This window comes from Peromyscus maniculatus, chromosome 8, assembly GCF_049852395.1.
Source record: "Peromyscus maniculatus bairdii isolate BWxNUB_F1_BW_parent chromosome 8, HU_Pman_BW_mat_3.1, whole genome shotgun sequence".
NCBI classification, from domain to species: Eukaryota; Metazoa; Chordata; class Mammalia; order Rodentia; family Cricetidae; genus Peromyscus; species Peromyscus maniculatus.
The window spans coordinates 73,456,642-73,580,394 of record NC_134859.1 but is presented as its reverse complement, the minus strand read 5'-3'; the positions used below and the strand labels follow the sequence as shown (position 1 = coordinate 73,580,394).

Here is a 123,753-nt window from a genome sequence, read left to right as displayed (position 1 = left end):
TGATTCAGGGTCTCCCTACATAGTCCAGGCTGGCCTTCCTTGAACTTGAGATCCTTTTTTCTCAGCCTCCTGCATGTGGGGATTATAAGTATGCACCACCTGTCAGGTTATCCTCAAATCAAAATGGCCAGCCAAGGACTGGGCTGTGATGTGTGCACCATGATGGGTGGTAGTAGATCAGCGGTAGTCAACTGTTTTACACAGGGTGTCTTCACTAACATTACTCTTGAGTTTCTCACTGGGGTAGGTTCTAGACAGAGAAACGGAAAACTGCTCAATAGTTGTTACTCTAAATGTTGTTGAACTAGGAGGAAATGGGGGAGGGAGACTAATGGGAAATTCATAAAAATAGCCACTGCATGAACAAATCTGTGCCAGTGGTTAACGACTGTTTAATCCCGGCCATATTAGTGCATCAGAAAGCAGCATTTCTTGGTCTTTTTCTAGAGCAGCCATCTCACTCTGAGCCCTGTCTGCCAGACTACTGGAGTTTAGTTGGTCATTTCTGTCAGTGACAGTGAAAAACACTTCGTATACTGATACAGAAAACATGCATTTGCTATGTGGAACCAAGGAGCGCTTGCCTAGCCTGTGAGGCCCAAGGTGCAATCCCTGCACTGCAAAGATGGTTGGGCTTCCTTCTTTTGAACTTGTGGTTCAGTTCCAGCACCCTGTACATGGTAAGTGCTGCAGCCCCCAAACTGATGTGTGGGGAAAGCTCAGGGACAGGCTGAGAAAGTTCTCCAAACTTCTTCCACTTGTTTTCCTTCAAGTGGCTGGTGCATTTAGTTTTTGAGGAAATGTCTGCCGCACACTTGGGTTGGGGGACAATTATAGTCCCTTTTTGTCTTGTTCTAGAGACAAGAGCTAACCTGGAACTTGCAGATATCCTCTGGTCTCAGCCTTCAAAGTGCTTGGATTACAGGAATGAGTCACCACACCTGGCTAGTTTCAGTGTTAGTTGGTTTTTTAATGTGTATTTATTGTCAGTGTAGGCACAGTGCCATAGTATTTATGTGGGTTCCAGGGACCAAACTCAGGTGCCAACTGAGCCAACTCAACAGCCCTAAGTTTATGTGCGTAAAGTTTAATTGTACATATGTGTGCTTCTCTATGTAGGTATGTTAACTTGAGTGTGGGTGCCCATGGAGGCCATAAACGGGTTTGGATCCTCTGAAACAGGTAGTTGTGAGGCAGAAACCAAACATGGGCTTTCTGTAAGACTTGAACCACAGAGCCATCTCCCCACCCAGCTTCTCATTTCAGCTCTTATAAAATTAAAAATGTTCCATGAAATAGTGTTCACAAATAAGTGACAATACACACTAGCCATTTAGACAATCAGACATTAACACAAATAGTCATGGTTAAAAAATGCTTTTAATTGGTTTTATTGCAAATTTCATCCATGTATACAATGTGCTGTGATCCTAGCACCCCTCCCCCACTCATCTTACTCCCAAGTTCATCTTTGTCATAACAATGCACTGAGTCCAATCAGTGCTGACATTATGCAACTGTGTGTTGGGCCATCATGGGCAACCTACCAGGGAGGACTTCCTGAAAAGACTCCCTCTATCTTGCAGCCTTTAGTTAACTACTTCATCAGGACAAGTGAAGCTTTACTATGGATGTGGGACGTGAAGGCTATAATATAATGGCTACTTATTCAGAGAGATCATCAGTGGTAACACACTAGAGAAAAGAAAGTGCCTTTCATTAAAGTTAATGGAAACAGTTACAGAGACGCCTTGGGCTCTGCAGAGTATGCTGTGAGGACTACTCATTAAGTGCCTATGAAATACATACCAAGAACAGGTGAACCAATACTGTGATTTCTTACCAGAACATTTTTCACTGTCCTTGTAGGTAAGCCCTGGCTTATTACAGGTCTTTGAATCAGCTACCCCAGCCATCCTGCTGGGAAAGCAGTCTGTCAGTATGGAGTCATAACCATGTATTTAAGATTGAGTTTAACCCAGTTACATGTGGTTGCATCACTTTTGACTCCTGTATAAACATTCCGTTTAGAAACTGTTGCTACTGTGGCATCATTCAGTGTTGACTGCTCCTGTACCGACTCTGCTTCTGTGTGATAAAAATGCACCAAGCACCGTAACTTAGAGACTGCCTACAGTTGAATCTTTCTGCCTAGTTTCTACTTACGACCTTATACTCAACATCACAGTTTTAAAGGATATGATGAATTTAGAAGTCACTGTCAATCTTCTGGAGCTGTCAAGAAAAATGGATTCTAGCAAGACTGTCAAGAAAGCTTTATGTAGCCAAGCATGCTGGTGCAAGGCTTTAATCCCACAGCATTGGGAGAAAGGCAGGAGGACTTCTGAGTTCAAGAAAAGCCTGGTTCTACATAGTGAGTTCCAAGTTAGTCAGGGATACACAGTGAGAAAATGTGCCCCTAAGTAATAAAATTATTTGTTCCTAATATTTTCAGGAGAGATTGGGTACAACTACAGTCCTTTAGTTGCCATAAATTCATTCTCACATTTCCAAAGTCCATAAAGTTCACAACATACCGGTTTTACCACTGAAGTAAGTAAATGAATTTTTAAAGCTTATGAATTAGAACCTCTGTGAAGTAAGTACCTTTAGCCCAAGTGGGTCAGAAAAAAGCATCAAAATGCTACATAGGTCATAAAATTTCAACTCGGAAATAGAAATCAACTGGGTATATGATGCTGCATGCTTTCAATCCCAGCATGTGGGCGGTCAAGGCAGGAGAAATGCCACAGGTTTAGGGTTAACATCTCCAAAACATCCAGCTAGTTAAAAATCTTAATTATTGCACAGTGGATCTATGCAATGGTCTGTTAATTAAAGATTATCTAGGAAAAACTGCAATATGATTTCTTGAATCAGGTCCTCAAAAAGGCCAAGGATAGCAGCATGGTTTGACTGAAGAGGAATCAACACAGAGGCCAAATTATACATGGGAAACATGGCTTCCTTTTTACCCAACATCAGACTGTTTCAGCACCTCACACTCCACAGAGCATGTAAAAAATATATTTTTTAAATTTATTTTATTTTATTTATTTATTTATTTTTGAGAAGGGTTTCTGTCTCTACCTTGGCTGTCCTGGAACTCACTCTGTAGACCAGCCTGGTCTCAGAAATCTGCCTGCCTCTGTCTCCCCAAGTGCTGTGATTAAAGGCTTACGTTTATTCTTTAGATTTATGTGTATGGTGGTTTTGCCTGTATGTATTATATGTACACCATGTACACCAGGAGTGGTGGAGGAGATGAGGAGAGGGTGTTGGATCCTGTGGAAATGGAGTTAGGGATGGTTGTGAACTGCCATCTAGATAACAGGGAACTGAACCAGAGTCCTCTGCAATTATCACTCTAGCCCTTCAAAAATATTCTAAGCTCAAGATATTAATGGTCCAGAACATGATAGAACATGGGAACAGATTTTAAAGTGGGGCAAAAATTAAGCTTTTATTGTTACTGACAAGCTTCAGTTTTCAGACAAAATCACATCGCACAAAAGCTCATCTAGTAAAGTTTTAGGTGGCCAGTAACTTCATCAATTAGTTCTACTGGTCCTGGCCCAATTCCCAGGACAGTTCGAGAGCCCGGTTCAATCTGAGTACGTCCAGCATCTTGGATTAAACTTACAGTCAGTCCCAACATCTTTGCATGGGTCAGTAATTCAATGAGGGTGTCTTCATCTGGGGCTTTGACCACCACTTTGGGCTGGCCACAGTCCTCCCACTCCTTGAGCACTTGAGGGTTTCTCCTTTGAGTCTGCTTGTAGGCAGAAACAGCAGCATGAGAACACTGGGCAGCGACCTTCCCTTTTCCCATCTTTAGGTCAGTTCGAACCACAAGTATCAACTTGTACTCTCCACTCTCTCCCAAGATGCTTGCTTCGGTTCCTGTCTCTGTGTCTCTATTTGTCTCACTTGTTGAGTTCTGGGGGAACATCCTAAGGTGGCCCCGGAGGCCCCAGCCCAGGCACATGCCACAAGCAACTCCAGCAGCCAAGCTGAGTGTACCAGGATGAGCCAAATACTCCATAACCAAGAACTTGGAGAGTACCTAAGGGAAAAGAGAGAAGTTGTTATCTAGAACTGGGGCTTCAAGCTATTCAGATAAACCACCTACAAGCAGCAAGCAGTGTTTTAGAGCCACACAGAGGAAGGCAAGATAGACTGTGGATCTTATGCATAGACCCTGCTTCCATCCACCCCAAGTACTAGACAACTGAAAGACCCCCAAGAAATAGTGGCAATTTTGAATGATCAGCAGAATCTTTTTTTTGTTTTGTTTTTCCGAGACAGGGTTTCTCTGTGTAGCTTTGTGCCTTTCCTGGGTCTCGCTCAGTAGACCAGGCTGGCCTCGAACTCACAGAGATCCGCCTGGCTCTGCCTCCTGAGTGCTGGGATTAAAGGTGTGCGCCACCACCGCCGCCTGGCAGGCAGCAGAATCTTTTCAGTTAAAAGCCCTACTATTTAGTCTTCCTTAAATCCTGTGGGAAAAGCAAATGTCTTGGCCAATATGCCTAAAGAACTATTGGGGTCAAAGGTCCTTGTATTCACAGAGAAACACTAAGAGAACCAGGGGTATCTCCTCAATGGAAGAGATACAAACCAAATACCTCCATTCCATCCAAGAAAGCAAAGAGTTGAGGTTGCTAACAATCTGGTGATGTTTTTGTTAACTGAAGGGACAGAGCTTACCTTAATTCTCCAGAACGGTTATTCCAGACTCTTCCCCAGACCATTACCCATCCTTAGGGGAGATTTCACAAGTTCTTTATGGCCTGCTGACCTCTATACTATCAGTCAGAGACCACACTAAATTCTAGGTCTTTTTGCTATAGAACCCACCCTCATGGTCACATGTACTTTGACTATATAGAAACTCTTTTACAAAGTTTTTAAAGCTTTATTGTGTACCTGGAATTGGACTGATGGTTGCCTGGAAATCTTTTCCCAAATTGTACTGTGTTTTAAATATGCTGACAATGAACTGTTTGGTATTAGACTCTTAGAAGTCTGATCTAGGTTGGTGAAGTCAATGTGCACCATGTTTTTGTTCTTATCTCTTCACACGGTTCACTTCCCTGTATGACACCGGCATACAGGGACCCTCTTCAAAGAGCCTAAATAAAAATTCACTCTGGAAAGGAGTGTAAATCTGTGTCTTCATAATACAGTGGTTCTCACTGTCATGGTAAGCCTGTGGGAGGCGCACTAGGCCATGAAGTCAGGATGCTGCAAGCAAAGCTGCAGCACTGGAAATTAGCATGGATGGGAAACTTATCCAAGATCCTAATACAAATTCATGTTACATCTGAACACACAGTATTTGAAGTAGGGGTCTTAAATCTATGAGTTTTCTAGAAGTGTAGCTATCCTAGAGGCACTGGATACCCTTCTCTCCTTCCCTCAACAGGGTCTCACTCTGTAGTTCACCATGCCCCGGAACCCAGTACCAAAGATTTTCAATTGAAGACAGTATAGCAGTATCAATTATTTAAGATAAAATTCACAAGCTAGGTGGTGGTGGTGGTGGTGGTGGTGGTGCAGCCTTTAATCCCAGCACTTGGGAGGCGGAGGCAGAGGCAGGTGGATCTTAGTGAGTTTGAGGCCAGTCTGGTCTTCAGAGTTCCAGGACAGCCAGGGTTATGCAGAAAAAAACCTATCTTGATCCCCACCCCCAAAAAGATTCACGTATCATAACATTCACACTTTTGTTTTGTTTTGTTTTTTGAGACAGGGTTTCTCTGTGTAGTTTTGGTGCCTATCCTGGATCTCGCTCTGTAGACCAGGCTGGCCTCGAACTCACAGAGACCCACCTGGCTCTGCCTCCTGAGTCCTGGGGTTAAAAGCATGCACCACCGCTGCCCGGCACATTCACACTTTTAAAATGTACCATTCTGTGTTTGTTTTTTCTTTCTTTCTTTGTTCTTTGATTATTTGCTGTTGTTGACAGGGTCTCACTCTGCAGTCAGGGTGACCTCACATTTGTGTCTATCTATCTTTTACCTCAGCCTCTCACTGCTGGGAGCACAGATGTGAGCCACCACAGCTGGCATGTAGTGGTGCTAATATATCCCCAAACTCATGCCAACCATCACTTGTCTATTTCTAGAACAAGCAAGAGTAAAGACGGGATTCCAGCAAGCTGAGGAGCTTCTGCCCAGCACAGGGGCCACCAGGTAATTAGACACTTACATTAATTACAGAAGGAAGTAAATTTTTTTGGAGGCAATGGGGACTGATCCAGGACCTCACACAGGCTAGCCAAGTATTCTAACACCATGTTGTATGCCCAGCCTTCTTTTTACCTCTTATTTTGAAACAAGGTCTAAGTTGTCCAGGCTAGCTTTGAACCTATGATTTTTCTACTTCTTCCCAAGGAGATGGGATCACAAGTCTAACACCAGGCTGCCAAGACAACTAAAACTTATTGACAATCAAGTGTATTGGGTATAACTTTAAACCTCCTCTAGATAATGTTCCTATGGGAATCGGTATGAAGACTATTTTAGTTAAACAATGACACAAGTACAGGACTTTTTTTCTTTGAAACAGGATCTTAGTATTTAACCCAGGCTGGCTTCATACTTCTAATCCACCTGCCTCAGCAGTGCTGAGACTACAGGCATGTCCCACCACAACTGGCTTCCTTCAGTTACAGTTCTTTGTTTCGTTGGTTTGGTTTTTGAAAGAGGGTCTTACATAGCCCAGGCTAGCTTTGTACTCCCCCGGAAGCCAAGGCTGACCAAATTTCTTGTCGTCCTGCCTCTATTTCCCAAGTGTTGGGATTACAGGAACATGCCACCATGAATGGTTTTATGTGGTGCTAGGGATCAAACCCAGCATTTCATGTATGCTATACTCTACCAAATCTTCAATTACAGTTCTTAGTCACTAAAGAGATACATATCATAAAGCTCATTTATAGATCAGGTGGGCACATGAACTATGTAGTTCAAAAGCAGGTCAAAGTTTATAGTAGAAACTTTAGATGGTTCAGTGAATTAGTAATTACAAGTGTGTAAGAGTCAGTATGCATGCTTAGATTATTCATGATTACATGATGTTGTCAGCATTAGCTGTCAAAATGAGAGATCATTTTATACTACAAAGACTCTGCTCCAAATGTAGGATTATTTAAAGCATGAGTAGTTTTTCAGGGATGTAGCCATACTGGGATAGTGGTGCTGGAGTTCTAAGAAAGATAGTAACAATGCACCAAGCTAACCCTGAAAAAGAGAAAGTATCAAACCATGGTTGTCTCAATTAGACTTAGTTAGAGACATGGACCCTTCAGAGGGTTGAAATAAATGAAAGATTAGATAAAAGCCTGCCTTCTCTATTAGGTTAGCTAGGAAAATCAGAGATAGAAATATGTATATAAAGAGAATGCACACAATTTAGCCAGAATGTAAGTCTACAATGATTGAAGCAGAAATTAAAAGTGATGTCTGTTTCTCTCTCTCTTTTTGGTTTTTCCAAACAGGGTTTCTCTGTGTAACAGCTCTGGCTGTCCTAGAACCAGGCTGGCTTTGAATTCACAGAGATCTGCCTGCCTCTGCCTCCCAAGTGCTGGGATTAAAGGTGTGCGCCACCACTGCCCGGCTGCCTCTTATTTTCTTAATGAAAAATGAAACATCAGATATGAAATCATAGGAAATTTGTAATAGCTATTAAGGTGAATGAAGAGCATGTGTAACAGAACTGTGAAATATTTATGTCTGGAACTCATTTCCTGAATGAGTACTAGTCCATGCAACTGTACAGATTTCTCAAGCAGGATTCATCCCAAGTCTAGGACTAACAAGTGTCAATGATGGATTAAAAAAAGGACACTAAGATTAAAAGGAGCTGGCAAGGGAATGTTTGGAACTGGTGACTTGTGTGTGTGTAGCAGGGGTGCACACACGGACAAGAATGTGTGGAGGTCAGAGGACACTTTTCCTTTGGAATGTGTTCTCATCTACTACTATGTGGGTCCCAAGAATTGAATTAGGCTGCCAGGCTTGGGGGCAAGCACCTTTACCTATTGAGGCAGTTCAGGGACCCCCCTTTTCTTTCCTTTCTTTCTTCTTTTCTTTCCTTCTTTCTTTCCTTCCCCCCTTCCTTTCTTCCTTCCTTTTTCTGCAATGTTAGGGTAAACTCTAGAGCAATGGTCCTCAACCTTCCTAATGCTCTGACCCTTTAATATAGTTCCTCATGTTATGGTGAGCCCCCACATGCACCATAAAATTATTTCATTTCTACTTCATTACTGCAAATTTCCTAGTGTTATGAATCATAATGTAAATATCTGATATGCAACCCCTGTGCAAGGGTCATCCAACCCCCAAAGGTTGACAACCACCACTCTAGAGCCTCCTGCATATGTATTAGTAAGGACTCTCCACTGGTGAGACTCACCCCTGCATCTGCTGTTTGATCTTGCTAAGTTGCCTAGGCTGTTCTTGGACATGATCATGATCCTCCTGCCTCAACCTTCCCAGTAGCTGGGATTCTAGGTATGTACCTGCAAACCTAGTTCCCTCTTCAAACACTTTTCAAGGTACATAGTGTATGCAGATTTCAATGAATCAAGCATTCAAATTCTAAAAAGAAGCATAGGGGAACAGAGAAGCTAAGACCAGAAGAAGTTCAATACAACAGATGTTTGGTAGCTGTCTGCCAGGTAGAATTAGGAATCTTCACAATTTCTAGGTTGTAAAATAAGCAAATATTCCATGTATCAGACTCAAGAAAAGTTAACGCTTCTACCAGAATGGGTAATATACTATAACCTTTACCTATAAAGTTGTCGATTAAAATGGATTCACAGCCCGGTGGGTGGTGCATGCCTTTATCTCTAGCACTTGGGAGGTAGAGGCCAGGTTGGTCTACAGAGACCCTGTCTCAATAATTACATAAATAAATAAAATCAAATTGCTTTTGTCAGTGCCTAACAAGGATGTGAGAGACCAGCTCCCACATTTACCCCAGGGACTTTTGAGGAATGAGGGATAAGAGATTTAGATAGAAATAAAGAGGGGAGAGAAAGAGAGAAACACAGGATAGCCTTGGATGGACCTAGATCCTTATCCTCCGGCCCAGAGCTTTATTCCAAAGAGCTATTTATAACACTGCCAAGGGGAGGGGCAAAGGACCTCCCCCTTGCTAGTTACAGCCAAGTGTAGACCCTTCCAAACACCTGGTACTCAGGCCCGTGATCAAATAATCATTCTCTTATGCAGTCCTGCTGGGTACAGCCACTAGGAAGCCTAGATGGACTCCGACAGAAGGAATACAGCTAGGAGGTTATAAAAAGAGGATCTCGTGACTATGATTAGAGACTGTCAGAATGAAAAGCACACACAGAAGGTGACTTCTGCCAGTGCAGCTGCTCAGTAAGTGCCCGCCCAAGCCTGAACTGAGATCACACTTGTTACTCAGCCTGGTAGCCAAGGATTAGGGTTCCGATCAGTTCATGTACCCTCCTCACTGAGCCTTTAAAAATCATTCCTTGGCCCAGCATGGTGGCCCACACTTGTAGTTCCAGCATGCAGGAAGTTGACCAGCACTCAGGAGGAAGAGGCAGGAGGACTGGAAGGCCTTGCAGTGATTGTCCTGCCTCAGTTTCCTGGGTGCTAGGCTTAAAGACATCCTCAACCACAGCTGACTCAACATCCTTTAATATATCATTTACGAAGGTATGCATAGCTCCAAAGTCATGTTCACTCCCAAATAAGCTCATCCATCTTTGGACAATCAGTTACTTTGGTGGACATATTTATTGTTGTTCTGAACATTAAAAGGAAGCTGTAACTGTAACTTTTAAAGATGAGAAATTGAAGATCAATCAGAGAAGATGTGGTTGAATTCTAAAAAAGCTAACAGCCATTATAAAAAGCTGCTCAATCTCATTTAAAAACACATACACCAGTGACAAGTGGGAAAAAGAGAGACCAGTGAAAACTGCAGATTTCCACGTTTCCTACTTATGTCCTACACCTCCACGAGGTCATTAATCTCATGTTCTAATCTCTTGTCACCACAATCAGAATCCTCTAAAAGGTGTTTCAGTCTGTCCCTTCTCTGCATCCTCACAAACCAATAAGCTCAGGGCTTGACATTGCTCATCATCAGTCTCACAGACAACCTTAAAAGGCACAGGAAAATCAGTGTATCCATAAAAACCTCTTCTTGGGCAGTCTAATTAGGCTGCTTCACCAAGCGTGTTTTATCAGGCCTCTTGCTCCAGATAACCTGAGCCGTGCTCCATGTAATAATCTACTCCACCGTTTTTGTTTTCATTTTTCAACCTAAAAAAAAATCCTTTCCTAAAATTTTTGACCCACCATGGCGTAATTTTTTTCTTTCACTTCCAACCTCAATTACCCGCTTCTCCTAATCACCATGTATTGGTGCCTCTCTTCCCCCGCTTACCAAAAGTGCTAAAGAACCAGACATTTGCTGGGCAGTGCTGGTACACACCTTTAATTCCAGCACTGTGGCAAAGCCTCAAAAGAGAGCTCTCAAAATCAAACAACTTCTCCCTGCTTCTAGCTGGCCCTGACAGGCTATAATAAAGTCTGTCAGGTTGTCCGTGGTGAGGGAAGAGAGGTACAGCTGCTCCACACTGTCACTCTCAGGAGTCCTTTCATCTTTTAGAGAGCTCAACTCAAGCAAAACTGGGATTGGGAGTTTCAACACAGAAAGAGAATTTCTTTTTTCTTTTTTTTTTTTTTCAGAGCTGAGGACCGAACTCAGGGCTCTACCACTGAGCTAAATCCCCAACCCTGAAAGAGAATTTCATAAGCAGTTGGGAGATGTTATTAAATACTTTTAAGCTCAAGGGTTAGGAGAGAAAGAGACTCAGACAGACAAGACAGATCCAATGTCTCCCCCTAAGACATGACCAAGTATGGGTATGTGTTCAGGAAAGGGTCTCAGAAGGCAAGACATTGCCAAGCACAGATCTGGGTTCCTTAAGGGAGGATCACAACTGTCTTAGCCTCAGCCACATAGATCATTTTGGTGGTTCTCTAGTTATATCTTAAAAGGGTGGCTGCTAAGAAACATTTTTTTTCACTCTCCTCCTCTTTCTCTCTTTGGACAGGAGGTGTCTTGGATGGAATTATAATCTGGTAATAAGAGAACAGAAGCCTTGTGGGTGGTGGCGCATGCCTTTAATCTCAGCACTAGGGAGGCAGAGGCAGGTGGATCTCTGTGAGTTGGAGGCTAGTCTTGTCTACAAAGTGAGTTCCAGGACAGCCAGAGCTACACAAACAAACAAACCAATCAGAAGCCACTAGGGTTGTACAAGGGGCATAGGACATGGTCCTTCACCTCTTGCGGGCCGCAGAAATATATCATAAGAACTCAGCTGGTTATGGCAAAGTCACTACCTGGAGGGATCAGGGAATTCCTCCAGAGGAAGCCAAATCCCAAGGAGTTTTTGGTGTTACTTGGCTTGTTATATATCAGCTGTATTCTGTTATGAAAATCATGTGTGCCTTCATAGTTTTCCCAATTGACTTTCCCCTAAGAAGGACTAACAGTGTAGACTGATCACTCTCTGGACATACACACTCCAGGTATTTGGAGAACAGCCTCAGGAAAGGCTTTCTCTGGAACCAGTTATCTCCCTTAGCCACTTTCAAGGACTACAAGGAAACACCACCCAGGTGGACGCCCAACTGCCAAAGACTAATAATGATAACAGCCCACCTGAAAGTCTCCTGACTTAAATTCCACAAGGAGACACCACCCAGGGGGGCGCCCAACTTCCAAGGACTAACAAGTGATAGCAGCCCACATACAAGTCTCCTGACTTACAGTAAATTCACAAGAGGACGCCGCCTAGGCCAGGTGGACACTAAGTAATAGTTTTACACAATTTAGCTTAGGCCCTTCTTTCTTACAGCCTTACTAACTTTATAGACCTCTAACTACTTACCTAACCACTTCTAGGAATATTTAGATAAACTTCTGTGCTAACAGCTATGCTCAGCCAGAACTCCCAGTTCAAACCTCCCTGTATCACCAGAGGCATCTAGCTGTACACAGGTTGCCTAGAGACTGAGCACACTTTCCCCCACCCTGCAGTCAACGGCAGACAGCTTGAACAGATAGGAGCCACAGGAAAAAAGAAGACAGTTTTATTTTCTCCCATTGACCTAGCAACTTATAGATTTTTAACATCCTTTACCAAACACATTTAAGGTTATAGTTGTGCACGTAAGATCCCTCTTCTTAGATGTTACCCATATTTAGCCTTTAGTTAATTCATTAGTCACTTCCCCTTTGGGTCACAAATGGTAATTAACAACTAGTGCCCCTCTTTGTAATTCTTATCAACCCTCCATTTGATCCTGATAGCGGACAATCACTGCCTGAGGAAGTTCAGGCTGAGTGTCCTGGGTGGAGGGGAGGATCGTGATTTTGGGGAGATATATAACTGTAAAGCAGAGGACTAGAGAGGGAAGAGAGAAGAGAATGGAAGAACGAGATGGGTAAGAACTTGAGAGGAACAAGCTGAGATGGGGAAGAACTAGATTGAAGAGCTGAAAGAGAGGACTAGAGGAACGAGATGGAAGATGAGGAAGAGCCAGATGAGGAAGAACAAGATGAGGAAGAGCAAAATGAGAGAGAAGGAGACAGGAGAGGAGCTGATAGGGGAAAGAACTAGATAGATGAGAACCTAGAAGGGACAGAACTAGATGAAGGAATTAAGATAGAACATAGAGGGGACAGTAGATAAATATAGAGAGAAATCAGGCAAGAAAGGAGCTAGACATGAGAACAGAACTGAAGCTGTGTATAGAGGATGTTATGCCAGAGGAATTAAAGCGAATGGATCAAAGAACTCTGAGTGCGTAGACTGATTTACCGACCCTAAAGATTCTCTGCTGGTTGATAGAGCCTTCTGCGGACCCTGGGAGGGGACTATCGAGGGGCTGGACCCCCCTAGTCCTCGTTATTCACCTTTAAATGGGGTTTCAAGTGAGAATCCTAGACAACTACTGGGAGGGGACTTAGGCTTTAAGCAACTGTTAATTTTGTGTTAACATTCTTGCTTCTCTACAGGTGAAAGACATCAACCAGACTCCAGAGTAAGGGAGTTCCTCCCTCTTCCCATGTCCCTACATCATTTTCTTTCTATACTCCATCAAGGTGAGCAATCTCATTTATTCCCAAATCGCCCTACATCTAGGGCGCTTTGGCTCCAAACGTGGGCCTCCAGTTTCTGTTAGATTTCACTGCACAGAGTTTTCATGTACTCTATTTGTTTTGATTGAATTCTTTTTTGCTGATCATCAAACCTAGGGTATTGAGCATTCCATCTTTTTTGAGTTATTTTGAGACAGGGTTTCTCTGTGTAACCCTGGCAGTCCTGGCACTCACTTTGTAGAGGAGACTGGCCTCAAACTCAGAGGTCCACCTGCCTCTGCCCCCTAAGTCCTAGGATTAAAGGTGTGTGCCACCACCATCTGGCTTGTGTTCTTGATTTTTAAGAAAACCTGTACTTTCCCTCCTATGTTCCAATACCACCGGTCACCAAGTCCTGTTGTATTTACTACTGCAGGCCCTATCCCCACTATTTCTACCTACAGTGTCCTAATTTCTTACCAAAAACTTTCAACTTTGCTAACTCTAATCTTTGAGGGAGGAGCATCCCAAGTTCAAGACCAGACTGTGCAATTTAGTGAGGTATAGTGATAAACCAATCTGCCTCTATCTAAGGCTTGAAAGCCATCTTACAGTAAACAACAAACTATATTCATTTCTGTCTACGATTAAATTTGTTTCTCAAGGATTGAGCTATGCCCCACCTATAATCTTAACTACAAAAGGTTCTGTACTTGCCTGTTCCTGGAAATGGCAACCATGCCTTTGTTTCAGGAGGTTGTTAGGACCAACTTGTTTATGCTTATGTTCTGTTTCTGTAACCCCGCCTATTTGCCTGCCAAATCCCCCATTTGGAAACCCCTACTCCTGAACTATGACACCCCTTGTCTTCCCCATGTCCAATGCTGATCTCTTGACCCACTCTATTAGGGAGAAACAGCCCATGCGTACGAATGAAAAAAGCTTGCTTTAATTATTTAGCCAGGATATGGGTCGGTGGTCTTACTCCTGCATTTATGGGATTAACAAAAGCCCCATGGTAGAGCGCTTGCCTAGCATGCACGAAGTGCATGCACCACAATACCAATAAATAAAAGTACTTTTGAATCCATCCTAAGAATCCATCCTAAGAATTCTTTCCCTGTCGGAACAAGGCTGAACAACTCGAAAACGGACAGTGAGTATTTACAGTGTGAGGCTTGCTCTCCATTTTCTCATGCTAGGACTGCATATCAATGCTACCTAAATGAGGAGGCTTTGCTAGACACTAAAATACGGGTTCTATCCCTCCCCAGCATCTCAGTTTCTGCATCCAAAGGAAGGTTTGCAGACCGGGCAAGACCTCCAGCGGCCACCGGGCGGAAGACGGTTTATGAAGAAGCTAGCAGGGGGCAGACTGTGGGATAAGATAGTAAGATACGTTCCAGCAGAGACAAAATGAACTACACTCCTCTCCATCGTCCTGGAAGGAAGCAAGACTTACCTGAAGGACTTGCTCACGCCCTGTGGTCCTCCACTCCCGAACAAGAAACACGCTTCGCGCGCGCCACCTATTTCTTCCGGGTTTCCAGAAAAACTAGTTCCGGATCAGGAACTACAAAGCGCAGTCATCCTTCCTCTTGTCACACCCACAGGGCCCGAACTGAGAAAGCCGAACTGAAATCCCGCGAGGACCTTCTCGGGTTGCCAAAAGGAAGGTGGAACTTTTCTCTTTTGGAGGCGGGCTCCTCGGGGGGACCGGACCGGAAGTGACGCGAGTGGGTTCCGGTTGGCTGGAGCCCAGCGGCGGGTGTGAGAGTCGGTGCTGGGAGCCGCTTCCAGGATCCTGAGATCCGGAGAAGCCGGGGTCTGAGCGGGTAGGTAGGCGAATGCGGGGAGTCGGGGGCGCAAGCCGAGGCTCTCCACAGCTCGGCTTCTCCCGTGGCTCTCACACTTGGGCGGTGCAGATTCAGAACACGCTGTTTTCCACTTGAGGAGTGTTTCAGGTCACTGCTGACGGGCTGTGTCAGCCTGGCGGCAGCCAGGTTATATGGGACACCTCTCCACGGTTGGTTCCCGGGACACTGACCCTGACACTCCTGACCATTCCTTCCAGACTTGGAAGCCGTCCTTGGCTCCTACGGAGCACCTTCCTCCCGGGGTGTCCAGAACCTTGGTTTAAATGAAGAAGGTCTTCGCTGCTGATGACCGAGCTGATTTTCCAGGACCTTTCAATGTGGTGTCTCTCCTCTCCAACCATTAGCGCATTATTCCAAATGTATCTCCATGAAGTGCAGGCGTGAGGGTGTCCTGAGGGTACAGAGTTGCCAAAGGAAGGGGGCCTTCTTCTCATAACTCTTGCTGTGGACCTTGCCTCTTCCTGCAGCTGTCATAAAAAAAGGGAGTCCTCTGCCCTTTCCAAACCCCTAGTCCCCAACATTTGTATTTCACCGCCGCGGAAGTACAGGGCAGCAAGACAGGGTGGTCGATTTAAAAATCTTCACTATTCCAAAAGAGTGTATGGCCTCGTGTTAGGTTACTTATGACCTCCATTTGATTTTCCGTAGCCATCTTTTGCTTTGCTTCTACTCCATCAAAAAAATCTAATAATGCATAGATTGGCGCTGTGCATGTGTATTGGCAGATTTTTTTTTTTTTATCTTTCTGTTCTTCCTAGATGCTTGTTGACATTTTGTAGAGAACGGTCGTTTAGAGAACTTTCCCGGTATTTCTCTTGACATAATGAAGAATTTAATATCCCAACTGTTTTGTTTTATTTTTTTCAAGACAGGATTTCTCGGTGTAGACCAGCCTGCTTTTAACTCAGAGATCCGCCTGTCTCTGCCTCCCAAGTTCTGGGCCCGGCTATATTCCAACTGTTATTATCTATGAATTGTGTTGCCATTGGATCTGATTTTAGGGAAGAAACTTACTAGGCAGTAGTTTGTATGTGGAAAGTTATGTTTTTATTGACCTTTGGTACCCCAGAGAAATATGACCAAGTTTGTATGGGTGCAAAATGATTCTAAAGAGGTAATTTCTCCTGTTTAGCTTATTTGCCTACATTATTTTAAAACAAATACATTTTTAGGGCTATATTTCTTAGATACATTTAATAGTACAGTTATATAAACACATATCTGAACTACTCTAGCAAATGGTTTGATGCTGTTTACCAATTTAACTACAGCTAGTTTAATGTTTGTTATCACATTGTCCTTTTTTTTTTTTTTTTTTTTGGTTTTTTCGAGACAGGGTTTCTCTGTGTAGCTTTGCGCCTTTCCTGGAGCTCACTTGGTAGCCCAGGCTGGCCTTGAACTCACAAAGATCCGCCTGGCTCTGCCTCCCGAGTGCTGGGATTAAAGGCGTGCGCCACCACGCCCGGCTTTTTTTTGTTTTTTTTTGTTTTTCGAGACAGGGTTTCTCTGTGTAGCTTTGCGCCTTTCCTGGAACTCACTTGGTAGCCCAGGCTGGCCTTGAACTCACAGAGATCCGCCTGGCTCTGCCTCCCGAGTGCTGGGATTAAAGGCGTGCGCCACCACCGCCCGGCTACATTGTCCTTATTTTTTGAGTTAACGAACTGTTTTACACTTGTCTTTGAAATGAGGTGACAAAGCTGTGTCTTCTACTTTTTGACAAGTGGAATTGTAAATTTGATATATCATTAATTTTTATTAAAATCTAGTTAATTATTGATTACACAACTGCCAGATTCTTTTTTTTCTTTTCTTTCTCTTGCTTTTTATTTCTTGTTGTTTTTTGAGACAAAGTCTTAATATGTAGCTCTGGTTGTCCTGGAACTCACAACTCCATAGTAGAGCAGGCTGGCCTGGAACTCACAAAGAACGTCCTGGTCCTGTCTCTGCCTCCTGAGTGCTGGGATTAAAGGCATTCTCGACCACACTCAGCCCAAATCCTTTCTTACATTTTGTTTGTTGTATTATCCTTTGTTTTTGTCTTGCTGACTTTGGCTCAAGTCAGCAATCCACTTTTTTAGGATTTTGAGACAAGGTCTTACTCTATAGCCCTGGACAGCCTCAGATTCACAGAGATTCACCTGCCTCTGCCTCTGCCTCATGGGGTTAAAGGCCACTGCACCCAGGAAGATCATTAAATTTGAAATCAGATGACCTGAATTGAAAGTCTGGCTTCCAACACTTACTAAGCAATGATTGGCAAATTACCCAGCATTCAGAGCTACTCTTGATTGTGTTGATAAAAGGACTCGCTCCACTTCATGACTGTCCTAGTGTTTGGTGAGATGGTATGTGTGAAAATCACTGTGTAAGTGCAAGTATGGTGTTTTTATTCGGAAAACTAGGAATACATAAGTTTAGAATAATGTTACTTGGAAGTATTTCAAAATTTAACCATTTATATCATGTCTTATTTATTACCCATATTTATGATGATGATCTTTGCCCTATTTTTGAAGGTAGCCAATTAGTCACCTTAGTTAATAAGTAAGTGACTAGCTTTGCATTTGAGTGTTTAAATCTGATCCCTCTCAGTCATCATGTATTATCAGCTGAGAATTTCCAAGTACAGAAAACACTGAAGTTTTTGGTGTGTATTTGACTGATCATTAGAAGTGGCCTACCTTTGCTTACATTAAGTAAGAATCCTTATTATTTACTGAAACCAACATTTAGAATTGTAGTTAACTCTTTAAATGCATAGTTGGTGCCTTCTCATTTAATAGAGGGGAAAATTGGGGCCTCGAAACAGTCAGTGATTGGCTGGCCCGGGGACTTCAAAAGTAGGTAATGCCAGTGCCTGAACTAGAGAGATCCAAAGTGTTCTTTCTTCTTCCCAAGTTGTCCTCAGGCATTCTGGTGAGCTTTGTTAATAGCCTGGTTTGCATCACACTGTTTTCTTATGTGTGGAAGAGGGACTTGTGTTGTATGTCTGTGATACCCTCCCTGCTTTTGCTTCCTTAATCTTGCAAATTGTAGGGAAACAAACTGATCTGTGAGTTTCAGGGAAAGCCTGGGAAGGGACCCCTTGACCACAATGCTTGGGATACTGAGGTGGAAGGGTACTGAGTTCAAAGCCAGTCTGGGATGGACTATATAGTAAGATTCTGTCACAAATGAAATTCTTAAAAATTGTTCAGTAGGATGTATTAAGGAAAGAAAATTACCTATATTTTCTAGAATATTCTCAGTTCACAATCAGTTGTATCAGGTTTTGTGAAATGTCATCATTTAAGTCGAAATGACAGGATCCCTGTAACATGACTCTTACTGATGTTGCCAATGCATAGGGGAAAGCTGTTTCTTTTCTTTCCTCCTAATATAAAGAACTTTCTGAGCTGCCATAATACTGATACTCTGTTTTCTTAATTCTGATCTACAAGGTCATTTCTCTAACTGTCCTTCGAGGTAAACAGCCATTGTAGAAGAATAAATGCTTTGTTTGAACCTTTGCTTCCACGACTCCAGAGGCGCATTTAGTTTCTCCTGCTGGGGAAGGCAGCCCTGGTAGTGCAGCTTCATGAATCTCCTTTGCATTTGGAAACGAACTCGAGATTAGCAAACCTGGGGAACCAGATGCACTAAGACAATCATAACTGTGATTCTGATTGTTGATAATCTGCTTTCACAAAGATGTGCAAGTATTTGTTCAGAGGAAACTTCGTGGGGGTGGGGAGGTGGGGTGCTAGGATTGAGCCCAGAGCCTTCTGCCTACCAGCATGGGCTCAGCTGCTGGCTAAACCCCAACAACTAGAGTACATTTTTTGTGTGAAGGTTTTTTTGGTTGTTTGTTTTTGTTGTTGTTTTATAGACAGCTCTCTCCTAGCTGGCCTGGAACTCATTATATAGACCAGTCTGGCCTGAAACGTACAGAGATCTGCCTGCTCCTGGAGTGCTGAGGTGAAAGGTGTGCATTACCACTCCCTGCTAGGATAAATTTTTAAAGAGTGTGTTGTAGCTAGAGTTTTCCTGCCTTGCCCACAGTCAGGACAAATCTTTGTCACCCGCCAGTCCCACAGCCGCTCAGACCCAACCAAGTAAACACAGAGACTTATATTGCTTACAAACTGTATGGCCGTGGCAGGCTTCTTGCTAACTGTTCTTATAGCTTAAATTAATCCATTTCCATACATCTATACCTTGCCACATGGCTGGTGGCTTACCGGCATCTTCACATGCTGCTGGTCATGGCTGCGGCTGGCAGTGTCTCTCTGCCTCAGCCTTCCGCTTCCCCGAATTCTCCTCTCTCCTTGTCCCACCTACTTCCTGCCTGGCCACTGGCCAACCAGTGTTTTATTTATTGACCAATCAGAGCAATTTGACATACAGACCGTCCCACAGCACTTCCCCTTTCTTTTTTTTAAAAGGAAGGTTTTAACTTTTACACATCTCCAAAGTCAGCTTGGTATATTTGGGAATTTGGCCGTAGCTTCTCTTAACTACTTCCTGCTGGAGGGGGGCGCTGTATCTTATGGGGACACAAAGAAAATCTTAGGATCATGGAGTAGTCCATGAGACCGTATCGTCTGAGCCAGTTGCCTTGAAACGATTCTGGATATTGGATCATCTGGGCCATGGTGTCATTGGAGACCTTTCAGGTGGTCTTGGCTGGTCAAACCTGATGTATCTTAATCTGGAACAAATCCATAGCCTCTGGCTTTCTGTAGAAACAAAAGCAGAGCCTCCTTTCCAAAGCAACATATCCTTACATCCAAATTTTGAAGTTAAGGTACCTTTAAAACACACATTTTGGCATAACTCAACAGCTTTTGCAATCAAATGTTTCTCTTCAGTTACGAATATCAAAGAGAACATAATCCAGATTCTCTGTGTGGTAGCCATCTTTATGTGGCTTATGTTTTATATTACCTTGAGCCTATTGCTTTAAACTGCAGCCTTTTAAGCCTGAAATGGTGCTGTGGCTGCTAGCTCCGCCCACTTCAGCTTCCCAACATGGCGGTGGTACGTTTTCCGCCAGCTCTGGGAGCCATCAACTCTCGGAAATAGTGGGTCTATGCTTCTTATCAAAGCAGCGTGTAGCCCAGAAACCTCTTTTTGTTTTGTACTAGCAAAAGCTAAATCCACCATGCAGCTTAATGTGCCACTTGCAGAGGCCTCATTCCCGCCATACTGCAGGTCGGGTGCACACGCCAGGAACCCGCCAGTAACTCAAACCGGCAGCTGCTGCTCATTTGAGAGAGACAATTAGGAAGCTGTTTTTAGCTCCGTTTTAGAATCTTTTCTCAGGTTTTAGGTGGAAACTCTTGCCCCACGTTGGGCGCCATTTGTAGCTAGAGTTTTCCTGCCTTGCCCACAGTCAGGACAAATCTTTGTCACCCGCCAGTCCCACAGCCGCTCAGACCCAACCAAGTAAACACAGAGACTTATATTGCTTACAAACTGTATGGCCGTGGCAGGCTTCTTGCTAACTGTTCTTATAGCTTAAATTAATCCATTTCCATACATCTATACCTTGCCACATGGCTGGTGGCTTACCGGCATCTTCACACGCTGCTGGTCATGGCTGCGGCTGGCAGTGTCTCTCTGCCTCAGCCTTCCGCTTCCCCGAATTCTCCTCTCTCCTTGTCCCACCTACTTCCTGCCTGGCCACTGGCCAACCAGTGTTTTATTTATTGACCAATCAGAGCAATTTGACATACAGACCGTCCCACAGCAGTGTGTTGTCTCTAGAAACTCAGTTTTGTTTAGGAGGGTAACTTCGGATAGAATTTGCTTAACTGAACTTATGTAATATATAAAACCTTACATAAAGCTCATATTAAAGTATGCTTCTTGAAGGGCTGTAGTGATGGCTCCACGGTTAAGAGCACTGGCTGTTCTTCCAGAGGACCCGAGTTCAATTCCCAGCATTCACATGGCAGCTCACAACTGTCTGTAACTCCAGTACCAAGGGATCCAACACACTAACACAGACATACATGCAGGCAAAACACCAGTGCTCATAAAATAAAAACAAATCATTAAAAAAAATATGCACCTTGAATATTTGAACAGGAGATACTTTTCTGTGCATACTAAAAGGTGACATTTGCAGTTTAGGCATATTTAAATTAAGCAATGACAATCCCTTGAGTGTTTTTATTCCAGTTTATCTACCTGTACTTACTGGAGTTGTTAATGTCCCCTGACTGTTGTGTAGATTGTGGGTCTTTCAGTTTTACTGCAGTCTTCCTGGTGTAACTGGAAGGACCACACCAATAGTGTAAAGACTGGGAGCTGACTGAGCATGGTGTGCCCACCTTGAATCCCACCCTTGGGAGGCAGACATGGGTGGATCTTTTGAGATCAAGGCCAGCCTGGTCTGCAGAGTGAGTTTCTGGACAGTTAGGGCTACACAGTGGCCTGGGATTTGAAGCCTTGGTTCAAATTCCAGCTCTATGCCCTGACGCCTGAGCTGGTTACTTAGCCTCTTATTGTCTTAGTTTCCTCGTAGGCTGTGAAGTCAGTGCCCTTTCTGTTAAGGGTCAATGAATAGATTCAATGAAAGCATTAGACAGTGCCCAGCATACTGTTACCATCATCTGGTGGCACACTGAGCTCTTGCTGAGAACCCTTTCCCAGCCCTCTTTGGAAAGCGTATCATCATGTTAGTGCTTACTTGGTATTTAATCATTACTAATGCGTTTCAATAAGTAAATATCTTGTTCTTTTTTGTGAATATTTTACAACACATACATGATTCTTAATGAAAGAACCATTTTTGTAGCCATTCTTTTGTCCTTTTTGTATTGTTGACAGGTTTTTGTTTGTTTTTTTTGTAGTGGTTTTATTTTGTTTTGGTTGGTTGGTTTTGTTTTGTTTTGTTTTTTGAGACAGGTTTTCTCTGTGTAGCCCTGGCTATCCTGGAACTTGCTCTGTAGACCAGGCTGGCCTCAGAGATTCCACTGCATCTGTCTCCTGAGTGCTGGGGTTAAAGGTGTGTGCCGCTAGGCTCAACTATTTTTTTTCCTTTTTAAAAATTTACTTTTTAACATTTATTTATGTAGTTAGTTAGTAATTTTATATTTGTGTCTGCAGAAGTCAGGACAACTTGAGGGGGTTGGTCCTCTCCCCACATGTGTTCTGGGAATTGAACTCAGGATTGAGTTTAACACACTTACCCACTCATACATTTTAGGCAAGTGGTGTACCACTTAGCTACACCCCCAATTCCTACTAAAAGTTTATATTTGTAAGTCATAATACAGAATTTAGAAACTAAAGCCAACTATCTTGACATTTAACAATTTTTTTTTTTCTAGACAGGGTTTCTCTGTGTAGCTTTGTGCCTTTCCTGGGACTCACTTGGTAGCCCAGGCTGGCCTTGAACTCACAGAGATCTGCCTGCCTCTGCCTCCTGAGTGCTGGGATTAAAGGCATGCGCCACCACTACCCGGGTCATTTAACAATCTTTTCTATCATTTTCTTTGCATGGAAAGATCATTTTCAGTGAGATTAGTTGCCTTATCTATTTGTTCATTGATCCAGTTGATAAATGTCTTAGTTACTATTTTATTGCTGTCATAAGACGCTGTGACCAAGGCAAGGTTCACTGGTGCTTACGGCTCAGGATGAATACAAACCATCATGGCACAGAGCATGGCGGCAGGCAGGCAGGCATGTACTGTCATTGTAACTCCAGCTGAAAGCTTATGTTTTTATCCTCAAGCATAAGGCAGAGATGGGGGCTAACTGGGTTTTTGAAACCTTAAACCCCACCCCCAGTGACACACCTAATCCTTTCCAAACAGTTCCACCAACTGGGGATCAAGTATTCAAATAAGTATCTACAAGGGCCATTCTCATTCAGACCTCCACAGTGGACAGATACCTTCTTTCTTAGGTCTTATACCAGGTTCTGGGGAAAACAGTAGGGAATTTAAAGTATCAGGAAACAAGAGTCTGAGAAAGAGCTAGCAATGCCCATCTATGTTTGTTTAGGACTGGAGCACAGATGGAAGACTTAAAAGCCCAGCATAGTGGTGCACAGCTATGGTTCTTCCACTCTGGAAGCTAAGGGCAGAGGACCTCCTGAACTCTGGAGTGTAAGAGCAGTCTGAGCAAAACAGAAACCTCAGTTTGGGAGAAAAAAAAATTAATGAAGAGAGAAATTAAGAGTCCACTGCAGTATAGTACAGTTCACTGCAAGTATAGAGATGAAGATGGCTGAAACAAGAAGGGTGACCAAGATGGAGAGAAGATGGCTCGGCATGTAAAGGTGCTTGTGGCCATACCTGATGGCCTGAGCTCAATCCCCAGAGCCCACATGGTAGAAGGAAAGAACTGACTCTGGCAGATGGTCCTCCGACCCTCATGTGTACTCTATGAGAGGAACAGCCCACCAAACCCACCCCACCAGCCAGAAATAAATGTTTAGAAAAAATCTAGAGCAGTTTGTAGATCCATCGAAATAGGACTTGATCTTAGATAAGATGAATGATTTAACAGCAACAACAAATGTCAAGAATGACTAGCATCTGAGTTTAGTAACTGGGTGGGTGGTTGTTCCAGGTAATAGGAGAAGGAAGGTTTGGGTGAGACTGTTTTTTATAAGACTAGGTAGAAGCAGGGTGTATTGATGTATGGTTTTAATCCCAAAGGCAGAGGAAGGCGGATCTCTGAGAGTTCCAGGACAGCCAGGGCTATGCAGAGAAACCCTGCCTCCAAAAATAAATAAATAAATAAATAAATAAATAAATAAATAAATTAATTAATTAATTAATTAATTAATTAATAATAATAATGTAGATGGGGGGCTGGAGAGATGGCTCAGCAGTTAAGAACCCTGGCTGCTCTACCAGAGGACTCAGGTTCAATTCCCAGCACCCACATGGCAGCCCACAGCTGTCTGTAACTCTTCTTCCAGAGGATCCGATCCGAGTCCCCCATACAGGTATACTTGCTGGCAAAACATCTATGTATATAAAATAAATAAATTGCTTTAAAAAAAAAAAAGAGTGTAGATAGGAGCAGGAGAGAGAGAGCTCGGAGGGTGAAGGTGCCTGCTGCCATGCATAACGATCTCAGTTTGACCCCGGGACCCACATGGTGGACGGAGAGCATCAACTCCTGCCAAGTCTTCCTGACTTCCACGTGCCCACTGTGGCCTGTGTAGCAGCCTCCTCTCCCTCACAAGTTAATAAATATTATAATAAAATTTTAAAACAAGGTAGCTAAGTACAGGTAGGAAAGGGTGTTAAGTTTGAGATGAAGAAACATCCTAGTAGTCCTATTACATAAATCTAGAGGTCAGAACCAAAAGTACGAATTCAGGACAGTATTTTAAATCACAAGACCAGATAGATGACTTACTTGGGGACAGAGGGAAGGGAGAGGCACAACGTCAAATAAAGAAAAAGCTATGACAAGGAGATAGAGTGTTTGGGGGCCAGCAAGATGGCTCAGCAGGTGAAGGCATTTGCTGGCAAGCCTGGCAACCAGAACCCACATTAGGCAGGGGAGAAATAACTCCTGCAGGTTGTCCTCTGCCTTCCCCTACACACTGTGACAACACCCCTGCCCCCAGCACACTCTTGTTAAGAGAGAGAAAAGAGAGTGTTGGGGGAGTCATTGAGATAGCTCAACAGAGGAAGGCTTTTGTTGCCATCTGACACCGGAGTTCGATTCTCAAAACCCACGTGTAGAGATCCCAGGACAACTTGCAGGAGTCTGTTCTCTACTTCCAACACGTGTTGGCACATATGTACACACACACACACACACACACACACACACACACACACACACACACACGCTAACTAAATAAAGCATTTGGAAAACGAATGGTCCACTGTGCAAAACTAATATGGTGATAGGGCAGGAAAGATGGCTCAGCAGGTAAGAGCACTGGCTGCTCCCAGAGGACCCAGGTTCGGTTCCCACCCCACATGTGGGCTCACACCTGTCTGTAACTCCAGCTCCAGAGGATCTGACACCTGGCCTTTCATATGTGCAAGCACTCACATAAACATAAACATAAGTCTGAACAGAAGAGAGTGTTTTAAAGGGCTGACGCAGTGGTTATGTCTTACAAGGAGAGTGCTAGTCATGTAAGGGGCAGATGGGAGCAAGAGTTTTTAATACGTGGAAGCGTTTATGTATTCAGAATGTCTTTAAGAAGTGGTCAGCTTTGTCGTTTTCATTTCATGAACTACTTCACTCAAAGTTCTGCGGAAACCTCTAGGTATTTAGGTGTGTAAGTTACAAAAGGCACTGATGGAGAGAGGATATTCAACGTTCCATGACCTGGTAGATTTTTAAGATCTTCTTAAACATTATGGTACAGTCATCCTTTGCATCCATATAGATTGGTATCAGGACCCCTCTCAGATACCAAAATGCGTGCATACATAGAACTCCAGCACTCAGGAGGGAGGCCGAGGCAGGATGATTGTTACCAGTTTGAGGCCAGTCTGGTCTACATGGTAAGCAGTTCCCCAAGACTTAAGAAATTAAGTTCAAAGGCATTCGAGGGATTTTGCATGCATTCCCCTTCAAATCATGTATTTTCAGAAAACACATTCTTTAACTGGCATCATCATTTGACAGTTTGTGTTATCTACTCAGTCTGGTGGTCTGATAATCTCTTTGATAGTGTGCATTGAGTCAGGGTACATTACTCACTTAGATTGTTTATTTAATTTCTGACACTCAGTTTTTCAGGTCCTTAATCTTTACAGCTTTAGGGAATCTGCAGCTGTTGTGGCATGGCCTAGAACTAGATACACTTAAGCATTCCACCAGGGTAGATACTCCTGAAGGCAAGGAAGGTTACTGAAAGCTGATGCCTAAGTTGACATCTTTGTATGGCTTGCATGTTTCATTAAGAAACATGACTCGGGAGGATGTTAATTTCATTGTGGAATAATGTTGCCAAGAAAATGAGAATCAGTGGGTTTAGTGTTCTTACTTTCTTTTCTTTCTCTTGTTAATTTTTCCAGCAACCTTTACCCAAGGGAATTTCTATTACTGCGTCACCACACAATTGTTTTAAAAATTATTATTTGTTTATTTGTATGTGGGTCTGTACATGCATGCCAAAGCATGTGGTAGTCAGGAGACAACTTGCAAGAGTCAGTTCTTTCCTTTTACATGTGGGACCTGGGATTGGACTCAGATTGTTAGCCTTGGTGGCAGGTGACTTTACCCACGAAGCCATTTTGCTTTAGTTTTGGGGAAGAGAAGTATCATGTCAAAATGTCAGCGTAATCCTTACTGTTATTTGAGGCCATGCTGTATCTGAATACTGCTTGTAGGTTTGTTACTAACTTGGTGGGTCTCCCCCTCCCCTCTTGGAGGACTATATAATTTTGTTCTGTATTGTTTTGTATTCTAAATGGGGCTAATGTTTAAAGTGAATGGAGTATTATAGTCTTAGCACTGAACGTACAGCCTACAAAGAACCTTTGTGAGCTGACTTAGCAATGCTTTCCAAGTACTTCTGTCAGACACACACAAAAACAGCACATATTTTAATACCAACCTCTAAGTTCCAACACGGCTGTTTAAGGTATTTCTCGTGTCTGAAATGTTGTTGGGTGTTCTGGGTTATGCTTCCGTTCTACTTCTGTCTTCTGACCTAGGCCACAAATTGCATTATTGTAAGGGATATAAGGTTTACTTTTGCAGCCTACTCTTATGAGCAAAACTGACTTACGCTGTAGACCCTCACTGCAAAGTGGACTCCACTGAAGGTCAAGAATTTATGCTAGATTCTTGTTTGAGGACATTTTAGTCTTTTAAACAGAACAAGGGTATTTTGGATTTACTACCATGTTCTTGAACTTGACAGTATTTCATGGTACGTGGCCAAAATTGATCCTGCTACATTGAACGTGAAAAGGGACTTATTATTTCATCTTATGCTACCTAAGTAGGCTTCTTTTAGATTTTTTTGTTTTGTTGTTTTTGTTTTTCGAGACGAAGTTTCTCTGTGTAGCCCTGATTGTCCTAGAACTCACTCTGTAGACCTGGCTGGCCTCAAATTTGGAGATCTGCCTGCCTCTGCCTCCTGAGTGCTGGGATTAAAGAGGTGCGCCGCTGCCACTTGGCTTCGATTTGTTGATTTTTATCTGTATGGGTGTTTGCCTGCATGTGTGTTTGTGAACCATGTGTGCTTAGTGTCTGTGGAGCCCAGAACAGGGCATTGGACCCCTAGAACTGAAGTTATAGGCAGTTGTGAACTGTTGTCTAGGTGCTGGGAACTGAACCCTAAATCCTTTGGAAGAGCAGCCATTGCTCTTAACTACTGGGCCATCTCTCCTGCCCTCCATTTTAGACTTTTACCCTCAAATAATTTTTTTGGGGGGTGGGTGTGAGGGCTTCAAGACAGGGTTTTTTTCTTGTATAATATTAGATGACTAGCCTTAATATTATACATCCCAGGGGCTCAGGAGAGAGAACTACTAACAGCGAGGACTATTTTCAGGAAATAGAGTCTCAGCACACCGAGCTCTATAGTCCACTTGCTTTAATTCCTCTGGCATAACATCCTTTATACACAGCTTCAGTTCTGTTCTCATGCCTAGCTCCTTTCTTGCCTGATTTCTCTCTATACTTACCTATTGCTCCTTCTAAGTTCTATCTTAATTCTCTCATCTTAACTCTGCCTTATCTAGGTCCTTTTCAGCTTGTTCTTACCCAGCTAGTACTTCCCCATCTGGCTCTTCCTCATCTTCCATCTCATTCCTCTAGTACTCTCTTCTAGCCCTTCAATCTCGTTCTTCCCCCATCTCAGTTTGTTCCTCTCAAGTTCTTACCTGTCTAGTTCTTCCATTCTCTTTTCTCTTCTCCCTCCTGTGCCCTGGAAGTCCTGGTATATAAAGCCAGGCTTCCAGGGTCAAACGGAGGGGTGATAAGAATCACATTGAGAGGCAATAACTGTTAATTATCATTTGCAACCCCAAAGGGAAGTGACTAATGGGGAAATGAATTAACTAAAGGCTAAATGCGGGTAATATCTAAGAAGAGGGATCTTATGTGCTCAACTATAGTCTTAAATGTGATTAGTAGAAAATGTTAAGAATCTATAAGTTGCTAGGTCAATGAGAGAAAATAAAACTGTCTTTTTTCCTGTGGCTCCTATCTGTCCAAGCTATCTGCCATTTTTCTGCAGGGTTGGGGAAAGTGTGCTCAGTCGTTAGGCAACCTGTGTACAGCTAAGATGCCTCTGGTGATAGTTAAAGGGAGATCTGGAACTAGAGGTAAGGTTTGGGAAAGGAGGAAGTAAGGCTTAATTGGCACATCTGCCAGGCCTTCTCAAACAGGTAGCCTGGATGCTTAAGTCTGTTCTTAGAGAGTACAGAGGTATCTCTGATAAGGTACTTTCCTCCATCTGGGGATGGACCTGGCCAGATGCTGCCAATGATGATAATTACAGGGAGGCTTGAACTGGGGTTCTGGCTGAGTGTAGCTGGCAGCACAGAAGGTTATCTAAATATTCCTAGAAGTGGTTAGATAAGAAGTTAAAGGTCTATAAAGTGAGTTAAGGATGTAAGAAAGGAGGGTCCGAGCTAAATTGTGTAAAGCTATTAACGTCCACCTGACCTAGGTGGTGTCTCCTTGTGGAATTTATCTTAAACCAGGAGACTTGCATGTGAACTGTTATTACTGCTAGTCCTTGAAAGTGGCCAAGGGAGATATCTGATTCCAGAGGAAGCCTTTCCTGAGGCTGTTTTCCAAATACCTGGAATGTGTATGTCCAGAGAGTGATCAGTCCACACTGTTAGCCCTTCTTAGGGAAAAGTCAATTGGGAAAACTATGAAGGCACACATGATTTTCATAACATAATACAGCTGATATATAACAAGCCAAGTAAACACCAAAAGCTCCTTGGAATTTGGCTTCCTCTGAAGGAATTCTTTGATCCCTCCAGGTAGTGACTTTGCTATAACCAGCTGAGTTCTTATGATATATTCCTGCGGTCCGCAGCAGTTTCTCTGTGTAGTCCTGGCTGTCCTGGAATTCTCTGAAGACCAGGCCGACTTTGAACTCATCTGCCTGCGTCTGCCTCCCAAGTGCTAGGATTAAAGGTGTGTGCCACCACCGCCTGGCAACATGAAATTAAAAGAAAACAAAACAAAAAACTTGGAAAAGAAAAGGGCGTGGAGAAATAGTGCCTCTCCCTGCCAGTCACTATGTAATCTCCCTGTATGATTTGATTTTATTTGTTTGTTTTTTCGGTTTTGGTTTTGTGTGTGTGACAGGTTCTGGCGCTCGCTCTGGCCCTGCTAACCTGATACTTATGAGGATCCCCCAGGCTTTGCCTCCTGTGTGCTGGGATTACAAGTTTGTGTCATCATGTGTTTTGTCTTGTTTTGTTGAGACCGAGTCTTACACTGTGGCACATACTGGCCTAGAATTCATTGTGTATCTCATGGCAGTACCACTGCCTCAGCTTTTCGAATGCTGGGATTGCAGGTATGAGTCAGGATGCCTACATCTATATGCTTCCTCTTGAAATAGAAAGCATAACTACTGACAGTCCCCAAGGCCAAAGAAAAATATTTAAGGATGAAATGAAAATTAAGATGGGGGGGGTGTTATATAAATTGCTCAAACGCAAAAGCTTAAATTACCCAAAGAAACATTGAAAGAAAGAAACCAAGAGCTAGAGATGAGTCAGCAGTTGAGAGCACCCACTGCTCCTGCAGAGGACCCAAGCTCAATTCCCAGCACCCACACAGTGGCTCACAACCGTCTGTAACTCCAGTACCAGGGATGGAACCCTCTTCTGGCCTCCATAGGCACTCCACACATGTGAAGCACAGACATCCATGCTGGGAAACATCCATACACACACAATCTTTTAATGAAAGAAAAATTTAGATGAGAGAGACCAAACTGGAGATGGTAAGATTCTTTTTTTCTTTTTCTTTTATAACTATAAAAATTTTAAACAGTCTTGAGCTGAGAAGGAAAGCAGAATTGGGATGGGGTATAAATAAGTTCTATCTTGGGAAGTAGACATGGAATATATAATCCAAATGGTCCTTCCAGAAACAAGTTGTTTCCCTGTGACTCCAAAAAGTAAGATGATAATAATGAGATTAATAGGGTGTGTTGATGCTGGATTGGGTAACCATCTGCAGGTAGAAAACACAGGCAGCAAAGACAGATATTTCTCAGATAAGAGGCTTGGCCTGGGAGGAGGGGACTGGACCTGCCTGGACTGAGTCTACCAGGTTGATCTCAGTCCTTGGGGGAGGCTTTGCCCTGGATGAGGTGGGAATGGGGGTTAGGCTAGAGGGGAGGGGGGAGAACAATTTTATCCTTGGCTGATATGTAGAACTGAATTGTATTGTAAAATAAAATAAAATTTAAAAAAGAGAGAGAGAGATTTATGTCCTCTCAGGGCATCTAAGCTAAGCCTCAGTTTTGTAGTTTAGAAGTTTGAGTAAACATGCAGCCTAATGGGCTCTAAGGGATTAGAATTATTCCAGCCATCTTTACAACTCACAATACCAATTGTGTGTGTGTGTGTGTGTGTGTGTGTGTGTGTGTGTGTGTGTGTGTGTGTCTGTGAGAGAGAGAGAGAGAGAGAGAGAGAAGACAGGGCTTCTCTGTGTAGCCTTGGCAGTCTGGAACTTGCTCTGTAGATCAGGCTACCCTTGAACTCACAGAGATCGATTGAAGGCGTGTGCCACCATGCCTGGCTTTGGCCCAATTTTCTAATAGTACAAAGAAAAAGATGTAGATTGAGACTGTTTCTTTCAAAATCCTTCAAGAAATAATCTATATTTAGTTTGGGGAAAGAAAAGTGTCTTGCCAACAGGTCAGCACACCCATACTATTATGTAAGACCAGTTGTGTTTGGGGTACTGCTTTTTATGTTTGTTGTGACTTGTTCTGTGACATTATCTGAGTCGATTTACTTCTGCTTGCCTGTGTGTGCATTATAGGAGTGGGTTGGGCTTGAATACTTGGCAAGATCCTTCTGTGATCTGATTATTCTTACAGAATATTCATAAGGCACTGTCATGTGGAACATTCTGCTTGTGAGAGGAGAATTGTCACTATGTAGAGGGTATTTAAGGCTGAGTGACTAGATGACATCATTAGGGAGAGCGTGAAGAGAACACCAAAAGAACGCAGGACCAGGCTTTGAATAACTCCAAGAAGTAGAAGCAGAAGGAGCTGTCAACGGAAGAGAGAGCGATTGCCTCACCCAGGGAGGTAAGGTGTGAGTTTTTGCATTTGCCAGCGTGGAGGTCATTGGTGTTCTCCTGGAAAGCTATTTCCTGATTCCCCGATCAGTGGAGTCAGAAGGCTCACTGCATTGCTGATGAGGAAGTGTAGACTGTCTGTATGCAGCTCTCTGGAGAACTGTATCAGTGAAGGACAGAAATGGGAAGTACTAGATGATGTTTATTTGCCAGAGAGAATAAAGAAGCCAAGATTGACACAGAGAGAACCGAAGGAGCTAAGTGAGCTAAGTCCCTGAAAGGTGAAGAGGGTTAGTGCAGGATGTGTGTTCCCCACACGGCCTCTGATGACAGAAGTCTGCTCACGTAGGTGGGAGTATGTCTTAGTAGGACTGAGGATTCTCGCTTTGTTTCTGTGTTTAAAAAAAAAAATGAAGGGCTGAGACTGTGGCGCAGTGGAAGAGTGCATGCTGTCCCAAGATCACCCCCAGTAGTGCCAAAAAAAATTGAAACTAAGTTGATAACTGAGAGAATGGAGGACTATCAGTTAAAAGTTTGATGTTTGACATCTCAGATAATAACTGGCAGCCAGTGAACACTTGATAGATATTTATTGAGTAAGTGAATTTGAAGTGGGTGTACTGTTGTATTTGACTTTTCTAGCTCTGTTCAGTTGTTCAGACACATTTTCAGAATGCAGAGTAACCCCAGGAAAATGGCAGCTTTGCAGAGTTAGTTCTGCAGTTTGTGTGACAAAGAAAATATGTTTTAAATTAGGAATTAATTTCTCTTGAGACAAGGTCTGGGTATGTGGTAGGGACTATCTTCATCCTCCTGCTTCAGCCACACAAGTGTTGGGATTATGGGTATAATAATCCCACACCTCGCCTCTCCTAAATGGTCAAGATGCAGAAGAGGGTTTGTTTGTTTGCTTGTGGCACTGGCTGTCAAACCCCACGGCCTTGCACTGTGCCACTGAGCCGTACCCTTAACGCCAAGAGCTTCCGATGCTGTTATAACCAGACTCTGCAGAACCCTTCTTTCCTAGTGCATTCTCTGTAGGTTTGGGATTTCTTCTTTTGGAAATAATAAACATTTTTTTAAAATTTGTTTTTTTTTTGGGGGGGGGTGAATTTCTCCATTACTACTTTATTTTTTTTCCCCTTTTATTTTACAATACCATTTAGTTCTACATATCAGCCACAGGTTCCCCTGTTCTCCCCCCTCCCGCCCCCTCCCTTTACCCCCAGCCCACCCCCCATTCCCACCTCCTCCAGGGCAAAGCCTCCCCCGAGGACGGCAATCAACCTGGTAGACTCAGTCCAGGGAGGTCCAGTCCCCTCCTCCCAGGCCGAGCCAAGTGTCCCTGCATAAGCTCCAGGTTTCAAACAGCCAACTCATGCAATGAGCACAGGACTCGGTCCCACTGCCTAGTTGCCTCCCAAACAGATCAAGCCAATCAACTGTCTCACCTATTCAGAGGGCCTGATCCAGCTGGGGGCCCCTCAGCCTTTGGTTCATAGTTCATGTGTTTCCATTCGTTTGGCTATTTTTTTTTTCAATAATTGAGTAAAACTGAAATTTATTATAAGCCACAGTTGTCCTAGGGACCTCCATGCTATATATATAGCCTCCATGGTTCTATGGGTTGTGGTCTGATTGTTCTTTATTTTATATCTAGAATCCACTTATGAGTGAGTACATACCATGACTGTCTGTTTGGGTTACCTCACTCAGGATGATTTTTTCTAGTTCCATCCATTTGCTTGCAAATTTCATGCTTTCATTGTTTTTCTCTGCTGAGTAGTACTCCATTGTGTATATGTACCACATTTTTTTCATCCATTCTTCCGTTGATGGGCATCTAGGTTGTTTCCAGGTTCTGGCTATTACAAATAGTGCTGCTATGAACATAGCTGAGCATGTATCTTTATGGTATGAATCAGCATTCCTTGGGTATATGCCCAAGAGTGGGATGGCTGGGTCTTGAGGTAGTTCGATTCCTAATTTTCTGAGAAACCGCCATACTGATTTCCACAGCGGTTGTACAAGTTTACATTCCCACCAACAGTGGAGGAGTGTTCCCTTTGCTCCACATCCTCTCCAACATTGACTGTCATTGGTGTTTTTGATCGTAGCCTTTCTGACAGGTGTAAGGTGGTATCTCAGAGTCGTTTTGATTTGCAATTCTCTGATGATTAAGGATATTGAGCATTTCTTTAAATGTCTTTCAGCCATTTGTGATTCTTGTTTTGTGAATTCTCTGTTTAGCTCTTTAGCCCATTTTTTAATTGGACTGTTCAGTATTTTGATGTCTAGTTTCTTGAGTTCTTTATATACTGCGGAGATCAATCCTCTGTCAGATGTGGGGTTGGTGAAGATCTTTTCCCAATCTGTTGGCTGTCTTTTTGTCTTATTGACTGTGTCTTTTGCCCTGCAAAAGCTTCTCAATTTCAAGAGGTCCCATTTATTAATTGTTGTGCTCAGGGTCTGTGCTGTTGGTGTTTTATTTAGGAAATGGTCTCCGGTGCCAATGGATTCAAGAGTGCTTCCTACTTTCTTTTCTGTTAAGTTTAGTGTAACTGGATTTATGTTCAGGTCTTTGATCCACTTGGACTTGAGTTTTGTGCATGGTGACAGATATGGATCTATTTGTAATCTTTTGCATATTGAGATCCAGTTATGCCAGCACCATGTGTTGAAGATACTTTCTTTTTTCCATTATATAGTTTTGGCTCCTTTGTCAAAAACCAGGTGTTCATTAAAAACTTGTTTTTAAAACTGAATTTATTTTGTTTGTGAAGTAGACTGACTAAACAAAAATAACTATTTCATCAGTTATTTCTAACAAAATTACAGATTTTAACTTTCATAAAGAGAATTATTGAGAAGGAAATGTCAATAAGTTTTTTAGCATATTGTATAAGAACAATATTGTATAATTATTTGCTTAAATAAAAACTCCTGTTAAAATATTTCAAAAACAAAACCTTTATTTGTACAGTATCATTGTTGCTCAATTCGACCTTAAATGGACCCAAGTTGTTTGTCTACTCAAGATGATACTGAGGCAAAGAGTAAATAGGGGGAATGAGTTCAGAACAGTTTTGCAGGCCTGGGTGGTGGCAGAAAGTTTGCTTCACAATGTAAGCCTTTTTGTGCCCCTCCTCTCGGTGTGTGTGCGTGCGTGCGTGCGTGCGTGCGTGCGTGCGTGCGTGCGTGCGTGCGTGCATGCGTCTGCATGCACATGGGGAGCATGGTTAAGTGTGTGTTACCATATCCAGTTTATGCTCTGTTTTTTGTTTTTTTTTTTTTTACTGAAAATTGATCAAATCTTACTTGTTGTGATATATATATAGATGATTGGCTATGGGTTTTGTTCAAATCCAGTCCCCCATAGTTTCAAGCTTCTTCAAACTTACGTATGAATTAAATAATTGGAAGGTAGAAAATCCTTCATTCTTGTAGACAGTGCTGTTTCAGACATCCTCAGTAGACTTCATTAAAACTCTGATTTTATGTGTTTTCACAAGACACGTTTGTCGTTCTCTTATGGTAATGGCTATGGTGTATTTTGACAATATCTTCACAGAAATTTGACTTAAATTTATAAAATAAAATTTGAAATACATTGTCCTCTTAAGCTCCCATAAAACTCCTGCTCCTCTTCATTGTATTGGGAAATGTATATTGAATTTATATGAAAGATGTGGCAAGGGAGATGACCACAGCAGTTAAAGTGTCTGCCATGCAAGCCTGAGAACTGGAGTTCAGACCCCCAGAACCACATAAAACCCAGGCATGGCAGCATGCATCTGTACCGCCAGTGCTGGTGAATGCCAAGACAAAATGATCTCTGGAGCTCATTGGCTAGCCAGGCTAACTGAATCAATGAACTCCAGGTTCAGTGAGAGGCCCTGTCTCAAAAAAAAAAAAAAAAAAAAAAAAAAAAGTGGAAAGCCATAAACGAAGATAACTAGATATCTGCCTCTGACCTTCACACACTCTCTCATGTGCACACCCCACCCCACCCCCACAAAGTTGAGGCTATATGCATTTGTATGTTGTATATATTACCTTTAATTTTATACCTCTTGATAACCCATGTTGTCCCTATTTTACAAAATAGAGCAACTGGTACTCTCAACACTTAGGAAGCTGAAGTAATGTTATGGAGTTCAAGACCAGCCTGTGCTCCTTAGTGAGTTATAGGCCACCTTGGTCTCAAAACAGCAATAAAGTTGAACTTGTTTGTAGAGATTTATAGATTTGTTCAGATCCCTAGAGTAGTTGCTTGTGAAGGTTATGTTTAAATCCCATTCTGTTAAACGCTAAACCCTGTTTAATTATACACTGTCTTTTTTTCATCTAATCTCACTAATCTCCAATTTCATTCTGTTCAATTGTAATTGATCTCATGTGTTCATTTGTTTTCTGCCAGACTCTCCTAAAGACTTATCTTACTCATTATAACCTCACCTCAGGGGCCTGTTGTGGACTAGTAGAGTGAGTCACGGTGGTATCACTGTGAAGGTAGCATGATGTTGGTTTTTTGGTTTAGGTGGCTTCCAAGTTTCACCTACTTCCTACCCTTTGGATGTCTTAGCATTTAGGGTTAGTTCCACACAAGAACACATGTATATACATACATGGTCTTTTATGTAAATATCCTATCCCTGGCCAGTGGTCCCTTTCTTTTTGCTGTGTGTGTGTGTGTGTGTGTGTGTGTGTGTGTGTGTGTGTGTGTGTGTGTGTGTGTGTAGACAGACTCAGTGTCCCAAGTTCTGAGATTGCAGGCATGAGGCACCATGCCTGGCTCTTCATTTTGGAGAACTTGTTTGGAGGTTCTAGCAGGGGGGTACACCTGCTTCAACACCCTTGGCTGACAAATGGCTGTCCTCCTCAACCTGTGAAGCATGCACCTTTGGAAGGGACCTCCACGGAACAGTGGGAGGGAAAGGACACCAGTTTAGGCAACTGAATCAGCTGACTCCACCTGGCAGTCAGTGGGATGGTAGATGTTGCAAACAGGTCACACTCACATCTGCTTTATCTCTTTTGTGGGTGAATAAGTTATATTATTTGAATATACCCCCCCCCCCCGAGATAGGCATTCACATAGCCCAGACTGGCCTTGAACTTCTAATATATTTTAAACATGAAAATTTTATCTTCTGTGCCCATTACCATTTGAATCAGTGTTTTCTACATAAAGCTCTCCTGTGTTCTTGGATCTGTGATATTTGTGTTAATAATACAATGAATCTATTTATTTATTTACTTTTGGGTTTTTTGAGACAGAGTTTCTCTGTGTCATCCTATCTGCCCTGGAACTTACTCTGTAGACCAGGTTGTCCTTGAACTCACAGAGTTCCACCTGCCTCTGCCTCCCCAGTGCTGGGATTAAGTTGTGTGCCACCACTGCCTGGCTCATAAATGTTTTGTGTTTTGTTTTGTTTTATGAATTTATTTTCTAATAATGTTAATATAACTATAAAAGATAAAATGATAACAAAAAATGGCAAATTTCAAATAGTGTCTTTTTTAGTTTATGAATTAGATGGATATTAGATCTATAGTTTATCAGTATTGGGATGTATTAGTACTTGTGAATAAAATGTTCCCAAATTTTAATCTAGAAAACAAATCACTAGAATAACTATTTAGAAAAGGTTTATAATCACAAGCTTTTATATGGAATTATATAAGCTATTTATAAAACTCTTGGTTATAAAAAGAAAAAATAGTGTGAACACATCATATAGTTCACATGTAGGATGTATGCCATGTTGCTCCTGTATTCAGTTTTAGTCTCAGCTGCAAAGCAGAAGAATCTAATGTGTTGCTGGGCTTTATTTTCTGTGTTAGCTCCTCCAGAGTTACTGATCTATGAAATGGCAGAAAATGGAAAAAACTGTGACCAGAGACGTGTAGCAATGAGTAAGGAGCAGCATAATGGGAGTTTTCCAGGTAAGGAATATAGGCAGCAGTACTAGCAAACTGCCGGGGGCTGGCTCTTTATGTGTATCCCTCAATCCTTTCACCGTCCAAGTCGTTGGCCTTTACATCTTGAGATGCCGCCACACACCTTTAGTCTCAGTACTCGGGAGGCAGAGATAGGCATGCATCTGTGAGTCTGAGGCCAGCCTGATCTACTTAGTGACTTCTAGGACAACCAGGGATGTGTAGTGAGATTCTGTCTCAAAACAAACAAGCATATTGCAGCAGAAATGACTATCCTACATACATGTATCATTCCAAATTTGTAGTTTTAGTCCAAAATCAACTGCTGGATCTTTTTTTTTCCCCCCTTGAGGCAAGGCTTCAGGGTTTCTCTGTGTACCCATGGCTGTCCTAGAACTCACTTTGTTTATAGGCTAGCCTCGAACTCACAGAGCTTCACCTGCCTCTGCTTCCCAAGTGTTAGGATTAAAGGCGTGTGCCACCACCCACCCACCCAGCCAGCTAAGAATAGGATTGTATGGTTTTTTGTTTTTGTTTGTTGTTGTTGTTTTGCGGGGTTTGTTGTTGCTGCCTCATAAACACTGATGGGCAAACAACAGCCCTGGAGATGCTGGTGTGGTTCAGTGATAGAGGACACGCACAGCAGGTGTGAGTCCTGGATTGGTCATCAGCACCAAAAATGAGTAGTGACCGTGGCAATTCATTCCTTTCTGAGCCAGTAAAGATGGCTGAATTTGGACTGGTTGCCATTTCTCAGGATTATAGGACTTGCTGTGAATGGTTACCTGGGACATGGATGAAACTTTTTTTCATCCACTACATTTCTAAGCAGGTATACATTGTACTGTCCCTCTCCATGATAACTAAAAAGAATACTTTGCAGAGTTGCCACTGATGGAAAGAGGTAGATGTACAGACACATAAGAAGCCATTGAGGCTTCAGTACGGGGACCTACCACAGTCCTTGGCTTTCTGTTAGGGAGTTCAGATACTTGTGAGAATTTTGTTCCTCTCAGTTTAGTACTTTGTACCCCTTAAATTTTCAGGGTCTGGATGTGTTAAATCTCATTCTACTTTTGAGATTTTTTTTTTTATGTGTGTGCAGTCTAAGATATAACATAGGTAGGTGTGTTGATTTTAATTCTTTGAAAAAGGTGGCATAGCTGGGCAGTGGTGGCGCACGCCTTTAATCCCAGCACTCGGGAACAGAGCCAGGTGCATCTCTGAGTTCAAGATCCTGGTCTACAGAGCAAGATCCAGGACAGGCACCAAAACTACACAGAGAAACCCTGTCTCCAAAAACCCAAAAAGAAAGAGAGAGAGGGAGGGAGGGAGGGAGGGAGGGAGGGAGGGAGGGAGGGAGGGAGGGAGGAAGAAAAGAAAAAGGTGGCACAGATGTTAGGAATTCTATTTTAACTTCTATGCTGTTGTTTTTCAGACCCCTCTTCAGTATATGAAAAGAAGAGAAGGGATCGGGAAGAAAGACAGAATATTGTCCTGTGGAGACAGCCGCTCATTACCTTGCAGTATTTTTCTCTGGAAACTCTTGTAGTTTTGAAGGAATGGACCTCAAAGTAAAGAGTTTTCTATTACTTTTCATATAAATCGTATTTACTAATTTTAGAAGTCCTCAGCCATCTCCTACTCCCTGCCATCTGTTCCACCAAAATGGATTAATTAAATTTAGAACATTATCATAGGAACATTTGTTTTCCTTCCTATAGTTTAAAAAGAGTTAGACTTGGGGAAGGGGGATGTGGCTCATTCAGAGTACTTGTCTCCCACACACAAAGCCAACACCACACACTAACCAGGTTTTCAAGGTCATCCTTTGTTATATAGTTCAAGATCAGCTGGTCTACATAAAGATTGCCTTCCCACCATCACCCTGCCCCGAAAGGAAGAGCAGTAGATGGGGATGTTTGGTTTGAAGAAAAATGACCTCATTTACTTGACAGGTTATTACAGTTGACTACTTTTTCATGTTGGGTCTTGCAAGGGAAAACATTAAAAAGATAGTGTTTTTTTCTCCTGGTTTTATATTGAACATAAATCAGGCCTGTGTGCAAGTAGATACACCAAGTTGGACATGCAGCAGGTTCAAGATGCATGTGGTGCTTAACTGATAGCCAGTGAAAAAGAATGCTGCTGTAAAATGTGTCCTGTCTGTGTTTCTAGCTGTTTGAGATATCCAAAGCAAGTTGAACTTTCTTACCCTATTATTTTCTTGTTCTTCTAAATTATCTATACTGTTATCTTACATTTTGTTGTACTTAAAAATTATAAAACATGTCGGGCAGTGGTGGTGCTCGCCTTTAATCCAGGCACTTGGGAGGCAGAGGCAGGTGGATCTCTGTGAGTTTGAGGCCAGCTTTATCTACAGAGCGAGTTCCAGGACAGCCAGGGCTGTTTGTTACACAGAGAAACCCTGTCTCAAAAAAAAAACAAAAAAACAAACAAAAAAATTATAAAACATTTTGTAGCTCATTTGATCCTATAGGAGGTCTATGAAGAAGAAAAAGCAAATATATAATTACTATGATTTTAAAAGCAAAAACCAAAATCAGAAAAGTTAAGTGTCCTGCTAACAGAGCAGCAGTGAGTGGCCTACTCAGAAAGGGGCTTTGAAGCCCATGCTCTGGGCTTGCCCTGTAATACCTCTCCAAATTAAAAGGTGGGGTGTGGACAAGATCAGGCTTTGGACCCAGAGATGGCTGTGGTCAGGCTACTTGATAATTCAGGTTCTGGGCCCATGTCCTGTGACTGACTCCTTTTTACATCCCAAAGGCTGTTTCTGAAAATTGCAACGTAAATGGGAGATTGTTTTTATTTTTAAGATTGTGGCATCGTCAGAGCATTGTGGTGTCTTCTCTCCTGCTGCTTGCTGTGCTTATCGCTACGTATTATGTGGAAGGAGCGCACCAACAGGTGAGTTAGGCAGTAACTGCTCCTCGGCACTCTGTGCTCACGTGACATTTCTCAATGGGACTCATGTAAGTCTCAGAGTTTATACCCTCTACACTTGTAAGCGTGCTTTTGTGTTTTCAATTTATCTGATAACTGTTTCTCCTAATGTCTTATTCCATACACTAAAAATATAGAGCACTGTTCCGTAGTTACTCAACAGAATTTCAGTAGTTAGGATTCCTCTTGACTTTAAAAGATCGCCTGTCTCTGCCTCCCAAGTATGGGATTAAAAGGGTGTGCTACCACATCTAGCTCATTAACCCCTTCCTTTACTACTGTGTTTTGTGTGTTCCTAAAGTTTTCTCTTCACAGCTATTGTATAACGGTCCCTTTAACACTGTCTTGTGTTTTCTTAAAGTTTGTGATTTTTAACTGATTTTAAAATGTTGATTCTTAGCATCACTATACTAGACTGGGCATGGTAGCACACTTGTATAATCACACCATCTAGCAAGTAGAAGAAGGAGGATCAACTGAAGTTCAAGGCTAACCTGGTGTACATAGAAAGTACCAGCAGTCTGGACTACAGGATGCTATCCTGCCTCAAGAAATGAAAAAGAAAAAAAATAATGATTACCATAATAGTAGTTTGTTTTTTTGTTTTTCTCTCGTGCCAACTTATTCTGCTTGAATGAGTTGGGTTTTTGTTTTGTTTTGGGTTTTTGTTCTTTGGGGGCAGGTGGTTTGATTTGCGTCCTCTGCTATAGTACACTAACATTGTGAGACCTTTTGGAGGAATGTTTTTGTCTTAATGTTTCTTAGCTCCTCAGCTCTGCTGAGCTGGCTGGTCAGTGGGTGGTAGTTACTAAGGCATGTTCCTGGGCAGAGTGTTCGAGTTTATACCTTGTCTCTTTTCTTTTCAGTATGTGCAGCGGATAGAGAAGCAGTTTCTTTTGTATGCCTACTGGATAGGCTTGGGGATTTTGTCCTCTGTTGGACTTGGAACAGGATTGCACACCTTCCTGCTTTATCTGGTAAGAAAGACTTCTTTCAAATTGCAAGAACAGAGGAGATTCTTCTGTCTTTATTGGTGCTTTTCCTTCAGAAGCTGCAATCCTAAAATCTGTAGTTAATTGCTTCAGTGTTTTCTAAGTTTTCGGATCTTAAAACCAGGGCCTGAAGTTCAGCTTCTTGTTAAGCTCTGTGTTTCCTTTGGAGCTGAAGAGCTAAAAGGAGAAAAGGGAAAAACAGTTAAGCAAATATGGTTGCTTACTTCATTAATTCAACCAGAAAATTTTTTTCAGTTTTAGATTTTGAAGTAATGATTCTGACATTGTCCTCTGATCTCCACATGGCACCATAGCACTCATGCGCACACACACAACCCCCAAAGACATAGCCATTTGTTTGTTTTTCCAGACAGGGTCTCTCTGTGTATCCCTGGCTGTCCTGGAACTCACTCTGTAGACCATGCTGGCCTCAAACTGAGAGATCTTCCTGCCTCTGCCTCTGCTAGGATTAAAGGTGTGTGCCACCATGCCCAGCTGCCTGGATTTTTTTTTTTAAAGCAAATTTGGGCCGGGTAGTGGCAGCACACGCTTTTAATCCCAGAACTCAGGAGGTAGAGGCAGGTGGAACTCTGTGAGTTTAAGGCCAGCCTGGTCTACAGATCGACTTCCAGGATAGGCTCCAAAGCTACAGAGAAACCCTATCTCGGAAAAAGAAAAAAAAAAAAAAAGCAAATTTGAAGCAAGGAAATTTTCTTATTGTATATGCATTACAAACATTAAAAAACTGTGAAATGTCTTCATGTGAAGGCATTACTGTTCCATTTCCTCTGATCCAGGTATTCAGTAAAAGATTTAGAAGTGTACAAGCAAACAGAGCCACCCAGATGGCCCAGTTCAAGCCTGAGAACCTGAGTCTATCACTGGGACCCAGATGGTTGAAGGAGAAAACTGACGTTTCCCACAGGTTATTCTCTGACATCCACACATGTATCATTGTGCACACATACTAATCCACACAGACCCACATCATAATAATAAAAAAGTCGCAAAGTTTATTATAGAATTAATGTAAGGGAAAAGTAAAACCTTTGTTTCCATGAGGGAGCACTTCTACCCTTGATCAGTGTGCCAGTTTAATGGGATGTGGTTAGAATTTTCTCAGCTTTAGTTTCTAATGTATATTAGTGTTTTGGCTGTGTGCATATCTGCATCGTGTGTTTGTCTGGTGCCTGTGGAGGAAGTGGAGTAACCCATGGTTGTGAACTCATATGTGAGTGCTAAGAACTGAGCCCGGGTCCTCTTCAAGAACAACACTTGCAACAGCTGCTGGTGGCGCACGCCTTTAATCCCAGCACTCGGGAGGCAGAGGCAGGCGGATCTCTGTGAGTTCGTGGCCAACCTGGTCTACATATCATGTTTCAGGACAGGCTCCAAAGCTACCCAAAGAAACCCTTTGGGGGGGGGGGGGGACGACAAAACAGTACTTGCTCTTAATCGATGAGCCATCTCTCTAGCTCCCCATTTTCTCAAGTTTGGTTGGTTGGTTTAGTTGGTTGGTTGGTTTTTCAAGACAAGGTTTCTTTGTGTAGCCTTGGCTGTCTTGGAACTTATCACCACTAGGCAAATTTTTTTTTAATTTACCCTCTCTTTCATGATTTGTAACAAATGATTACCATAATTGCAGGTGGTCTCTGTGACGACCATGGCCAACAGAGTGTTGATCCACATGAGTTAAACTTCTATTTAACACAAATTACTAGCTAGTGTTGGTTCAAACTTCAGGAATCTGACCCCAAGTAGAGTAGTTTCTTTTAGGCATATTTAAACACAGCATAATTTGGTGAAAAAATTTCCTGGTGATAATTAACTCAGTCCCATGTGGAAACTTTGTAAAGTACATGTGACATCTTCCATAAAGATAGGTTCTATAGATTGATCTAGGAAAACAGTCTTATAATGAGAGCCTGCGAGAGGATCTGGGGTGGTCTGAGCCCTGCAGTGCAAAGGTCACCAGGCAGTTTACCACCTCTGCTCTGAAAACAGGCGTAATCTTTGCCTTTGAAGAGACAACCCTGCATGTTTAACATTCCTTGGTTCTCACAGATGTGAGGGCAAGGACCTCTGAGCCTCCTGCACTTAGAATCTCTATTTGTTGTTGGTGGTTGGTTTTTGTTTGTTTGTTTTGTTTCGTTTTGTTTTGTTTTGTAGACAAGGTCTCACTATGTAGCCCTGGCTGTTCTGGAACTTATTATGTAGACCAGGCTGGCCTTGAACCCACAAGAAATCATCCTGCCTCTGCCTCCTGAGTGCTGAGATTAAAGGCAGTCACCACCATGCTGTGCCCATTTAGTTTGTTTTTATCTGTTTGGGAAGTCCTGCTTACCTATCTTTCTTGTGTGAGCCTTTATGTAGCCCTCACTTAGATGTGATGACGTTGACACTCTGTGTGTCTTTTTTATGCGGGTGAAGTAGACCGCTCCACCTTACACTCATACAACCCTCAGGCTAGAGGCCAAGGAACCACGTTAGGAAACTAGTCTTGTCAGAAACACAGCTTTCGGGGCAGGCTTTGTAGTGAAATAGTGGTTAAGAATCCAGTTTTAAAAGACTAAAGATTGTAGCCGGGCGGTGGTGGCGGCGCACGCCTTTAATCCCAGCACTCGGGAGGCAGAGCCAGGCGGATCTCTGTGAGTTCGAGGCCAGCCTGGTCTCCAAAGCGAGTTCCAGGAAAGGCGCAAAGCTACACAGAGAAACCCTGTCTCAAAAAAAACCAAAAAAAAAAAAAAAGACTAAAGATTGCTGGGCGGGCGGTGGTGGCGCACGCCTTTAATCCCAGCACTCGGGGAGGCAGAGCCAGGTGGATCTCTGAGTTCAAGGCCAGCCTGGGCTACCAAGTGAGTTCCAGGAAAGGCACAAAGCTACACAGAGAAACCCTGTCTCGAAAAACTAAAAAATTAAAAATAAAAAAATAAATAAATAAATAAAAAATAAAGATTAAATTCATTATTTATCATTATCCTGTCTACTAAAAATCATGGCTTAAAAGTAATATGAAAATGCTTTGTACTTCATATTCACTGTTTTCCACAGTGGAAGTTGCCTTTTTGGAGTTATACTTTGTTAATTGTGATTGAATGTATACTAAATGGTCACTTAAAAGACTAAAAAGATTAGATCTTAAAATGCAGTCATATGTTTCAGTTAATGAAGGATTTCCTTATTTTTAAATTCAATTGAAAGATTATTACTTGCAATTGGGGTGGATTGGAGCCCTCATCATTCTTTGAGCATAGATAGTTGCTGTTTGCGTAAGAGTAGTGGTTAAGGGAAAGCAAATTCGTGTCCTCCCTGTGGCTCAGTGGTTAGGATGGATGGTTAGTAGGAACACCAGGTTTGGTCATTCTCTTCATTGAATTGCCAGTGAATTGGCTTCAAAAGGCTTATTATAAATTTCCTAAGCACTGTACTTGTGTGTCTGGGAGAATAAGCTTTTCTTTTCTTTTTCTTGGTGAGAAAAGCCTACGGTCTTCACATTCTCCAAAGATTGTCATCCATAAGTGGTTTGAAATCATTCTTCTAGGAGCCTGGGGAAATGAAGCAGTTAAGAACACTTATAACTAGGGGAAATAATGCCCTCTGCTGGCTTCCACAGGCATCAGGCTCTCACATCTCACACATCTATACACACATGAAAAGCATCCATACATGTAAAATACAGTAACTCTTAAGATCTTTTTAAAAAGAGAAGAATGGAAGCCATCAGAGGGCATTATATCCCCTATCTGTCTGTAAGTGTTCCTCACTGACACAGTCCTACCCTTGTGTATCTGTCTGTAAGTGTTCCTCACTGACACAGTCCTACCCTTGTGTATCTGTCTGTAAGTATTCCTCACTAACACAGTCCTACCCTTGTGTATCTGTCTGTAAGTGTTCCTCACTTGACACAGTCCTACCCTTGTGTAACTGTCTGTAAGTGTTCCTCACTAACACAGTCCTACCCTTGTGTATCTGTCTGTAAGTGTTCCTCACTGACACAGTACCACCCTTGTGTATTTGTAAGTGTTCCTCACTGACACAGTCCTACCCTTGTGTATCTGTCTGTAAGTATTCCTCACTGACACAGTCCTACCCTTGTGTATCTGTCTGTAAGTGTTCCTCACTGACACAGTCCTACCCTTGTGTATTTGCCAGTAGGGCAAACCTTACCCAAAGCCCAGACCATCAAGTGACTCTCTTAGCTTGGAGACATGGTTTATTATTTATCTATATTCATGTGTATACATTTTGCTTACATACAACTAGTGAATGGGGCTGTGTGTAACTCTAGTTCTAGGAGATCCAGTGCCTTCTTCTGACCTGAGTACCAGGCAAGCACATGGTGTTGTAGCTGTGTATGCAAGCAAGACACGAATACACACAAAATAAATCTAAACAATTTTTAAAGGATCAGTGATTGCATAAGGGTTAAAATATCACTTTTTCCTAATAGTTTTCCACAGTCCTCAACACAGCAATTTTGAGCTAGCCCTTTTCCCCATTGACTTGCACATTTATATATAGGAATTAATTCTCACGGCTACATATCCTGGGCTGATCTTGAACTCATAGCATCCTTCCTATCACAGCTTCCGGAATACTGAGATTACAGGTGTTCGATACCTCATGTGGTTTTCCATCCATTATTAGTCAAGAATATGCAGAAGTTCTGATTACAAGGGAAACAATCCAGTAACTAGGTTGGACTGTCTACTCCAGTATTAGCTATGTGATTGCTGGCATGTTGCTTAACTTTTAAAGCCCAGCTTACTCAACTGCAAATGAAGATGATAATGATACACGATTGTTTTGAGGATTAAATGGCAAAACAAATGTTTTGCAAGCATGATGTCTAGTACATAAAACTATTCAGGAAAATATTGCAACTAGTTAATATTACTACAATGCTTCAGGGTATTTGTTTTCGATTTTGAGAGTATAAGAAAAGGAGAAACACCAAAGACCACTAAGGGTTTGCATGTCACAGTGCATATGTGAAGGTCAGAGGACAATTTTTCAGGAGTCTCTTCTCTCATTTTACATGATTTTTTGAGGCAGGGTTTTTTGTTTTTATTGTTGTTGTTTGTTTTGTTGCTGTTGTTCTGTTTTGTTTTAGTTTGGTTATTGTTTTTTTTTTTTTTTTTTTTTTTAAGAGAAGGTTTTTCTGTGTAGCCCTGGCTGTCTTAGAACTCGCTCTGTAGACCAGACTGGCCTCAAACTCACAGAGATCCTCCTGCCTCCCAAGTGCTGGGATTAAAGAGGTGCACCACCACCACCGCCCGGCCGTGAGGTAGGGTTTTGTTGTTTCTGTGGCTGCACTGCATACTTGAGCTTCCAGCAAATTCTTCCTCCACCTCCACCTCCCATTTACCATGAGAGTGCTGGCATTATGAATGCACACCGTTGTGTCGGCTTTTTATATGAGTTCAGTGAATCAAACTCAAGTTTCCAGGCTTGTGCAGCAGCTGCTTTTTGCCAACACCGAGTGATCGCTGGCTTCTCGATTGGTTTTTTTTTTTTTTTTTGGTTTTTCGAGACAGGGTTTCTCTGTGTAGCTTTGCGCCTTTTCCTGGAACTCACTTGGTAGCCCAGGCTGGCCTCGAACTCACAGAGATCCGCCTGGCTCTGCCTCCTGAGTGCTGGGATTAAAGGCGTGCACCACCACCGCCCGGCTCTCGATTGGTTTTTTAAAGCAGTCATTTTCAGTTTATGTGCTTTAGCTAGTTTTTTCCCTTTGAAGTGCTAGGGATCAAACCAGTGGCCTTGAACATGCTTGCCAGATGATCTACTACTGACTGCATCCATAGTCCGCCCTTAGCTGTTCTTTTTTTTAATACTGATTTTATTTCATGTGCACTGGTGTTTTGCCTTCGTGTTTGTCTGCATGAGGGCATCGGATCCTGGAGCTGGAGTTACAGACAGTTGTGAGCTGCCATATGGGTAGGGTACCAGGAATTGAACCCAGGTCCTCTGGAAGAGCAGCCAGTGCTCTTAACCACCAAGCCATCTCTCCAGCCCCCAACCGTTAGCTATTCTTAACAACCTTGACTGTTTAATGAATCTTTGTCTCAAAAGTAAAAATAAAAAAGAGGAAATGCATGCTGGGTGGTGGCGCACAACTTTAATCCCAGCACTCTGAAGGCAGAGGTGGGTGAATAGAGTTTGAGGCCAGCCTAGTCTATAGAGTGAGTTCCCGGACAGCCAGGGCTACACAGAAGCCTTGTCTTGGCGGGGGAAGGGGATGGGAGAGGGGGATGTACAGAGAAGTGACCAAACAAGGACAGACCCCTGTGAACTTTTAAATTCTAAAGGATCACACGTGAAAAGAAGCTTGGGTTCCGGTAATCTGATTTACCTCCTTAGAATTTCTAATGGCCAATACAGCCACTCATTTAAGCAAATGTATCTCAGTCACACTCTTTTATATATAGGTACATTATATGAATTAAATTATGGGGCGAGAAAATGATTATAGAGTCCATTGTATGCCGTCAATGATTTATAAAGTCTTACATTTAAATAAACTGAGTGTGGTGGCACACGCCTATTAATCTCAGCACATTGAAGGCAAGATAAGGAGTTGAAGGCCATCCTCAGCTACATAGGAAGTTCTAGAGTCGACTAACCTACATGAGCCCCTATCTCTCAACTAGCAAAAATGGTAATTATAGCAAAAACTATAATAATTCCATTGGCTAAAATTTAGTCCTGTGTTATCTGCCGAATGGACAGTTTTTGACACTAGGTGGAGCAGTTTCCTGCAGAAAGACTTAAAGCCCCATTTCACACCCACTGTGCCTGTAAGAAGCAGTACTTGACCTGAAAGGATGTTAGCTTTACAGACAAGTGTTCTTTAACATAATTCACTTGTTGGCTTTTTTTAATATTTGGGTATCAAAGTAGGAAAATGCTATGTGCTTAAAGTATTAGCATTCTCCCTTCTAAAAGCAGTGTGAAAGAAAAATTTGGAATATTATAAAATTGACCAAGTTTTATTAGAAATTATAATCGTAAGGTACTGTCCTTTGAAAATGTCTACTTAAAAGACATTTTCTTTTTTTTTTAAGATTTATTTATTCATTATGTATACAGTGATCTGCCTGCATGTATGTGTGCAGGCCAGAAGAAGGCATCAGATCTCGTTATAGATGGTTGTGAGCCACCATGTGGGTGCTGGGAATTGAACTCAGGACCTCTGGAAGAACAGCCAGTGTTCTTAACCTCTAAGCCATCTCTCCAGCCCCGAGACATTTTCTTAATATTAGTATTTCAACAAAAGCTCTGGTAGAAATTAAATGCAAGAAAGATGGGAAGTATTGCTGTCCAGATGCCTGTTTTATTTTTATGTTTGGGCTGTTTTAAAATGCGGCAGAAATTGTACCTTTTAGAAGTCTGGCATGTTGTTTTCTCATGTGCAGACATCGCTGTGGTGGATGACACTGTGTTTCCTTCCGTGCACAGTGTCTAATAGCAGTCTGTGCTGCCTTAAGACTGTTTCCTGAGGTACAGATGTTTCTGGTACCCTTTGACTCTTGATTCCTTATTGCTAAAAATCAGTATTTGGGAAACATCACTGATATGGAGTAAAGCGATGTGGGGAGGTAGTTTCAGTTAGTGAAGTGCTGTATTGTTTCGTACCGTGACGGGATGATTCTCTAAGCCAAACCGGTAGCTGTCTTCTTCACTATCATTTCTACTTCTGGTGACCACCTTCAACACAGAGAAGGAAGAAATCCCCCCACATTGGATTCTGGTGTCCCTCAATACCGACTTCTATAAGTACAGTGACTGTGGGCCTGAACACTCTGAGTCAGAGCTCTTCCTGGAAGATTAGCAGCCCCTTTTCAGAAAAAAAGGCCTGTTTGCTTTTGTCTGATGGGGAAGGGCACCATAGCTCTCTTCCCTGTCTTCCCCAAGGAGTGACTCATGTGCTAACTCTCATGAGCATCACCACATCAAAAGCAGAAACCTAGGTCTCCAGGACATTAGGGGTTTGTTCAGACTGGATAGCTTCCTGCCCTTAGGTCACTATTTGTAAATGCGTGCTTCAAAGAGTGGGTCAAACAACTTGCACTAGCTTTTTTCTTTTTTAAACAGCTCTACATAAATATGTAGTCCATTTATTCTGAATCCTTAAGTCAACTTATGATCAGAATTTGCTTAGAAGAGGTTAGGAATGAAGCTCAGTGGAAGAATGTGTAGCAGCATGTAGTTAGCATGCTCAAGGGCCCGAGTTCAAACCCCAGTACTTCACCAAAAGAAAGAAAAAAGTCAGTTAGATTTTTGTTGTTGTTTTCTTTGATTTTTGGTTTTTGTTCCTTTATTCTTTTGGTTGTTTTGAGAAACGGTCTCACTATTTAGCATTGGCTGTCCAGGAGCTCACTAGGCTGGTCTCTAATTCTCAGAGATTGCCTGCCTTAGCCAACTGAGTGCTGAGATTAAAAGCATGTGCCACCGTGCCTGCCTCTCAATTAGGTTTAATGATAAATATTTGAGGTGATGGATCTGCTAAAAATCTTGAGTTTATCAATATACAATGTGTAAATGTTGTATATAAAACATCATACTGTACTTAATGCTATACAGTTATTTGTAAACTTTAAAACCAGTTTTAAGTTTCTTGGATTATGAGACTGACCTGCTGCCTGCTGCACTAAGGAGGCACCTCGCCCGTGAGTTACCTGGTTTTACAGGAGAAACATGAAGTCTGCCTTCATGTGTACTAATCTGTTATAATCAAATAGCTTCCAAAAGGTTCATGGGCTAATGTTATAATGAACACTTCTTTTGTTGTAGCTAGCAACTACGTACTTATACTCTTAAAATATAATTATATATTCTTGCCTTAGGTAGCACAGCCATTGTTATATTTTTTAAACGTTTTGTTATATTAGGAAGATAAAACAGAATTCTAATTATACCTTGTTAAATTACTAACAGATATAAAGATGTGCCACTCACATTAGGTAATGCCCAGGTTATGGTGTTTAGATACCATATGTATTTTATAGAGAAGAACTGGGGCCTGGCTTGAGACCTGACCAAAAGAATCTAAGAATAGGTCTAGGGGCTGGAGAGATGGCTCAGTGGTTAAAAAGCTGCTCTTCCAGAGGCTCAGCACCCACATGACAGCTAGCTCTCAATTGCCTGTAATTCCAGTCCCAGGAGATCTGATGCCCTCTTCTGGCCTCTTTGGGCACAGACATACATGCAGACAAAATACCCAAACACATAAAATCAAAAAAAAAAAAAAAAAGAGCAGGTCAGCTTTTTGGCATCTACTTGAAGTTAGTTCTATATTCTACCTTGAATTACTTGCTGTAGATCATAACTTCTTCTGACTGATGAGAAAAGCAATGGGTTTTAACTTTGGGGGAGTAGAATTTCTGTGTAGAAAGGGCTTCTAAAGTCCCCTAAAAGTCAAACTTTAAAAAAAGAAAGAAAAGGTTGCAAGTCATGTGATAGACCATTTGTCATCTCCTTGCATTTATTAATCTCCCAGATATCCCTAATGAATCATATTCCAGGCCGGCCACGGTCCTTTTCTTCTTTAGTGAACAAGTGAAGCAAATACATGTTTTCCCAGTGAGTCAGCACAGGACTCAATTTTATTACCTTTGCCCTGAGTTTTCCAGACAAAACTGATTGGAAATTTTGCCTTTGGGATCTCCCTTGACTTCTGTATGTAGATGGTAGATTCAGCTATGAATTGACTTTACAGATGTTAGGGAGCGACGCCACTCGTTAGGAATGTATTATCGTTCTAAGACAGCTACCTCAAGAGTCTGAGTGTTAGCTTGTCTTCTTAGGAGTACTTACCCACACACACTTCGTCATACAAAGAGACTTAACTAAATCAGCTCCTAATTAACTAATGTAAGCATTTTAAATTTCATTTTTTAAAAGATAGACAGCCCTAAAAGTAAACGCAGAGATATCTCCAGCTCTCTGTGGTTTCCAGGGTTATATATTCTGTTTAATGAAACCTTAGTAAGAATATGGCCTTCTCAGTTCCTTCCATGCCAAAGGGATAAGTTTAATTGTAATAAGTTATAACCTGCTCTAGTGTACTTACAAAGAACTTGAAATTTTCAAAACCCAGAAAATGGTTTGTTAGTTTGTTAGTTTGTTTGTTTGTTTGTTTGTTTGAAATAAAGTAGAAATACACATACTATTTCACCATTTTACATTTAGAACATTTTTACTGATTGAAGTTAAAATATATTCATGCCTCCTTATGAAGACCCTAATTTGTGTTTGTGACATCAAGAGGTCTTTCTCTGGACTTACATTAGATACTTCATAATTAGCAGGCACAATTTAAAATTTCTCTTTACCACCAGATTAGGGTTGTTTTGTTTGATATAATCTCAAAAATACTCACTTCTAGAAAAGTGTTTTTGAGCCATCTCAATGACTCAGCAGGTAATGATGACGACCAAGCCTGACCATCTGAGCTCCAGCCTCAAGACCACATGGAGGAAGCAAAGCACCGCCCACCACTTGTCCTCTGCCTCCACACATGCACTCCTCACCCATCCATTAAATGAATGTAAGCTTTTAAAAATTAAAGCCTCATTTTTTAAATTTTGTATTCTTTGGGATGTGGTAGCACCCATCCTAATTTCACTAGTGAATACCAGGCTGGGCTACACAGTGAAAACTTGTCTCTAAATAACAAAAATGAAGGCTTAAGATTTTTTTCTGATTTTAATATAGAACTAACAGTACATAATCATTACTAAAGTTAGAGTAAAAAGAGATCCCACAGAATTGTCTGAGTTGGAAGGTTTTTTATTGTACATTACTCTGGAAAGAATATAAATTGTAGGAATGTAACTTTAAAATTTGTATAAAAAGAATTGAGTCTGAAATGGTGGCGTATGCCTGTAATCTTAGAAGTTGAGAGGCTGAGGCAGGAGAATCTGCCATTTGAGTTCAGCCTGAGCTGTAGCTGCAAAAATAACAAAATCCCTAGGAAACTTAAAATAGCATTTTTCACAGACAAATATTTATGTCCACTCCTGTTAGAAATCCTACCTTCTGATCTAACTTTGGTGTATTCTGACCCCAACAGACTTTCCTAAACAAGTTCTTTGTGTATTATCCTGAGCAAAGCAGAATCATTCCATTAGTCAAACCTCAGGAAATATTGTGTAATAAATACAATTTATGAGACTAGATATGGAATTTCAAAATGAAACAAAACCAGATGTCCAGTGTCCCACTTAGCTAAACTTTTTTGTTAGATTAGAAAGATTATACTGAATTTGGAAAAAAAACAAACCTTAAAATCTTCATTTGTCACTTCCCCTGTGCTGACCTTGTCATGTCATCTTGCTGTGATAAAACACCATGGGGAGGGCAGGGTTTAGTTCAGCTTACAGTTCTTAGATGGTGCTCCATTGCAGGAGGGAGCCTGGAGGCAGGAACTGATGCAGCAACCGGAGAGGAGCGCTTTCTGGCTGGCTCCTCCTGGCTTGCTCAGCCTGCTTTCTTACAGCACCCAGGACCACAACCAAGGAGTGACACGCTGGGTGACACCATGGAGAGCCGGGTCCTCCCGTGTCAATCATCAGTCAAGAAAATATGCCACAGGCTTGCCCAGAGGCCAGTCTTGCAGAAGCATTTTTTCAGCTGAGGTGCCCTCTTCCACAATGACACTAGCTTGTGTCAAGTTGACATTAAACTAGCCAGCACAGTGGTGTTGAAACTTTCAGTGATAACCTAAGTGTAGTGATGGACACTTGTAATAATAGCATTTGCAAGGAAGAAATAGAAGCTCGGGGGTTCAGGGGTGGCTTGGGCTATGGTGACATTGTCAAAGCCAAGTCTGTTAATCCCAGCCCCAAAAAAAGAAAAGAAAGAAAATTCCACTATAGTCAGGAAGCTGTTTATTTTTCTCTTCAGTTGTCAAGTGTTCCTTTTTGTGTTTGCCACTGTTATTGAATATATACATGTTAAAAATTTCTTTAGCGTCCTAAAAATTAACTTACCATTATGAAATGTTCCTCTTATTCTGTTCTTAAGTCTGTCTGATATTAATATAGCCACTCCATCTTTTATGATTGTGTTTAGGTTTTTGTCTTTGCTGGCCCTTTCCTTTTACTTGACTCAGCTCCCATTTATAACTATAGTTTTTAAAAGACTTTTAAAAATTTTTATTTTATGTGTATGAGCGTTTCACTGCACGTATGTTTCTGCACCATGTGTGTGCATCTGCTTCCTGAGGAGGTAAGATGATGTCAGATCCCCTGGAACTGGAATTGTGGACAGTCAGAAGCTGCTGTGGGGTGCTGGGAGCCAAGCCTAGGTCTTCTGGAAGAGCCTCCATTGTTGTTAACTTCTGAGCCATCCCTCCAGCCCTCAAATGTCTGTAACTGCTTGTATTACTAATCAAGGCTCACAGTCTCTGCCTTTTCACTTGCCTGTTTGGTCTATCTCTAGCTAAAGTAGTTCTCTCGCTGGTTGAATGAACTGGTGCAGGATTCTGAGTTCAGTCTGTCACTTTTCTTCCTCCCCACTTGCTCCCTCTACCTTGGTTAGTATCCTCTTTATTGGCTTACTTGCCGTGGTTTTAAAGGAACTTGTGGTGATTGTTGTGAGGTTTGTAGCAGATGTACCTTAAACTTCAGAAGGCAAATCGTCAGGTGTGTGTGTGTGTGATGTGACAGTCTGAGCGGTGCTCTCCATTTCCTTCTCTTAGGCTTTTCTTGTCTTCATTTTACCTCTACAGAGGTCACGGCCCCCACCCGAGTAGGATGCTGTAAGTGTACGTTTTATTTTCTCCTTGGTGTTAGACATTCAGCCTGGGGTTCAAACATGAGAGCAAGTGCTGTAAGCTAAGCTGTGCTCCCAGCCCGGCCTTCACTTTATTTTCTTTCTTTCTCTCTTTCTCTCTTTCTCTCTTTCTCTCTTTCTCTCTTTCTCTCTTTCTCTCTTTCTCTCTTTCTCTCTTTCTCTCTTTCTCTCTTTCTCTCTCTCTCTCTCTCTCTCTCTCTCTCTTTCTCTCTTTCTTTCTTTCTTTCTTTCTTTCTTTCTTTCTTTCTTTCTTTCTTTCTTTCTTTCTTTCTTTCTTTCCTTCCTTCCTTCCTTCCTTCCTTCCTTCCTTCCTTCCTTCCTTCTTTCTTTCTTTCTTTTTTCCTTTTATTTTACTTTACAATACCATTCAGTTCTACATATCAGCCACGGGTTCCCCTGTTCTCCCCACTCCCACTCCCTCCCCTTCCCTCCAGGCCACCCCCCAATCCCACCTCCTCCAGGGCAAAGCCTCTCCCGAGGACTGCGATCAACCTGGTAGACTCAGTCCAGGCAGGTCCAGTCCCCTCCTCCCAGACTGAGCCAAGCATCCCTGCATAAGCTCCAGGTTTCAAACGCCGGCCTTCACTTTAAACAACTGCTTATCTCCTGAAAGAGTCAAATAAAGAGGAAAATCTGTATTGCCCATGGTCTTCAAATTTCATATTATTTTTGAAGTGTATTTTTACATCTATTTTCCTTCATTCTTTTAGCATTTTACAAAAGTAAATTCTCTTGTCTTTTGTCCCCGTTATTTTGATTGTTGGTCTGACCCTGTCTTCTCTCTGGATGGTGTTGTTTTTGGTCCCTCTTGATCGTGAAGGTTTTTCCTGTGGTTGAGACTTGCCACTCTGACTATAATGCTTTTCTTTCCAGCGGTTTGTTTTGTTTTCTCATGGATTCTCACTAACGTTTGTTTTTTCCCTAGATCTTTGCTTTCACAGGTTGTTTTTGGTTTTTTTTTTCATAAAATCTGTAAAATGTTTGGCCACTATTTCTTTTAGTGTTTTTCTGAAGCCCATTATCTCCCAGATGTGTATTATACTGATGAGTTTTATCCCCCAGGCCACTGAGCGGTTTCTCCCCTCTGCTTTCCTTCTCCACCCTTGAGTGTGGGGACTCTCTGTTAACCTGTTTGGTTTATCCTGGCAATAGCCATTAATCCTTTTCTGTGCTTCAATTTCTAGCCTGGCTCACTTCTTTCTTTGATACAGCTAAAGTACAACTTTCATATAATACATTGGTGAGACCTGCACTTGTTTTTCCTTTATTTTATTTAAATAACATTTTTTTTTCATTTATTTTACATACCAACTGCAGTTTCCTCTCCCTCGAGGCCTGCACATTTTAGAAATTATGCTTAAAAGATGGTTTAGCCTTCTAGGGGTTCTAGATAGATGAGGTCCAGAGCACCTGCGTCTCGTGTGAGGCCACGGATTCAATCCCAGCACTAGAAAGAGAGCATGAGTGACTTGAATGTATGTGATTTCCTAAATGACTGGATTCCAAACACAGTTGTTCTTGTTTGTTTGCGGTAAACTTCAGTTCCTTACATTAGGAACAATTCAGCTATAAAGCTGAAAAGAACTATAAGGTTTTCTATCAGTAAATACAGTCCAACCTAAAATGTCAAGGTGGGGGCTACAAATAGACTTGTGAAAAGGAACAAAGGGTAGAATTGAGTTGTTAGCCAAGCCTGTTAGCTTTCATTTTGTCTGGAAGCCACCACATCTGCCTTCAAACTGAGTAATCATGACTTAATGGTGGGCTATGGGAAGTATGTACCACTTGAATGAATGAACAAAAAGGCTCTCACTGTATGACCCTAGCTGGTCTGAAACTCCATATGTAGACTGTGCCTGGCTAGGTTGTTGCAGATCTTGCTTGTAGCTGGGGAAACAAACCTCTGAGTGCTGGGTTGCAGTCATGAGAGTCACCCCACCCCCACCCCCACCCCACCCTGTGCTCTGAAGATGGAGCTTGGGCCTTGGGCATGCTAGGCGGGCCTCGGGCAACTTTGCCACACCCTAGGCTGGAACAGTCATCCTAAGGAAAATTATGAAATTGGTGAGAATTCACTCTTTTAGAATCACTAAAATTAAAACTATATCAAAAAGTTTATTTTATAAAATAATATATTTAATTTGTATTTTAATCTATATTTTGGAATTATATCACAGAAGTCTGTCACACCCACATAGACACCCCAGGGATTGGAATTCAAAGGAATTTAGGCTTGCCAGGCAAGGTTCCACCGACCAGCTGGACCACTTCCCAACCATTGTTACCTTATTTTCAGATTTACACTAGCACACCCATCTCCTTTTTTCAAAGAGTCCAGCTGGATTTGTAGCCAACGGAAAAAGGACAGTCAACTCTTGCATTTTCTTCCTTTCCATACTGCCATCATATATCTCTGTTTTCTCATGTTAAGAGCGTTGTTTTTTGGCCAGGCAGTGGTGACACACGCCTTTAATCCCAGCACTTGCACTTGAGAGGCAGAGGCTGTCAGATATCTGAGTTCGAGGCCAGCCTGGTCTACAGAGCAAGTTCCAGAACAGCCAGGACTGCCCAGAGAAATCCTGTCTTGAAAAAACAAAAAAAGGAAGAAAGAAAAAAGTGTGGTTTTTGTTTCTGAAACTAGATCTCGCTATATATTCTGGGCTGGCCTAAAACTCCGGGTGCAAACTCAGAGATCTGCCCGCCTCTGCTTCCCACCCACTATACCTGATTGTAGTTATTGTTTGTATACTGGATTTGCTAGATGTCATTGTATTGTTATTCTGGAGTTATTAAGACTATCTAAACTTGTAATTCAAGATTTTTTTTTATATTTGTTTTCTTTTTGGTAGAATCAGAAAATAATTTTTTTCCCAACTGTGAAATCTATTTTCTACATATAATATTTTTAAAAAAACAAGTTTTAGTTGTCATGGTTAAACATGATTATTTTTAAAGCCTGATTGAGGGTACCTGAAAGGACTTTTGGGGTATTGATATAACCTAAATATTGTATTCATATCTGAAATTGCCAAAGAATAAATAAATTTTTAAAAGAAAGGAGCAAAATAAAAATACTCTTTTTTTAGCCAGGGTTGACGGTGCACGCCTTTAATCCTAGCACCTGGAAGGCAGAGGCAAGTGAATGTCTGTGAGTTTAAGGCCAGCCTGGTCTACCTAATGAGTTCCTAGACAGCCAAGGCTACATAATAAGATACTGTCTTCAAAAAACAAAACAAAACAAACAAACAAACAAACAAATAATATATTCTTTTTAAACCATCAATACTTTAAATTTTGAATATTGCTATATAAGAATTCCCAAGAATTAAAATCCAAGGAAAAAAAGAAGCAAAGACTAAAAAGTAAAAAGGTCAAATAGATGTTTAAACATCTTTCTTAAAAACAAATGTCTGAAAAACTAGCAAGTAAGTAAACAGACATGGAGAGGGCGGTTGGGGAGAGGTGAAGTTGAGAGTGCTGGCTGTTCTGCAGAGTCGGGCTCCTAGGTCCACAGCAGGTGGCAGGCACACAGTGGTCTGCAACTGCATGCAGCTCCAGGGCACTCCCATCCTCCGGCCTCCCTGGGCACCTGCACTCCTGTGCTGATACCCACACACAAGTACGAATATTAACAGTAATAAGAAGAAGTCGTTGGGGCTGGAGAAGTGGCTTAGTGGCCTAGCAGTTGGCAGCGCTTGCTCTGTTTGCAGAGGACTCAGATGTGTTTCCCAGCACCCTCATGGTGCCTCGTGACCATCCTTCACCTCAGGCCCAGGGCGTCCATCTCCTTCTTTGGGCCTCCTCATGTACCAAGTAGGTACAGCTGCATGCAGGCAAAACACTCATGTACATAAAATAAAAATAATTCTTAAATAAATAATTTTCTATCTTTGTAATAAACAGGACTTTTATACTATTTCATTTTCTTTTTAAAAACTTGAATTTGTTTCCAAGCACAGGTATCAGTGTGCACTGGATGTGTCAGGACAACTAGTGATGTCACTTCTTTCCATCTATCATGTAGTTTCTGGGACTCAAGTCATCAGGCCTGATGACAAATGCCTTTACCCTCTTAACCATCTGTCATCCCGTGAGATACTTCAATTTCATCACTACATTTTTTTTTTAAAGATTTTTTTATTAGTATGTATACAGTGTTCTGCCTGCATGTATGCCTGCATGCCAGAAGAGGGCACCAGATCTCATTGCAGATGGTTGTGAGCCACCATGTGGTTGCTGGGAATTGAACTCAGGACCTCTGGAAGAGCAGCCAGTGCTCTTAACCTCTGAGCCATCTCTCCAGCCCCCATCACTGCATCTTATATAGCTGGCTTTTTAAATCACAAATTCATTTATTCTCTGACCTTAAAAGGCTTTGATGCACAATGACCACTTTTTTTTTAGGTCTGACTCATTTATGAAGTCAGTGGAAAAATCTTCGCTAAAAACCTTCACATTCAGAAATATTCACACAGTATGGTCAGTAACAGAATTTCATGTGTGTACAAACCTGTTCTACAAAAGTATTTTTCTTTTAACAGATAATGGCTATTACATATTATATACTAGCAGACAACCACCAATCTATGCTCAGGAAACTTGGAAATTTACAGTTTTGCCAATTCTTGTATTTATTTTATTTATTATTAGTGGGGGGAGGGAGGTCAGAGGACAACGCGGAGCCAATTCTCTTCTTAACTCTTTTATGTCAGTTCTGGAAATTGAACTCATGTAGTTGGGTCTGCACAGTAAGCATATTCACTGAGCTATCTCATCAGCCCCTATTTTTTACCAATCCTACAGTTGATTTTCTAACTTATTTTGTTTGTAATTGTGTGCATATACATGTGTGTGCTCGTGTGCGTGCACATATTGTGTGCGTGCACGTATGCATGCAAGTATCCACGGAAGACTGGAGAGGGCCTCAGCTCCCCTGTAGCTGGAGTTAGAAGGCATTTGTAAACAATCCAAAGTGGGTTCTAAGAACTGAAGTCAGGTCCTCTGCAAGAGCGGTTGGTACCCACCCTCAACTGATCTCCAAGCCTCTGTAGATGATTTTCATGCAGATGACTCATCATGTACAATTAGGAATCGTTGTATATAAATAAGACTTCATTGCATTCTAAATATTAATATAGCTTAATTTATGTTTAATAATTTGTACTATTTCAAAATAAAAGAGCAAAATATCAAAAAAGTTGCTTTAGGAAAAAACTTCAAAAAGTAAAACTCATAAGTGGTTACACAGTTTCATCTTTTTTTTAGGAACTCACTAGAAAGGGTAGGTAATGTTCTCAAACTGTACCTAAAAGAAAAGTTTTATTACAGGGATAACATTTGACAAGTAATTCTGGGTAAATAATATATAAATCAAGCCCAAAATTAGATAGGCTGCCTAGAACTCTGTTGGGGAAAATTGTTTTATCCAGTTGCTAACTACATCTTAGAATGTGTGTTTACGCAGAGTCTTGTTTCCTGAAAGCAGTATTTTCCTTGTATTACATAGTAATTAACATGATGTTGAAATAACATGCATCAAATTTCCTTTTTCATTAGTATTTCTCATCCAAGGGTTTCTTACATTTTGTTTTCTAGGGCCCACACATAGCTTCAGTTACATTAGCTGCTTATGAATGCAATTCGGTTAATTTCCCTGAGCCACCCTATCCTGACCAGATTATCTGTCCACATGAAGAAGGCATCGAAGGAGCCGTTTCTTTGTGGAGTATCATCTCAAAAGTTAGAATTGAGGCCTGCATGTGGGTAAGATCTGCATTTTCATATTTACCTAAAACTAATCTTGGCATCTTGACACTGTGTCATACCTTTCAGAATGTGACCTACCCTTGCCTAGGCAGTGAAAAATTGGTGAAGCCACCTGCTGCAGACTTCCAAGGCACAAAGCTCCTTAAGTAGTTACAGAGCTGCACGTGGTGGCCCATGCCTCTAATCTTGGTACTTTGGAGACGTAGGCAGGACTGCAAGTTCCCTGTCAGACTAGACTGCAGAAACAAAAAAAGAAAAAAGAAAAGTAGTCATGTATTTCACTGATAGATTAAATGAACACAGTGTTTGTGCTTAGAGAATTTACCTCACTTTCAGCATTGTTAGTGAAAAGGTCCAGCATTTCTCTGTGTAAGCTAAGCTTCCTTGCAGTGCTGATTTCAGACTATGGAGTTATGTAATGATCCCGTTTTCATTTGTCCTAATCATTCTCTTGGTGTTTTCCTTAAACTTCCTCTTAAGGCATACATCATTTAACTCTTTAGTTCATTAATTTTATATTCCCCTAAAGTTTTCTTTTCCTCAAAGTTTCTTAGGAAATAAAAGCACATAGAAAAGATCATATACAGATCTTACCTCAAGGAGCCAGTGGTTCACCGGGTAAAGGTGTCTGCTGCCCAGCCTAACATCTTGAGTTTAGTCCCTGGAACCTGTATGGTAGAAGGAGAGAACCAATTCCCACACATTGTCCCTGACCTCCACACCTGTGCCATGACATCCAAATGCACAGACACACAAGCATGTACGCATGAGTATGCATACATGAGCACACACAGTTTAAAAATTTTTATTTCTGCTTTTAATCCCAGCACTTGGGAGGCACAGGCAGGTGGATCTCTGAGTTTGAGGCCAGCCTGGTCTATAGAGTGAGTTCTAGGACAGCCAGGGCTATACAGAGAAACCCTGTCTCAAAAAAAAAAAAAAGAAAAGAAAAAATTAAATTAAAATTGAAATCTAATTAATTAAAGCAGTAATTGGTACCATGACTTAGAAGAAGCAAGTTTTTTGGTTCTGGGGGTATATGTTTTTGTGTATGAGTATTTTTCCTGCATGTACGATGTATATCACTTGTGTACCTGGTACCTGCAAAGTTTAAAAGAGAGCATCAGAGCCCCAGAACTGGGTTGTGAGCCACTGTGTAGGTTCTGGGAATTGAACCCAGATTCTCTGGGAGAGACGTACATGCTCTTAACCACTAACCCTTCTATCCAGCTGTGGAAGAGACAGTTTAGTTATGTATTAGGCCTTTTCCCCTGGTGGTTGTGCAGATCAAACCCTGAGCCTGGCACTGCTAAAAGCAAATGCTCTTCCACTAAACTACATCCTCAGCCAGCAATTATGTTTGCTTTGAAGGAATGCTAAAGGAAATGCCATATGTTAAGTCTGTTAATTATGAAAGGCAGGAAGAGTTGTCATGTTTCCTGTTGCTCTTTATAAACACTGGAAACAGATTCATTATACTAGTTGTATGTTTTATAGATTTGAGGAGATTATTATGAAAACTTATTATTAGAAAAGCAGAAGGCATTTGGCACATGCTAAAAAAGAGGCTACCTATACAGTTTCTTTCTTTCTTTTTTTTGAGACAGGGTTTCTCTGTGTAACAGCCCTGGCTGTCCTGAAACTTGCTTTGTAGACCAGGCTGGCCTTGAACTCACAGAGATCTGCCTGCCTCTGTTTCCCAAGTGCTGGGATTAAAGGCATGCGCCACCACCACCTGACTCCTATTTAATTTTTTTCTTTTAAAAGTTATTTATGTGGCGGGGGCTGGAAAGATGGCTGAGGTTGAGAGCACTGACTGTCCTTCCAGAGGTTCTGAGTTCAATTCCCAGCAACCACATGATGATTCAGAACCATCTGTAATGAGATCTGGTGCCCTCTTCTGGCCTGCAGTCATACATGCTGTATACATAATAAATAAATCTTTAAAAAAAATAAAATAAAAAATAAAAAAAGGTTATTTATGTGGCTAGATTAATACTAATGCCAAAAAGAAAGCTCCTGTCAAGGCTGGTGGCGATAGTGGCCTTCCTCAGCTTCTTCTGGTGTGTGCTGTCCGAAGTGCTTCTTCAGCCAGGCTTCGTGCTCTAAACTGACCTAGGTGATAACTTACTTGCCAAACACTGATTGGCTCCCGAAAAATACAGACTTTACCTTGAATGTGTGTCCTCACAGCAGTCAGCACCATGCTTTACCCAAGGTATGGGGTTTTGTCTAATGGGTATTTTCTTCTTTCTCTCATTAGAACTGTCTTTTGTCTTATAAAAATCTAAATACATATCAAGTGTGGCTTTGTTTTTCCGTTTGGTGGGTTTTGTGGGGGGGTTGTTGTTGTTGTTGTTGTTGACACAAGGTTTCACTATGTAGCCCTTGGCTGGCCTAGAACTCACAGAGGACGGCCTGTTTCTGCCTGCTGAGTACTAGGTTTAAAGGCATGCGCCACAATGCCCCAGCTAGCATCGAGTTTTGGGTTTTTTTTTTAATTGGTGCCTGTTGTCCCCAGTATTTACAAGAGAGCCTTTTCATTAAATGCTGTTGCATACCTGGATGCCCGAATTTGAAAAGATGAAGTTAAACCTTTACTTTATATCTTATGTAGGGATTAACTAAAAACATCAAAAACCTAAAGCTGAGCCAAGACAATCCAACTTCTAGAAGAAAATATAAATAAAAATCTGCATGCTGCTAGATTTGGCAGTGATTTCTTAAATTTCATAACAAAAGCACAGGGGAAAAAAGACTTAAAAACATGTCTCTTGTGCCACAGGGTACCACGCAGAGACTAAGAGATAACGTGTAGATCAGGGCAAGCATCCTCTGAGTACACAGTGATGAGCTCTGGAACACATCCAAGTGTTTGAAGAGTTCCTGTCACCAACAGTCGAAGGAAAACTGAATTTCAAAAGGTCAACAAAAGCCAGGCAGCAGTGGTGCAGGCCTTTGACCCCAGCACTCAGGAGGCAGAAGCGGGTGGATCTCTCTAGCCTGGTCTACAGAGTGAGTTCCAGGACAGCCAGGGCTACAGAGAAACCCTGTCTTGAAACCACCTCCCCCTAATCCTCCAAAAAAAGGTCAACGAGAGACTGGGAGTTTCACTCAGTAATAGACCACTTGCCTGGCATGTGCAGTGGGTTCAAAAACATGAGAGTGTGTTGTGCAGGAGTACCAGAGTAAACGTTTATCCAAAGAAGATACATAAATGGTCAATAAGTATATGAGAAGGTGAGCAGCAGCATCAGTTACTAGGGGAATGCAAATCCAAACCACAAAGAGGTATCCCTTCTTATGGACACTAGGATGGTTATTATTAAAATGATGATAGATCAGGCATGGTAGCACACAAGAGGCTAGGGCAGGAATATTGGCATGTATTTGAGGCTGTCTGAGCTACAGAGTGAGACCTTGTCTCAGAAAACCGATAATAATATTACCAATATTAATGATGATGATAACAATGTAATGGAGAATAAGTGACTTCCAGGATGTAAAGAAATTGGTAGCACAGCTGTAAAGTTGTTAGCTGCTATGTGCAACAGATTGGCAGAGAAATAATTAAACTGAGAATGATCATAATGACTCTCTTCTAATTCCATATCTACATAAATACAAAAAAGAAATGAGAATAGCTAGACACTTACATGTCACTGTTAACAGCATTCCCACAATAGTGAAAAGTAGGACAACAGCCCATTATTCTTCAATAGATGAATGAATGAATAGACAAAATGTGATGTATATACACAATAGAATATGACCAGGGCATGACATTCAACACAGTTTGTTCTAGTAAGTGCTAAATATAGATGACCATTGAAAATACTATATTAGGGACTGGAGAGATGGGCTCAGTAGTTAAGAGCCCTTACAGCTTACAATCATCCTTAACTTACGTTCCGGAGGATCCAGTGCCCTCTTTGGACTTCTGTGGGCACCACCATACATGTGATGCACAGCCATACATGTAGGCAAGCCACTTGTACCCATAAGGAAAATAAATAAATATTAAAAATATAATAAAAAGAGAGAGGACACCTGAGGGGAAAAGTATGTGTGATAATGCTATATATAAAAAAAAAGTGAACACAAAACCAAACTTTAAAATTAGGTAAACTCTAGCAATCAAGGCCACTGTACATTCTAAATCAGGTTTCAGGTTTCCATACCTAGGAATTCATTGTATTCATTAGTGTTAAGTAATTGTCACTGCTTTTAATATTTCTCATCAAATAGAGACTCTGTACTTGGGGGCATTACTTTGTATGCTAACTTAATTTTTTTTTTAATTAATGCTTAATGAGGACAAAATTTCTTCTATTTCTTTTTAGGTGTGTGTGTGTGTGTGTGTGTGTGTGTGGTGTCTGGGTCTGGGTCTGGGTCTGGATGTGTTTGTGGACACTGGAGGGTGTGGAGGGAACCAGAAAAGGGTGTAGAGCTAGAGTTCTATGTGGTTGTAAGCCACCCACCATGGGTGTTGGAAACTGAACCCTGGCAGCAGGCACTTTTAACCACTGAGCCATCTCTCCAGCCCCCAAGTACTATTTGATGAAAAATATTTGATTTTTATATTTTAATGCTTCATATTTTTGCTTCATATTTTAATGCTTCATATTTTAATGCTTCATATTTTCTCTATTTGATGAAAAATATTAAAAGCAGTGATAATTACTTAACACTAATGAATACAATGAATGTCAGTGAATTTTACATTATTTGTGACATACACTCTTTTTTTTTTTTTTTTAAGATTTATTTATTTATTATGTATACAGCATGTATGACCAGAAGAGGGCACCAGACCTTATTACAGGTGGTTGTGAGCCACCATGTGGTTGCTGGGAATTGAACTCAGGACCTCTGGAAGAGCAGTCAGTACTCTTAACCTCTAAGCCATTTCTCCAGCCCGACATACACTCTTTTTTTTTTTTTTTTTTTTTTTTTGGTTTTTTTTTGTTTGTTTGTTTGGTTTTGGTTTTGGTTTTGGTTTTTTTCGAGACAGGGTTTCTTTGTGTAGCTTTGTGCCTTTCCTGGAACTCACTTTGGAGACCAGGCTGGCCTCGAACTCACAGAGATCCGCCTGGCTCTGCCTCCCGAGTGCTGGGATTGAAGGCATGTGCCACCACTGCCCGGCTGACATACACTCTTAAAATGTCGACAGTTCCTAGGTATGGAAACCTGAAACCTGATTTAGAATGTACAGTGGCCTTGATTGCTAGAGTTTACCTAATTTTAAAGTTTGGTTTTGTGTTTACTTTTTTTTTTTTTTTTTTTTTTTTGAGGAATGTCTTGCTTGACTTAATGATATCTTGCTGAAAAGTTTTTAATCTAATTTTCAAATTAAAATATCCTTCTAGACTTCACTATCATGAGTATGTTAAATCAACAAAGCCATTATCATTTATGTCACTTCTAGTTAGTAACCTCACTTCCACGTTCTTCATATGTCCTTTGGAGCACATAGAAGGAATTCTTTGATAGATTTGATCAGTATCTTTCAGTTTGCATCTGTGTGAGTGAGTATTTTATTAGTACAACAGATACCTGAGATAAAGGCTACTTTGGCTTTCAGTTTGGGGAGTTCTAATCCGTAACCACTGGGCTCTGTGTGGAGCCTGAGGTGGACAGGGAGTCGGCAGAGCATGCTGCCCACTTCATAGCATATGAGGAACAAAAAAGAAGAGACTGGAGGAATCGAAAACCTTCCAACAGGCCACACTTCATCAAGGTTCTGCCTCCTCCTCATAGTCCCAATGTAGGGCCACACCCTTGCCTTATAGGCCTTTAAAAGCCATTCCAGGTCCAAAGTAGAGAGGGAGCAGTGGGGTGCTGAACGCCACTTTTTCTTCAAAAAGAAATTAGAACATTATCATCACCATCATTATTATTGTGACAAAGTCTCATGTGTCCCACACTGGCCTTGAACCCATAATGTAGCCAAGGATGACTTTGATGTCTGATCCTCCTGTGTCTATCTATCTCAAGATTGTAGGAATTTACCAATTTATGCTATGGTGGGGGTCAAACCCAGGGCTTCATGTATGCTAGGCAACACTTCACCAAGTAAGCTACAGCCTTATAAAATTATTTTTAAGAACCATGGAAGCCTGAGTCCTCAGTGCCTGATTTGAGGTAACTAACTTTGTGTCTAATGTAATATGTTTTTGAGAACCTGCCTGGATGAGTATAGTCCTTTTATTTATTTGTCCAGTAGTTGACTACTAACATGATTACCATTCTTTTTCTCTTATGAAAAATATGAAGCATTAAAATATAAAAATCAGTGTGATCAGCTAAGAGCAGACACCGCTCTTGATTTATTTTCACTCCATTGTGCTACTTCCTTATTAGCTTTGAGGAAACTGGTCACAAGTCTGAATCAGATGATTGCTTCAGGGTGGTTGACGTTTGACTTCACATTGGAACTTAGAGAAGTTACATAGGAACTAAAATGCTGTAATGAACTTTTTTCTATTTTCTATTATGGAAAGAAAAGTTCAGCTTTGCACATTGGTAATTTTGTAGCCAATGAGGTTTATCTGAAGTGTCATTGTTGCTAATTTAAGTTTCCCAAAAGTACAGAAAGAAATAAAATGAACTTCATGTACTTTTACCAAACTGCAACTAGTGTTTCATGTTCACCTGTCTTAGAGCTAATGTATTCCCTTAGGGCTTGCATGAATAGATCATTGGAATTTACTATACACATTAAAAGGAATTAGTAGTCGTTTTTTTAAAGTCATTGTCTACTTAATGGTTAAAAGGTTAAATTTCCTTTTTTTTTTGTTTTGTTTTGTGTTTGTTTGTTTGTTTGTTTGGTTTTTCGAGACAAGGTTTCTCTGCGTAGCTTTGCGCCTTTCCTGGAGCTCACTTGGTAGCCCAGGCTGGCCTCGAACTCACAGAGATCCACCTGGCTCTGCCTCCTGAGTGCTGGGATTAAAGGCGTGCGCCACCACCTCCCGGCTTTGTTTTTGTTTTTGAAGACAGGGTTTCTCTGCAAATCCCTGGTTGGCTAGGAACTTGCTATATAGACAAGGCTGGCCTCAAACTCACAGAGATCCGACTGCCTCTTCCTCCCAAGTACTGGGATTAAAGGCATGTGCCACCATGCCTGGCTGGGTAAATTTTCTTAACTGTTATTTTTCTTTTCAAGCTTGTTGACTGAGTAAAAGAATTTGTCAAATGGTTTCCCAAGTGCTGATTTTACTGGCTGCCTCTGTTTCCTGAGTTTCCTGTGAGTTGATACATTGAGATCCTTGAAGTTTATGGGAGTCTTTGATTTTTGTTTTAGCTTTTTGAGACAATCTGTTTAGCCTTGGCTGTCCTGGATCTCTCTCTGTAGACCAGGCTGGTCTAGAACTCCATAGATCCACCTGCCTCTGCCTCCCGAGTACTGGGATTAAAAGCATGGGCTACCACCGCCTGGCTGAGGGTTTTTTTTTTGTTTGTTTGTTTGTTTTAGTTTTAGGTGTTTTTTGTTTGTTTGTTTGTTTGTTTGTTTTAATTGAGACAGGCTCTCACTGTGTAGCTGTGGTTTCTGAAACTCACTATGTAGACCAGGTTGGTTTAGTATCCGCCTGCCTGGTGTACTCCACCATTCCCAGGCATAGTTTATGTTTTTAACAGGAATAGCTTTGTGTATTTCTGTCACAAGGTGCAATAATGAATCCTTTGTGACATTAGCACTGGTGCTGGGAGGTGGTGGCACAAGCCTTTAATCCTAGCACTAGGGAGACAGGCAGGTGGATCTCTGTAAGTTTCGAGACCAGCATGGTCTACAAAGTGAGTTCCAGAACAGCCATAGCTGTAATACAGAGAACCATTCAGAAAAATAGTAGTGTTCTGGGGCTGGAGAGATGGCTCAGAGGTTAAGAGCACTGGCTGTTCTTCCAGAGGTCCTGAGTTCAATTCCCAACAACCACAAGGTGTCTCACAGTCATCTGTAATGAGATCTGGTGCCCTCTTTTGGCCTGCAGGGGCACATGCAGGCAGAACACTATATAATAAATAAATAAATCTTTAAAAAAAAATAGTAATGTTCCAAGTATAATTTTGGGTTATTAATTAAAATACCTTTTTCTCCTCTAAGAAAGTGTCTTACTCTGCTGCCCAGATTGTCTTCGAATCTCTGTCTAACCTCTTATCCTCAGAGGCTTACAGGCACGCGCTTCCATACCCAGCTTTGAGGACTTCGTAGAAAAGATTTCCTCATCACCAATTTGGTTGTCCTGAGATTAAGTTCATATATGAAAATAAGGATACATATTTAATCCTTTGCATTTTAAAAATGAATGTCTTGTTTCTCTGTTGTGTCCTCCAAAGCTAATCAACCTTAATTTCTCTTGTTTCTTTTCCCCTCCATACACCTGGCTCTTTCACCTCTCTCTTCCTCTCTTCTTCAACACAGACTTACTTTGGGGCACTTAAACATGTCTTTTTCAAAGTTCTTATTTCACATGTAGATAATGGATTTATGCTTGGAGACTGCTGGTTTTATACACTAAAGACACAAAATGTTTAAATTTGATAATTTCCTTCAAAGATTCTTTTTAGACAAGACCTCAACCCCACAAGCATCTCCCTGCCTCTGCCTCAATGAGTACTGGGATTCAAGGGGTACATCGCCACACCTGGTGCTTTTTTAAAATTTATTTTTAATCATAATGTAACCATTTGTATATATGTGAATGTGTACACGTGAGTGCAGCTGCCTGCGAAGGCCAAAAGAAAGTGTCCGATCCCCTGGAGCTGGAGTTCCAGGCAGTTGTGAGCTGCCTGATGTGGGTGCTGGGAACCGAACTTGGGGCCTCTACAAGAGCCGTTTGCACCTTGAACCACTGGACCATCTTCTCTCCAGTCCCCTCAAGGGCTCTTTCAGTGAGTTTAGAGCAGAGCTAGCTGAAGGAGTTGAGTTTGTTTTGTGACCTAGCAAACCCTTTATTCACTGTGACTCAGAGCAGGGGACCAGGTCTGTCTGGCTCGGGGTGAAGGTTTCTCCGGAGACTGTCTCTGTCGTATTATGGTCTGTCTGGTATTTAAGCTGCTTAAGTCTAAACTTTGTTTTCGTCTTTATGTCCTGAACCGATTAAGGAAAAACAACAGCAACGAAAACCTTCTCGTCAAAAACATAAATCTACAAAGTGACTGAAGTGTGAATCACTGAGGAAATGGGACATTTTTAAATCCTGTATTAACAATCACCCATCCTGATGCTAAGTTTTCAGGGGCTTCTTGGCTGCAGTTTGTTTCAGGGTTTTTTGTTTGTTTGTTTTTTAAGGAAAGAAAGAAAAGAAAAGGCTATATTGAGATTATCTGAAATGTCCTGGAGAATTTTAATCTAATGGCTGTCCTGGTGATTTTTGTTTCATGTTTGGAGGGTTTGGTTTTGGTTTTGAGATAGATTTTACTTTGTAGCTTCAAACTTCTGATATTCTAACTTGTGCCTTCCAAGTGATAGAGACTTTCTTCTTACCTATCACATCATTTGGATTGAAACCGTGAAGGAAGCACTGAAGGCCCCAGAGCCTAAGGAGAGACGTTATATGAGTCTGTCATGCGCCTAGGAGTGTCTCAGAATCTATTTCTTCTTTCTCACCTGGCTTACAAGTCAGAAGTAGGATTCAGACTCCCAAACTTTGAATTATGAGCAGATGTATATATTTCAAAATGCTTTTGGAAATATAGAAAAATATAATTTGATTTTTTTGTGTTACTATGCTGAAAACTAAACCTCACAGTAAGTTTTTATTTTTGTTTTTCTTTTTCTTTTTCACACAGGGTATTGGTACAGCCATTGGAGAGCTGCCTCCATATTTCATGGCCAGGGCAGCTCGCCTCTCAGGCACTGAACCAGATGATGAAGAGTATCAGGAATTTGAAGAGATGCTGGAACATGCAGAGAGTGCACAAGTAAGAACAATGGGGGAAATGGAACTCCAGTCCCTGACTCAGCAGTGACTAAGGTAGAATGGTTAGTGGTTGCCGTAAGTTAGTGGTTGCCGTAAGAAAGAAAACTGCCAGAGTGAAAACAGGATGATGTATGGCCTGGGACAGAATACGCAGAAATACTGAAAGTAAAAATGATCAACAGGGACTGAGAATATAGGTTCCTGCGTGGGACCCTGGGTCCTCTCCTAGTACTTGGAGGAGGGAAAGTAGTCTAAACATACCCTTTGTCAGTGTGCTTTTTCCTAACAGACCAGTAGTAGAAAGATAAAAAGTCACTTTTCTCCCCCGGGAACAGATAAATGTCACCTATTTGCTTCAAAAAGTTTGTGTGTCTGTCTGTGTATGTGTGTACATCTGTGTGTGAGTGTGTGTGTGTGTGTGTGTGTGTTCGTTCTTTTTGTAAGTTACTATTGGGTTTTGTTTATTTCTTGAGATAAATATAGTTTTGAGATAAAGTATAGTTTTGTAGCCTAAGATGACCTTGAACTCAGAAGGATTACAGGTGTGTAGTAACTACTACCAACTCTGGCTAGCTCTATAGTGGCCATTTCCTCCTTGAAAACAGCCTTGTGACTTCATCCTGATGTGAAAACACTCAATGCTTAAAGCTGCTAAGATGGTTGCTGAGAGAATGTGAACATCATGTAATGTTCTTAAACAGTTATGCAAGTATCAAATGAGTCATTCTACTTTAGCACTTCAAATTCGTCCTCTACCTCTCAATGTTCTAGAGAGTATCCTTAGTAGTGACAGGGTAAGCCAGCTCGGTAAAAACCCAAAATCCAGGCATAGGTAAGCCTGGTAATTGACAAAGGGTTTTTTGCCTTTTTTTTTTTTTACCTGATACAACCTGTGTGCCAACCTTTTTCTCAGTGTTATGGAGAGGTGGTTTTGGTCATAGGAAAATGCCTCAGAACATTGGTAAATGTGAAGTCTTTAAGGATGGCCTTAGAAAACACTACAGATGAAAAGAAAATGAAGGCAGTGACCGCTGTGCCGAGTGACCTCTTTGGCTCCCTCCCTCTACGGTTGTGTCTGACAAACCTTGTATGGCCGAGATTGAGAACTTTGCTAATTTCAAAATAAAGGAAACAGGAACTTAAGACAATAATCTTGTCTCCAAAAGAAAACATCAAACAGAAGGAACATGGGAGGGAAAAAAATCATTGCCTATACTTGATCATGGAAGGCATGTAATCCTGTTCCACTGCACCTATGCATTTCTTACTCCCTAACTTTATATTTGCTTCTCTTGAAAGTGAAGAAAGCAAGCTACATGCATCTCATGTCCTTTAAGTCAGAAATTGCACACTTACAGGGTTTGCTTCTTGCTGTGCTGAAGACTGATCCGGGCCTTGTTCACTGCTGTATCACTGAGCTGCACCCCCAGCCTTGTGTTCTTAAGAACATTGTATTTAGCCAGGCAGAGGTAGCAACGCCTTTAATCCCAGCACTTGGGAGGCAGAGACAAGTGGATCTCTGTGAGTTCGAGGCCAGCCTGGTCTACAGAGTGAGTTCCAGGACAGGCTCCAAAGTTACAGAGAAACCCTATCTGGGGGGGGGGGTAGAACATTGTATTTGAGATGTTTACTCAGAACCTCAGTTACAGCTAACCTCAGTTGCCATAAAACTAGAAAATAATTTAGTAAAATAATAAAAAAATATTAACTCATACATGATAACTGTGCTTTTACTAATTTTCTAAGATCAATAAAAACTTGCGTAATAAACAGTTGAATGAATTCCCTTGCCATATTGTGAAGTAAAGGGCATTATCCCTGGTTCTTTATTGGTTTGTTGTAGTTGTTGGCAGTTCTGAGACTTTAGTTGAGATTCAGCAGGTTGGTTCTCATCCACATCGACTGTAGATTTTTGAATGTGGTAACAGGCATGTAAGATGCCAGTGTGTAGGTCCTTGTCCTCATTATGTTTTCTGGACAAATGTACGTGGATATGATATGGAACGTTCCTTACTCCTTTGGCCCAAATGGCTTTCGTGAGCCTGGCATCAGTGTGCACATCTGGAGTTCCCATCTGGAGTTCCCATCTCCTTCATGGCAGATTTCCAGATTCTTTGAGCATACAAGGGGGAGACTTCATGAAGCCCACTCCACGTTTTGTGAACATTGATTGTGTGTTCTTGGGTCACTGCCTCATTGATGGCAGAATGGCTGTTCGTCTTCTTGCCACCCTTCTTCGTGGGGGCCGTTCTGCCGGGCCCAAGTTGGAAAAGACAGGCATGAGAGATTTGTTTTTTTTTGTTTGTTTTTGTTTCTTTTTTCAGTAGACACAAAATCTGAGTGTATTACCCAAATTGGACCCAAATTCTGGGCTTCAGTGAGCCTCCTGCTCTCTCTCTAGTAGCTGGGATTATTCCACCGCACCTGGCCTATCCGTGATTTGAGTAAAGTAACACACTCGAGATCACAGGGCCAGTGGATCATCTAGCCAAAGTCCAAGCCCGTTTTCTGGCTCTAGGGATTAGCACTGTGTTTACCATACCACAATTTAGCAATAATTTCAGTAGGTTTAATGCTATAAGAGATGAAGAGCTGGGGGCTAGAGAAGCAGCTCAGTAGTTACTGGCAGTTCCTGTTCCTCCAGTGGCCCCAGATCATTTCCCAGCTGCCTGTAACTCCAGCTCCAGGGGAGCCAATCAAGACCAACCTGAGCTAAATACCAAGACCCTGTCTCAAAAACACAGTGTGAAATGAAAGCTTTAAGCATTAAAATAAGTCTACATATGATGGGCTGTAGGGACCTGATTTCTCTCCATAACTAGTTATTTTTCTGACACTTATTCCAAATGAATTTGCTATTTTTATCTTATTTTTCTGTAGTACAGTCAGTCCTAGGGCCTTGCACATGCTGGGTGATTACTCCATCACTGAGCTGTACCCTCGGCCCTCTTCTTTGCTTTTTATTTTGAGTAGTGTCAAACTAAGTTGTCCACACTGGCCTTTAGCTTTCTGGGTAGCCCTGGCAGTCCTTGAACTTGCTGTCTTCCTGCCCCATTTTACTGAGTAGCTGGGATTTACAGCCCTGTTCCACCAGCCTGGCTTCCAGGTGATGTCATTTTGTCTCAGTTTGGCTAAGTCGATATAAATGGTATATTCAAGACATGCTACCTTCCATAGTGCCTTCTTGTCGGTGGAGTAAACGTCCTTTGGTGAACACCCCAGAATGATTATACAAGCTCTCTGACATTGGATTGGAGTTTGCTTCTAGAGACAGATGTACAGCCTCTGGTTTGATAGGAGCAGTAAGCGGGAACGTGGATCAACGATAATTAAAGCAATAAAGTAAAATGAGTAACTGTAAAACAGTCTTTAAAGATGGTTTCAATTGTTTTTAAATTGTTTTTAATTCTTGAAGGTAAAGTACTTCAGTGGTATAACGTTATCAGCAGGAAGTCTAAATAAATCACACACACACACACACACACACACACACACACACACACACACAACCTTGGCACTGGCTGCTTTGCCAAGTGCTCTCCAAGTAGGTTAAAGGGAACTTGGATATTTTACTGAAATTGTTGCTCAGTAACAGTGTTCAAGCTACATATTTACTTAAATTCTACCTCTGAATAATGTTTGGATTGCTTGCAATAACTGTTTTGAGAGAAAGAATAATGATGTGTTGATTTATGTTTCAATTTCTTATAATTATCTCATTTATTTTGTGAGTGCTGTATTGAGATTAGACAGTATTTTTCCACTAAACTGACTTCCGCTTGCTCTTGGCTTTCTATCCTGTTCTTTCTTACTCTATATCTGTGGGAGATAGGCATGAATAAGTGTAGCTTCTTGTAGCCTTGAACATCCAGTATTTTCAAAAGTTAAATTCTAAACTAGGCTGGTAGTGTAGGTCTGTAACCCTGCTAGTACTGGGGAGGTTGAGGCTAACGAATCACAAGTTTAAGGTCAACCTGAGCATCTTAGTGAGACCCCATCTCAAAATAAAAAGTCTAGGGGGGGATGCTACTGTGGCACCAAGATCTATGTTCAGTGCCACACACATCCCCAGTTATATTCTAGATGGCTCTTCATATGCTTGTGAACAATTTCATGCACGATTTTATTGTTCTCTTTATGACCATCTTTTTAGCCTTTGTTCCTGGCATCTGTAACTTGTTTTGTAATTATTTTTATTATATAGGTATTTTGCCTCCTCCATATATGTCTGTGTCCCACATGGATGACAGGTCCCCAGAGAAACCAGAAAAGGGCTAAGATCCCTGGAACTAAAGTCACAAAACATTGTGAGCTGCCATGTGGGAGCTGGGAATTGAACTCGGATCCTCTGGAAGAGTAACTAGTGTTTTAACCACTGAGCCATCTCTCCAGCCCCTATCTGTAACCTTATTGTCATCCTCATAGTTGCCCCAGGTTAAAGTTTGATTTATCTTTGGGGTCATTCCCTAGTACTAAGAAAATACAAATAAACTAAGTGGGGCCGGAGAGATGGCTCAGCAGTTAAGAGTTCTGGCCTCTTGCCTCTGAGCTCAATTCCCAATACCTACATAGTGGCTCGCAGCCATCTGTAACTCCCTCTTGATCCAACACCCTCTTCTGGCCTCCTCACTTACCAGACACACAGATGTTGCATATACATACGCATAGGCAAAACGCACATACACATGACAAATAGGTTTTTAAAAAGAGAAATACATGCAGGCAAAACTCATACAATTAAATAAAATTTGAAAACTAATAACAAAGTAATATCTCAAGCACTTAAATGAATGGTTCGCCTGCTTCCCTCTCTAGTCATCCTATGAGGCTGAGTTTACTTCCGCAGCATCTCCCCATCGCCATGCCCCTTCGCTGTTGAATGACTCATTCGAGCATGCCTCAATACCTAGTTAACATTGTAGTGGATTCTTGTGCGCGCGCGCGCGCGCGCGCGCACACGCGCGCACGCGTTTGTGTGTGTGTGTGTGTGTGTGTGTGTGTGTGTGTGTGTGTGTGTGTGTGTGTGTGTGTTTTGTTTTGTTGTGTGAGACAAGAGTTTCTCTGTAAAGTCTTGGCTGTCCTGGAACTCGCAGAGATCCACCTACCTCTGCACTGGGATTAAAGGCATGCACCACCACTGCCCCGGCTCTAGTGGCTTCTTAATTGGCTTTTGCTCTTTACTAATTTTCACCCTAAATTTCTCCACACCATCCACAGAACAATAGTTTTCTGAACAATAACCTGCTGATGAACTTTTGCTACTCAGGCATAGAGTACTCAGGCATAGAAACAGAAATCCGTTGGTAGCATGCTTACTCACTTAGTATTATCCCCCTGCTGGTCACACCTGCAGTCTCCTCACAACAGGAGGAAGCAGGAACTCAGAAATTCAAGGTCATCCACCACGACTTAAAGCTTGAGGCAGCCTGGGCAATGGGAGTCCCGTTTTCAAAAGAAAAAAGAACTTGACTATTCAGAAATATTTGGCTTTTGCTCAAATTGTGTATATACAGTGTGAAATCAGACTGTCTAACATTTTACTTGACCCAAAAGCATTCCAAAGGCTCTTCAGCAGTTTTTTAGATGCTTCATTGATTTGGTTTTGTTGTTTTGTTTGTTTGATGCTTAGATGGAACCTGGGTCCTCATACATGCTAGAAAACCCTTCTACCATTGAGCTACACTTCCCACCCAATAGTAGTGTTGTTGGTTTGCTAGAATACCTGTTTAAGCTGTGTTAAATTCCTTTGAAAAGAAAGAACTCTGGAGTTTGTAACTAGATAGTTCTCTCCCGCCTCTGGACTCCTGGGGTTAAAGGTGTACACCACTGTCCCTGGCTTTGCATCTTTGAGTCTTACAGCCCAAGGGTTGAGGGTTAAAAATCACATATAAGAGAACAAGCTAAAATGTAAGGCTTTCTTGTTTGATTGGTTTTAGTTTTTTTGATACAAGGTCTTTGATCCCTTGAGATCTGCCTCCCTCCACCTTTGCCAGAATTAAAGATATGTTCCACCATACCCAGCCTATAAGGGCTTTTTTTTTTTAAATGTGTGTATAAGTGTTTTCCTGCATGTATGTCTGTCCATCATATGTATGCCTGGTGCCCAAAGAGGTGGTTAACCTCCATGTGGATGCTGGGAATCAAACTAGGGTCCTTTGTAACAAGTGCTCTTAAGCCCTTAACCACTGAGCCAGCTCTCCAGCCCCTGTAAGAGTTTTCAAAATATTTTTTATAGTTTTCTTTTCATTTTTAAGTATGTGTGTGTGTTCGTACGTGTGACTGTGTACATGCACATACACACATATATATGGCAGGGTGTCTGTACATAAGTTGGTACCACTAGAGGCCAGAAAAGGACATCTAATCCGCTGAAGCTGAGAGCTCCAGGTGGATGTGAACCATCTGACATGGGTGCTGAGAATCAAACTTGGTTTTCTGGAAGAGCAGCAAGTGCTCTTTACCACTCAGCCATCCATCACTCTAGCTCCTGGACGTTTTAGTTCATATTGAATAAAACAACTTTTGTAGCTGTGCCTAAGCATGCTCCAGGGCCCTCGTTAAAATCACCATCACTAAAATTGAAGAAACATGAAAACTCCTACAGTAATTTGTTGATTCTATAAGCTCCATAACCAAAGACAAGGAGATTGACACATACTGGAGGATAAAGGCTGTACTCAGTGGTAGAGCAGTTGCCTAGCCTGTGCAAGGCAGGGTTTGAAACAGAGGTAACTCATTTCTTGATGTGTTCAAAGATGATCTTGTTGGATACTGCAGAGGCAACAGAAAGCGAGTCTAAGCTGGCTGTGTTATTCTTGTGTGTATAGCTGACAAAAGAGCATAGGAATGTTGTACATATTTACTTGGAAGAATATGTTTTGAATAAGATCTATCATATTGCCTAATACCATCTGTCCAAATGACCTGCCATTTGTGGGATTTCTTGTTTTGTTTTGTTTGGGGGGGGACGGGACGCAGTGTTAGTACTGAATTGCTGACTTTGTAAAAGTTTGATGTTTCATGTATTTGTTTTAATATTCTGCTTTGTTTTGTATTCTTACAATCAGAATCAGAAATTTAAAAGTCTAACTTCACCTTTTAGTAGAATGCTATTTGTTTTCCTCCATGTTCCTTCTAGTTAGCTGTCTTCTTATTGAGTATCGCCTGAGGTTAGGCACATGTCTCCCCACTAAATTCCATTCCCAGTCCTCTTGTTTCCTTGGGTTGGGTTTGGTCAGTGTCTCCCCTCAGTTGTCCAGGCTGTCACTCACTCTTCCTACCTCAGGCTACCCAGCAGCTGGGACTAGATGCCTTTGCCACTAGCCCAGACTCGCTAACTGCTTATTTTGGGCGTTTCTTTAAAGACTAGTTTATAGTTTCTAGATTTGTCTTATTTCAAGAGAATGTTCTCTTTAAGCTGGCAATGTTTGACTGATATTTGCACTTATCCTATATATTAAAACTAAATGCTATATTAAATATAAATTGTAGTATCTTTTTCCTTACTAGTTTGTATTAAATTTAAGACTAAAAGAACTTTTTTACCCAGTAAGATCATTATTCTTTCAGAAATTTCAAGTTACTTGCATTAGTTTATTAGTGTGTATGGTGCTGGGTGGGGTGGGGGCCACAACCTTAAACCTGGAACTTATCCCTTGTTTTGACCAACACTCATGACTAGTGCCTTTTCATTTTAGACAGGGAAAGACATTTTCCCTTTCAAAGAACAAGGTGTAAATGAAGGGTTCTTTGGGCTTTCTGTTGGTGATGACAGAATATTTGTCTCATCATTTGAGTTGGAGATTGTGGGAAAGCGTTTGATAATGGTTACTTAGACACCCAAAGTGCTTCAGCATTCCATTATGTTCTGTTCTGTTGAGCACATTTTCCTGTGAAGTGTTTGCAGTTGCCTACGCCTGCTGGTTTTCCCCCTGTGAAGTATCTGTTCCTTTTCATACGAAGATTTATGAAAGAGCTCATGGTATAGATGATCTGAAACTAAACAAGGGTTATTTTCATATGCGTTTAATGTCATTTGAACACTGAGTGCCAGTTGTTGCTGGGACGTGTTTTTGACTCTGTTGAACCCTTTTGCTGGTTGTGGTTTGTCTGGCCATCACATGACTTCTCTGAAAATTCCCCCTCCCCTTCATTTCCAGTAAACTGTTTGAGCAGGCGTGAGTCAGAGTGAAACCAGCTTCCCTGTAACCACAGGGCCTGTTAAAGAATTTGTCAGCGTGGGACTCTAGAGGGCTTGCGTTAAGCTTTGCAGCAACTACTATGGTTGTGTTGTGTCGGGAGTTCCTAGGAAAGCTTCCTCCTCTCAGGATCTCCTGCTCATTTGCATTGAGTTAAACTGGTGAAGTATTTTAGAAATGCTCATTTGGGCCTCATTGTCATTAGAGCTCGTGAAAACTACCAAGCACACCCAGTAACACTTAAGGGATTGCTGCTGCTGTTGTTTAAGATTTTTTTTTTAAGTGTATGAGTGTTTGCCTGTGTATGCACCTCATTCGAGTAGGGGTTAGAATAGTGCTAGATCCCTGGAACTAGTCGGATGGTTGTGAGCCACCATGTGGGTGCTGGAAATTGAACCCAGATCTTCTGCCAGAGGAAAAGCAGCCAGTATTCTTAACTGCTGGGCCATCTCTCCCTTAAGTCGTCTCTTAATGAGATTCTGTTATAGAATATTTCAACTGTTGGGACTGTTAATTTTGAGTACCAAAGCTTACTGCATTTTATTCAGCAAAAAAGGGTAACATTTAAAATGTCTAGGGGGGGGCCTATGAAGATGACTCAGTAATTAAGAGCACTTGCTGCTCTTCCAGAGGGACTGAGTTCAGTTCTCAGTACCCACATGGCAGCTCACAGCTGTCTGTAACTTCAGTTCTAGGGGATCCAACAGATCCCCTGGCACATTGTGCATGCAGGCAAAACACCCATACACGCAAAATTAAACTTAAAAAAATTAATGTTCAGTAATTGTCATTTGACCATACAGCATGATTTATTAGAATTTTTCATGGCTTCTTTTATTTGTTGTCTCAAGAAACTTTTGCTTAATGCTAAGTTGTTCTTTAGCCACTCTCGTGCCCATATTGGACTCTTTCTTGGTTTTCCGACTCTTCTTATATTCGTTGGCACAGGAAAGATAGCTGTGACCTGCTGCAAGCTGCAGAATGATTAGCCACTGGGAAGGCTGGCTGCCCCTGGTGTATTCCTGAGTCTGTTTCTTCTCTGTGTGCTAGTTTTATGGGTTTTGTTTTGGTTTGGGTGCTTATTTTTTGTTATTATTTAGTGTGTTTTTTGGTTTAGTTTCCTTTTGTTTACTCATGGAGGTTGGGACACGTGTTTGCCACAGTATGTGTGTGGCAGTGAGAAGACGGCTCTCCTTCCACAGGGGGATTCTGGGATTGAGCTTGGGTTACCAGGTTCATGCAGCAACACCTCTCCCCACGGAGCCATCTCACTAGCCCTGGCCTTGTTCCCAACACTTGGTTTCTTTGGCCCTCTGCCAGGATTATAGGCATTTACCACCATGCGTGACTTCCATGTTCATTTCTGAATTTAATCTTGTTATCTTCAATCAGACTTATGACTTCCTTATGTATATATGTATGCACACATGTATTCAGATGCTAGAGAAGGCCAGAAGAGTGTTGGAGCCTCTGGAATTGGAGTTACAGGCAGTTGTGAGTCTCATGCTCAACATGGGTTCTGGGAACTGAACCCTGGTCCTCTGGAAGAGCAGCAAGTGCTTTTAACCACTGAGCCACCTCTCTACCACCCCCACCATCACCTCCCACACACGTGCTTCCTTATTTAAGAAATAGAATAAAAACTAAAAACTAAATCTAAATCCAATGTCCTAATTTTTTTTCCTGCTTGCTCTTCTATAACATTGTATACACAGGAGAGAATGTTCTAGAAAATTTTGAAATAGTTGTTCCTGAGAGAGAATAGTGGATGTTTAAGATTGTGTTCTAGCCATATCCTTAACTTTCAGGATAAGTTTAAGTTTTTTAAGTTTTGTTTGTTTTAGTGGTGAAGCAATTCTAATTGAAACCATCTGATTTTCACATGAAAATAAGAGGTTAATATAACCCAGTCAGTAAGAAATCACAGCAAGTAATATTGGAGATTTTCTTCTTAGTTTGCTTTGGAGATTGGAGACGAGTGGTTTTGTTTTGGTTTGCTTTGTTCTTTTCATCTCTGCACCTGCTTACAGATGTGAACACATAAGTAGTAGGTAAGCATTAGGTTACCTTTGTTAACTGATTCACAAATGTCTTCTTTGCAGGTTTTGTATTTCAAAAACTGTAAAATGCCTCTAGAAAGTTCCTTTGATTGAAACTTGGACTATCAGACTGTATGGCTGTGTTTTCACTGATGGGTTTTTACATCAGTACCACACTGCTCAAAATTCAGGCCCCTCTATGCTTTCCCTCCTGCACTCAAGGGAGCTGTGGCTCAAGATGGAATTCGGTGGAGGGAAGGACAGTGGAATAACCATCAGTGCCCATTTCCTATGGCAAAGCTGTGTTGATTTTCAGTCAGCCAGGGCATTTGATTTGTCAGGAGAGAGCTGGAAGTTTTTCTTGCTAGGCATGTTAGGAATTTCTTTTATTAGTTTTCTTTCCATTTTTCCTATTTTGCATCTTGGAATGTAAAAACACAACAGTCCTGATTTTAAACTGAAACACTATGTGCAGGCCCTACGTTTGATCTCCAGCACTACATACGAAACGTTGGGATACTGGACTGGAGAGTATGCTTTAGTGGCAGAGCATGGTTAGTCAGCACCAGTGAAATTCTACACACACACACACACACACACACACACACACACACACACACACACACACACACACACACACCATACATCCAGCAATGTACAGTCATGTACCACTTAATGGCATTTCCATCTGTGCAGACTATGTATTATATCACCTGGTGATATCATATAAACCTACTTGGTGGTATTCATATTATATAAGGATGGAATTGCCTAATTATGCATTTCTCAAGATATGTCTTCATCATTAGGGAGTATGTGACTATACTTCAAATTTCTTTGTCAAATCCTCATGTCTTTGATATTTTTTATATGTGTTTTGGTTAACACATTATTAATTGTCTAGAATAATGGATTTCATTACCTTACCCTTTGGTTTTCTTGAGGCAAGGTCTTGCTGTATAAGCTCAAATGTGCTGTGTAGCCTATGCCAGCCTCACTTAATAGTCCTTGTACCTCAGTTTTCCATAGACCCACCTGTCTGCCTTATGTGTGCTGGGATTAGAGATGTGTACTACTAGGGTGAATATCCTTACTCCGTCAGTCTAAATTTCCTGTCTCTGGCTGTTTCGTAACTTAGTTTTCATAGCTTTGAATCCTTACTTTAAGCTCATCTGAACACATTGTGACCTTTTCCTTTTTCCCCACTGACTGGCTGTTGTTATTTATTGGCATAGAAGATTCATAGGTATGTGTTGCCTTGGTTGTTTTTGAGGCAAGATTTCTCTGTGTAGTCCAGTGTGTCCTGAACTTGCAATCCTCCTGACTCCATTCTATGGAAGGCCAAGATTACAGCTATATATCCTACCATACCCAACCACTTCGTGTGTATGTGTGCAGATCCTGTTTGTTTTTTTGAGACAGGTTTTCTCTGTGTAACAGCCTTGGCTGTCCTGGAACTCAGTCTGTAGACCAGGCTAGTCTTAAACTTACAGAGATCTGCCTGCCTCTGGGATTAAAGACATATGCCACCACGTCCTGCCCTGGATTCTTTTTAATTCCAATTTGAATATGAGAACTAATACTAATCTTATTCATAACAAATGCAACAACAACAAAACTACTTTAGGACTGGTGAGCTGGATAACTTAAAAAAATCTATTTTAATTTCATTCCAAACCAAAATAAAATTCTTAGGTACAAATCTTTAAAAAAAATGAAACACAGCAAGTACAAATTGAGCCCTCTTCCTAGCCTCACTTTTTTTTAAAGATTTATTCTATTTGTATTAATGTATTTGCATATGGATTTGCATATATGTATGCAGGTGTCATGGAAGTCAATAGAAGGTACTGGATCCCCTGGAGCTGAAGTTATGGGAGGTTGTGAGCTGTTTAACATAGGTTCAGGGAACTGAACTCTGGTTCTCTGAGAGCAAGCTCTCCTAACATCTGAGCCATCTCTCCAGCCTCTCGGGCCCACATTTAAAACACGCCGGGCGGTGGTGGCGCACGCCTTTAATCCCAGCACTCGGGAGGCAGAGGCAGGCGGATCTCTGTGAGTTCGAGGCCAGCCTGGGCTACCAAGTGAGATCCAGGAAAGGCGCAAAGCTACACAAGAGAAACCCTGTCTCGGAAAACCAAAAAAAAAATAAAAAAATAAAATAAAACACCCAAATCTGGGCCTGTGCCAGGTGTGGTGGCACACACCTCTAGTCAGGAGACAGAGGCCAATGGATCTCTGTGAGTTTGAAGCCAGCCTGGGTCCACATTACATAGAGAGTTGTAGGACAGTCAAGGTTACATAGTGAGACCCTGGCTCAAAAAAACAATAAAACAAAACAAAAAGAGTATTAAGTTAGAGTAAGCCAGGCATGGTAGCACATGCCTGAAATCCAGACACTTGGGAAGATGATGCTTGAGGGCCAAGAGTTCCAGACAAGCTTGCGTTATATAGTAAGACCCTGTCTAAAATAATAATAATAGTACTTATGGACTCACATTTGTTTAACATGTGTGTTATTCATAATTATCTCAAACTGACAAAAACCCAAGTGTTATACTAAAAGTAGAATGAACTGTGGTCTATCCATACAATAGAATAGCGCATATCAATTTCAGTAAATTGGTTAATCCACATGGAAAGCTTGGAAGAAACAAATAGATGTAATACTGAGCTAAAGAATCCAGACCTGCAAGAGGACATACTTTAATAATCCTGTTTCTATAAAGCTCAAAAAAAGGGGAAGCCAAGTCTGTAGCACCAGATGGTAAGGAGGATGGTGAGTCTGGCGAAAGGAGTGGCTTGTAGGAGCAGCGTTCTGTCCCTCAGTGGAAGTTAACACGGGTGTGTTTTTATAAAATCCACCAAAATGTGTGTTTTCAGTTTGTGTGAGCCAGGCATGGTATCACACATGTTTAATCCTGGCACTCAGAAGGCAGAGGCAGGCAGATCTCTGTGATTTCGAGGCCAGCGTGGACTACATAGATTCCAGACAGCCAGAGCTACATAGAAGACCCTGTCTCAAAAAAATTGTTTGTATGTATGTGGTATATGCATGTGTATGGATGGACAGGTGCACACACACCCTGTATATGTGTTGGGGCCAGAGCAGGGCATCAGATGTCCTGGCTTTGTCGCTCTCAGCCCTGTTGTTCCTTTGGGCAGAGTGTCTCCCTGAATCGGGAGCTCGGCTGGTAAACAGCAAGCCCCAGTGATCCGCCTTTTCCCATGGCACAGGGGTTATAAATGTGCATGGCTTCACCTGGCTTTTTACAGCCTGGGATTTAAACTCTTGTCTTTATGCTTGTTCAGTAAGTACTCTTACCCACCTAGCCTTACCCCAACCCCTGTACTTGAGTTTGGAAAGTATTTGAGCTATCCACTCTTGAACCAAAGTAAATTTGGTAACAGATTTAAAAAAAAAAAAAAAAACAGGGTCTCACTAAGTACCAGAATTTCAGTGTGTACCACTACATTCGCCTTCACGTGTAGTTTTCCACATTTATTTATCCATGTGTGTATGTATTTATTGACAGGAAAGATGCATACATGCCATAACTTGTATGTGAATATCAGAAGACAATTTATATGACTTGGTTTTCTCCTTCCACTATTTGGGTTCTGGGGAATCAAATATAGGTTGTCTCTTGGCCATAATTGCCTTTATCAACCGAGCTATCTCACAGGCCCCATATGTATTTCATGTGTATTTTATTTTCAGGGAAAATAAAAAAATCATCAATATTTCTATATAATACTTGAAGGTATAATTTGAGAGAAGTGCCATGAAACACACTATAGACTAATTGAGGTTCAATCAATGATGGTTTAGGTACATTTTTTGCTATAGCCTACAATACCAAAATACATTGTACTTTTCATTCTGTAGCCTACATATGTGTAATTGAAGTAAATGTCTGTAGAAATACTATTGTAGCCTGTTTTCTCCTGCTACAGCAGAATAACACAGACTGGGTAAGTTATACACAAGACTTTATTTGGCTTATAGTTCTGGAGGCACATGAGGGTCTCCTTATTGCATGAGAATATGTTAAGGTATATAACACGGTAAAAGAGTGGGAAGGACCAAGCACTGCAGTTGTATACATACAAGTAATACTATATGGACTGAGCAGGTTGTATTTATATACTTAGGAATATACACAAGAGTGTGTGTAAAACAGTTAATGAAAAAGAAGCCATGAATTCGAGAGAGAACAAGGGAAGGAACATAGGAAGGGTTGGAAGAGGGAAGGTGTAATTATATTTTAATTTCAAAAAATAAAATTATATATATATAAAAGAAAAGAGTGGTGAGGGAGTGTATCTCCCCCTTTTATGATGATCACATTCACGGGGCAGTGGCTGCATGAGCTGATCACCTCTTAAAGATCACTTCTCTCCACACTCTAGCATTGGGGATTAAGTTTCCAGCATATGGTCTGTGGCCAACCATAGCACACAGTATGTATTTGTGTCACTTGTAATCTTATTTTTATTCTATTTTATTTTATTTTATTCTAAATTAAAAATAACAGTCTTATTTTATTCATTAAGGAGAGGCTGTCAGAGTCTCAAGAGACAGCTCGGTGATTATTAAAAGCACTGACTGTTTTTCCAGCGGACCTGGATTCAGATTCCTAGCACCTACATGACGGCTCATAACTGTCAGTTAACTCTGATGCCAGGGAATGTGACATCCTCTTCTGACCTCTGGGGACATCAGGCATGAATGTGGCATACAAGTAAAACAACTATGCACAAAACAATTTTTTTTAATTAAAGTTTTTTAAAGATGCCATTGTGACCAAGTTTTTCAGAGTGAAATTTAGTTTAATGAAATCATACTAGATAATATAGATGAGTATGAATAAGGACAAAAGCTTGATTTTCAGATTTCTAGTTGCAGTTTTTCATCCCTTAATATTTAAGTGTGTGTTTGTGTCTGCCTCTGTCTGTCGAGTGCTGGTACTAAAGGCATGCATCACTATGCCCAGCTTACTCTGGGGTTTTAATACTGACTTTGAAGCTATTACAGTACCAAATCCAAGAAGATCAGAAGATCTATTAATTCAGAGTAAGTTTTAGCATATAATCATTTTAGCATATAATCTTAATATAGTTAAGAAGTGGTTAGGGCCGGGCGGTGGTGGCGCACACCTTTAATCCCAGCACTTGGGAGGCAGAGGCAGACAGAGTTCAGTGAGTTTGAGGCTAGCCTGGTCTATAAAGTGAGTTCCAGGACAGCCAGAACTGTTACACAGAGAAACCCTGTCTGAAAACAACAACAACAACAACAAAAGAAAAAAAAGAAAGAAAGGAAGGAAGGAAGGAAGGAAGGAAGAAAGGAAGAAAGGAAGAAAGGAAGAAAGGAAGAAAGAAAGAAAGAAAGAAAGAAAGAAAGAAAGAAAGAAAGAAAGAAAGAAAGAAAGAAAGAAAGAAAGAAAGAAAGAAAGAAAGAAAGAAAGAAAGAAAAAGGAAGAAGGTAGGTAGAGGCTATAGAAATGGCTCTGGTATCAGTTAAGATCACTTGTTCCCTTCCAGGGGACCCAGGTTCAGTCCCCAGTACCCTCATCAAGTGGCTCACAACTGGCATTAGCTCCAGCTGCAGGGATCTGATGCCCACCCTCTTCTGAACTGCCACTTGCACACATTCACATGCAGAAACACACACATACACATAACTAAAAATAATAAAGTAAATCTTTAAAAAAACAAAAAAGGCAGGTTAGAGGCTGGAAAAATGGCTCAGCAGTTAAGAGTGTTTGCCGCTCTTGCAGAGGACCAGGTTCTTCACTTCCCAGTAACTCCTATCTAGAGAACCCAGTGCTACCTTCTAGTGTCCATAGACACCAGAAACACATGTGGGGCATCGACACATTTAAAAAAAAAGAATCAAACAGGCAGGTTACTTAAACTTCCGTAAGATTCTAAGACAATACAGTATTTTTCTCCAGGATCGTTATATTTAAATGCTGGTTTTTTTTTTTTGTTTGTTTGTTTTAAATGCTGTTTTTGAAGAGTCTTTTCCAGCTAGGTATGCTGGCATACATTGTTAATTTATACTCTTCTGAAGAGCAGAGGCAGAGACAGGTAGAGTTCTGTGGATTCAACGCCAGGCTGGTCTACAGAGCAAGTTCCATACAAACCGAAACAATTAATAAAACAATAAAGAGGTCTTTCCATGTGATAAAAAAAGATTTACTGTTACTGTTTGAAGATAAATATTATTTAATGCCTGGGCGGTGGTGGCACATGCCTTTAATCCCAGCATTCAGGAGGCAGAGCTAGGCAGATCTCTGTGAGTTCGAGGCCAGCCTGATCTACAGAGCAAGATCCAGGACAGGCACCAAAACTACACAGAGAAATCCTGTCTCGGAAAAAAAAAAAAAAAAATATTTAATATGTTTGTACTTAAAATGTTAGAGTCAAAGATTAGCATTTTGCAGGCTGGTTATAACTTTTCTTCTCTAATAGTCCTAAATCCCTTTCTTAGAAAGAAGAAATACAGAGCAGCAGTGATCTGGGGTATTGTGATTTAAAGCTTTGGTTTGTTTGCTCTATTCTTGACACCTCTGGTGGTAGAAATGGCAGTCTTTTTTTCTCTTTGTTTTCTTGCAGCATTGGAGAATTTGTGGCTCATATCATTAGCTGTTTCAAAAGTGCAATTGGATAGATGCATAGTCACTGTGGGTGGGGCTAGTAATGGAACTTTCCTTGTACTTGGTTTATAACTGAGAAAGCCAGAAAAGGGTACATAGTACTAATTGTAAGTGTATGTTACTTGTTTAAGTGGAGCTAGAGAATGACCATGTCCTCTCAGGCACTTGAATTGTGAAATAGATAAAGGTTGTGAAATGTGAATACAGAGAAATGAAACTATAAAAAGGAATTTGTTTTTTGTTGTACAGGTTTTTTTCATTTTTTTAATATGACAACTAAAGAAGTAATCAAATTGGACTCTCCACATTGTTCCCATAAATACTGCAAGATTATTAAAATGAAATGTTAATTTCCTTTATATTTAACTGAACCATTGAATGCCTAATATACAAGTTTCTTTGGTAATCTTTTCCTCCTGTTTTTACTTAAAAATATTATTGGTACATATTTTCATTTGGCTTATTTGTTGTACTTGATGGAAAAGACAGCAACGTTTGTTGAAAATGTTTAGGAACTGTTTTAAAGCTTCAGGAACTGAGGGGTTTTCTGGTAGTTTTAGATGGTGTTTCTGGGTTTTCACAGTGAATTAATTGCCACATAATATACACAGAGTAAAATTCTCTCACTTAATGTTTTAAAGACAAGTTAAAATACATGGATAGTATTACTCTAAAACCAACATGAAAAGAACTGTCACATTATACACATAATACTTAGCAGCTAGGGAAAGCACCATGATCCAGAAGGTGGTTTCCCCAGGGTGACGCGTCTCCATTGCTGACCCCTGTGATTCCCCAAAATGGAGGGCATTCAACTGCATAATGCATGGTAGTGGGGGAATATGTTTGTACTTTCATCTGAATGAAAATTTATTCTTAAAGAATTATATAAATGAGCTGGGCATGGTGGCTCACTCCTTTAACCCCAGCACTTGGAGACAGAGGCAGGCGAAGCTCAGTGAGTTCAAGGCCAGCCTGGTCTACAAAACAAGTTCCAGGACAGCAAGAGCCGTTACACAGAGAAACCCTGTCTCAAAAAAAAAACAGAAAGAAAAAAAATTATATAAATGATGGACTAGAGAGATGGCTCAGTGGTTAAGGATACTGACTGCTCTTCCAGAGGACCCAGGTTCAATTCCCAGCATCCACATAGCAAGTCACAACTGTAACTCCAAGATCTGACACCCTCACACATACATGCAGGTAAAACAGCCAATGAAAATAAAATTTTTAAAAAAGAATATAAATGATAAAAGTACCAAGGGCTGGAGAGATGGCTCTGTGGTTAAGAGCACTGGCTACTATTGTAGTGGACCCAGGTTTGATTCCTTGCACGCACATGATGGACCACCTGTTATTCCAATTCCAGGGAACCTGGAATTCTCTTCTGGCCTCTACAGGCACCCTACATGCACATGATAAAATTTCAATGTACAGACAAGAACACTCATACACATAAAATAAATACATTTAAAAAATAAAAAGTAACTTACAACAACAACAAAAAAAAACACGTTAGGCTTGGTTGCACATGCCTTTAACCCGAGATCCGCCTGGCTCTGCCTCCCGAGTGCTGGGAATAAAGGCGTGCGCCACCACCGCCCGGTGCTAATTATTTCTTGTAATGAAATATAGTGCAGATTTCACATTGACTCCAGTTATTGTTCATGAATTATTTGGCACATAATTGTAACATTAATTTTTAGAACAGAAAACCTGAGAACTGTTAGAAAAACTGAAAGGACTATGTTAAATACATAAAATTTGTAAAATCTCCTTTTAATAAATTACTTTTACTATTTTTAAAAAATAAAACTTCCCATTAAAAATATGTTTTGTTTCTCTTCCTTGTAATACAGGTCAGCTGCGAGTTAAAAAGCAAAAGCACAGCCGGTGGCAGTGCCTGCCTTGCCGGTGTACGGTGTGTGCGCGGTGTGCGCGGTGTGTGCGGTGTGCGTGGTGTGTGCGGTGTGCGCGGTGTGCGTGGTGTGTGCGCGGTGCGCGCGTGGTGTGCGTGGTGTGTGTGGGTAAACCCTTCCACTCAGATCCAGATTGTGGAAGTGCTCCTGAGGATGACTGAGGTTGGACCCCGGCTCCTCAGAGAACCAGTTTTGTTTCCTTTGTTTCTCTCAGCTTCTCAAGAGATCCTGCCCCAGAGGGGAGACCGGCCTTCCCTAGTCTTCCCTGGTTATAGTCCTGTGTTGAATTGACTTTGTTTTCAGGATTTGTTTTTAAACTTAAAAAAAAAGGTGTTTCCTGCTTTGAGTCCATGTCTGTAATCCTCGATGTTTGGGAAGCTGATGCAGGAGGATCAAGAGTTCCAGGCCAGCCTGGGCAACATAGCAGAACCCCAGGCCCTCCTGGCGGGAGGGGAGCGGGGGGAGCTTCTTTGAGCTTCCATAGTCTTAAATATACTTTTGTAGGAGGAAAGAGTTATATATGATAGGACAGTGTGTTCATATGAGGTATCTAGAATGTTTAACCTTTGTTTCTTATATTAACTGTGTTATTATGTCTCTACCAGTTTAAGTCTATTGGGGTTCTTTCTTTCTTTTTTTTTTTTTTTTTTTTTTTTTTTTTTTTTTTTTTTTTGAGACAGGATTTCTCTGTGTAGCCCTGACTGTCCTAGAATTTTCTGTAGATCAGGCTGGCCTCACAGAGATCTGCCTGCCTCAGCCTCCCGAGTGCTAGGATTAAAGGCATGTGCCACCACTGCCTGGCTAGTTTAAATCTGTTGATCTTGTCTAATTCACAAGGTAAAAAAAAATTTGTATAATTTTATGAATCAGGGATTATGTAAGTGCCATGATAGAATGTACCTAGGTTTTCATTGATATAAAAAGAACATTTGGGGTGTGTGTGTGTGTGTGTGTGTGTGTGTGTGTGTGTGTGTGTGTGTGTGTGTGTGTGAGAGAGAGAGAGAGACAGACAGACAGACAGACAGACAGACAGACAGACAGACAGACAGGAAATTGCTCAGTCATAGAAAAGAATGTAATTTGGGCTTTTTGAGGCAATATGAATGGAACTAGAGGATATTATATGTTAAGTGCAGTAATTCAGGGACAGAAGCCAGGCAGTGGTGGTGCATGCCTTTAAACTCAGCACTCAGGAGGCAGTGGCAGACGGATCTCAAAGTTCCAGGACAGCCAGGACTACACACAGAAACCTTGTCTCAAACAACAACAACAAAAATTCCGGAACAGAAAGATAAATACCCTTATTTATGTATGGAAGCTAAAATGTTGGTCTAAAAGAAGGTAGAAGAATAATGGTTACATTTTTCTCTTGGGCATGGGGAGTGACGGATGAAGGGATGATGGATAACAGATACAAGGGTACAATAGGGTAAGAAGAATAGCTTCAGAATCTGTAGCATGGTAGGGTAAATGGTTGACAACAATGAAATTTTTCAAAATGGCTAGTTTAGGCCTAGATGTCTTCATTGTCTTGGAAAATTCCGGCTTTCTACCATGCTGTTGGAGGTTAAGTCTGTCAAGTTATAAAGAGGAAAAGAAGATAGGGTTAGCCAGGGTTTCTAACAGAAGGATTTGCCTCATGTGGTTTACAATATTCTGTCCATCTCTACAGAGAGAACCCCAGAGATACAGCAGTTCTTTCTTAAATGTGGGGAGACATTTAAGTATGTGAAACTCTGAAGATTTGTTTGCATGTTTTCCCTTGAAACCTGCTACTCCTTGAATGAATCAGTATGAGCCAGATGTGGTGGTACATACCTTTAGTCCTAGCTCTCAGGAGGAGAGACAGGAGGGTCATGATTTCAAGGCCAGTCTGCACTACAGAGCAAGAATCTGTATACAAACAAGTAAGAATTGATGCTACCAGATTGTAAGATACTTAATACAACCAACTATCATAGAGAGTTGACTTTTAGGACAGCAGATGCCTTTGTGGGTAATGACACTTGTTCCCAAGCCTAATGACCTAAGCTCAATCCCTAGAACCTATGTGGCAGAAGTAAAGAACCATCTCCTCATGTGTGTATATATATATACACACACACACACACACACACACACACACACACACAATCACAAATAAATGAGTGATATGTTTCAAAATCTTTGTTTTTACAGGACTTTGCATCACGGGCAAAACTGGCAGTTCAAAATCTAGTACAGAAGGTTGGATTTTTTGGAATTTTGGCCTGTGCTTCTGTAAGTAGATTATCTTTAGAGCTGTAAATTTCACTAAATGGTATGACTGTGTTTTGATCACTGTTTTTATGTGTATGCGTGTTTTGTAAGTATGTACATGTCCCACATTCATGCCTGCTGCCTGCAAAGGTCAGAAGAGGATCAGACCCTCGGGAACTGGAGTTAGGTGCTTGTGAGCCGCCGTGTGGGTGCTGGGATCTGAACTGGGAATGCTGAGCAGTCCCTCCAGCACCTCAGTTTGTTTTTAAAAGTACACTCCTGAATAAACAAAAATGTTGTTTGTGGGGGTTGTTTTGTTTGTTTGTTGATTGGTTTTTTTGGGAGGGGAGGTTGTTTTTTGTTTTTTTTTGTTTTTGGTTTTTTGAGACAGGGTTTCTCTGTGCAGCTTTGGTGCCTGTCCTGAATCTCACTCTGTAGTCCAGGCTGGCCCCGAACTCAGAGAGAGTTCACCTGGCTCTGCCTCCTGAGTAATGGGATTAAAGGCGTGTGCCACCACTGCCCGGCTCGTTTTTGGTTTTTTTTTTTTTTTTTTTTTTTGAGACAGGATCTTATAAAGTAGCCCTGGCTGGAACTCACAGAAATAATCCATCTGCCTCTACCTACTAATGCTATGATTAAAGGTGTACCCAACTATACCCAGCTGCTATCACTTTTACTGAGTATAAATTTTATGAATCATTCATGTTATTAATTGAGCTTATTTGCATTCGATAGGTTCATAATCTTGTTTATTGACTTCAAGTATTTCATCACACAATAATGACTCTAGATCTGAAAGGCTTGATTCAGCAAGAATGAAGTAAATAAGATTCATTATTCCTATGAAGAATTAATAATGAAATGAATTAGATAAGTCTTTTTCCAGAGCTCCAAGTATTAACAGGAAGATTCATATAAAATCTGACTTAAGACATTTTAGCTCCTATTTAGGTTATGACAGTTGCCTTGGAAGCATGAGGAATTCAGTTGGGATTCTCAGAATCATAAAAAGCCAAGGTAGTGGCAAGATGGGAGATGGAAACAGACAGATCCCTGATACACATACACATGCACACTTAAACCAAAATGTCCATACGCCTAAATTACTGTTGTTGATCCTGGAAACATTAGAGCTCTTCATAGTGTACTCCTCTTTTTTTGTTTTTGTTTTTGTTTTTCAAGACAGGGTTTCTCTGTGAAACAGTCTTTACTGTCCTGGAACTCACTCTGTAGACCAGGTTGGCCTCAAACTCACAGAGTTTAATCCCGAATGCTGGGATTAAAGGTGTGTACCACCACCACCACCACCACCACCACCACCACCACCACCACCTGGCATGTACTCCTTTCTAATCCAGTCCTCTATCACAATAATATAATGAATATAAAAAGGTGCAATGGAGGCTTTCCTCACAAAGACTGATAAGCTTTAGGATGAGATCTGTGATAAACAGATGTGGAGCACAGCTGTAGCCCAGCACTGAGTAGACACAGGAGGATAAGAAGTTCAGGGTCTGTCTTGTTGACACAGCAGGCCTGAAGTTTGAGGCCAGCCTAGGACACATGAAGCCTTGTCTCCAAAAGCAGCTTGTGAGTTGGTGAGATGCTTGAGGAAGTAAGTAGAGGCACTTGTGGCCTGAGCTCAACCCCCAGAATCCAAGTAAAGATGAAGACTAGTTGGTGTCCTGAAGTTTTCCTGACACTCACATGCATGTGTGCACACAAACACACACACACAAGCGTAAAACATTTTTGCAGTAACAAATATAGTGCCTCAAACATAAATGCTCACTTACTTTTATTGTAATTTTTATCGGCTTTTATCAATTACTACATCCTAGGAATAAATAAATAAAAGGTGGTGATAGCACATACCTGTAATCTCAGCATTTGGGAGTCTGAGGCAGGAGGATAGCTGTAAGTTAAAGACCACTCTGAGTGAGTTTGAGGCCAGCCTGGTCTATCTACATAGTGAGTTCCAGAACAGCCAGGACTACATAGAAAGACTCTGTCCATCAAAACCAAAACACAACAGTAGCAACAAAACCAAGGAAGTAAATGTTACCCTTGGGTATGTGCTTAGATGGTAGAGTGTTCACGCAGCACAGGCCAAAAGTTAAAGGATGAAAGGAAGGATCTGGAGAGTGAACATGAAAGAAAGTGAAAGATCCAGAAGAATGAGTAGACACATTTGAAATACAGTGTTAAAAGCCAGGGGTGGTGGCCTCGCCTTTAGTCCCCGAATTTGGTAGGCAGAGGAAGGCAATTCTCTGTGACTTTAAGGCCAGCCTGGTCTATACAGTGAGTTGCAGGACAGCCAGAGCTACATAAAGACCCTGTCTCAGAAAAATTAATAAAATGAATCTTCAAAAGTTAAGCCTGATGTGATGGTACAAACTCTTAGCCCAGGCTCTTGAGGCAGACACAGGTGTATCTCCGAGTTCAAGGCTAGTTTGATCTACAGAGTGAGATCCAGGGCTACACAGAGAAACTCCCTCTCAAGAAAGAGGGGAGGGGAGAAAGAAATACAGCATTAAGTGAAAAGTGCTGTGGATAAGCTGAGGAGCCTATTGGATAATAATGTTCTTAATTTGAGGCCAAGAGAACGGGCTGAGCCATGTTGCCTAGGTTCAGATCTTTTTCATAGGGGAAATGCTTTAATCTGTCTAACCATTTTTCTCTGCAAAATGTGTATGATAGATTCATGTAGCATGTGGGGTTAGGTGTGTTGGTGAGGCAAACCCCTTAGAACAACCTAACTAGCCAGAGCACTTGGTAAAAATTGTTTCAGTATTCCTGAGAAAAATGAACTACCTTTCATTTCCTGAAGCAGAAAGTTTGTATTCACTGTCACTCATTTGCACCTGTGTGTTGGAAATTCACTCCTCCATTCTAGGCATTATGTACAGTTAAGAGTTAACATAAATTTAAAGATGAGTGGGCTGTCTAGGAATTTTTTCTAAGATGTTTTTAATTAAGATTAAAGGGGCACTTATTAGTTATTTTGATGTCAACGTTTAAACTTAAGATAAAACTCCTTGGCGAAAGCAAATTTTAAAGCGATCTGTAGGGCTTTTTTGTTTGGTTGGTTATGTTGTATTAATATACATGGGTGTTTTGCCTGCATGCCGGTCAGTAACTGGTGCCTGCAGGAGCAAGAAGAGGACACTGGATCCACTGGGACTAGTGTGACAGATGGTTGTTAGCTACCATGTGGGTGGCAATCTGGAAGAGCAGCCTCTGAGCCACCTCTCTAGCCCTGAAGTCAAGTAGTTTAATTCTAATTGTCCTCTTGATTTATTTAATTATAACTTCAGAAAACAACAACAATAATATGCATGTCTCCTAGTGGCTTGATTACCCTTTTCTGAGAGTATCCAACTAGAGTGAAATATTCAGCAAGTTAAAAGTAAAATGTGGCCTCCGAGCTCTGTCTGCACTAGAGAGGAGGTGAGCCTTGCCCAGGAAATCTGAGTGTAGAGTCCAAGCACCTTAAAGGAGGAGCACTGGAACCCTCAGTCGCCATGGCAGTTTTCTTAGAAGACCATATGTGGCAAATAATTTTTTAAACCGGGCTTTGCTTTTGGAGTTCAAAAATAAAATTATATAAATTAATTGACTTATAAATGGCCCAGCCAACAGTCAGTACTTCTGTGGGAGAAAAATAAATGAAATGCCCCAAAATAGCTATGATTTCTTTACATTTTATATGAAATTGTTTATTGTGGGAATGTTTAGAAAGGTGTGTATTATCAATCACTTCTTTGTCTAGGACAGAGTATTCAAGACAGCTGAATCAGTGTGCTTTCATAGCTCCACCCTTGACCTTCTTTTGAAAATATGTCACGTGGCCCCAAAGCCTTAGGCTTTCTTAAAATTAAGTACAAATAATGAATTATTTTTTGAGACATGATCTTACTTTTTTTTTTTTTTTTGGATTTTTCGAGACAGGGTTTCTCTGTGTAGCTTTGCGCCTTTCCTGGAGCTCACTTGGTAGCCCAGGCTGGCCTCGAACTCACAGAGATCCACCTGGCTCTGCCTCCCAAGTGCTGGGATTAAAGGCGTGCGCCACCAATGCCCGGCGATCTTACTTATTTATCCTAAATGCTACAATTACAGACATGTAGTGCCAACAGCTAATAATGAGTTTTTAAATGTGAAAAAGTCCATCAATAAATGTAATTATGGATTTAACATAATGTTTACTGAAGATATGAGCTCTTCTAGATCATTGTGTTTGGGGTAAGAATTTATTTATAACGTCTTCAATAATCTTAAGACTGCATTCATACCTTACCATAGAAAACAGCCACCAAATGAGCAGAAAATCTACTAAAAGGAGTTAAATTTCTGCAGATCCATGGGTTTATCTATTTCTTATGTCTTAAAAACTGTGTATGGGGTGCAGTTTAGTTTGCTGTGATCTCATAGAAGGACAGTCTACGGTGAATATGAGACCCAGCTTAGGGACTCAAGTTAGAATTCCTACCTAGTCAGGTGGGAGATGGCTCAGCAGTTAAGAGCACTGGGTGCTCTTCTAGAGGTCTTGAGTTCAATTCCCAGCATCCACATGGTGGCTCACAGCTATTTTAATAGGACCTGATACCCTCTCCTGGCGTGCAGTTATATATACAAGCACTTATATGTAAAATATAAATAAATAAAATTCAAAAAAAAAAAAGAATTTCTGCCTAGTCTTTTGAACATTGTCATACATTGACCAGGGAACCTAAATTAAAGCTTTCCTTGAATTACATATGAAAGTCTTTTTTTTTTTTTTTCTTTTCTTTTTCTCTCTCTCTCAACAGATTCCAAATCCCCTGTTTGACCTGGCTGGAATAACATGTGGACACTTCCTTGTGCCATTTTGGACCTTCTTTGGTGCAACCCTGATTGGAAAAGCAATCATTAAAATGCATATTCAGGTAATTAGAGCAGAGTCACTGCTTGATGACCTGATGGAACCCAGGCACTGGTCGGTCCCTGCGTCCATCAGTTAGCTGCTGCCTAGATGATAAAGCATGCAATTTTAGAAATAGGTGAATTCCCTTGAATCCTCTTCTTTTCCTTCTTCCTTCTTGCTTCATTTTTTGTTCCATGAAACTATTCGAAACTTATAAAAGTAGTGTTCTGATGTGAGAAGATGTGTATCATTTTCATATACACAGTCACAAAGACGTCTCTCCTTCCTGACCACACATGAAGGAGTGCTGCCTTTCCTTGTTCCTACTTTCCTTCCCAGGCTTTGCATAGCACTTCTCTCTGCACCAATATCCTGTACTGAAAACCAGGCAGTTGTTAGTGCGGGGAGAGACAGGTGGCTGAGGAGGTGAGGAAATGCTGGCTGTGGGTTAGAGAAGTGAGACTCTGCTGCTCTTAGCATCCCCTTTCAGATACCCACAAACAGAGAAAGGCTAAGAACCTAAGTGAGAGAGAAATGCTTGTGTCTTGGACTGTAAACTCTCCCATCTAAGGACAAGTCTCATTGATAAAAATTAACCTGGAAAGAATGTGTTTTTAATCAGTGTGGCTTGCAGCAAATAAAAATTTACTAAAAGAAAGTTAAGAACAGTGGAATCATATCTCTGAAAATAAAAATCTATCCCCAGTGATTCTTCCTAACACTTCCCTGGCTCTGGCAATTAAAGAGGAGAATGAGGGACTGAAGAGATGGCCCAGCAGTTAAGAGCACTGGCTGCTCTTCCAGAGAACCGTGGTTCATTTTACAGCACCCACATGGCTGCTAATAACCACGTGTAGCTCTAATCCCAAGGAATCTGACATCTTCTGGCCTCTGTGGGCACTGCATGCACATGATACACATACATGCATGCAGGCAAAACACCCACTGACAAAGAAATCGATCTTTTAAAAGGAGGCGGGGATGCCAGGCGTGTTGTTCATGCCTTTAATCCCAGCACTCACTGAGAGATCAAAGCCAGCCCTGCCTACATAGCTAGTTCTAGGCCAGCCAGAGATACATAGACCCTGTCTCAAAAAGGGGGTGGGGAGAAGATGAGAGGATCATGCCTTTGAGAACTGTCTTTTGCTGTCAAAATGGTCACTCAATAGTCAGTGATGTCTTTTTCCTCCTTCAAGGAGTTTATTTCTTCCCACTTGTATTCAGTATTTAGTTCAATGTCAAGTGTGGTGGTGGTGCACACCTTTAGTCCCAGCACTCGGGAGGCAGAGGCAGGTGGATCTCTGAGTTTGAGGCCAGCCTGGTCTACAGAGTGAGTTCCGTGATACACAGGGCTACAGGGTTTGTAAAACCCTCCCAAAAAGTATTTGGTTCGGTGAACACAAGTTTTTTAATACTTCAGTGCTACTTACATGCTGAATATATAAACATTTTATGAAAATTTAAAAAAATAAATATTTTATTGAATAATAATAATATTTTGTAATATTTCTCAAGATAGTTTTTCTCTTTGTTTTTTTTTTTTAGGGGCTAAAAAATGCTAACATAGCTTTTTGAGTTGTAAATACTTAAGTACCCAGTCATTTCAATTCTTACAACAGTTTGTCTCATAATCTGTGTTGTTTTATGTGTTTGAATGTTTTACCTACATGTAATGTATGTGCACTCTATGTATGCCTGGTGCACAAGGAGGCCAGGAGAGGATGTCTCGTGGGTGCTGGGAACCAAACCCTAGTCCTCTTCAAGAGCAGCAAGTGCTCTTAACTACTGAGGCATCTCTCCAGCCCCATATTCTGTAAATTTATATCTGTCTTATTTTATTCTCCCTTAATAAATTAACTTTATATTATCATAAATTTTTGTTGCAAGTTTCTTTTTTATTAGTTCTTTGGAAACTTTGTGCGATGTATTTTTATCCCATTCATCCCCTCTCCACCACCTTCCATACACACCGAACTTTATATTATCTTTTTTTTATTTTTAATTCATCAAGTCCAATTTGTGCTGCCCATGTATGTATTCATAGATATACGGCCTTTCCCTGGAGCGTGGTAAACCTACCAGGGGCCATAGGCCTAAGAGAAAATGTTAATGCTAAGCACCTTTCTATAGCTGTATGTGCATAGCTTATCAGACCTTTTGTTTCAGAAAAGGGGTCAAAATTGGTAGATTTTTAAACATCCTAAGAAGATTTTCTTCTAAGATACACCAATTCATGCTTTTTAATGTTGTACCTCAGACTTACCTACATCTGGTGGAATTCTGGGATAAAGGAAGTACTCTGAGTACATTTGTCACACTTGGAGTGGCTAATGAGTAAAACATGTCCCTAAGAATGCTAGTGGCTGGAATTTGAACCTGGCTCAAGCTGGGTATCCTTTCCGGTGCTCTTTCTCCTGCCTTGTCTTCACAAAGTTGTTGATGTGATGAGGGCAAGTGAATGGTCTGCTGTTTATCAAGACCAATGGCAGGTATGAGGTAGTTTTGCAGATTTCAAAGAGAGCAAACGTACATTTAGAAGTAAAAAGTCTTGCCTTCAGACCTGGAATTCAAACCAAGCTCCAGAAGTTGAAGTTTGTTCTCCACTTACCATGTAGAAACAGAAGGAAGACAGTCTATTTGTGTTTCTGAAAGGCAAGAATCTGGGTTCCTTTACTGACTGTGGGAAATGTGTACCGTGTTCCATTGTACATAGTAACATGTTTATAAAGGCATGTCACTTGATGTGCATCCAGATGTAGCTTAGGAGAACAAGCCTTTCTCATTCCTTGAGTAGGCAGTATTAATGAGTAATATAAACATTCTGGCCGGTTCCAAAGTCCAGGGAAACACCCACACACAAATTTTTCTGTGTGCTACTAAAACCTATCTTCTCATTTGCTTTTCTTTCATCCTTTTTTTTTTCTCAGCTTGACGTTAGACAGCCTTCCAATAACTTATTTTTATTAATGCCTTTCTGTCTGTTTCTTCCTGGAAAAAGTTCCCATCAGCACATCCGCTGTGTTAGGTCCTGTTTATTCACTAGGAGATGCAACTTCTCTGCTTAGAGCGGGATCCTCACAGACATTGTCTTGCTACCAAATGATGAAGAAAATTAACATGATTGTCTATGTTCATCTTACTTACTTACCATGACTATTGTTTGTTTTTTGTTTGTTTGTTTTTTGCCTGTCTGCATCCCCATGAACGGAAACACATACATATGTGGATTCTGAGTCCCAGAAATGTTTCTTTTTTTTTTTTTTTTTTTTTTTTTTTTTTTTTTGGGTTTTTCAAGACAGGGTTTCTCTGTGTAGCTTTGCGCCTTTCCTGGGACTCACTTGGTAGCCCAGGCTGGTCTCGAACTCACAGAGATCCACCTGCCTCTGCCTCCCGAGTGCTGGGATTAAAGGCGTGCGCCACCACCGCCCGGCCTCCAGAAATGTTTCTTCCTTGGATCACTGAGGTTTTTTTGTTTTGTTTTGTTGGTTTTCCAAAACAGGGTTTCTCTGTGTAGCCCTGGCTGTCTTGGAACTCACTCTGTAGACCAGGCTGGTCTCAAACTCAGAAATCTGCCTACTTCTGCCTCTTGAGTGCTGGGATTAAAGGCATGTACCCCCACGGCCTGGCTTTCACTGAGGTTTTCTAACACTGGCGATAGCCTCTGGCACGTAGTAGGCACACACTACCAATTTGATGACTGGTCAGTTTAACCTTTTGACCACCAAAGGCATCTTCGCTCATGCTCTCTTCTTGGTTGGCTCTGGCACCGTTGGTTTCCTCTGCTCACATCCTTTGCCCCTCACAGCCCGTTCCCTGTTTCTTGTATGCACATGAGTGAGAAAGATATCCAGGGGTCTGTGCATTGCATCTGTCTCCTAGAATCCCCACTCAGACCACCAGCCTTGAAGACTGAGACATGTGTTCTTAAATGGCTGACACATTTTATGTCCTACCCAGCACAGTGAATTTTTAAGCTGTTGCATATAAAAAGGAAATTTTGTTTTGTTTCTCAAGCAATGAAGTTGTGCAATTATTGGGCACTGGCTGATTTTGCATTGTTAGGCAATGATGGTAGGGAAAGCTTATGGTGTTGAAATCACTGAAAGTCACACCATTATTTCTGTTGATTAGTGAAAGACTTACGGCCCCAAATAGCTGGTTTATGGTGTAGACCCCTATACCAGTGCTTTTCTGAGAGATTTTTACTCTGAGTGAGAGTTGTCTTGTTAGGCTGTAATACCCTTCCACTAGTTCTGTAACCTTGATGTGTTGTTCTTCTTGCTGAGTTCTGCCTTAGAGCAGCCCTGCTTGCTACCTGCCTCACATCCATAGGGAGTAGATAAAAGGAAGGCTGCTGGTATTTATTGTATTCCCATCCCTCCCCTTGGGTTACATTGGCTAGAGTAATCATTTAACAAACAACAACAGAGCACTCAAGAGTTCTTGTCAGGAATTTGGAGACACTCCAGGAATCCAGTTTATTCATATTTAGTTAGAGAATTACGGTGCATCCTTATAAGCTAAAGTTAAACAGAAACTGTTGAATCCCTAATCAATCACGCACTTACATGTGACCTTTCCTTCCCTGTCCTTCTGTGTCACGTTGCTGGCTGCTGCTGCTGCTTCCTTTTTCTTCCCTTTTAACTGCTAGTGGCATTTCCGAGAGAGAAAGAGAGATCTACCATTTCTAGAAAAATCAGGAAAGTTCTTCAAGATTTTGAAGAAATGGTCTCAGCTTTGTGTTTCCTAAAAACCCTTAATATTGCCTAATGTTATCCATAATATGTACTTTATGCTCACATGTGTTGAATCAAGCTGAGAATATTTGCTACCTGTTAGTACCAGAAGTATTTTGTTATTGTCTTTTTGTTTTGTTTTGTTTTTTTGTTTTGTTTTGTTTTGTTTTTTGAGACAGGGTTTCTCCTTGTTGTTTTGGTACCTGTCTTAGATCTAGCTCTGTAGACCAGGCTGGCCTCGAACTCACAGAGATCCACCTGGCTCTGCCTCCCGAGTGCTGGGATTAAAGGCATGCGCCAACACTGCCCAGCTTGTTATTGTCTTAAAGTCAGATATCAATATTTTTAATTAATAGAGTACTTCATATTCAGCAGACTAAAAACTTAGAAAGTCTGATGAGGACTCTGATCCTAAACCTGGAAGGTCGGGCTTGTTCAGGTTCTGGGAACTTTGATCTTGTTCCTGTAAAAACTTCCTAAAGCAAGAGGCAGTCTTCCTCAAATCTCTGATGTAGATTTAGGCCAGACACCTATTGTTAGAGTAATCAGCTTTGAGTCCATGGTGGGAGCTGTATGGGAACCCATGGCTTCTGCTCTGTGCAGGATTCTGAGATGAAGCAGAGTGGCTTCATCTCCGTTCTTTCCTCCCAGTCTCGGGTTGCATGACTCACGTTTTCTCTGAGACACAGTCCTGTATCCTTGTGAAAGACCACAGCTGTGCTTAAGGAAAAGCATCTTTAAAATGCCAACTACGATTTGAGTTCAATGGTCTCTTATTTTAAAAGAAATATTAAAATTACTGTTAGGGGCAGCACATCATATCTTTTTTCTTTTTAAATAATTATACTTTAGAATTACAGGTTGTTCTTTTAAATGACTTTATTTTAACCGGTGTTTTCTTTACAGAAAATCTTCGTTATAATAACTTTCAGCAAGCACATCGTGGAACAGATGGTGGCTTTCATTGGGTGAGTAATTCCTTAAAGACTAATATTAATATTGTGCTTTGAGTAGAGTGAATGTGTGTGGAAGAGTAAGTTAGGATGAAAAATTAAAACGGCTCTGTTTGTGAGAAACAAAAAGTATTTACCCTGTTGTTAGTTATTGAAAAGACATTCTTACCCAGCTGCAGGGAAGAATGAAGCTCACTTTTTCCACTTTTTTGGAAACTAACTATGTATCAGTTCACGTAATTCTTGATTTTAAAGAGCTTTGGGGTTAGTGTCTGTGGCCTCTCTTTGTAGAAAAGGCATGCATGTGTCGTTACAGTTTAATGGAGCTTTAGGCCAACTACACAGTTTCAAGTTCCATTAAATATAAATCATACATAAAGTTTGAGTAGTTCATTAAAGGAGGTGCAGTGGTATGGTATAATATTCTCAAAATTTATCAAGTAGGAAGCTGTTACTTCACTAGAGAAAAATTAGCCCAATAAAAGGGCCAAACTATCCAATGCTTTTGTTTGATTATTTACTTATTGCAATTTAACATACAGTTCAAATGATAATATCACAAAATCATCGCTACAAGTCAACAAATTATTAGTACAATATATGAATTGTTAATACAACATTTTAACATACAGTTTGAATGATAATGTCACAAAGTTGTTGGCTACAGGTCTACAAAACAGTGCAGAAATACTGATTTTGATTAATCTTCAGCTGGAATCTGAACAGAGTCAGGTGTTGGAAATAAAACCAAGAACTGTTGGGTTCTGAGCTTGCATCATCCGTCATGTGTTCTTTGTATTCATTTTTTTGCAAGAGAGAATTTTCTTTCCTTTAGTAGTAGAGTGTGCCATGATGGAAACATGTTAGCTTAAAGTGCACTCTGCTTATCCTGAATGTCAGTCTGCATCTTAAAAGTCACTGACACCAGCAAACATTTGTGAAAACCTTTACTATTTAAAATGAGTTGCTACTTGGTGATGAGTTTGTGTTGGTTTGTTTTTCTTTAAACCGTGCACTATATAGCATAATTACTCTTATGTATTATGTTTTATAGTAAAAATCGTTTTTACAATATTTTATATCATTGCTAATGAAATAAGGAAAACTACATTCTTGAGACTATACTAAATAGAACCAAGTATTGCTTTATTAATTCCTAAATTTCTGATTATTGATGTGGAGTATAATTTATACATGAAACTGTAACCTCTCTGGTTTTTGTGCTGCCTGAATCTGTGTAAACAAATGCTTCATATGTCACTATATATCACTTTCAAAGCAAAGGAAGGGGAGGTGGGTCCGCTGGTACAGGCCTGTCTTCCCAGCCCTGGGGAGGCTAAGGGTGGGTCAGAGTTTGAGGCCCTCCTGAGGTACGTCTTTCGTGGGGTGGGGGTGGGGATGGATATTCTTGTCTCCCATTTTTGAAATGTGAGGAAAATATTCATCCATTCTTAGAGATTACTCCACCTTCTTTGAGAAAATTCTGAAAGAACAGACACGTTGTAAGCTGGTTGTAAGCTGTCATTCACACATGCGCACACAGTGTAGAACGACAGTGCTGGGTGGCACCCACTTCATTTCTCCTCTCCTCAGACTAAACCTTGTAGCAGTAATAGTTTCGGTTACTTTTCTCCTCCTCCACCATCACCTCCAGCCTGTGGGGTTTCTAGACGCTGGCATTACAGAGCCGCCTGGCTCATCTGCTGAAACTGTTTCTGACCTCCCCAATGATCCGTTACACCCTGCCACCATCAGTAACCTTACAATTTTAACTGGGCATGTTTCCAACAGTATCCTCAATCCTCTGCTCCTTTTTGCTTAGCACCCTCACTTGGTTTCCTTTTGTTCTTAAAAGAAAAATGAAAACTCCTCGAGGTGTATAAAGCTCTGAGTGCCTGTCTCCTGCTCAAACAGTGGCACAGATGCCTGTGATTCCCACTGTGATTCCCGCTGTTCATCTTTGAGCCTGCTCTTCCCTTTGCCTGTCTTGGGACGCCTTACCCTTTGCACCCTTACGTTCTTCATTATGAGGGACCATCCCATGCATTGGTAATAAGACGGCTGACAGTGTCCTCGTCCTCTACACGGTGTATGCCCCTAGCAGTACGCTCCCAGTCTAACAAGTCATTCCAGGGCTGAAACAATTGCTCAGCAGAATACCATTTGGGCAGCACGTGGAGGCCCTTGGTTCAATCTCTGGAAGTGTAAATACAATTATCACCTCATAGACATGGGTTACTCGGTTGTAGAGTATAGTCCTCACATGTAGAATGTTCCAAGTGTGTTCCCCACCACCACAAAAAATGTGTGTTTTCCACATTGGTGCCAAGTATTGTATGGAAGATAAACCCATCCATCATCCACAGTCAGAATGTCCATTAGATTTCAGCTTTTATTCTCAGAAAACCTTCTATGATTTGGTCAAATATTCCTGAGCTAGGGACCTCTCTGCACAGCAACATGTACTACATGCACTTACAGTTTTATTTTTGTGCTTACAAATATATGATTACTTGTCGTCGTCGTCGTCGTGGTCGTCGTCGTCGTGGTCATCATCGTCTCCCCCCTCCCCCCGCCTTTTTTTTTCTGGGAGTCTTATGTAGCCCAGGCCAACCTCAAATATTCTTACGTAGTTGAGGCTGGTCTTAAACTTCTGATCCTCTTGCCTCTGCCTCCTGAGTGCTGGAATTCTAGATGTTCCCCACAAGGCTCAGTTTATATGGCTCTGAGGATCAAATCTGAGACTTTATATGTGCTGAGCAAGCAGTCTACCAACTCAGCTACCTCTCTAACCCTGATCAACATCTTTTAGATCCACCCGTATCTGCCACCCAAGTGATGGGATAAAAGGCATGTGTCCCCATGTCCAGCATCTGTGCGCTTCCTAATACCAGAGAGCATGCGTTACTGTTCACTGAGCACCTGAGCACTTGACTTACACATAGCAGATCCTCAGGAAATGAATATATGCTATCCAAATAGAGAAGCCAGCAGGTCATTTGCATTAGCCCACATTCTTCTATTTGTTTCCTCAGATATTGGAGTTTCTAAGAAATTCTGCCGTTTCTCTACAGTATATAGAGGTTGAAGTGCCTTTAATATTTGGACAACTTAGTTAAAGTGTGGTATATTCTGTTTTTCCAAGTCCCCAATTCCTTTCTTTTAAACTGCACTGGCCTGGTCCCTCAAAGAATCCCAGTGAGGGGCTAGACAGATGGCTCTGGCTTAGAGCACTTCTAGAGAGCCCAAGTTTGGTTTCCAGCACCCACATTGATGGTTCACAACCACCTGTAACTCCAGCTCCAAGGGATCCCAGTCCTCTGGCCTCCAAGGGCAACTTTACTAGTGCACATACCTACATGCAGACACATATCCACACACATTATCAAAATTATGTAAGTCAGGCAGTAGTGATGCACGCTTTTAATCACAGCATTTGGGAGGCAGAGGTCATATCTGTGAGTTTGAGGCTAGCCTGGTCTACAGAATGAGTTCCAGGACAGCCAGAGCTACACAGAGAAACCCTGTCTTGAAAAAAACCAAAGTAATAATAATAATAGAAAAAATTCTTTTTCTCTAAAAAATAGAAAGCCTGGGGATGTGGCTTAAGTGTTTGCCTAGCTTGCACAAAGCCCTGGATTCAGTCCCCAAGACCACATGAAACAGATGTGGTAGCACATGCCTTATATCCCAACAAGCAGGAGGTACAAGCTGGAAAATTGGAAATTCAAGGTCATCTTCAGTTATACAGAGATTGGGGCCAGACTGGCTACAAGAAACTCTTTTTTTAAAAAATTGATTTTCATTCTAATACATTCAAGAGTTACTAGGTTCGTATTTTTATTGAATCAGATAGGTAGTGTTAGTCTTCAAAATTTTCAGACATGATAGAATTCCCCAATATCTTTGTCTTTTTCACAGGACTAGCTGCAAGGATTATCTCAGCTTCTAGATTAGCTATTAAGTCATATAAGTATGGGGCAGAATTGATGGTTCAGTGGTCAAGTAAACAAACAAATCTTTATCTTTAAATAATGAAAGTTACTTAGATTTGGTTTCATTATCAGATGCCAAAAGATAGCTTTTTAGTATTTTGTCAGTAATAAAAGTATAATCGCAATCTCTAATCAAACATGACAAGATTTGTTTTCCTAAGTTTTGGAATAGAAATTGTTTTTGTTTTGTTTTCTCTTTTGAGACAGGGTCTTTACATAACCCTAGCCATCCTCAAACTCATAGAGATCTTCCTCTGCCTCTGCTAGGATTAAAGGCCTGTACTGCCTGCCAGCCTGGCTGAAATAGGAAACGTTTTTAAATACATGTTCAATTGTTGGTGGTGGCACACACCTTTAATTCCAATATTCAGGAGGCAGAGACAGGTGGATCTCTGAGTTGGAGGCTAGCCTGGTCTACAGAGTTCCAGGATAGCCAGGGCTACACAGAGAAACCCTGTCTCAAAAAATAAACAAAAGTGTGTGTGTGTGTGTGTGTTAGCACTGCACAAAAATAAATATGCCACTAAACCAAGAATGAAGGCATGAGTTCATGTAGCTTGGGTTTGTCTAGTACTAGCTTTAAAGCTGAGAATGATCTTGAACACTTTCTTTCTCTCATTTCCTTCCTTCCCACCTCCATCCATTTCTTTCTCTACCCCCACACCCCACCCCACCCCACCCTACCCTTGCCTCTCTCTTTTGTAACAAGTTCTCAACTGTGTATCATGGCTGGCTTGGAACTCACAATGTACCACATTGGCCTTGAACTCATAGAGATCCACCTGCCTCTGTTTCCTGGTCCCTGGGATTAAAGGTGTATTTACCACACCTGGCTGAAATTACTTTTTTATTATAGTCAGCCCTATTTTTACTTATGTGTGTATGTCCTTGTGAGTAAATTCTAGACGTGTTTGGGCACCAGTGCAGACCAGAAGAGAGTGTCAGAATTCTTAGAGCTGGAACTCCAGGTTACAACTTACAACTTACAGGTGGTTGTAAGCCATCGAGCCTGTGTGCTGGAAACCCAGCTCCGGTCCTCTGAAGAGCAGCCTGTGGTGCTCTTCACTGCTGAGCCCCTCCAGCCCTGTGGACTGCTGTTGGTGGGGGTCGTGGTGGTACTGGTGGTTGTGGTTTTTTAAGACAGGGTTTCTCTATGTAATCCTGGCTGTCCTAAAACTCACTCTGTAGACCCGGCTGGCCTGGAACTCAGAGATCTGCCTGCCTCTGCCTCCCAGATGCCAGGATTAAAGGCAGCATGTGCCACCACCACCCAGCTTGAACGCCAGTCTTAATTTAAGTGTGGAGTAACCTAGCTAAATATGATACCCTAATTTAAATAGTGCTTATCGGGCTGGAGAGATGGCTCAGAGGTTAAGAGCACTGACTGTTCTTCCAGGGGTCCTGAGTTCAATTCCCAGCAACCACATGGTGGCTCACAGCCATCTGTAATGAGATCTGGTGCCCTCTTCTGTATACATAATAAATAAATAAAATCTTTAAAAAAAAAATAGCGCTTATCCTCCGATTGTAATTAACAGATTTATTTCCATGACAATTCTAGAAAGTAGTTGCCAGTATTACTAGGTTTAAAGGAAAGATTCCTTATTATCAACTTCTAAATCAATATATGTAAATACCTATACATGTAAATAATCAGATGTACTGGACCGCTTACATATTCTGAGAGATTAGGATATAGATAACAGCTTTCTAATTTATGGTGTGCTTAGCAGGTGGATAGAGACAGAATTCTATTGTTGTTTTTAAAGATTTTCTTAGCGGGGCAGTGGTGGCGCACGCCTTTAATCCCAGCACTCGGGAGGCAGAGGCAGGCGGATCTCTGTGAGTCCAGCCTGGTCTACAACATGAGATCCAGGACAGGCTCCAAAACTACACAGAGAAACCCTGTCTCGGAAAAAAACAACAACAACAAAAGATTTCCATGTATGTTGTTTTGCACTCTTTGAAGTAAGTCTGAGGAAAGAGTCACAGTCCTAGGAAATTTGAGCGTTTGAAAGGCATTATTATATTTCTTGTGGCCTGATTATTATGATGATGACATAAAACTGATTTTTATTTAATTATAGACTTCCTCTATTATGAGACCTGCACATATTTCTTAAAATGCAGAACCAAGTGATAAAAATTGTAATTATAAAATGACATGTTCCAGAATTCTCACCAAATAGAGGCTAAGAATTCCCAGAAAATAACATTAAGCTATGACTCGCAACAAGCCATATGCAGAACATTGGCTTGCTGTCAGCTTGCCAGGGTCTTATTGGAAGACAAAGTCCCCAGTTTTACCACACAAGAGAAGTTTCCATAACTCAGTCATTGAACTCGAGGCTGGGGGATGGGGTTGGCTGGAACAGGGACTTTTTGCCAGATACAGAATGTTCCATGCTCTTCTTTGCTGTCTCCTATTTTTGAGTTAACTTGGTGTTTGACCTCAGAGTCAGGCTTGCCTGTGGCAAGAGAGATCATTTGAACCAGTTAGTAATTAAGTGCTGAAATCGGAATGTTGTTTCTTGTTCCTCCCTCTATGGAAAGTAGTTAGAATGAGCTGTGTCAGGCTAGACCATGGGTGGAAAACTCAGCCTTTCCTTTTTGTTGTTTCTGTTGAGAAAGGGTCTCACTGTGTGACCTGGAACTCAGAGTTCTGCCTGGGATTAAAGGCATGGGCCACCTTGCCTAGCTATCTTTTCAATATAAAATGTAAACTAGCACCTGAGAAGAAGAATTTAAATCTATTTAAACCCCACCACTTGAACAAGATGCTAATTCGTTATATATTGTTCTTGGAGAGACAGAGTAGAGTGCTTGGCTGGTCTGGGCTTGGCGGGAAGAGACAGGGGTATCATGAGTCCAAGGCCAGCCTGGGTATATAATACCCTGACTCCAGAGTGATAGCTGTGGTCCTAACTTGTTTCTTATAAAATCTCATGTTCATAAAGACCAAGAGTCTAGTCCTTCAAGGGGATTGCTTGAGATCTATGATTTGACTTAAAATCAGCACTCAAGGCTCCAGGTTCCATACCCGGCACCAAACAACACCCATATTTCCCTATCCCCCTGCCAAGAAAACCAGAACAGCTCTTGGCAAGTCTTGGGTGTCAGTGGACACTGAGGAAGTTCAGAGCAGATATGAATATGAAGTCTTTCAAGTGTCCAGCAGAGCCTTTTAATTCCCCGTAACTGATGAACAAAGTGTTTGCTATAACTCTGCTAAGGAACGCATTCTTCCTGACACCCAAGATATGAATATTTCATGTCTGTAAACGATGGATCCCACCAGGAAAGGAGCTGTTGCCTGCTTTGAAGTAATTTTTCCCTTTTGCTCCCTATTGCTGAACCATATACTGCTTCATAAATAATTTTGTTTGCTGAAGGAAGAGAATGTATTTTTCATAAACTCATTATCTTGGACTATTTGTAGCTGTTGGAGGGGCTAGGTCTTCCCTAGCCCCCCAATGTACAAAGTATGTTATATAAACGTTGTGCTGTTAATACCGCAAATAAACTGAATAGCAAACAAAAAAATTGTAAACTAGTTCATGTCCCTGATTCTCTTTGACATTGATAATTCTGAAATAATTTTCTTAAAAAGTTATAGAAGTCGGGGGCTGGAGAGATGGCTCAGAGGTTAAGAGCACTGACTGCTCTTCCAGAGGTCCTGAGTTCAATTCCCAGCAACCACATGGTGGCTCACAACCATCTGTAATCAGATCTGGTGCCCTCTTCTGGCCTGCAGTCATACATGCTGTATACATAATAAATAAATAAATAAATAAATAAATAAATAAATAAATAAATAAATAAATAAATAAATAAATAAATCTTTAAAAAAAAGAAGAAGAAGAAAGAAAGAAAGTTATAGAAGTCTGGCCCGGGTGGTGGTGGCAAACGCCTTTAGTCCCAGCACTCTGGAGGCAGAGCCAGGTGGATTTCTGTGAGTTTGAGGCCAGCCTGGTCTACAGAGTGAGATCCAGTTCAGGCACCAAAGCTACACCGAGAAACCCTGTCTCGAAAAAAGTTGTAGAAGTCTGGACCACAAGTATTCATTTCTGTGATCTGGAAAAGGATAAATTGAGTTTAGGCCCAGCTTTGGGGACCCAGTTTTACACACTGCTTTTAAAGTGACCTCCCTCTGCAGGTGAGGAGAATGGCCCTTGTCATGTCTGTGGTGGTCTATAGAAACCCTTCAGTGTCCCTGTCATAGATACTGGGGTGCAGCATAGTTAGACTGTTCATGAGAAACAGTATCAGCATTTCAGTGGACTAGTAAAGCTAAAGTCCAGTTATGTTAGATGATGTAGCTTTTACAGGGTAAAGGGAAAGGCAAGCTAAAGGCATCCTTGACACTTTTAAATTACCCTATAAATACTTCTTAGATACATAAGCCTGTTCTTTCATTAATAGGAACCACTATGTGGTTTTAGATGAGAGAAATACTAGCAAAAAAAAACCCAAAACGAAACAAAACAGAAAATACAAATTATGGGGCTAGAGAGATGGCTCAGCAATGAAGAGCGCTTGAGCTTTCCAGTGGGCCTGGGTTCTGTGGTGTGTACACCTGAGGGAGAGAGGAGGAAATGAAAAGCAGGCTGGGGGGAGGTGAGTAACAATAAAGATATAGAAGCTAGCTAGGCATGATACTGAATACACACCTTTAATCCCAGCACTCTGGAGGCAGAGGCAGGTGGATCTCTGTGAGTTCGAGGCCAGCCTGGTCTTCATAACAACTTCTAGGACAGCCAGAGCAACATAAAGAAAAATATCAATGGAAACAGATCAGAATTCTTGCCTGGACGCCCACCCCTGTAATCTTTGCACTTAGGAAGCTGAGGCAGGAGTATTACCATGATTTCGAAGTCAGCCTGAGCTACGGCATATTACTCTATCTCCAATAAACACAACCTGATGCATTGATGAGCTTCTGTTCTTTGAAACTGGCATGAAGATGTGTTTCCAGGGTGTGCTGGGGCAGCACTGTAGAAAGCAGTGTTGTGTCCCTCCATGTTGAAAGCTGGGAATTTGCAGTCAGCTGTCTGAATAGAGCCAGAAGGATTGTTTTCACCCCGTTACTCCGGCTTCATTCACACAAGTCCCCTTTGTCCTCCCTGCTCGGCTCTGCATTCTGAAGGAAGGTGCTCTCCAGCAGCGAGCAAACCCTTGAGAGAGGTCTCAGTCATGTGCTGGTTCTTACAGGAAACTCTCCCAATGTTCAAAAGCAAGGGCAGTTGTTGCCAAACTTGTGTGCTTGAAACTCAGGGAGGCAGTAGCAACCATATGCCTGAGGTTTCTGGATGAAGCAGAGTGGTCTTCCAAGCCTGGAAGAAAGGGGTGGTATCATGTATAAATAAAACTACCAGGTACACAGTGAGCTAAATTGAATACAAAAGTTTTAATTATTCCAGAGGGGCACAAATGCAAATAAAATTCAAGATGTTTTAATCCCAAGCCCTGAGGTTGAATCACAGCAAATTTTAGAAGGTGTCAGAGACTGTCAGTCCAAACAAGCCCATGGAAGAAGCCCTAAATTGTTCAGTACAGTGTGTAATTCTCACTCTGGATTTGTTTTATGTTAGAGTACTCTTCCAAAATCCTGGTGTGTAAAGAAACCACAGCTTAGGTCCAAAAGGAAGTAAATGTACAAGTCACCAACTTCCCCTTACAATACCAGCTTCATAGATTTAGTTTATGTTCAATTAAGTGGTAACACAGTAACACTCTCATTCCAGAATTACTAATACCCAGAATTACTACTAGACCTTATTTTTACTAGGTTAAAAATGCTGATTTGCTCTGGGCAGTAGTGTCATACGCCTTTAATCCTAGCACTCAGGAGGCAGATATCTGTGAGTTCCAGGACAGCCAGGGCTACACAAAGAAACCCTGTCTCAAAAAACAAACAGTTCTGGTTTTCAGTCTGTGCCCATCCACTCTTACTCCCGCATTATTAAGTAACAATTGGGGTCTTCTGATTTTTCCCTCTAGTCTCTGAGGGCAGGACAGCTGTAAATATCAATGCAAGCCTAGGAGATGGCCTTTGGCTTCTTTAGAAGGCTTCTTGATAAATTCCCCCACCCTTTCTAAGGAGTCCACCTTCAGAGGAGGGTGTCGGGTAATCTGTCTTTGTTGAATCAGGCCAGGAGTCTGAGGTCGGTTCTGAGTCACTGAATAGAGCTCTAGTATTGGTTGGTCCCCAGGGAAACTGGTGGTTAAATACTGTGAGAATCTTTATCAGACAGGAAATGACAACTCATTAAAATACTAACGGTTAAGCCTGTTTAGATCACTCACTGTCTGGGGCGGGAGGTGGGGGGTGGGAGGGTTAACTTTACAACGTTTCACTGGAGTGTACATATTTCTAAAAACAGAATTATTTACAAGTCTCTTACCAAGAAAGAGAATTATCTCCTCTTTGTGTAGAAGACAGGTCTGCATATGATGGAAGTAAAATGGGAAGGGGCTTCTATTTTATCCCCAAAGTTCAGCCCACTGTTAGCTTAAATGTCCAGTTCGTTCTCTTCGGAAAACTGCTGGCTTCAGCTGGACGTCCGTCATTCTAACCCAGAACATCAGTGTGAGCCTGTGGAGCCAGCGTCTGCAGACCGAGTCAGAAGACTTGGGAGTTCTAGGCCAGCCTGTGCTCCACATGGAGATCCTGCACACCACCCATCACCCCTGCAAAAGAAGAAGAAAAGGGAGAGAGTTTTCTGCGGAGGGCTCTATTCCTATGCTTCTAAACTGCATCCCAACTGTATCTTAAATGATAGAATTCTCCAGAAGATCCAGTGCCCGCCTGTAACCCCAGTACTTGAGAAACCCAGGCAGGAAAACAAACAAAAAATGCAAGGAAGAATTCTCTGAAGACAGAGGGTAAATTTCATTTACTAATGAAATTTACTAATTGAATCCAGGAAATTCTTAAGACAAAAGTTTTCTCTCCGAGCACAGGTGTTAAGCACAGGTTTGGCTGTCCAGATTCTAAAAGACTCTTCGCAGCTGTCCGTTAGAAAGACAAGAGAGGGTCGGACACAATGACTCACGCCTGTAGTTCCAGCCCTCTGGAGGCAGGGGCAGGGGGGTCTCTGAGTTCCAGCAGGACAGCCAAGGCTATGTAGAGGAAAGGGAGGTGGGTAGGAGGAAGGGGAAAAGAGGAGATTGATTTTTGTACTAATAGCTTGCTCTCCACCTGGGCATTTAATTAGTCTGCTCACTAAGCCTTAAGATGGGTTTTAGAAGGCAGATGAGGCACATTCTTCTATTCCTCGCACTTGTGATGTATAGGCAGGAGGATCAGGAGTTCAAGACCATTCTTAGCTATGTAACAAGTTTCAGGCCAACCTGCGCTACATGAAACCATGTCTCAAGCAAATAAAACAGCCAATAAGATGGCTCTGTGTAAGAGCACTTACCAAACATGATGGCCCAGGTTCTTCCTTCCCTAAGACCATTTGTGAGCTGTCAGCAGCCCCGTGTTTGTACCTTGAGATGATTACTGTCTCATAATCACCAGAAGGGGTGTTAAATACCTTAGCCTCGAAGTGCTGTGCAGGGCAATAGAGTTGAAAACCACCTTTATACCCGTAATTTCCTGATTTCAGACCATGTCAGTATGTTTTTTACAATAAGATATTTAACTTACATGCTCCTAGTAGTGCTGAGATCCTGGGGGAAGTGGTTAAAAAAGAAACAAAGCTTGGGTTAAATTTAAAGTTTTGTTCATTCATGCCCCTGCAGTAGTCAAGAGGAATTTCTACTTCTTAACAAAACAGTACATTTTCGTTGGTTTGGTTCTGGGGTTTTTTTTGGTGGGGACAGATTGAGACAGACAGGTTCTGTCTTTGTAGCTCTGGTTGTCCTGGAGCATACTGTGTAGAGTAGGCTGGCTTTTGCCTCCCAAGTGCTGAGATTAAAGGAATATGCCACCATGCCCGGCATTGATGTTTTAATTTAGTTCCTGTATGTTATCGTGTGTGTGTGTGTGTGTGTGTGTGTGTGTGTGTGTGTGAGAGAGAGAGAGAGAGAGAGAGAGAGAGAGAGAGAGAGAGAGAGAGAGAGAGAGAGAGAGAATTTATAGGAGTCAGTTTTCTTTCCACCCTGGATCAGACATGGGCTCTCAGGCTTGTGGACAAGTACCTCACTCACTGAGCAGCATGGATGGCTTTTTTTGGGCTTTTAAGACAAGGTTTCACCATGTACTCCAGCCTGATCCGGAACTCGCTATTCTCCTGCCTCAGTTTGCCCAGTGCAGAGTTTATAGGCATGTTCTCCCTTTTTTGACAAAACAGTCTATTTTTTTCAGCTCATATTTCTGTTAAGCACATTGCCCCCATGTCATGACAATACATTAGCAAAAAACACTCTTGATGAGTGTAAGGAAAGGTTCAATATTTCACAGCAGGATAGAGTTTGGTTGCTATCTCCATGATGGAGAAGTAACTCAAAGTTAATTAGATGTGGTTTTATATGTGGTGAACCAACTTGAAACACAGTTTGAAAGAATTCCTATGAGAAGTAGGAATAATAATAATAATAACTGGATTCTAGTGTACTTGGAAAAGGCATAGAATCTGTATTAAGCAACAAATGAAAATTTGTGCATTGTGGAATAATCATCCCACCCACTCTTCACCAATCTCCGCCAGCTCTGAGGCTTCCTCAGGACTGTTCCTGACATATCTGAGAACAGAAAATAATGCAAGCCTTAATGAGGAAATAGGAGGAGAGTTCAGAGTACACATTCTTATTAGAAACCTGGTTTCTAGAAATAAGAGTTAAATGTGTTCTAAAAACTGTTTAAAATAAGAGAGTTTACTTACAAACTGGTCAGGGCTCTTTTCCCTCAAATGTTATTCTGAGTGTATTTGCTTGTTGGTTGGTTTAGTTGGTTACTTTTCAGTTGGTGGTGGTGGTTCTGTTTGAGATAGGGTCTACACTGTTGTCCAGCCCGCGGCCCATTGTGGCTCTGACCTGGAGCTTCTCCTGCCTCGCCCTCGTAGGTGCTGCAGTTGGAGGTGAGAGCCACTGCATACAGTCTTAGGTGCTGCAGTTGGAGGTGAGAGCCACTGCATACAGCTGGATGTTTTCTTTTTCTTTCTTCTTTAAAAACAATAATTACTGTTTGCCAGGAAGTTTGTCTTCTGTCTGGGCTAACATATACTTAGGTACAAAACCGTGAGAAACAGTCAGACACATTAAATCAAGTTTGAGTTCTGAGCTCTAGAGTTTCTTGTGGGTTTTCCCTGAAGAGTTTATGATTGGTTTTTGTTGTTCAGTTTTGTTGTTGTTTTTTTCCTCCCCCTGTTCTAAAAGTCAGTAACAAGAAACAAAATATCAAATACTCCCTACCATACACACACACACACACACACACACACACACACACACACACACACACACACACTCATTATCTGTTTGGGGGAGGTGTTTATTTTCAGAACAGGGTTTCTCTGTGTAGCCCTGGCTGCCCTGGAACTCATTTTGTAGACCAGGCTGGACTCCAACTCAGAGATCCCTCTGCCTCTGACTCTCAAGTCATCCACACAATTTTTTCTCCCTGTTGTTTAAAAAAAAGGAAAGGAAAGGAAAAAAGTAAGCCAGGCGGTGGTGGTGGCGCACGCCTTTAATCCTAGCCCTCGGGAGGCAGAGGCAGGCGGATCTCTGTGAGTTTGAGGCCAGCCTGGTCTACAGAGTGAGTTCCAGGACAGGCTCCAAAGCTACACAGAGAAACCCTGTCTCGAAGGAAAACAAAAAACAAAAGAGAATGAGACCACCTTCCTTCTTTTAATGATTTCTTATTGAGAGCAAATAGCTATTTATAAAGCTAGTTTAAGCACATTTTCGTCTAATAAATAGTACTACAGAATAGTTAAGTACTGAAACATAGTTATATTTGTATTTGTTCTTCTCCAACCTTGTGTTCCTCTGTCTCACAAAACTAGTTCTTTGAACTTACTTAGTACCTAATGGCAGACAGGACTTCACCCACTCTTGAGGTGAAGAGTTCTCAGGTGTGTGCACAAGGGAGCTCTGAACTTAATGCTTTCAGCATGAGATCTGTAAATCGACACGATCACACACACACTCATGCATGCATGCATACCTGCAAGCATGCTACTTCTAGTGTGTCAGAATGGACTTTTGCTTCTGGTTTCCTGCTCACATATAACTTGAGGAATGAATTTATGAGCTGTTATAGTTTGTCTTAAATGTGTGTTAGGAGTGACGACTGTGGCTGAGGATGTAGCTCAGTTGGTAGGGTGTTTTTGTAGTAACATGAAGCTGTGAATTCAACCCCAGCCCTGAATAAACTGGATGTGGTGGTGCATGCCTGTGACCCCAGCAGTCTGGAGGTAGAGGCAGGAGGATCATGAGTCCTTGGCAAGGCTAGGTAGTATCACAAGTTCTGACCCAGCCTGAGCTGCTTGAATCCCCATCTGGGGGAGGAAAAAAAAAAAAAAACAGAGGGGAGAAGTGGCCAGTAGAAAGATAGCTTAGTGGTTAAAAGCACTTGTTGCAATAGTTCTATTTTTTTCTTTCAAAAACTTTGGTATAAGAATACTTTGTGGAGACCTATGAGATGTCAGCAGGTTGAGATGCCTGATAGCCTGAGGTAGATTAAGGACAGAACCAAGAGTTGTCCTCTGCTGGACATGCTGGTGCACACCTGTTTTATCCCAGTACTCAGAAAGCAGAAGCAGCCAGGTCTCTGTGAGCTTCAGGCCATTCAGGGCTCCTAATGAAACCTTATCTTAGCAAAGGAAGGGGAAAGGGCCGATGGGATTGCTCAGTGGTTAGGAGCCCTGTTGGCGGTGCAGAGGGTTCAGTTCCCAACATCCACATGGTGACTCAACCATCGGTATCACCAGTTCAGGGGATCCAACACCCTCTTCAGGCCTCCTTGAGCACTGCACACACATGCAAGTGTATACATGCAGGTAAAACACTCATTTACAAATAAATAACTAAATCTAAAACAACAGTTATCCTCTGACATACACATACACGAACACACAATGGATAAATAAAAGTGTAATAAAGATTTTTTAAGACTGCTCTGTGTCAGGCATGGTGGTACATGTCTATAATCTGCAAGTCAGCTGACCCCAGAGTCTTAGAGTGAATGGATCAGCTGACCTTAGAGACTTAGACCGAATGGCAAATGCTTGTCTCTTCAGCCTCTTCTGAGGAGAATCTGAAATGGCAGCTGCCAGGCCCTTCCTCGCTGCCTGCAAGAACAGAAGAAACTTAAAATACTGTCTTAACTCTTGTAGCCAGCCTTGGTAGTTTGAGATGATGGTGTCCATGCTGGTGTTAGGGCTGAGGGAACTGACCTGTGAAGAGGGAAGTTCTTTCAGCTTTGTGCACCTGCCTCATTCAAAGCCAGTGTGTCTGCCCACGTATTTTGCTGGAATTGTTTTGCTATTTAGATCACTTATTTCTAGTGTAAATGGAGAGACTATTTGCATTCCTGCCTGTACTGTATAAGGAAAGGTTACTTGAACTACTAAGGAAATGCTTTTTTTTCTTTAAAAAAAAAAAAAAAAAGTTTGTCCTGTTTTTGTTCTTTAGTAGTTAGAATCGTTACTGATGAACAATAATAGCACAGCTGTGATCTACCTCACTAACATAAGACCACTTAGAAATCATTGAAATGTGGGCACAATGGCTCACACCTATAATCCAGCACTTGGGACAATTGTAGGCCCCAATCGTAGGGGTCATGGTGGAACTTTGTCTCAGGTAAAATAAAAGGTCCCTGAGAGAAAGAGGCCTGCCTGGGGACGGGGACTGCAGTGCCCTTCTGTCGGAGTCTGTTCAGGCCATTGTCACCTGCGGCCCCATCCCTTCTTTCTCCTTCCAGTCCCTTCAGCAGTGTCTTCTCTACCAAACATGTAGCACTGCACACTCTTCTGGTTTTCTTGTTTTCTTTTTCTTTTTCTTGTTTTGAAACTAGGCTAGCCTTGAACTCACAGGTGTCCACCTGCCTCTGCTCCCTGGGTGCCGGGACTACATGGGTGTGAAAACTCGCTAGCTGCACTTTGTCTTAAGGTGTTTGTTTTGGTTTGGTTTTGGACACAAGTCAGGGCTCCTTGAACTGTTAGGTGATTGCTAGGTAATGGGGTGGAAGAAAAGGAGTGGCCAGCGGTTGAGGGGTGCTCCTGTCTGGCAGATAGAACAGCAGAAAGAGACTCTTCCTCTTTTATTCCTCTGCTTTTGTAAGCAGCAACTTAATTGTTCCAGAAAAAAGATAGAGTTCACTGAGTCAGTACACTCAGCCCGAGCACTGAACACTGTTCACATGCGCCTTCCATACTTTCTCTGGCCCTAGGAAAAGTATAGGCTTGTTTGCCTGTTAGCAAATAAAACAGATGAGAAAATAAAGGGTACAGGAAATAAGGATGTTTACTTTTTCAAAGCTGCCCCACAGTACCGTTTTAAAAAGCCTGTTAGCTATCAAAAGAAAAAAAAGAACCCTGGGAGCCTGGGAGCTTCAGTTGCCAGACCGGTTTTACAACCCTGGCTCCACAGACTGGGGAGCTTGCTTGGTCCGGAGCCTTATCAGAGAGAGCTATCCAGACATCTTGGAACAGGCTGTTTGGTAATGTACAGGAGTTTCTGTGCAAACATCCATCATAAGCCATGAAATGATTCAAGGTCCGTAGTTCCTCTTTGTTCCTTTGTTAATCACTGACTTCTGGGGAGGGGGAGGTGCCTCCCGAATGTGCTAATGCATTCTTTTTGGATAAGGATGACGCAGGGATTGTCCTAATAAGGACTTAGATTGAGAAAGCACCTCCCACCCCCACACACACTATCCCCCACCCCCAGAAGATGGGACAGTCAGAACGAGGGAGGGCAGTTTCTTTTTTAACTAGAGATGACACAAGCATAAGTCATTTCCTTATTAATCGGTTTAAACCAGTTCTTACAGGAACCAGTGGTGATAAATGTGGGACTTCTCAGAAGTCATTCATTTTCTTCTTTGCGCCGGCACACCAGAGTGCAATCTCGGCTGCGCTGGCCTCTCCTGTGATAACATGGCTCTGGGCTCCCGTTCCTAGTTTCTCCCAGATAGAGTAATGTTGGAGATGTCTGTGCTCTAAGGACTGGCTTGAAGGAGGACTTTTTATCCACCAACAAGCTTCACAGGATTGCTTCAGCTCTGCTCTGATTGTTGTATTTTGTTCTTTTTATACAGTCCCTGCTTTTTTTTTTTCTTCTTCTTCTTCTTTTTAAGTCTGAAGGGTAAGTGGATTTTCTTTAACATTTCTCTTGCTTTTCTTCCCAAATGTCTCTTTGCTGTGGCTTTGGTACCTGCTTCCAGAGCTGTGCCCGGCATAGGTCCGTCTCTGCAGAAGCCTTTTCAGGAGTACCTGGAGGCGCAGCGCCAGAAGCTCCACCACCGAAGCGAAGTGGGCACCCCGCAGGTGAGCACCCTCTGGCTTCTCCCCCTCGGCAGCTTCAGGCTCAAATTAGATTCACTCTTCTCCCGATTTCTAGATGGAGTGAGTGATGTTTACCAGTCTGTTAGCATAAGTTGAGGCACTGTGTATTCCCCCTGGGGAATTTGTCTTTGTGTCTATAGGGTGTTTTCAGAAACAGGGATGGGGCAATGGAAGACAGCAGTCCTGTTGTGTGCAATGCTGTCTTGACCTTAAATGAGTTGTTACATACACTTCCAGACTGGGTTAGAAGTTAAAATCTATACCATCACCAAGTACTCGGTGACATGAGCATGGATATCCTTTTTCATTTCTGCTGTGGGAAATGAAAGCCACCGTTTGCTTTCTTCTTCCTTTCTTTCTTAAATAAAGCAAGGCCCCCACCACAGCTGAGCTTCTGACTTGAATAAACTAAGCCTGGCTGGTTTTGTCAGCAGTTCTGAGGCAGAGGAAAGAACCAGCCGGGATGAGTAAGCAGCAACCTGACCCACGAAACCTGAAAGAGGCAGTCGTTCGTGGAGCCCTACTGCTGTTGGTTATCCACACGTGGCTCACATTCGCATTCTAAAAGCAGCTCTTAACACTGAAACAGAGCTTACATTTCTTTCCCCTTCCCAGCAAGATCTGCAAGGCAGCTGTGGAGAGTAGACTAACAAGACCACTATTCCTAGGGCACAGTATAAAAAAAATAGCCCAAGTTAGCATCACTGTGCATCCAGCAGAGTGAACTCAGATGGCCAAGTGTAAATTTCAGGGTATCTAGAGACCCGGTTTTTAATTGTTTGAGTTGCCTAGGCAAACCTCAAGTTCTCATCATTTCCCTAGAAGCATTGTAAATAATATTCTTCCGACTGTTGAACTGAGGAAAGCCTTTTTCTTGAATTATTCTGCCTTCTTTCCTGCAGGGAGAAAACTGGTTGTCCTGGATGTTTGAGAAGCTGGTCGTCGTGATGGTGTGTTACTTTATCCTGTCTATTATTAACTCCATGGCACAAAGTTATGCCAAACGAATCCAGCAGCGCTTGAACTCAGAGGAGAAAACTAAATAAGCAGAGAAAGTTTTTCTTTGCAGAAGTTAGCATGGAGGGGGCCTGCCTTACATTGGGAGGGCTCCAACCAGGAAGGAAGATCCCCTCTTCCAGCCTGTATTGATTTTTAAAGCATTCTTCCTGAAGCAGTTTAGTCCGTATTTTACACTGACATCCTTTTCCTTTATGTGTTAAGGTAAGGTCTCCACCCTCCGTTCAATCCACATGTATTTCCTTAGGGTGGATGTGATACTCTGCTGCAGACTCAACCAAAATTGGCCTTCTGTTAACGTTCAAGGGCCACATGGTACAATTGGAGAACCCCTGCCACCCAAACATTCTAAAGTATGTTAAATATGACAGGCTTTTTAGGCTTGTCACAAATGATTGTTTTTTCTAAGTCATCAAATGTATATAAGTTATATATATTGGATAGCAGTCTTGCATGTCTATCATGGAACAATTGAATATGCCTTCCTTTCCCACCCTCAAAAAGGCCATTTTATGATGCATTGCACACCCTCTGGGGAAATTGATCTTTAAATTTTGAGACAGTATAAGGAAAATCTGGTTGGTGTCTCACAAATGAGTACACCATTTTTTATTCTGTATATTTAGAATGAAGTCGTGAAAACCTTTATAAAGACATCTTTGATCATTCCGAAATTGTGTCCGTTTTCTTTAGTGCTATGGTTTTTTGCTTCTTTTTCACTTCTGCCAAGTGAGTGGCAGCCTTGCCAAATATACGCACAAGCAGAATCACCTACGATTTCATGTATTGCCTCAGAGAGCCACCACCAGGGTATCTCGTTAGGCTGGATCGGGAGAGGAGGTTCCCCTAGCATGGGACTCTCTGGCTTGATGTAAACTGGAAGTAGTGATATATACATCAGAGGACACTAGTGAGAAATACTTTTCATGTTTGTGGTAGCTGTAGCTGTTTGTGTCCCACTTGAATAGATGGGAGTTTACTTCTGTGTGTTTCTGTGTGGTATTCTTAATGTGATTTTTTTTCCTTTGACATTTTTCTGATTGACCTGTTCATTTTGTTTTGCTTGGTAGGAGAATAAACAACTTTCTTTCCTAGAATTGGCGTTAAGCCCCGGCAGGCCAGAGACGCTTGCTTTGCTTTAAATCCTGCCTGGGCACCTCTTGCTTGCCAACCGTCGTGACATCTGCATGGCTGTACCACCTTGTCGGGTAGCTTATCAGACTGATGTTGACTGTTGGATCTCATGGCAACAGCAGTCGATGGGCTGTCTGACATCTTGGTATCTTTCATCTGACCATCCATATCAAACGTTTTCATTCAAACATAACCCAGCATCATGGTTTAGTCAATAATCGTGGTCCTTGCATCTGATGACACTTGAGCTTTCATGCCTTGGTACTGCAGAGAAAACTAACGAGGAAACTGGGGCAGTAACTATCATAACTAATCAATAAAGGGAAAGTTACCTTGCCTCATGGATTTTTGGAAAAGTTGTTACTTTGCTGTTTTTGGTTGGCTGGTTAGTTTTTGTTTGCTTTTTGTTTTTCTTTTCTTTTCAGGGACTAACAGTCTGTTACCTGACCTTACTTGAAAAACAGTGCCCAAATTAACAGATGGATTATTTATTTATTCATTTAGTTAGTTAGTTGAGATAAGGTCCCACTATGTAGAGCAGGCTAGTCTTGGACTCAAAAGTGCTGGGCTTAGACCAGTATCATTTGTATAGTCTTAGTTAGCTAACATCAGAATTCCCATGCTAGGTTCCCAATGTCTCTGCTCCTTTCTCCACCTATTTTAGTTTGTGTTTACTTGAAGAAAGAGAGGGTTAAGTATGAATTATACTTAGATGAAATCTTTGGGATTTATTTCTAAACTTGACTCAGGGTAGAATATTAGAGAAAGAAAAACTATTTCCTAAGCTAAAAATCTAGGAGACTAGTCAAATCCCAGACCCTGTTCATTTCGTCCTGGACCCCAGCTGAAGCGGTGTGATAACCCTTCCGTCCAGCTGCCTGGTTCCACATCCACTAGCATAGATCCAGCTACATGCCTCCACAGATACTGCTGCTTAGTTCCAGCCAGTAGGAGCCCAGGAAACCTGCAAGTGCAGTGGTGTGATAGTCCTGAAACTTGAGAGGGCTTGGGCATTCCGACTCCATCTCTACATAAGTCTGATTTTGTTCCTTACCACATCCCAGCTAAATGACCCATCAGCAGTTTACACCCTTGAGCACTACCGTGGGAATGGGAGCCGGGCTGGCTTCCATGGCTTTCTGGAATCTGCATGTATGCATAATCTGGATTGTGGAGCTCTGAGAAGGATGGTTTCATTTATTTGGAAAGTGGGCGCACTGTCCAGTGGTTCTCAACCTGTGGGTCATGGCCTCTGACAAACCTGTCTCCAAAAATATTTACATTACAATTCATAACAGTAGCAAAATTACATTTATGAAGTAGCAACGAAAATAATTTTGTGGTTGAGGATCCCCACAACATGAAGAACTGTATTAAAGGGTCCCAGTATTAGGAGGGTTGAGGACTACTGGCCTAGTTTCACAGGCTCCTAACAGTCTAGAAAAAGTTATGAATGCAAGTGGCATTTTGATGTCTACTAGGTATGGAAGTACATCCTGCCATGAGTGTTCCCAGTCTCAGCCTGTGTCCCAGCATGCTGTGGTCTGTAGCATAGGGACAGAAAGAGAACCCTGTTCACTGGTCATTCCGCTGTCACCCACCAAATACAAATGCTGCATTAAGCTAAGTAAGCTGCCTGCCGTGAATGTTCCTGTAACACCAGTCTTTGTTTTGTTCTTTTGCTTGTCTGTTTTGAGACAGGGTTCTCTGTGTAGTCATACCGCCCTGGAACTCCCTATGTAGACCAGGCTAGGCTCAAATTCAGACATCCCCTTGCCTCAGCCTCCCAAGTGCTGGGACTAAAGGTGTGTGCCACCACACCTGACCTTAACTCCAGGTTTTTAAACTGATAAGCACCTTATCATCAATAAGATTTTGTTTTTAATTATTTTTAATTACATATATCTCTGTACTACATGTGAACGTGTATTACAGTGTCAAAAGAGGGTATTGTGTGCCCTGGAACTGGAACCACGGGTGATTGGGAGCTGCTCAATGTGGGTGTTAGGAGCCGAACCCAGGGCCTCTACACGAGCAGTGTGGACTCTTAACTGCTGAGCCATCTTTCCAGCCCTCGTCTTCAGTTTTTCAGTCATCAGATTATCTTAGAGCTTGCAGAAATGTCACAGTGTATTCAGTCCACCAGGACCTCGTTTGCAGGTCGTCTGAGGCAAACCTAGGCTCCAGCACTGCGGGCGCACGCTGCTGGGGGGCACGCTGCCGGGCTGCATCCCCATTTGCACGTGCTCTTTCGGATGTCATCTTGACAGGCTTTGGAGTAAGTGAAGAGGAATATGTGACCAAACATCTCTCACTTTATTTTGAGGGGTGTTGTGCTTTGGAGGTTGTATGTTCGTGTGTGTCTATGTGCATCTTCTTTCCAGTACTAAGGCTTGGACCCTGGGCCTTGGCTTGCCACATACATGGTACCAATAAACTCATTCCAGCCTGAAAGGGTTTTTTTGTTTTTGTTTTTTGTTTTGTTTTAAACTACACTTTATTTTTTTGTGTGAGTGTACACATGCCACAGTGAGTTCATAAAAGTCAGAGGCCAACTTATGGGTATATTCTGTCTTCCTACCATGTGAGTCTGAGGTATCAAACTCGGTTCTTCAGTCTTGGTGCCAGGCACCTCCGCCACAAAGCCATTTCTAAAAGTTCAAGTAAGGTCAGGCATGGTGACACACCTTTGATCCCAGCACTTGGGAGGCAGAAGCAAGAAGATCTCTGTGAGTTTGAAGCCATCCTGGTCTACATAGCCCTCGGACAGCCAAGACTGCATGATCCTATGTCAAAACAAAACAAACAGTTAATAAATAGACTTGGTGACCCGTCCCTGTGATCTTAGCATCAGGGAATCTGAAGCATTGTAGTCTTGAAA

The 123,753-nt window shown here is 41.6% G+C and overlaps 2 protein-coding genes and 1 pseudogene across 3 annotated transcripts; 1 reads left to right on the top strand and 2 right to left on the bottom strand.

Annotated features, from left to right (window-relative positions):
* Positions 1 to 3,436: 3,436 nt before the first annotated feature.
* Positions 3,437 to 15,355, bottom strand: Ptrh2 (peptidyl-tRNA hydrolase 2). The gene is made up of 4 exons (XM_006983229.3): positions 15,200 to 15,355; positions 14,745 to 15,116; positions 14,600 to 14,692; positions 3,437 to 4,066 (listed from the first exon to the last, which is right to left on the bottom strand). The coding sequence occupies exons 1-4, from the start codon at positions 15,353 to 15,355 to the stop codon at positions 3,521 to 3,523; spliced, it is 1,167 nt and encodes a 388-aa protein (XP_006983291.1). The 3' UTR covers positions 3,437 to 3,520.
* On the top strand, positions 14,700 to 120,412 carry Vmp1 (vacuole membrane protein 1). Of its 2 annotated transcripts, none has more exons than XM_006983196.4 (12): positions 14,700 to 14,972; positions 37,083 to 37,184; positions 38,617 to 38,752; positions 40,016 to 40,106; positions 41,009 to 41,119; positions 59,528 to 59,695; positions 69,488 to 69,619; positions 90,615 to 90,695; positions 95,483 to 95,599; positions 101,220 to 101,281; positions 118,601 to 118,703; positions 119,624 to 120,412. In XM_006983196.4, exons 2-12 carry the CDS (start codon positions 37,109 to 37,111, stop codon positions 119,765 to 119,767), a joined length of 1,221 nt encoding a protein of 406 aa, XP_006983258.1. In that variant the 5' UTR covers positions 14,700 to 14,972; positions 37,083 to 37,108; the 3' UTR covers positions 119,768 to 120,412. The 2 variants fall into 2 exon arrangements, with proteins under 2 accessions (XP_006983258.1, XP_015857233.1); XM_016001747.3 differs by lacking the exon at positions 14,700 to 14,972 and adding an exon at positions 30,909 to 31,245.
* Positions 71,482 to 74,506, bottom strand: LOC121831568 (large ribosomal subunit protein eL31 pseudogene; annotated as a pseudogene).
* Positions 120,413 to 123,753: the final 3,341 nt, after the last annotated feature.

Bases quoted from the DNA above. Each gene is read 5' to 3' on its own strand.
- Vmp1 (XM_006983196.4), top strand. From the start codon at position 37,109: ATGGCAGAAAATGGAAAAAACTGTGACCAGAGACGTGTAGCAATGAGT. The intron at 59,696-69,487 runs GTAAGATCTGCA...TTTTTCACACAG, and splicing joins GAATTGAGGCCTGCATGTGG to GGTATTGGTACAGCCATTGG. The intron at 90,696-95,482 runs GTAAGTAGATTA...CTCTCTCAACAG, and splicing joins GAATTTTGGCCTGTGCTTCT to ATTCCAAATCCCCTGTTTGA.
- Ptrh2 (XM_006983229.3), bottom strand. From the start codon at position 15,355: ATGGTTGGAGAGGAGAGACACCACATTGAAAGGTCCTGGAAAATCAGC. The intron at 14,693-14,744 runs GTGTGACAAGAG...ATCCGGAACTAG, and splicing joins TCTCAGTTCGGGCCCTGTGG to TTTTTCTGGAAACCCGGAAG. The intron at 4,067-14,599 runs GTAAGTCTTGCT...CTTTTCCCTTAG, and splicing joins GGCGTGAGCAAGTCCTTCAG to GTACTCTCCAAGTTCTTGGT.